This window comes from Pygocentrus nattereri, chromosome 10 (assembly GCF_015220715.1).
Source record: "Pygocentrus nattereri isolate fPygNat1 chromosome 10, fPygNat1.pri, whole genome shotgun sequence".
Classification (NCBI taxonomy): Eukaryota; Metazoa; Chordata; class Actinopteri; order Characiformes; family Serrasalmidae; genus Pygocentrus; species Pygocentrus nattereri.
The window spans coordinates 38,065,507-38,176,873 of record NC_051220.1 but is presented as its reverse complement, the minus strand read 5'-3'; the positions used below and the strand labels follow the sequence as shown (position 1 = coordinate 38,176,873).

The 111,367-nt window shown below is 39.6% G+C and overlaps 2 protein-coding genes and 1 non-coding gene across 4 annotated transcripts; 2 read left to right on the top strand and 1 right to left on the bottom strand.

Moving 5' to 3' along the window:
• Window positions 1-5,445: 5,445 nt before the first annotated feature.
• On the bottom strand, window positions 5,446-82,327 carry ccdc85ca (coiled-coil domain containing 85C, a). The gene is made up of 6 exons (XM_017682443.2): window positions 80,582-82,327; window positions 34,716-34,792; window positions 26,032-26,133; window positions 14,366-14,461; window positions 11,397-11,495; window positions 5,446-8,154 (listed from the first exon to the last, which is right to left on the bottom strand). The coding sequence occupies exons 1-6, from the start codon at window positions 81,285-81,287 to the stop codon at window positions 8,065-8,067; spliced, it is 1,170 nt and encodes a 389-aa protein (XP_017537932.1). The 5' UTR covers window positions 81,288-82,327; the 3' UTR covers window positions 5,446-8,064.
• Window positions 82,328-84,864: 2,537 nt separating this feature from the next.
• hhipl1 (HHIP-like 1) lies at window positions 84,865-100,453 on the top strand. 2 transcript variants are annotated; one of them, XM_037542109.1, is made up of 9 exons: window positions 84,865-85,896; window positions 86,989-87,635; window positions 89,562-89,705; window positions 91,327-91,655; window positions 91,807-91,933; window positions 93,775-93,920; window positions 96,849-96,930; window positions 97,436-97,514; window positions 99,603-99,741. In XM_037542109.1, the coding sequence occupies exons 1-9, from the start codon at window positions 85,606-85,608 to the stop codon at window positions 99,606-99,608; spliced, it is 1,851 nt and encodes a 616-aa protein (XP_037398006.1). In that variant the 5' UTR covers window positions 84,865-85,605; the 3' UTR covers window positions 99,609-99,741. The 2 variants fall into 2 exon arrangements, with proteins under 2 accessions (XP_037398006.1, XP_017537931.2); XM_017682442.2 differs by having other exon boundaries at window positions 84,880-85,896; window positions 97,436-97,518; window positions 99,603-100,453.
• Window positions 100,454-103,610: 3,157 nt separating this feature from the next.
• Window positions 103,611-103,683, top strand: trnat-ugu. Its single transcript has one exon. It is a non-coding gene; the product is annotated as a tRNA-Thr (tRNA).
• The last annotated feature ends 7,684 nt before the right edge of the window (window positions 103,684-111,367 follow it).

The window sequence follows — 111,367 nt, the reverse complement described above, 5'->3', positions numbered from 1 at the left end:
TTTCATTTTCTAAAATACTGGTCGTTCCTCACCTACGTACAGTTTATGAAAAAATATATAAACGCATGCTAGTTACAGATATTCTACAGGAATAAAACTTATTTACACAGCATATCTCCTAGAAATACAACGGTTTGCTCATGTATCACATATATAGACACGCTACAACAGAACACTGAGTGTAATTACAGATTCCACATCAAATCCTCATTCACAAAAGAAGCAGTGCATTTGAAATAAACATTAGGAAAATATCAGTTAGTGATTTACTTTGTGCTTTCAGATTAACGAATATAAAAAGTCAGTAGTTTAGACTACGTGTTTACAAAGGACACTTTTTTTTTTTTTTCAAAAATAGTTTTAAAGAGTGAATGAATGAGCGTGTTTGCACTTGCACACTCATTCATATGGTCTTAATTACCACACGGTCACCTTAAAACCCTTTGGGTACAAAGCCGGAGTGTACTGCGTTGATCACAGTACGCACTTTAGCTGACACTCAATTCAAACAGTATCCTTTTTTTCATAGAATATATATCAAATATAAATGATTTTCATCTTTCTGTTTTCAAATGATTGCTGCTCATTTTGTTTAAAAACGAAAAACAAACAAAAAAAACAAATAGGTTGAAATTCACACAGACTGCCAAAAGCCACCTGCTGCATCCAGTAATGCATGTCAGTAATAAACCAGCTAAATCCACCCGCTAAGAATGGGACTTTAGCCCAGCACTGAAAATGTGCCTTTAAAAACAATGAGCATCCCACACTGAAAGGTGTATTAACTGAACAGTCCAGTCAAAGATTTCAAAAGATGCCAAAACGCTTTTGCTTTGACGTAATAAAATACAAACTTATGGCTTATCACTGAACTTCAAATAAGCTGCAAATGCTCCATTGGATTAAACACCCTCTGAGACAGTGGTCATTAATATGTACAGTCGTACGCAAAAGTTTGGGCGCCTCTAGGCAAAACGACACGATTTTTGTTGATGCTCTAAGTGAAAATAAGTGAACACGTCCTCTAGAGGGAAAACACTTCGGCACATTTTAATGCACAAGCACGGTTTATTTGCTGAATTTAACATACTTGGGAAAATATGGCTTGTGCAAAAGTTATAGTTTCTGTTTTATCCCCCCCCCAGCCCCCCCCCCCCCCAAGATGTTAAACCCAGCAAAAAAAAAAATTGAAATTTGCAGAAAAACATTTACAATTGTCGCTTGTAGAGGACATAACAACTTAATTCATTTAAAACTTGAACAAAACATGTCATTTGACCCGGCGCGATCAAACGGTGTGCTCTTTTACCAGGTTTTATTCAGACACATACCAGATACGAGAGCTGAGGGAAATGTTCTACATATTTCTACAGCCTAAAGCACTACAAGCTTTAGTAACATGTTTGGAATACATGAGACATGGACACATTGACTGTACATTATATGTCTAGAAGTATCCAGACGCCTGAATTCAGCTGCACCCAGGTGTCCGTTAGTGTGCAATCCATGTCCAATGCCAAGCATTAGCTTGAGGGCTATAAAGGCCCCTCCTTAGGCTGTGGGGTAGGGGAACTGCATTCCCTGGATTAATGGAGCTCCACCCAACAACTCCGCGATGAGAGTGATCTAGTACTGACCCTCCAACATCAGTACCTGATCTCACTAATGCTCTCCTGGCTAAATTCAAGCATATCCTCACAGCAATGTTCCAGAATTTAATGTAAAGCCGTCCCAGAAGAGTAGAGGCTGTTACTGCAGCAAAGGAGGTCAAACTCCCTAAGAATAGTCTTGGTTTCAGAAGAAATGCTGGATGAACAGGTGTCTACAAGCTTCTGGACACATGTCATTTTAAATTTTAATGCCCATCTGCCAGATGCTGAGATATCTCTCAGCATCTTCTCCAAGCAGCTCCTCATGGGGCTGCTTTGCGTGAACAAAGCTGCATCAACACTGAGGAGGGCTTCTTTGAAGAATCTAAAATAAAAGGTAATTTGGATTTAAAGGGGCACCCCAGCTCCCCCCAAAAACCATATCTACTGTAAACATGCATCCTACAGTGGTGCCACAGCCTTTGGCGTGATAAAGCAGCAAGTGCTTGAGGGTGGGCCATATAACTTACTGCTAATAAGGATTTCTTTACTGCCATGGGGTTAGGCAGGGGGTTACCAATGGGTTTATGACGTATTTGTGTAATGCATGCTGGGTATTGTAGTCAGAGAACCCTGATGGATGAAAATGCATGAAAGAATACAGAATCATGAATTCGTTTAACACACTAAGGCTGAGGGATTCTCTACTGCACTCCACAATATTGCAAAACATGACAAAGAACATGGTAAAAGTTAGTTTTAGGCTGGAATGCCCCAGTAAATATCGCTTCTGTCGTCGGAACCAAACTTTGTGTCTCTAAAATGGGAACTTTACAGGAGGAGGAAAAACATACTTTACTTTTAATGCAAGTTAATGGAAGCAGACGTTTTTCCAAGCCACTGTGGGACATTTCTTTTGCTTCGTTTATTATGGAGTGTACACAAGGTAAAGGGCATCAGGCATTTTTAAATGATGTCAAAAACTGAAAAATGGCAAAAATGGAGATGTTTATTGGATATTTCATATAATGGATATTTCAAAGGTTTGATGTCTTCACTATTACTCTCAAAAGTGGAAAACAGTAAAAATAAAGCAAACCCTATGAGCAGATGTCCTGATGAGTAGACGCCTGGCTATAAATAATGCAGACTGGCCATGGATTTCTGTCTCTTTTTTCTGTGAATGACTGCAGAGTCTACTGCAGCTCTCCATCTGGCACGGCTGAAACCCACTGCACTCGCATCTGTAATAAAGACTGTGATGCACAGGCAGAATATTCCTGAGCTACTGTTAATGAAAACAGCCGTAGCTGCTTTTCATGATTGATCATCAGCCAGCAATGCAATTAGAGCATGAACAAATATTCCTGATTGAAGAAACTCACTTAACAGTGATATCGAATGACCACTGTGTTCAGACTGTTCATAAGAGCTTTGCATGAATGCAGCAAATATCTTAAGTGGCAGTACTAAGTCTTGCATATCGTCGCTGTCGAGACAAAATCTTGTATCTTTAAAACGACAATTCAGTAGGAAACACATCTCACCTTCAACGTACATTAAAGGGGAATTCCACTGTATTTCTGAAATTTCTGCATAATTCGGTAATTAAATTGTCAACAGAGAGCTTTGATGTGAAGCGCAACATTCTAGAGAAACTTAATGAGTCAGAATGTTTACAGTGGTGGTGATAGGAACCAGACGTCCACCTCTAAAAGCTCCCCCACAGAAAGTTATTACATGAAATAGTTAGGAATACACTGCCTGAGCTCTTATGGTAGACAGGAGGCTACTATTGAGACACTGGAAGTCGTCTCAGGCTCCCACCTTAAGTGAATGGTACGAGTTATTAAATAGAGTGGCCTCCTATGAAAGACTCTCTTTCAGGCTGATGGGGACACCTAATCAGTATTTTAAGAAGTGGCAGAAATTCCTAGGTCATATTGGTTCAAACCCCACCTCATAACGCACACGTGTCCAAATGATCGAATCACATCTGTTAAGGTAGTAGCACTACATATATACCCCCTTTTATTTATTTATTGGTTTGTTTTATTATTATTATTTATTATTATTACTATTTTATTTCTTTTTGTTTTGAAAACAAACAATGTTGTACATTTTGATATTATCATCATAATAATAACCTACTGTAACTTTCTTTTCCCTGCTCCTCACTTTACTATTTACAATTTACTACTGTTTCTTCTGAGGCTTTGTAAATTGTGCTAATTATAAAATGTTCAATAAAAATACTGATCATAAAAAAAATGAATACACTGCCTGATGCCTGAGACAGCGTTTGACAATCGTTTATAGAAAATTTGGGGGGAAATAATTTTTTTTTTATCAATTTGTGGTGGTGACCTATTTTTAAGGTGTTTTGAGGCAAAATAGTCTCCAAAGAAACAGGTTTACTACTGTTTTACCATCATCAACATTACATATAAAAACTCAGAAGCGTTGGTGGTTTTGGGCAGTAAAAACATGGCTCTACTTGTGCTCTAGACCTGACGCCTGGTTCTTACTGCCATCATTAGGAAGAAATCTGACACATTAAGTTCATATACAATGAACAGTTTCACATCAACCCACTCTGAATGACCTTATCTACATCTCAACTATTCGATTATTTAGAAATCTTCAAAAATTCCCCTTTAAGGCAACCAGTCTTTGGGGCCTTTTCTTATTGAGGACCTTCTCTTTCAGTCCATTAGCTCGGCAGACACTGAGGAACATACAATTCCATTTACAAATTAGAGCCACAAGGTTCGGATACGCCAGCGACGACATGCATCTAAAGGATCTTACATAGCACACGCAGAGTTGAACAACTTGCTGCTTATGTCCTCATCTAGAGAGCTCCCACACAGGACTGTGTATAGAGAGCTTCTTCATACATGACTGCTAAATTTCATGTACATATACAATTAGACTTTTGCCTGAACGAGGCCTAAACAGCAGACTAAGCTATGTGCCTTCAGACAATTATGACAACATTTAGCAACACCTCAGACTGTTTTACCTTATTTCAGTTACCGAACACAGACAGACGTTAGTAGCAAGCCTGGCGCAGAAGTCTCTGCAGGACCTAAAACCAAACTGAAGTGGCTACTCTTGCAGATCCATTACAGATCCCACACAGAGTTTGGGAGTGCTTACACAGTGTTTTAATCAATCTATCCATGCTCCGCCCACAAATGCGTTCTAGCTGATATTGCTAGGTTGGACAAGCTTTATAGAAGGCTGGTAATAGTCTTGTTCAACCAAATGAGAAACAGTAGTGCACAACTAAAAATTTCAACGTACTCGGTAAACCGTTGGCCACTTTTCAAATACTGAAATCAATATTCGGGTGTTCGTATAGATCTCACATAGGTTTTTATACAGATTTCATCACAGTAAGACAGAGAAAATATACTGGCCAATAATTCAGTGAAACCTTAATTTTACATTTCACCAGGTCCTCATCAGCCTACAGTGTTGTAGCAGTTAGCGTTGGTTCATTAACTCATCTGAAGAGGCAGCTTCTGTTTCTTATCTGATATGAACCAATTTCTCTTGGGAATTTCAATAACAAAACATTTTCCAATTTTAACCTGCAGTGCTAACGTACAGCCTCACGCTAATTTTGGCCAAAATGCATTTTTATCATCAGCAAAGAGACTAACGAGCAGAACGAGCCTTCGCTGCAAAGTTGGTGAAGTCTGATCAGCACTCATCTACATTATCCATCCACCATTTACAGGCTTTAACTTCTGGTCGCCGCTGCTGCCATGGTAACGATGTAGAAATATTATATATATATATATATATATATATATATATATATATATATATATATATATATACACACACACACACACACGCACACGCAGGCTTTTGATTAGAATTTACCACCATGGTAGATAACGTTATCATGATACCACACAAAAAAACAAAACGGCTAAGAGTGTACCCTTTTACATTCACGTAAAACAAATACCAAGAGTTCTTTAAAGACTGTTGTCACAGAAAAGAACAGCCGCTACGAAAAAGACACATTTGTGGGCGGAGCACAGCCAGGTCAGCTGGAGACTGTGCTAGTATAACATCACCACTTAGTAAAGAGCTCACTGACAAGATAAACACCCTGCACAGTTCTGGAAACGCCAGACTACAAGAGCTAGTACAGCATTTACCATCTTCAGGGTTGAAACGAGGACTTCCTTGGTAGACGCACAGAATGAGAAGATCTATTTATAATGATTGTCCAATTGGTCTAAAATGAAAAGCCTCAAAGTTCTTTCAGTATTATGACTTTTTGGGCTTCTTCCCTAAAGAGTCCTACAATGAACATGTGGATAAATGAAAATCTGAAAACGGTGCTTGCATATTCATCTGCACTGCAAGAAAAGAGTATCTTCTCAAGTAAAATCAACAAAAAACGGTCAAAAATGTGAATATTTCTACTGTTGAGTTTGTTGTTGTGATTATTTTCCTTATTTCTAGGCATAATTTGCTTGTTTTGAGTCATTTTATTAAGTCAATTTATCTCACCATGTTGGCAGATAATTTGACTTGTTTTGAAATGTGCTTGAAACCAGCGAAATTCTCTGCCAGTGTAGTGAAATCATTTTACTTAATAAAATGACCTAAAACACGTAAACAACTTCTAGAAATAAGCTAGATAATCTGCTAGATAAGTGCACAACCATCTCAAATGGGAAATATAACATAGATCGACTAGACTTCAGATCATTTCACATGACATAATACCATTTTTTGCAGTGTGAAAGGAATTTTACAGGTTCACAATGAGGATTAATATAGTTGGAAATGCACAGGCTGTCAGATTAAATGATTTACGTCCCATAGAATGATTTATTTGCCCGGCGTGAGAGGCTTCGGTTTGGGTTCTATTTGGGTATATCTGGGACAAAACTTAAGAATGGATCCCTCAGACAGATCATCTCTTAGGAAGGCATGTAATCCTGATGTGAGTGCCCACAAAAAGCCAAATGGCATCTCCAGAAAAAAGAAAATCCAGCCTACATTGCTTCTTTTGCAGAACGGTTCATTGTTTTAACAGATAGAAATGCTATGAATGTTTCAACATCAGTCAAGTACAGTCTTTCTTTCGACTCCATAAGGGTGTAAAATGAGTAAACTGGCCACATTATCTTAGGAGTGTCAACACAGGATCTCCAACTACAATGTGCTCAGACTTCTGTTGAGCAATGCAAACACTAGCTGCCTGTCCTGAATCCTTGGAGGGTGTGCAGGTGAGAAGCTTAAAAAGCTAGCTTGTGATAATGGTAAGTTCATTACTGGTGTAGGATTTGATCAGATAGCTTACATCAGTCCAGTAAACTGACCACGCTCAGCTCACAGATGCAGTCTTTCGCAGCAAATGCTTCCAGGTTGTACAAGCCTTACAGAATATTTGCAGCCGAATGAACACAGGCAGTGCATAACTATTACATTCAGAATAAAAATGCTAAAATATGGTCTGTGAGTCGCCTGAAATTCTCCATTTCATTCTTCATTTGGAGTGGGAATTCAGGTGGATACATATAAAAAAAATCTATTTCTCTTAAACGAAAACTAAATAAAATGTCCACTAACATCTCAGATCATCATGCATGTAAAAAGGAGAGCTTGACTCCAAACACATTTTACAGTCACTGGTGTTGTATGAATATGGTGTAACACCAGTGACGGTGCCGCCAGTGAGGATGATTTTGATAAAGTTTTAATTACCCAGTCATTAAAGTACATAACACTGGTGGCACACAGAAGTTATGAGCTGCCTAATAAACAAAATTATTAATAAATTAATGAGAAATAGTGAGCAAGTGTGGACTTTAGACACTTCCTCTCTGATGAGCCTCGACCCAAAGAGGTTAAACCTCATAAAAATATTGTTTTAGATTAAAAATGGTTACACAAATGTTGAATATTGTTTTTGTGAAGGGCTGTTTTACAGATGCAGAGCAACTATGAAACTACGAAAAAAAATCGGAGAAATCAAGGGCGTCTCGGACCCTGTCATGTTTTTATGTATTAACATCACACACACAAAAACGAGGTCTTTTGTTTGTTTCGTTAGGAGAGACCTGCTGATTATTATCGGCATACAATACATTATTTCCAACCTAGTTGGCTTTAATTAGCTACAACATAGTCCAGCTTGGCTGAGTACTGTACACTCAACATTATGTGGCGATAATAAATAGCGTGCTACGGTTTCTCATTATGTCGAAAGGGATTTTTGCATATATTCTGTAAGCCTTGTTCAACCGAGCAATAGTAGCTACAAGGAACGTATCTGAGGGCAGAGCATGCACAGGTCAATCAAGTGGAGCGCTCTGGACTGACAGTATGAAGCAGTTCTATGCCTTTCTGAAGGTTACATAACGCTGAAAGTCCTGTTCCTCTGGTTGTAGTCGGATTGGTCGGTTGGTTTGAGGCCCCGTGGTCATCCACTGGAGAGCTACAAAGGGCCTTTGAACTGATTCCCGGAGAGATGTTGCCGGATGGATGGCTTGGAGCCTGCTGCATCACCGAGCTTACGCCACACCACCTGAGCACAGAGAGAGAGAGAGAAATGGGAGGGAAAAAAAGAAAGACAGAGAGAAACAGAAAAAGAGGAAGAAAGAAAGAGAAAGAGAGGAAGGAAAGGAGGAAAGAGAAAGAGAGGAAGGAAAGGAGGAAAGGAGACAAAAGGTGAACAAAGAGAGGAAGACAGAATGGAAGGAATAAAGAGAAAGAACACAAAATAAAAAGAGAGAGAAAAGAGCAATAAAAAGAAAAGTTAAGAAAGGGATGGGGAGAGAGAAGAGAGTAATGAATAAAAAGAGAAAGGAAAAAGAAAAAGATAGAGAAGGAGAGAGGGAAGAGAGGGAACAAGAAGATGAAAAGGAAAATGAGGAACAGAAAGAGAGAATGAGAGAGGAAAAAGAAGAAAGGTAAAGAGAGAGAGAGAGAGAGAGAGAGAGAGAGAGAGAGAGAGAGAGAGTGTGAGAGAGAGAGAGAGAGAGAGAGAGAGTGAGTGAGTATTATACAGCGCCTCACTTACAGAGGTACAGGGTAAATTGGGGGGAGTCACAGGGGCCTGATGACACACTAAGACATAAAGGCCAAATTCCACTAAAGCTCAATGAATGTAAAGGGAACAAAGGATCCGTTGTGGCCGCATGTCATCTCCGCGATTGTGCCTTTGACAGGCGGAGCGCTCCGAGCACAGAGTCATCCGTGCGGGAACAGTGTCAGTGTCCAGGTCCCAGACTGCACTGCCTGTCAGATGTATGTGCGCGGAAGCCTCTAGCTTTGCTCCATCTCTCCACAGATCAGTGCAGGAGCCCAAAAGACCTGCATTGTTCTAAGCACTGAAGTTATTTTAATTGCTCTGACAACTGTGCCATAAACACCACAGAGCCCCCTTTACTGAGGCCTCTAATTAAAGCTCCGTGAAAAAGTGGGCTTCTTTTGGGACAGTAATTGAAACAATGTCCTCCATCAAAGCCAAACAAACACAAGGAGAGGGAATGCAAACCCACAGCCCCTCCACCCTAATAGAGCTTACTGTGGGCTGATATATATCACTTATACCAGAATAGCAGTTTTACTGTAATATAATGCTGATTTTTACTTTTAGTGATAGTAAAAATATTAGTATCTTTTACTGTTTTAATATTCTTGTTGTACCCTCTATAATTCATGTAAGACAGCTGTATATCGCTGCTGTTGGAACAAAACCTTGTACGTCTATTTTTGTCAATTTGAAAATGCTTGTTGCCCTTTACATTGTGTGCACATTACATGATGAATGGGACAAAATAAGCCGCACCAAAATTGCTCAGACAGAATGTCTTGTTCCATTGACTTGCACTAATAGTAAAGTATGTTTTTTCCTTCTTTTGTATAGTTACCATTTTGGAAATATGAAGTTTTGCTCTGACAGCAGTGGCATAGCAATAGTGTAGAAATCTACTGCTTACTCCCAAAATGAGTGAGTGTCCAATACAATGAGTTCTGTTGTTACAACCAGCCAACTGGGAGTAGGTTAAACCAGTCAATGGAATATGAAAAAAAAAAAAAAACAGTCGAGGTACATTTGTACCCTTTATTTGGGTATTTGGGTACATTTATACCCTTTGGGCATTTGTTACCCTTTTATTTTTCTTAAATTTAGAACAAAAAAAACACCACTGTATCTACTTTCTGACACATTGTAAAATAGAATAATTGCACTTAGTTTTTTATGTACATTACTCATTTGTCAAACTTATTTATGAAAATCTAGTAACCCTTACTATTTCACTGCTGACAGACCAAAACCTTGTACCTCCAAAATGAACTTCAGGAGAAGGAAAAAACATACTTTACTTTTAATGTACGTCAATGGAACCAGACGTCTTTCCAAGTAATTCTGGGCAGTTTTTTTTGGTCCAATCATTGTGAAATTTACACACAATGTAAAGGACAAAAGGCTTTTTCAAATTATGTCAAAAAACTGAAAAATGACAAAAATGGACATACGAGGTTTTGTTCAGACAGCAGCGATTTGTGGTATAATGCCTTAGTTGCTGAAGTAAAGCTAGTTCAGATCAATTAATTTGAATAAATTCTAAAGACTGAGGAGTCTTTTGCCTCAAAAAACTTCCCAGCATTCTTAGCGGTTTTGTTGGTGGTTTTTCATTTACTCAATTTTTTAAAAATTCATTCGTTCTCTTTGTGTTATAGCATATTGTTCTACTTAAAAGCAGGGTTGGATGCATTTTGCATGTTTTTGTTGTTCTGACCATGATGGTGTCAAGTCGATGAGCCTAAACAGTTTTATTTATTTATTTATTTATTTGTTTGTTTGTTTGTTTGTTTGAGTAAATTGAGGCTATTTGAACACATTACTGACATTACATTATTTGAACACATTACTGACACTAACATCCATGAGGCTCCGTCTGTCAAAGTAAACCTTATTACGTTACTTTAGGGTTCAACTATGTCGCCTCACAGCAAGTAGGGCCTGGGTTTGATTCCCCAGCCGGGTGACCAGCGATCTTTCTGTGTGGAGTCTGCATGTTCTCCCCATGTCTGCGTGGGTTTCCTCCGGGTTCTCCGGTTTCCTCCCACAGTCCAAAGGCCAATTGGACATGCTAAATTGCCCCTAGATGTGAGTATGTGTGTGTCTGCCTGTCTGTCTGCCCTGCGATGGACTCGCGACCTGTCCTTCCGCCCAATGACAGCTGGGATAGGCTCCAGCTCCCCCCGCAACCCAGAAGGATAAGCGGAAATTTTTTTTTGTTTCCTTTGTTTTTACTGTAATACTACTATTACATTTATGTTCCTGTTAGTTACATTTTTATTTTTATTTGTACTTTTATCTTGTGCTTTTTAAATGTAATTATTAATACAATCCCCTTTTCTGCTATGAATTATTTATTTTATTTTTGAATATACTTTTTATCTTCTTCCTCTGTTGTTTTCTTGTATTGTGAAGCAATTTGAGCTGCATTTGTAATGTATGAAAGGTGCTATATAAATAAACATAATGAATGATAATCAAAATAAATGATTATCATTATTAATAGTCAAATAATTTGGGCATAGCAGTCTGAAACAAAACTAAATAAACATTAAAGCCACCATTAACATTATAAAAACAACATTTAGGGATTTTTGGGGGGGCGCCGAAACACACTTTTCCTCCCAAGTATACTTACGGCAGCTTGTTTTATTCGTTTATGTCTTCCATTGTTTAAAGTACACATCACTTCAGCGTGGGTTCAGGAATACCTAAACTGGAGGAACAAACATACTTACATTACACATCTCCCTGACGATAGCTTTCTCCTTCTCACTGAGATCCTCCTCGTAGTCTTCAGGAATCTGTCTATCCAGGTTCTCATGGACCTCCAACACCTACAGCATGGAAAAAAGAGAACGACATAACATCAGGGGGGTCATGGGACTCCATCACTGGACTGTTTGTTCTCATCAGCAGGGCAGAAGAGGACTAATGATTGTTGCAGGGTTACATTCGTTCATCATCCCTCTTTTATCTCATGAGCCCCCAGCACAAAAACTTCCATAACGCACCTCTAAAAGTTGGACATCCAGTTCACTAACACAGAACACTGAGGCACAGCTTGTGAGCATGCTGACACGTAGACTGGTATGACTACCATTTCTCAATTATGTCTCAAAAATTCTCAAATTTAAACTGCAGAAACTCAAACACTGCAAAAATGGTATCTTGTCAAGTAAAATAATCTTAAATATAGTCAATAAATGTAACATTTCTCCTGTTGAGCGCACTGTAAGCTTAACTTAAGATTTTTTATCTTATTTCTAAACATTATTTTATGTTTTAAGTATGTTTTCGGTAAATTGGGTAAAATTGGGTAAAATTATCTCACAATGTTGGCACATAATGTTGCTTGTTTTAAGAATTGTGCTTCAAACCAACAAAACTATCTGTTTGTATAGTGAGATCATTTTACTTGATAAAATTACCAAAAACGTAAATGTTAATGAAATAAGTTAGATATCTCAAAATAGGAAATATTAGACACACACACACGCACACACACATGTGTACACACACACACACATATATATATATATATATATATATATATATATATATATATATATATATATATATATATATATATATATACACACACACATACACACACACACGTATATATTCAATTCAACTGTATTGTCATTATACAACACAGGGTAGTACAGTATAACAAAACCCTATCGGGCTACTTTTCCAGTGCAGTAATAAAAGATGCATAGTAAACAGTGCAATGGCAAGTAAAAACAGTAGAAAAGACAGTAAAAGACAGACAAAATGTGCATAGTCAGTGTATATATATATGTGTACACACATGTGTGTGTGTGTGTGTGTCTAATATTTCCTATTTTGAGATATCTAACTTATTTATATATATATATATATATATATATATATATATATATATTTACTAGATTTAAGGGGTAAAGTTTGAAAAGCCATGGGCCAAACAATGCCTACGTTTTTATTTAATTTTCAATAAATGTTCTGCTTTAACGGGCGGCACGGTGGCGTGGTGGGTAGCGCTGTCGCCTCACAGCGAGGAGGGCCTGGGTTCGATTCCCTGGCCGGGCGACCGGGGTCCTCTCTGTGTGGAGTTTGCATGTTCTCCCCGTGTCTGCGTGGGTTTCCTCCGGGTTCTCCGGTTTCCTCCCACAGTCCAAAGACATGCAGTCAGGCCAATTGGATGTGCTAAATTGCCCCTAGGTGTGAGTGTGTGAGTGACTGTCTGTGTCTGTCTGTCTGCCCTGCGATGGACTGGCGACCCATCCAGGGTGTATCCTGCCTTCCGCCCAATGACAGCTGGGATAGGCTCCAGCACCCCCCCGCGACCCTGACGGAGAAGCGGCTTAGAAAATGGATGGATGGATGGATGTTCTGCTTTAACCCCAACTGGCCATCGGTTATTCAAAATACACAAAAGCTTCAGCAGTAAAATACAGGCGCTTGTAGTCGACCTCAAAATATTACATGAATAATTGAAATACTCAAAATGTAAATGTCCTCAGGAATTCGGTCTTTTAAACCTACCTATTTGCTTGAACTGGACACCTTTCTTCACCTGGAATCCTTTCTTTGCTGCATGTTTATTAAGACGGGCTCATTCTCTGAGCTGCTGAGCTGACGTTAAGTGTGACTGGTGTGGAATTGTGTATAATTGTGTAGAACTGAGGTGTAACTGTTGTCCCATAGACTACTGTTGGGGTAGGAGAGTCAGAGCACACATTATATTGCTTTATACAACAGTTAGTTCCGGCCATGCAAGCTGATTGGTTGAGAGCGTTTCACCATAACATCACAAGTTTTGTGACAGAAGAACAGCTGAACAACCTGGAATCAGCCAGAAATGTACCCAACACCATTCGCTGAACAAAACGGGCTGTAAGATGCTTTACAGACTGGCTGGAACAAAACAACATTAATACTGATCCAGCAAAAATTGACAAAACTGAGCTAAACCTGATATTGCAGCAATTTTATGTCTCAGTCCACACTTCAAAAGGCGAGGCTTAAGGCACGTTGGGCAGCGAGTGGGCGGAGTACGTTTCTCTGACGTAGCAACAAGCTGTTTGTTAAGGAGCTATAATTTGGCAGAAGGAACTGAACATCAAAACATAGTAAACTCTGTTCACGGCCCAGTTTATTAATTTCTTGCTTTATTTATTTAACCATTGTATAAAAGCAATAAAACAGGTCGTGTGCTATCACGAATAACATCACGGCCTTCAGTGCGTGCCTGCGACAAAATCACAGCAGTGATGTTATTTCCTGACGATATCCTTATATAGAAGTGCATGCTGGGGACTGTAGTGCAGTGCATTGTGAAACAAGTTCATATTAATAGAAAATTAAAATACGTTTGGAGGCCAGACAGGATTGTGTCGCGGGCCTGATTTGGTCCTCTAGCCTTGCGTTTGACACATGGGTTCCAGAATGATGAAAATGGGGAGAACATTCCAGAACAGTGTGCGTGGTGGAGAACATTTTAGAACAGTGTGCTGGCGAGGACATTCTAGAAGAGCATGAACAAAGGTGGTCTAGAACAATGTGAATGAGAAGGAGGTTCTAACTCATTGTGAATTGGTGCTTTATGAGTGGGATTTCTGTCAATGCAAACAAACCTTGCAGAACCGCAGAACCGAACAGAACGTTTTTGTGATGCTTAAGAGTCAACCACTGTTGAGATTATAACAAATAGCTATACCTTCATGGCATGAACCACAGCCTCGGGTTTCTGAGTCGATGGCAGGTAGCTGGTGATGGGGGACGGCAAATCTCCACTGGGGAGCCGGGCGGTACCCTGTAGAGGAAATACACAGTGATGATTCATCGCACAAAACAAATACATTCAGTCGCTAAGGTGACTGAAGTTACAGTCATTTCGGAAGTGGACGTGTAAGTTGTCGGAACAGGTTGGGCCTGTTTTTTGGAGTTAACCCAGGCACAACACGGGTTAAATCATCTCATTAGGACTCATCTCTGCTAGTGTCCTCCCCGTGGGTACGGAGCGCAGAGTGCATCAACAAAGAGCTCTTTGAATGGGCACGGCCTCGCGCAGCCCTGTTTAGACACAGCCTTTTGAGTTCCAGTCTAGCGTTAAATCCACAACAATTGAGCCGGCATTCCAGCAGTGGGGCTGGGAGCAGAGCGCCGAGCGAGAGGAGCAGTGGGCCTGCACTGCTCATTTACAGCTACCAGCAGGCTCACTGTGGGCTGGACCTGAGCGCATCACATCCAGTACTAATCAGGGTGTAACAATATGTTGATTCTGACTGATGCATTAATTCTTAAAAGTGCACGATGTTATCATTTTACCGTGCATGTATCTATCTGTAGCATGAAACTTTTTTCATACAAATTGAATTATACCACCAAAAAGTGGGTGTTATGTCCACATATATCATCAAGACACATTCAGAGATTTCACACTTTAAAAATGTTTCATTTCATTTGCAAAGAAATTCAAACCGACAAAATGCAGCAACAAAACAACAGTGCCACATTCACACTTTTCATTCCATAATTTTGCAACAGTTTGAGACACCAACAGGGATGCAGAGGGAAATACAGTCATAGAAATACAGTTCAAGCTTAATCTCTGTCAAATGAAAGACATAAACTAAATAAATAATAATCAAAATAACATAATAATCAGTAAGTGTTATGGTTGTGATACATTTTCATTTTTAATTTGGCCACAAAACTGAAATCAATCTAGAAAGACTGACAAACTTTGCCTGTCCAAGGCTGTTTTGTCTGATATCTGAAACCTGATGCTGTGGTCTGATGACGTCCTAATACAAGTATAGCTTAGGTGGCCGTAGCGTTGTACAAGCTTGAGTTTTTACTGTCACTGCGGGCTGTCACTGCAGTAACACCACTAACTGTCACAGGACACAGGTCAAAATTAGTACACTTAACAGTATGATTACTATAATACTGATGTGGTTTCCAGGCTCTGAATAATCGGTATGAATCTTTTTTTATGAAACATGCAGTTGTTCTGTTCAGTGTTCTAAGATTACTGATAAACCCCATGAACAAAAAATGAACTGTGATGTAATTTATCATAATAATGATAACTTATTCTCACATCGCCCATCTCTGATCACATCAAACCCAAATCATAGTACCATCGGAAGTGTCAACATAATTGTTGAAAATATCATATTGTACGACGGTAAAGCCTAAAGTTTACTCTGCTGATCTGGCATGGGGCCACACCAGCTCACAGACTGTGGTCAGAATGAACTGTACAGCAGAGAGATGCAATGATTTAATTTTTAATTTAATTAATTAAATAAAATAATAATAATAATAATTTAATTTTTATGGCCAGTTCTGATTTCTTTGCAGTCAAAATGGCCAATAGCAGATTCTTTGGGTGATTTTTATTAGCCTAATATTTTTAATAAGAGGTTTACAGTGTGAGCACATAAAGCCCAGCACATTTCCAGAACTTTCTGTTAGTCAAACTCACAATATAAGCAGCATTATTTGCTCTTTACTTGGCCAAACTGGTGTTTAGTTATTTCAGTTTTAAACCAGTTACCTACGTAGATAACATGAAAAAAGCGCTACATCAACAGTAAGAGGTACTGACCTGGCTCATGTTATTTATGCCATAAAATTGCTGGTCTGCCAAACTAAAAACAACAAATTTGCCAATTGCTAATTTCATGTTTTAGGCAAAAAATCTACCTGTACATCCATAGAAAAGGGGCCAGTCCCCTGACTCGAGGCCCTCTCAGTGGGTCATAATTGTCAAAACATGGTCAAAAACAAGGTAAAAAGCACCTCTAAGATCATGCTAGTTTCTGCTAGCATCATCATGGGACTCTTGAAGTTAGTGCTACATTAACAGTAATTCACATTAACATTAAAAGTTTTTAAAAGACAATCCATGTTTTATTGGACGCTTATAGCAATTACTGTTATAAGCTTCCAATATAGAAGCTTAAGATTATAACTACTGACAAACACATAAGCCAGGTTACTGCTCATGCTCACAGTTAGTTATGTATCTAGGCCTGAAGTGAAGATTTTTGTCACAAAATCATTCCTGGCCATTGGACATCTAAACATCACTGGTTGATTCCATTGTCAGCTATGTTAGTGATTAATCTTAGGACTTCAGTCCAGCTCCTGAAGTCCTGACCAATGGGAGACCTTCCTTGGCTGTATCTACACAGATACCACAGAGGAAAAAAAATTCTTACTGCATAATTTTTTGCTGCTCATTTCAGATTTCACTCCTTGCATAGTTGTATAAAATTATATGACATAAAAATGAACTGTAAATTACAGATATGCAGTTTATTTTTCATTTCCCAGAAATCCTGAGGCCTCTGAGTGGAGGCCATACACGACACTAACAACATACTTACATTTACTGCATATGGGCCTTTCTTATTATGTAATTTTAACAGCATTATGCATACGTTTAATGCGAATTCCAAGCAAGGTATATAAGTATGTTATCATCATTGTAATGATCCCACGAAAATCCCTAAGAAACGAGTGTGACAGCATGTTTCAGTGGCATTACACAAATACATGCTGATGGAGAGACGTGGAAGCAATGAAACTTTTGTTGCTGTGCCCATATCTGGAGCCCTGCCACAGTGAACATCTGTGTGATCGGCTCAGAGGGGGCCCCTAATTACACAACATTAGTCTTCTATGAGCTGTTGGCCAGCTAAAATCCTCTGGGAACAGCATCCCACGCTTGATCCTGTGGGCTACCTGCAGCCTAGCAAGCAGCAGGACATTACCATCTTCGTCAACGCACCACTGTAGCAGGGGATTACCATCATTCTGCCTGGACCGGATCCTAATCATTCATTTGAGGAGCATTTGAAAGCCTCCATTTACTTTGGATGGCCTCCCAGCCAGGCTTGACTTTAGAGGCATGAAGCCCCTGATGATGCGCTAAGCGGCCCAAAGCCGCTCGAATGCTGGCTAGCGAGATGCTAGCCCACACAGCTGAGAACACAGGCTTAGAGGCTGAGCGTGGGTAAAGCTTCGCAAAAACAAACAGACCGAAGACAACTGGGCAGTTCTTAGAGTGCCAGACAAACTCAGAAGAGCTTGACCCCAGGCCACCCTCTGCCTTCCACAGGCTTATAGAGCAATAAAAAAGCCATCAGAGGCTATTATCCACCGTTAGGAAAGACAAAAGGGCCCTATGCAATAAATCCATTAAGACTGACTAAGCCTCCAAGGCAATAAATAAAAATTTCCCGCCGTCAACCAAATACTTGGTGTGCCTCGAGAGGACGATTGAGGAGGCGATGGACGGATACAGATACCACACATGCAGAGAGTGATGGCAGAAATGAGCGAGACGATCTCAAACATCTTGCTTCATGTGTAGGATTCGGGAAACTTGATCAGAATGACTTGTGCCTCTGCTGCTTGGACATGTTTGACTCTTGTGTAGAACTCACAAAGCACTGAAATGAAGACATTAAAACTGAGAATGGGATTCACTGTTTGACTTTTTCTGGCAATACACCCCTTTTCTCATCTGAGGTTTCATTTTTTTAAGGATGAATTTTGAACAACAGCTGAACGGCAAATGCCATCAGTCGATACTGATGACCCATGATTTTGTCACTGACAACGCCTGTGTTTACACGCAAAGATTTTTGCCAATCCGATTGAATACATTCGGATTATAGATTAAGACTGAGGTGTTTATGCTCACTGTACTCAATAATCTGATGGAAAGTTTCCATTTACATGCTCACTACAAGTAATCCGATCGACAATCACGCACATATGTAGAGAAGCACTTAGTGTAGATGTTACCTTGACAATGGGCATCACGTGAGTCCAGTCAGAGTGAGATGAGTAGCAGTGAGCAGTGCTTGGGTTTTGAATTACTTTAAAATGATGCCAGACTCAGGAAAACATCCTTCACGTGTCCTTTATTAAAGAAGGCCGAGAGGAAGACGTCGTGTTCTGAGACGCATAAACCAGACGTGCGTCCCACCGCCGACTTTTAAAAAACTTCTTCCCCTCTACAGACGTCCCCTCTTCGTCCCCTCTGTTTCTGCCCTGCCATGTTGAACATAAACTTTTTCTAGGACGCGACGCACATGCAGAACATACTTAAACCTTTCGCTTGGAAATGTATTCAGATCCAGGAGTTTACATGGACATTATTCTTCTATTTAACAAATTATTTACAGGATTATCCACCTCGTTCAATCAGATAGAAATTGTGTTACTAGTCTAGTCCGACTGAGGTGTATACATTTCAGTCCGACTGGGCTATTAGTCGGATTATTAAGAGATTATTAGGATGCAAGTAAACGTGGCTAATCCGTGGTATCATTCAACCTCACAATCTCCTGACGATGGTGAAACTTAAAAGGCTGTGTTGCTGAGGAGCCCAATATAAAGCACCCCTTCTACAACATGACAGCAACACATGCTGAACTGGTAAATATTAATACAAAATAAATACCATCAATACATGGAAAACGTATTGAGACCTTGAGCGTATCATGCTATTACACAAAAAAGACTTTCTAAAAGAAAAATAAGAAAAAATATAGTTTTGTGGAACTCCACCCCCTTAAAGTGGTAATGTTTACATTATAACTGCATTAGAATTAAAACTGCACATTAAAACTGTGATTTTCTGTTTATTTGTGCATAAGAAACACAATCACATCAGTCAGTAAAACACTTTCACTAAAACCAAAACTACTGGAGTATAAAATATAATTATAAAATGATGTGGGCTGATTATTATTTACTTAAATATTTTACTGTTTATCTACTGTTACTTAAAATCTGTATCTACCACAAATGTTTAACAGCAGTTGTGCCCTAATTCAGACTGCAGACAGCATGTACAAGATCATACAATCAACCAAGGGATGTGAAAAGAGCCTTACAAATTAATCTCTAAGCTCTAATTGTAAATCTGTCATTATGTAATCCATAGAGTCATGAGTCATAAGCATAACGCTGTGTTACACCCATCAGCATCCTCAGCTTTAACGCCGCATTAGATTAGAGGCTGAACTACACAAAAGAAAGTGTTAAATTAACTCTACTGTCAGACGTAAACCTGCACAGACAGGTAAGCTCACTCCAGAAGTGTCACATTTGATTAAGATTAAATTAGTCAGACTTAATCCATAACAGTGTTGACTTTAGGCCACAGACTGTCAACATAAAAGAGTGCACTAACATTCAGCAGAGCTGAGGAATCGAGTCACGAGTCATCTCATATCGCAGTGGCTTGAGATCTGATTTGACTTGTAGGTCTGCGAGTGCTTTATTATGCTTGGATAATGATTACTTGTAAATGGGTGTTGAACTCAAAAGATGGACATGTATTATAATATAACAAAACCTGAGGACGAGTAACTGCGCTTTTTACCATCGGCCACTACAACTCAATGCCTATTACAGCTGGATTAGTTTGACCAGAGGTGGTACTAAAAACCAGCATGAATGCAATTGTGTACTGCATTGTGTCTCACATTAATAACTGTAGAGTGATTTTAATCCAGTATGAATGTGTAGGTTTTACAGTCTGACTGTAATAATTGTAGAGTTAACCACCTTCTCAGTAATAGTAGTCCTGCTCCAACTCCAGGAACAGACACAACCATGTTGTCATGTTGTTATTGTGATTAAAAGGGTCTTGTGGCATAATGCTGGCATGAACATCCAGGCTTATGACCTTCCAATGCAGGCTATAACCTCCCAATGCAGGCTTTAACCTCCCAATGCAGGCTGTCAGTATTTGTGGAAAACCACACACTTTATCCTGAACCCCTCATTCAGTCAAACTGATAACATGAATCCAGCTCCAGCTGGTGCTTCAGCAGCAAAGAGAAGGATTGTCTAACTTTCCTGAGTGAATCTCAGAAGAGTAATGATCAGCATGAGGTCAGTGTGTTTGTGTTTGTTCTTCTCTGATACTTTTGTTCCTGAGGTAACCCCAACAACCGTCCCACCTCACCCGCAGCCCTGATTACTATTTCAGCAGCACGCCCCCTGCATTATTTAGAGCTATCATCATCCACTGTGTTTGAAGTGAAAGTTCAAAGCCATGCTAATGAAGCACTGAGCACAGAGACAGGGTCTCTCCTCTCTCTCTCTCTCTCTCTCTCTCTCTCTCTCTCTCCAGCATATCCTCCGAAAAAGAAGACAAAAAAAGAAACAGGAGTTTAAAATAAGCCCTGTCGTCTCTCTGGATGAAACCCGCGGCGCACTCTAATTGATTTCTCCTTCCTGTGGAATCAGCCCGGCATACAGAAAGTGGGCCGAGCATGCGGTTCTAGCCTGTCACGGCCCATGAGCACTGTGATTAGCTAAAGCGGGGGCTTCGCCATCCTCAGGGCTGCTCATGACCTTTTCTGAGGAGAGGAGGCGGAGGAGAAAGAGCACTACCTCAGGGAGTGCAAGAGCAAAACAGCCAGAGAGAAAGAGAGAGAAAGAGACAGAGATTAAGTGGGTGGTGATGAAGAACAGAGGAAGAAGAACACTCTCTAAATGCAGACGTGCTCACTTAAAGGAACGCTCCAACGTTTACAATCCAATCTCTATCTGCTGCATCCGTATCACAGCACTGATTACCACGCACACTCATTTTGATACGTTTTCATGTACTTAGAAAAGAACGGAAAGCCCGTTGGCTCAGAACACACTTGGGCCAATGGGCACTTCTTGAATTATGTAAATACATGTAATGCCATTTTAAACTGATAACTATTCCATGCGTGAGCAGTCGGGTTTCGGCTGTTCACAAATGTGTCTCGGGTTCAGATTTCTTGTTGGGTTTCTCACAGCCTGCCTCCCAGATTTCGCCATGCATTTCTCCAGGCTTTAGTTTCGCTCCTTGCTTTACTCTTCACTTCTTTCACTTACGTAATTTGGCACACTGGAGTCACCCCATTTCATGAGGATCGGGACATAAATAGTGAATCGATTCGGGGAAGTACAGTTTAGTTTAGTGCATAAAAGACTTTAAATGTGTTAGGCCAGTGATATTTTGTTATATATGTTGAAAATGTTCTATGTGCAGGAATACAGTTTTAGTATTAAACAGTACATCTCACCATATTAGCACCACACAGCATGACACCAGTGCAGTATGGAAAGCCTATCCAGACTTCGAGATGCCGTTTAAAAGCATGATCTAATGAAAACATTTCTTAAAGCACTTCATTTCAGATTATACACCAAATCATAGTGTATTACTCTCTATTATTTTTTTATATTTTATTGTTCTGTGATCTAATGACACCTTATTGTCACTGCATGGTACTTTGGGTGACGATGGGCCAGTTCTGGTCACTTTCGGACAGTGTTTTGCTATACTGCGGTGTGTGATGACGTGGTTCAGACGGCGTTCACACAGAATTTTCTCAGGGTAAGGCTGGGTTTGGCTTCTTAACACTTGGATTCTCAAGTCAAGCTCAGACAGAATATTTCTTCAGCTGTATACAGGTTCGAACCTAAATTTCAGGCCTGATGAAAGCTCCAATACAGGTGTTATGATAAGACAGACTGAGAGTCTTACCAAATGAAGTTTTATCCAAATTCCAAACGCAGTGCCACGAGCAAATGTGCTAACTTTCACTTTTTCTAAGGTTGTGTGGTATCCATGGTGATCAGGTGGCACCTGCCAAGCATCCATCTGCACATCTACACTGTAAATGGATTATAAACGAATTCTACCTTCTGGAAATCTAAGTCACATGTCAGTCCCACGGCAGCTCTTCCATTTAAGCAATTAAGCACTGCTTAGGAATAAAATTGGGGAAAAAATCAAAACCTAATTTCTTTCTTTCTAGGTATCAGCACTGACTCTTGTTTCTGGCCAGTTTGGACTCTATTGGACTAAACCATCTGCACTACCTAGGAAACAATCACTGAATAGACAACCAAGCACTTTTATAAGTAGCTCTGCATAAAAGCTTCTGCTAAATGTCAAAGTATTCTAGAAAATAAATTGTGTTTCACATCTTTAATGACTTTTAGTGAGGGAATTCAACAGCTGCCCACTGGCTTCTATTATAAGCATGTTGAACATAATAAACTTTTTCTAGGACGCGACGCACATGCAGAACATACTTAAACCTTTCGCTTGGAAATGTATTCAGATCCAGGAGTTTACATGGACATTATTCTTCTATTTAACAAATTATTTACAGGATTTTCCACCTCATTCAATCGAATAGAAATTGTATTCCGAATGGTCTAGATCTGACTAGTCTAGTCCGTCTGAGGTGTATACATGAGCTATTAGTCGGATTATTAAGAGATTATTAGGATGCAAGTAAACGTCAAAATTTTTTGTCAGTGTTAATCAAACATAAGGATAAAAAAACACTTAAGTATTCCTTTAATGCTTCCTCTCATTGATACATCTAGCAGTGGAGCAGCAGATGCAGGCGGTAAGCAGTGAGGCCAGGCACAGAGGGGCTGCTATGCTGGCTCAGCTAAGCACAAGAAACTAAATAAACACAGAACAATGCAAAGTCTCATATGAAGCCCAGTCATACAGGCCTATTTTATTGCCCTGTGTTATTGCTAAAGTCTGAGAGATGTTTATACAGTGGTTCAGGTTATTGTCTCCCACTTCCAGAGGACCAGCAAGTATGTGTTGGGTTTGGACTGTCAAAATTGCTGAGTTTGAAGAAGCAGAACTCATGCTGCAATAAATGAATGTGACTTCAAAAGCATTCAGTATGAGCCCTTTAAACCAGCTTGCCTCTGAGGTAAAGCAAGGCGAGAAATGAAAACCTGCTGCTGTAAAAATAAAAGTATTCACATGAACTTTGAATTATGTAGGATGACAGACTTTCATGGTCTGAATTCATTTGAGAGACGGTTTTTCTCAGGTCATTTCTAGGTTAGCAGGAATCCTTTAAGCACTACAGTGAGACAGCATGTCTCCAGCAGGGATCACAGCACGACACAACCCCCTACAAGCGTGCAGGAAATCATCTCAAAGCCACACGGCTCTCCTCTGTATTTTCTCACTTCTTCAGAGATATTTTAAACAAACAGCTCCGGTGGCTGATGTGAGGGATCTACCAGAACAAACCAGCACTAAAACTTTGTTGGGGGTTGGGGGCGGGGGGTTGGGTTGGATGCTTTATTGCTTAATTTCTTTTTTCTGTTGTTTATATATATATATGTGTGTATATGTCACTAGTGGTTTTTCTTTAGTTTGACCTACTCCTTCTGTAGTAGTGCAGGATAAGGCCCAGGAGCAACACGCTCTATGTTGCTTTATACAACAGTTAGTTCCGTCTACGCAAGCTGATTGGTTGAGAGGTGTTCTAACTGTGCGGTTATTTTACTATAAAATCAGGTTTTTTCACAAACACTATTACTCCGCTAAGATGCTGTTGCTAAGCAATAAGTTTGACAGCTGTAGAAGACGCTCAAGCCATCTGAACATTTTTACTTCTTACTTTGCCACAAACAGAAAACGAACACATTTGACCGACAGCCGATTTGGTCCAACTCTGAAGACGAGACAACACTAAATTCCCAAACTGTCCTCACCACTGAGCAGCTTTTCAGTCAGCAGCTGTGACAGAAGAACAGCTGAACAACCTGGAATCAGCCAGAAATGAACCCAACACCATTCGCCGAACGTGTCTGACCAAATCAGACTGAGCCATAAAACTGACCCAATAAAAAACAGAAAAGCTGCTCAGTGGTGACGACAGTTTGGGAATTTAGTGAAAGGAGCTGGAGAACGAACTGCTGTGTAGTGAGTGGGCGGAGCTCGGTACTCTGATGTAGCAACAAGCTGCTTGTTAAGGAGCTATAATTTGGCATGAACATGAAAACATATTAAACGCCGCGTTCACAGCCCAATTTATTTATTTGTTACTTCGTTCATTTAACTGTTGTATAAAAGCACTAGAACACTCGAGGTCATATTTTATCTGCGACCAAATCACAGCCGTGATGTTATTTCACGATGACACACTCTTGTGTTCTAGTGCTTAAACGACAGAATCTGTGTTTGCAGCGTTGCGTTCTCGTTCACAGCTTTTAAAGCGATACCTTCAGCACACTGTACTGGACAGTACACACAGGAGATCTATGAATAAATCAACAAGCATCAAACTAACAAAAGCAACAGTTTTTTTGTTAGGCTAGAATCAATACAAATCAACACAAAATTTATCGACTAATCAGAGACAATGCACATTAAGCCGGGGTTACGCTACATGACTTTTCCTCCGATTTTAGCCCAGATTCTCAGTCTGGCTGAGTCTGTGCTGGTCGGCTCTAGTCTGCAGATTTTTGGGTCAGTCAGAGTCGACAGTTGGAGAGAGAATAGAGTCGTATTTGAGGGGCGCAGACTCAGACTTTTGGCCTCCCGATCATTTTCCTGACCAGTCAGAGTTTTGTCAACCCAACTCTTGTGTAAAGTGGTCAAGGACTCTGAACGGACTCATGCAACAGCCAATGAAAACCGAGAGGGCGAAAAAAAGAAAATACAGCAAGTAAACAAAGAAAAATGGCACAAAGTCTCTCACGTGTGGAGCGAAGCTTTTTATCGAGCTGAGCACAATCGAGTTTATGTACATTTAAAACAAAAAAAAAATCCACACTGATCACATTTTTAAATCCAAGGCTCTCACTTAAACATGTTTACCTACTGCTTCTTTACTGTATCAGTGCAAACGGCAGAGAAAACAGCAGCAGCAGCACCATGTTTGTTTATTTGGCTCTCCTTGTAACAGGAGAATGAGAGTCTGCGTGAGTTTGCGAGAGTTCAGTGAGCTCCGTTCGGTTCAGCACCAGCTTAAAAGTTGAGTAGTGTGTGATCCTTAATATCTCAGTCGCCCAAAATAATCTGCAAAAATCAGTCGTATAGTGTGAGATGCCCAGTCTTTTAATAATCTGTTAAGACTTTGAGAGTGATGCAGTGAACCCAGTGCTTTAATCAACACTAAGTAAATGTGCCAGTGTGTGTTTTAAATGGGAAAAATCTTTATTTTCAAATAAGCAAAAAAAATAAAGAGCAAACAAGCCACATGTTTGATTAACTATACAAAATAAAGTGATTGATCATGATTAATTATCTTGAAGGCATATACTGTCAAACTTTTTATTTGTCTTAAGCATTTTAATATTTTGATTTCATATTCTATGTATAGTGGTCTTGAGCTTGTATATGGTGTTTTTAATTTGAAAATAGATATTATTATTATTATTATTATTATTATTATTATTATTATTATTATTATGTTTCAAACGTGTCAAACTGATACATTTTTAGAGCAATTGAAGTTTAAGGCTGTGGTAGATTACGAGGTCAGGTCAGGGATAGTGGGTGAGATAGCATCGCATGTAGCGCATACATACATTTTGCAAGGTGTCCTGGTACTTCGACAGAGAGGAGAGCTGGGACTCGGAGTGATACAGAGATAATCCTTTTCTCAGCGTCTTCAGATCCCCAATGCTTCCCTGCAGAGGAAAGAAACACAAGTACATTTATATCAAGGTGGATTACTGGCGAAAAGTGAACAAGGGACTTAAAAAGGACCCCTGTTGCTGGATTTGCACTAGTAAAAAAACAGTGGTGAGCTGTTTGAGAGGCTGTTTCAGTGAAAAGCAAACTTGTCTTGCTTTTTTTGAAAGATTTGTAAACATTGTAAAATATTCAGTATGTACTATTCATGCCTTAGTACACTCAGTGCTTATATGGACATCACAAAGACAGCCTGTTTCCAATCATCATTAACACATTTGCTTAGAACCGCCCATTCAGCTTGTATCCGTTTAGCCCCACTCATTCACAGTGAAGTGATGCAAAGTGTTGTTCCTGCAGACAGTCTGTAGCAGAGGTACTGGGGGGAAGATGAGGGAAACTGATTAAACATTGTGCTGTTTCTGGCTGTCAGGAAGCAGATAAATTATTCCTGTCATCCAAAAGGAGCAGCTGAAATTTGCCTAAACTTAAAAGTTTGTTCTGTATGTTTCCCAGACTTTGTAAAGCAACAAAAACAGCCCATTGTAATGATTCAGCGAGTACCAGATGAGCCGAAGTCAGAAGAATAAACAAGCAGAGGTCAGAGACAGAATATAATACACAGAAAATCAGGCTCAGTGTGTTCGAGGGTGAAACAATACTTCGCAATCTGTTCGTGTGCGAGAGTCCGTGTTTAAATACCGAATGTCTCTAATACAAACATATCAGACACAGGTGGAAGCCCTCGATAATCGGGTGACCGAGAGCGCTGATAGCTTCGGAACCGATCGTCACTGTCCACGTGATTCCCCGTTGACTCCTGGGATATGGAGGTCCTCTGGAATTCCGATCTTAGGCATGACACCCATGTAATTCTAAGGGGTAAGGAATGGTCATCTCAAAATGAACTATGACAGTTTTTGGTACACAAACATTATAAGGAGATAAATAAAATAAACAGCAAGAGCAAATGTAGAAAATAGAGTCGTTCTGTAATAGAGAGGCTGAGTGCTAATCTGCAAATGATACCATTCATTTCCTTTAACACTGTGTGTGGCTGAAACATCAATTAACAGCACAGTGAACACCAACAGAGAGCAAAACACATCTGATTGTGAGCTGGAACATCATCCCCTGCTCTCCAAACAGGGAAACCCCTGAGCGTAACGCTATTAAAATGGCAATGCATTTTCTCCCAGACATTTTCACAAATGTCAACAAATCTAGAGAGACTTCCTCCATACTGACCATGCTTAATGTGCTGTGCTGTCCAAAAGACTACCAGTGTGTAATGTATGGTTGATACTTCACAGACTTTTGGTTTCAAACTGCTTGATTCCGTTTGTTGGGGATAATAATTTCATCAGTTGACTTTTTTTCTGGTCTACACTTCATGCCTAGGGATCTGAAGAACAAGAGCTGGACGAGTTCTTCGGTCATGAAGGAGGATCACAGCTCATCTGACTCATTATTAGCTTATCTATTTGATGAGAGGAGGAAGAGTCAACAAATTGCCCTCCACGTCTCTTCAGGCAGCAGTCATTAAGAACACAGTCCCCTCCGTCAGCAATCTGAATCATTATTGATGAATTCTGGTTATTATGACTGAGCGGGTCCAGAAGGACGCTGTGGTATCCGAGCTCAGTCTGCGTCTAGACGCTTGCTTAATCCAGCTTTCTGGAAGACAGGCTGGACTGGAGTGCTGCAGAGGGAGTAGCACAGAGGAAACACATCCCCAGTGTTTGGACACAGCTGCAGCAGAAATCTGACCATCAGTTCTGAACTCCAGCACTAACCCAGACCAGCTTCCAAACAAAAGAAAAGAGACCACAAATCTTTCCAAATAGTGCAAAAGTCTTGTGACTGTTCTATTGTTCTTTCCAGAGAAAATAAATGGAATTTCTTATGGAGAAGATCATTATTATTATTATTATTATTATTATTAAGGTTCTGTGCAGGTACATTTTTCATTCATTGAGGTACAAACAGTGTAAATGTTACCTCAAAGCTACAGCAGTGGTTTGTCCAGTTTTGTACCTTAAATACATTTTTCCAGGTGAAAAGTTGGTATTTGTACCTTTTCATAACCAAACGTTTCAAAACAGAGCAATAAAATAAAAGCCTGGAGGCGAGGCGGGGTGTATGGAGTCAGTCCAGCTTAAAACAGATCATTTCAGTGGATTATGGTTCAGTTATGTTCCCTGACTGAAGGTGCTGAGATGAACCCTTGAGGGACCCACTCCAGTGACAACAAGGGCACTGCCCCAGTGGCAGTTTAGTAGCTTTATTTCTGAGAGTGTAGGGCTGTACAATTCATTTCATTTTTATCGCAATCACAATGAGTTTAAGCAAGTGCTGTAATTAGATTGGTGGGGTGTAGTGCTAGGAGCTGTGTCTAAAATCAAAGTCCTGATAGGTTGAACTGCAGTGCGACACATCCAGAGCGAGTCATTTAACCAATGAAAAATTCACTACTATAACTAATAGATATGGATCATGCACTGAAATTGGTTCTAAGTCAGAGCTGAAAACACGTGAACTTTTATCGGACAAACTTTAGACTAATCTCTCTGACCTGAGAGACCCGATATATTTAGTTTTTGCATAAATGTAAAATATTAAATGTCCCATTTTTAATTTTGGTCTAAACACTTAATAGTTTTTTTTAAATAAAAAAAATATCTTATTTTTATTTATTCATTTAATTTTGTGGGACAGCAGTTTGAACTAAATTTGCTCATTTGATCAGTCACATGCAAAAAGCGAAAGGACAATTTTTTTGATTTTGTTGATTTGTGAATGTTAACACACCTAAATATGGCACATAAAACATAAAACATAAATAACTGTTCCACAGGCCACAATTTAGGTCTCATTACATACATAACACGACTGTAAACAAACAAATAAATAAACAAATAGAACAAAAGAAAAGCATGAAAAAAAATGAGGAAAATGAGTAAACAAGTTCATTTTTAAAATTAATTAAAAAAAAAAAAAAAGATTTTCCTCTGAGCAATGATGTTGCTATAAGATTATCATTTTTAATGGTTTCTGAGCCCAGAAAACATTAGATGAGCAAGTAAAAATAAAGGGTAAGACTTTACTGTAGGGTCGAGTTCATAAGGCTACAGGACATGACATAAGCAGACACAGACCTACATAAATGTTTATTAATGCTTATTACATCGGTCATAAAAGCTACTTTAGCTAGCTTTTATGAAAATTGGCAAATGTCACCTTGGCATAGCAAATGACACCTATTACAATGAGCGTTTATAAATATTTATGTAGGGTTATATCAATTGTCATGACAAGCTTATGTCATGTCCTGTAGCCTTATGAAATCTACCCTACAGTAAAGACTTACTCTATTTTTTTTTTTTAAGAGAACATAAATCACTTTGTTGCTGACCTAATGTTGTCTGGTAGGTGTCATATAGACTTATGAACTGTACCCTACAGTAAAGTGTTACCGAACAGATATATAAACACGAGCATTACAGCCTACGCAGGGCAAAATGTGCAGTCGTAGGTCAATAGTTCAAAGGACGATGAGTTATGGAGCTGAGGAAACGGCTCCCCGTCACACTTCATAAATACCGTCTGAAACTCTGACATGTGGTCCGGCTGCACCTGGCCAAAGAACTCGACATGCTGCTAATCTGTTTGGGTGTGGACCGTGTCCTGAGGATCTGCGTACACGCTTCATCTCTGATCTAGAGTCAATTCTGCATTTGATGTTATCTACCTAATGGAATTCTCTCAGTCTGGGATCTGGCTGATCCGGACACGCAGGCCTTCTTCTTTACAGAATGGCTTGTGGCAGTAATAATATGTGTTTATGATAATCCTGTCCTGGTCTTTCTTTTCCCCAGCCCTGCGCTTTGTGTGCTGATTGCTGCTTGTGTGCCAACAGCTCATAGGTTTCCACTCGGGGGGGATTACTAGAGCTTACGTGAGGTTATGTCCTTTTTCTAAATAAAGAGATTGTTTGTGTGTGTACGTGTGCATGTATGGTTGGTGTTTATTTTTCTACATTTTCGGGCCAAAAATATCCAGAAACCAACAAAATCAGAACTTAGGATGAACAAAATGGTTAATAATTAATAACAGAAAACAAATAAATTAAATAGATATTTACATTTACAGCAGTAAACATTACAAATGCTCTTGTCCAGAACAACTTAGAAAAGGGCTTTGGGTAACACTTTCTATGAACGTTACATATGTATGCATCTATAAACAAGGCATCATAAACATGGCTATAAATATTTATAAAAATGCATTATATGTTATAGCCATGCTTATTATGCATTATAAAATGTTAACATAATGCATTATAAGTACTGTTCATAACAAAATGATAAATCGTATTTGTCTGCTCTAAGTGCCAGTAAATGTACACCACTGTGAATATACACCACCGTTAGCTTAGCACTAACTTATTACTGCATATCCAATAGAATGCTGGCAGAAATTGGCATTACTGTAATGTAGTGTTACAGAGTGAAGGGCGTAAAAAGACTTTGTATGCGTCTTTACTACTTCACTTGTGGCACTGACAGTATAATGTTTTTAACGCTACTTTTAATGCATTATAATAACAATTCAAAATCTATAATTCAGTATAATTTATAGATATTTATAACCATGTTTATAATGCCTTATGAATGCATTATAACATGTTATAAATGTGTTTATAGATGCTTACAAACACGACATTCATAGAAAGTGTTACTATCGTTTGTTGTCCACTCAGAGAATGTATCCTAGCTAGTCCAAACTACCCTTGAGCTCAGACAATGCGAGAAACAAAAGCCAGACCCGATACCTAGAAAGCAAGACAGCGAACTAAACATACCATAGGGGCAACACAGTGCATTTCAATAAGTACTTGGATAGATTAGCACTCACCTAAGTGCTTTACCAAGAGACGGGTCTTCAGTTTGCATTTGAAGACTGTGTTTTTTTGCTAAAAAATGTGCACGAGTACTTGAGCACTCGCTCAAACGCTTGAGGTGCCAGTTTTCAAATACCGAAATCACTATTAGGGGATTTAATTCAATGAATCAACCCATACTTATACTCAGAGCACATTGAGGGAGACCCTCATTTCCAATGTAGCCAAGCCAATACAGAGAACAGGGATGAAAAATGGATTGTAAATATATATGAAATGCTAAAAAAGTCATACCAATCATGAGAGAACATTTAACAGTAAAAACAAAAAAAACTTCTACACCATTAAGATGGCAACAATCTAAAAGCTTATTAAGTAACAACAAAAAAGGCTACAAACACAGTTCATGAAATCAAAAAAGGAACAGAAGATGTAAAACAATGACTCAACCGCTCCAGCTCTTAGCTGGTCTTCTCCTCTTTGTATAAAAATAATGATGAATGGATGAATAAACCTTCAAATCGCTGCTCTCGGAAAGGAGCCGGCTTTCGTCACATTGATAAATAGGTTACAAACTGTGCACGATATGTTATTTCTATTCTACTCATATGTATTTTAGAATATATTTTACCAAGCACACAAAACAAAAAGGTTGAATTTGGCTGCATGTGAGTGTTTTTGGGAGTTTCTTTCCAATAAGGCCTTTTCTCAGAACCACTGTATGGCATTATATTACCATATAGGGAGGCAGTGCTGTAATAGTGTATGCATTATGCTGACACATCAAAGTATGTGTAAAGAAAGGAATGGAAGATGTAAAACAACATTTGCAGTGTTTCATTGTGGAAAGATGGAAAAAATGTAGTCTAACAATTCAGTGAAATGCAGATGTTTTGACAGCTGTAAAAGGTGAACGTTCTGCTCGTATTTGTATGTTATTAGGTACAGAAACAGGTCAAATACATTTCTCAGACTAACTTGTGAGCACCAGCAGCATACGGTGTTACTGGTTCGCTGTAGTTTTAACTCATTTGGGCAGTCGTGGGCTGGAGGTTAGGGATCTGGCCCTGTGACCGGAAGGTCGCCGGTTCGATCCCCCGCGCCGACAGTCCATGACTGCGATGTCCTTGAGCAAGACACCTAACCCCCAACTGCTCCCCGGGGGCCGTGGATAGGGCTGCCCACCGCTCCGGGCAAGTGTGCTCACTGCCCCCTAGTGTGTGTGTTCACTAGTGTGTATGTGGTGTTTCACTTCACGGATGGGTTAAATGCGGAGGTGGAATTTCCCCGTTTGTGGGATCAAAAAAGTATCACTTACTTACTTACTTAGTAGCTCATCTGACGCAGTCTCCATCATGTTCCCTACCGATTTCCCTCAGCTCTTACTCTGTGGTTAAACCTGATATCACATCCTTAAGAGGACTCAGATATTAAAATTAGTCAGAACGCTCATCACTAGTATTTACATTTGTATTAGGGGTGTAACAAAGCACAAAAGTCATTATTTGGTTCATTATGATACAGTGCTGCCTCAACACAGTGTGATATGTTGTATTATGTCCCAAAATATAATCCATAGAGGACATTATTACATGCAGGTACCTTTGTTTGTTATCCCTCTACTGTAAAAACAGCAACATCCCCACCTCAGCTTTGTGATCTCATTCTTAACTTCCTATTATTATTATTATTGGCTGCTCCTCATTTGGTCTTAGTCACACATTGTGCTATCCATCTCCAGGAAAACGCCTGACTGTTTCCCGGGACTGATGAAAGTTCTGTCGAGCAGACGTGACTCAACCGCTCCAGCTCTCAGCTGGTGTTCTCCTTTTGTATAAAAAGTATGAAATTGTATGAAAAAAGCTTCAAACCGCTGCTCTTGTGGAAAGTTACCAGCTTTTGTCACAATGATAAATAAGTTACAAACTGTGCAAATGATGTTATTTCCATTCTACAGTTTATATGAATATATTTTACCAATCACACAAAACAGAGGTTGAATTTGACTGCATGTGACTGTTTTTTGGCCTTTTTTTCAGAACCATTGTATTGCATTATATTACATTAGGGGGAGGCAGTGCTGTAACAGTGTGTGTTATACTGACACATCAAAGCATGTGTAGTATTTAATACCCTGTTTAAAACACTTCCATTCAATCTGACAAGAGCAATGACCGATCACATTTCTGAACAGTGCCTTGTATTAATATGAACCCCTTTACAACAGTCTTGTAAAAAGGACATTCCACCTGTGACTTTACTGAACAGAAGGTTTGGTCAAACAAGGTGGCTGATGGAAAAAGGATGACGAGCTCCTGAAAAAGGAGGATAGGTAAAGTGATAAAATTATTTTGGTTATCTGCTCCTCACAACATTGTGTTTGCATTTTTCTATAATCTTTTAAAAGACTTATGTTATGTTATCTTTTCTCCAGTGAATGGCCTGTTTTAATTGTTTGGCCTGTTTTAAAACAATCACAGTGCATCACTTAAGTACTGACATACTCGATACAGCCCTAGTGTCACAATTGGCCCCTCCCAGTCCTGTCCATGTGCGTTTGTTTTGGTTTTCTAGTCCTGCTCCCTAGTTCCATGACTCTACCCCTGATTGTCTCCACCTGTGTTTGCACCTGTCCTTTGTTACCCTTATGTATTTAAGCCCTGTGTTTTCCCCCGTCTGGTGACTGGTCTTTGTTTGAATCTCTGCCTGTGTTTGTTGGTGTTATATGCTGTGTTGGTTGTACTGGTGTTGTTTGTTTGATTCTGGTTTGTGTCATGTCTGGTCCCCGATCTATCCGTGTTGGCTCATTGACTCTGGACTGTCTCGACCCTTTTTTTGGATTTGCCCTTAATAAATCTCGCTTATCTCAGCACTTGCGTCCGCCTCCTCGCTCCCCGTCACACCTAAACTGTACTGCGCATAACACAATGCACATTAATTGGTGGTTGGGATAGTGTAGTGGGTAACACCTCTGCCTTCTACGCTGTAGACTGGTTTTCAATCCCTGGCTTGGATAAGCCCCCTACACTATACCAATAAGAGTCCTTGGGCTTAGGAGTTAGGAGTCTTTGGGCTCCTAAGACTCCTAACACCACGTTCACCTACCTGTGTAAAACGATCACATTGTAAGTCTCTCTGGATAAGAGCGTCAGCCAAATGCCGTAAATGTAAATGGAATTGAATTGATGTTTTGCTGGTTTATAAACATGAACATTCAATAATCTAGTAATCAGGATGGGGACGGTCCACATGACTGGAATGGTAAAGGTTCATATACCATGAATCACTACAAACACTGTTAGAAGTAAAGGTTTTGTGCAGGTACATTTTTCGTTCATCAAGGAACAAACAAGGTTTCCCTCAAAAGGAAAAACAATGGTTTTAAGGTCCAGGTGTGTACCAGGTGCAAAGCACATATTTGTACCTTTTAATAATCTAATGCTATAAATAGAACAATAAAATAAAAGCCTGGAGGCGAGGCGGGGTGTGGAGTCAGTACAACTTAGAAAATATCATTTCAGTGGATTGTGGTTCAGTTATGTTCCCTGAGGAAGCCACCCCAGTAACAAGAAGGGCACTGCCCCAGTGAGAGTTTACTACCTTTATGTCTGAGAGAGAAATGCTTTACAGAACTCAGCGATCTTTATTAAGAAAGCTTATGAGGGTGTCTCTTACCTGGGATAACACCTGCTTGTTGTCGTCCTCTAATATCCGGACTTTTGTCTCCAGCTGACGGATGTAGTTTGACGAGTCTAGAAGTCAGAAACAAAGCAAATGATTATCCAATCGCAAAATAATCCAAGAGACTTTGGCCCAATCCCACTTCACCCCTTGTCCCTACCACTTAGCCCTTAGCCCTTGTTTTGCGCGTTTATGTCTGGTGTCCTGATTTATGTTGAGATAGAGGGGTAGGGCGAAGCGATAGGACTACGCGGCCCTCCAATCAGAGGTTTTACAGAGACACATTGTTACGAAACTGGCACAATGGCTGCGCGAGCGACCAAAGAAACCCACAAATGTGAGAATTTCCTCTGTTAAAAAATTCAATAAACACTGTATTGTCTTAGTTTAATGTCGTTTCAATGTACTATTGTTCATTTCTTCATAACAAGCATAAAAAAATCACTAATAATATGCTCAGGTCATGGTAGCTAGCTAGCTAGCTACAGTTCCAGTTCCACCTTAAATAATCCATTTAAGGTGGAACAGGAAAATCTGAACAAGTAGCTGGAGAACAGCTGACCTCAGTTTCATATCACTGAAGAATTAGGGGTGGGCGATGATGAATAACTGCCGCGCCTCCCCTCTTTGAAGGCGTATGAAATGTAACTAAAGCCCAGCAGTGAGGAGCTGAGCTTTACCCTCCTCTGCTGGCACTGCAGATGGGCAGGGACGCCTACAGAGCAGCGCTAGTAGCTGTTAATGAAGTGATGCTCTTTTATTTGAGGGTCTCATTTCATAGAGGAAGATTTCAACCACTACCCTGTAACTCAGTTCTAAGGGGCAAAGTGACGCTTCAAAACAAAGGGAAGGAGATAAAATAAGAAATGTAACAAAATAAGAAAATTGAATGCAAATGTTTCAAAATATACTGCTCACTACTCGCTCACTACAGGCCATATACGGAAACTAAGGCACAATTTTTTAATCACTGTTTTTGTGATGTCACAAAAACCAACGTATTTACACATATCCACCTATTCTGAACAGCCCTTCCTATTAACACAGTAGTTATAGTGTGTCAGTGTCCCAGACTGCTTTATGAATGAGGCATAATGGAAGGGAACCAAACAGAGCAGAGCTCATGTACATACCAGTCTTAAAGGCACAGTAAAGAACACCCTGAGTAATTCAAGGGATAAAGAGAGGTTGGAAAACGAATGATTTTTGATACTTAAGAATCAGACAAAAATCACACGTAGACCTCAGGGAATTCAATAAAATACAAAATAAAAATAGCACATGAACCCCTTAAAATATGTGAACACCTTCTTCATTTTCTGTAGCAGCTGCAGGAACTGGACTGAAACAATTTGCACAACAAAAACTGATTACAGCACAGCATATTCTCTAAATCACTGCCTACAGCTTTCATTCCAGCAGAACATATTTAGAAGATTAGCAGCTCAGAAACAGTTTTATGGTGGTCTGTATATCTCAGCTATCATTAAATTGTGTTCTGTTTAGCCACTGATACACAGTATTGTGTTACAGAAAGCACTGCACCTGCACAGCATCCAATAAAAGACATCTGTCAAAGATGAGTGGGAGAAATATTTAGCTAAACCTGAAACCCAGACGACAGCAGAAAAGCCTGTACTTTAAGCACATAAGAAAAACAAAGGAGACGTTCTGTTTCCCTCAGACACAGATCGCGTTTCCTTACAGGTATCTTAAGCTCTGTGAGCCTCGGATGTCATAACTGGACAAACAGCTCACACTTTCTGTACTTTTGTAAAGCGGAAAGTGATTTTACAACATACCGTGAAAAAAAAGGACTGATTTGAAGTTTTAAGTGAATCCAGCTCCATTTCAGTGTATGTTTTATTGAACACATCGACCGACTAAGACTGCTGCTTGCTTTAAAGGGCTAATATGATGAATAAATATGTATATCTTGTAAATAATGTAGTGATGTAGTGTGTAAACACTTACATTTAGAACCATTTTTGCCAACTGTGTTTGCACCTCCGCATTTAACCCATCTGTGCAGTGAAACACCCACTAGGGGGCAGTGAGCACACTTGCCCGGAGCAGTGGGCAGCCCTATCCACGGTGCCTGGGGAGCAATTGGGGGTTAGGTGTCTTGCTCAAGGGCACTTCAGTCACAAACTGTCGGCACTGGGGATTGAACCGGCAACCTTTTGGTCACAGGGCTGGTTCCCTAACCTCCAGCCCACGACTGCCCCTTAAAAGACACACTTTACATCTAAGCATAAAGTTCACAGTTCTTACTGTACATATAGGAAAACTAAGCTGCAGAAACAGCTTATTTTTAATAAATATGTGACTGTTTTTGGTGCTGAGCCCATATCTAACATTTTTCTTGTACTTTTTTTCCCTTTTATAACATTTTCTCCCCACTTATAACACTTTGTTGTTCTATGCGCCAAAAACAGTCATAGTTCATTTTTTACATGACCATTTTCCAACCTCTCTTTATAAACTGGCTGTGTTTGTTGCTGTGACCTTAAAACTGAGGATGAGCTCTGTTCTGATTGGTCGCTCTGTATATGGCCTTGTTCAGAAAGCAGCCCAGCTGATAACTGATAACTCCTCATAACTTCAGCATGAACGCTGTAGTACTGCTGTAGCCTGAATAAGAGGATATATGAAAATGTGCTGGTTTTTGTGACATCATCAAAACAGTCGATTCAAAATGAGGTGTTTTTGAAGCTCAGCTTCCACACATGCACTGTAAATTCTGTATATACCTTTACATTTCCAACATTTATTTCGGAAAGTGAGGAAAATATGGTTTTCAATGGTATTTCAATGGGTGGCTCTTTAATTATTGCTGTCATTTTATCCAACGATACTATAAACTGAACAGCAGAACATTTATAATACCTTTTTACATAAACAGATATTTACAGTACCTCTATATAACTATTTACATGGTGTCTTTCATCAACAAAACTCCAGCTTAAAGCACTTTCTAAAGAGGAAGGCAAAAAAAAGACAGCATAAGAGAAGAAAAAGACAAAACATTGATAAAAAAAAGGGGAAAAAGGGAATTTAAAACCTAAAACGTAACTAAAGCTAAAACTAATAAAGTAACAATAATATAAAAGATAATAATAAAATAGGAAAATAATGAAAATGACTGAATTGTGTTCTGTATTAGTTTATATTTAATATCAAGCTTTTGGGAATAGTAAGAACTTATTCAATGATGAATTCTACACTGTAATTAGCTATTTATAGTAACTTCTTGACAAGTTTACTGCCTTAGTTCTCAATATTCAGCTGTCTCACTTAAAAATAATCTTAATTATAAACTGTTCTAAAATTTTTTGGAGACGTAATAAGAATCCCAAGCACTAAACCACCTCAGATTTCACAGCACACTGGTTTAAAACCGGTGAAGCTGAAGAGTCATTAAAGGAACTGTGTCTAGGAGATAAAAGAAGGGTGTGGATGTGTCCAGCCATGTGTTCTGGGCTGCATTCTCTGCATAGGTGTCCTGACCTTACTATCTGGAAGTAATGGAGAATCCACAGGCCAGGAAAGCCTACAGAGAGTGTTCCACACCACATTTCACGCTCACTCCCCCTAAATCTCCCCCTCTATACTTCATACAGCCAGCCTTAAAGGAGACTGGAGTCCTTCTCCATAATGTTTGGAAGAAATGCTTAAAATGAAGAGCATGTTTGCTGAATCAGGGATGAAGATTATAAAGGCTGCGCCCTGTTTACAGACTACCGTTCATCTGGAGCCACTTCAAATCAATAATTCACTGAAAATGTCGTGCGTAGTAACAACAACCAAACCTAGAAATCCAGGTGCTTAAATGTTGCATAGAGAACAGCTGTTCATTCCTCAGTTATTTGATTCTTAGTACTGATTACACATCTGACAAGTATTTGTCACAGCACAATAGGAACAGTAAAAAGTAGAAGAGGAGATATTTTATCATGGCTTGGATTTGATAAACTGACCAATGAGGGTACGGTATTGTTTTATGAAAAGAAAAACTGTCGTTCACTATTTTTGCCACACTTTGGTCATTTTTAGAAGTGCAGACTCAAACCTGATGATTAAGATTATGTAAATTATTACAGAACTATGGATCTCTGTTTTCTATGTAGTACAGTTAACTACAGTGAAGTAGTGCAGTAAGAGCAGGGAGCTATCTGAGACTCAGCCGGTGTAATTAGTGATGTAATTATACAACCTCATTTACATACTGAAGCAGAATGACAGTAAAACTTTAGACTAGAGCTGAAATCTGGTTCGGCTGTATTCTATTACACACACAGACCTCCACCCAGTCTCTCTCTCCTTCTCTCTCTCTCCCTCCCTCATTATTTCCCTTTCTCCCTTTCTCTCGCTCACCCAGTCTCTCTCCCTTTCTTCATTTCTCACTCTGGAAGCTCTCTCTCTCCCTCTCACTTCATCTCTTGTGTTGTCTCTCACTCCATCTCTTACATTTCATCTCTCTCTGTCCATCCTCTCTCAATTATCTCTCTCTGTATCTGTCTCTCTCTCAACCTTTCTCTGTCTCACTCTCTTTCTCTCTCAATCGCCCTCTCAAATCTCTCCTTCTCTCCCTCTCAACATCTTTCTCACTTCATCTCTTTCTCTGTCCATCCCATCTCTGTCATCTCTCTTTCTCTCTCCTTCGTTATCTTTCTGCCTTTCTCTCACTCACTCAATCTCTCACCCTCTTCCTTCTTCACTCTCTAATCTGTCTTTCTGTCAATATCTTTCACATTTCTGCTCTTTTTCTGTCCATCCTCTCTCTCTCTCTCTCTCTCTTTCTCTCTCTCTTTCCCCCAAACCCTCCTCTCTCTCTCTTTCCCCTCAAACCCTCCTCTCTCTTTCTCTCTCTTTCTATCTCTCTCCCCCAACCCCTCCTCTCTTTCTATCGCTCGCTCTCTCTCTCTCTCTCTCTCTCTCTCTCTCTCATTGCTCTGATTACTTAGTTGTTGCTGCTTCTCTGCTGTAAAACTGAGTGAGTCTCAGACCGGCTCCTGCACCGACTCTCATTCTTACTCAGCGTAACAAACCCATTACTGCGATATGCGTCCTGTGGAGACCTTGGCTAAGGAGCGGAAAAGGCGCTCTGCATTAAAGAGTTCAGCTATTTTGCCCTTTTGACTCTGTAACCAATAAAACAAGGTGTGTCATACGGTCTTTATTCTCCGCACGTAAAACCAGGCAAGGCCGCTGACGCCATTTTGTACCATCTCATCACAGAACTGGACTGATTATCAACATCCTCAGCCACCACCAGGTGTCAGTACTGCCTCGCATATGCACCTCACATGCTTACGGACGCCATTATCACAGGAAAATAACTCAAAAAGATGCATTTTACATCTCTCAGTGGAAAAAAAAAACCCTGGATGATGGTGGTACGGATGAGCATCGCTGTTAAATAACTGCTCCAGACGCACCGCTGGGCTGTTTGAGCAGTAAAACTGCGGCGGGGTGGAGTGGGCAGCAGAGGCTTCCCTTGGTTAATCCTCTTTGCCTTCCTTGTGACCCTCTAATCTAACTACAGTACATCTGATCACCTGACCCACAGCCAGCACACAAGCCGATTAGAGAGGACCACAAATCAGAGAGAGACAGACAGACACGGGGGGTACATGTACACTAGGGTTGCACAATGTATTGTTTACTAATAATAACAATTTAAATGTCTTTAAATATTAATCTAGGCCTGGGCAGAATCTACAAATATCCCGGCACCCTGCCAGGAATGCACTGACTGAATTTATGAAAATCTTTGATGCAAATCACATATGATATAGTGGTGGACAATACAGTAAAATGTGTTATGATACTGCATTTAAACAATGCACGATAATGACCACACAATTTTAGCACAGACACTAGTGCACTATTAGTGCCTTATTTAAAAACGGCAATCAAAATCTGGCTAAAAGATTTTATTGAGTAAACACTCTGCGCTGCACTAAATCCAACTGAACAGGCCTAACGATGCTCTCTTTAACACTTTTAGAAAAATAAGCTGAGATTGGGGCAGTACCCATCTTGCCACTGGGGTACATCTCAGTATCTTTAGTCGTGGAACATAATTGGACCACTGAGATGATATTTTCTAAGTTGTTTTGACTCCACACACCCCGTCTCATCTCCAGGCTTTTTATTTTATTGTTCTGTTTTAAAATATTAGGTCATGGAAAGATATAAATATGTACTTTTCACATGGAAAAACTTATAGTTCACAGTTGGACCTTAAAACCTCTAGTTGTACCTTTGAGGGAACATTTACATTATTTGTACATTCACAAACAAAACAAAAAAAAAAGTACCTGAACAGAAATTTTATTTCTAACAGTGTAATAAAGCACACAGACGGTCAATGCTGGTCAGAATATGCATATATTAGAATATGTGATATGATCAGAAAAGCATAGCGCTTATTAAAAAAAGCAAGATGGTCACAATAAAATATCATTGTATCATCCATTTCTAATTTAATCTAAAATTTAGTAACTGTACATTTTTATTTTAATCTAATCTAATCTTATAATCTAATGGAATCTAATGGAATCAAATCTTATAATATAATATAATATAATATTCTTCATTTTGAAAACTGTGGCCAGAAACACATGAAATTGCTGCTTTTGTGCTCCTGCTGGTGTGGGTCATGGCTATTTCTTCTCATTAAGCAATACACACAAAAGCATACCTACAGCTCCCTGTTCCTATCCATTTAACAGAAACGGCATGTTTGGAATGCCTTTGGAAAACCATGAAATACTCATCTGATCCATCACATCAGAAAAGGTTGCGAATTTTCCTCAGACTGTTTTCCCAGCAGAGATAACGGCTTATTAATGCCCTGCAAAAACCCACAGTAAAAGGAAATAAAAACAGTACAAAAACATGCTCTCATATTATTAGGGTGGCTGTTTAAACCTGATAATATATGCATTATTACTAATCTTTATCATAATTTTGGCCTTTACAATGCTGATATCAAAGAGGGCAGCAATGTTCAAATGAGCTATCTAACCAGCTACAATGTGTTTTATTATGTACTGTCTTGCATTATTTTAACCAAAAAACCGCTTTTGTTGGATAAAACGAACACCTAGATTCATCAAAACACCCACAGAGGCGATTTTGGTCAAAATAATGCAGGACAGTCTAATCATGTGACATTATTGATTCAATGCAAGGTGCACTGCAATACTAGTATATTGTCTTAGTAGTAGTAGTAGTAGTGAGAGAGAGAGAGAGAGAGAGAGAGAAAGAATGGAACCACATCTTCTTGCATTTATCACTGGAGCGCTCTTCCGTCTCCGCAGGGCTGCAATGCAGCAGAAGCTGCAGAACATTCCGCGTTCTATCGCCTTTTTATTTTTTTCCCCACTGTGTGGGGTCGTGTTGGGTAAATGTATCTTCTGAAATCAAGGGTATTAAGAGGGAGTTTGTTTTCCTTTACTGCAATAACAGCCTCTACCTTACACCAGATGTTGGAACACTGCTGTGAGGATTTGATTGCATTCAGACACAAGAGCATTAGTGAGTTCAGGTACTGATGTTGGATGATCAGTTCTCGATCATTCCAACTCATCCTAAAGGTATTGGATGGAGCTTCATCACTGTAGAGAACGCAGTTCCACCACTGTCACCATCGTCAAGGCATTAAATAATTGTCAAAGCACCTATCTAACAACTAGTAAACGTTAAACAGTTCTCCAGCTGGTTTATGCTGGTCTGGTGTTGGTTTAGATGATCATACAGCATGGTCATGCTGGCTGACCAACATACCAACATCCAAAATACTGTACCACCACTGTTGGCTTTGCTGGTGACCAGTAATGCTGGTCTATGCTGGTTTAGCAGGGCGAAAGGTGATAGGTGGTTGGTTGGTTAGTGTAGTGGTTAACACCTCTGCCTTCTACACTGTAGACTGGGGTTCAATCCCCACCTGGGCAAACACCCTACACTATGCCAATAAGAGACCTTGGGCAAGACTCCTAACACCACCTTCACCCAGAAGTGTAAATTAATCAAATTGTAAGTCACTCTGGATAAGAGCGTCAGCCAAATGCCATAAATGTTAATGTAATGATTAGCTTTATCTGTATCAGTGAGCTCACACGTCGATCAGTGACTTCTCTAAATATACATGGGTGGAATGTGTCTATTTAGTTGTTCAGACATGGAATAGAAATATGACATTGTAATTTTAAAACACTGGCATCTTTTTTTAAAAATACCGCTGTATATCTTATTATTACTGTTAGACCGCCCAACTCCAGACTGCTCTAGAGCATGACATTATTTTAGTAATTGCTTTTACTTTTTATTGCCCACCTGAATGCCTGTGCCAGAAATTTCCAAACTAAAAACAATGTCTGGACTCTTTTTGGACAGTTTACATCTAGGTGGTCAATTCTGCAGTGGCTGTAAAGTGGGCTGTTCTATTGTTAGTAATGGGAAACTGAGAGGATTACCATAGGAACAACCTGCCTTAAGCCCTGAGTATCTGTACACACAGACAAATACAACATGCACATATACAAAGAAAGAGTGAGAGAGTGTTTAAGGCAGGTGGCATAAGCCGACCCTCTGGATTGGACTAATTAGTATTAGAGGCAGGGCTGCAGTCCTGAGCCGGACCCTCCCCTATTCCAAGTGAGCACCACTCAGCTTTGCTCCATTAGCTTCATCCTCATCCTATCAGCAGCAATGTGAACAAGTCCTAATAAGTGGACCAATAGAAATGCTCAAAATTACTCGAATGCATATATATTAGCATATATTAACATAGAAGGAAAATTACACAAAATATCTGTATCATTAAATCAGCAAGATGTAAACAAAGTCATTCAAAGTGGTTTAATGTAAAATGCTCCACTAGAGAAATAGTCAAAATTGTTTTTTAGTTTTCCTCTGACCTTCTTTGGTCCTATAGATTTTTTTTTCAGTTTTACTACTATTTTACCAACTTTCTCAGCTAAGAAGATGCATGTAGGTGAAGTGTTTCATTTGAGTAGTATATTGAATTTTAGACATTGCAACTCAATTGCAAAGAAATCCCAACCAATTCCAAAGAAATGAAGCTACAAGAACCTCCAAATCCTCCCCTGTAGCCCCAGCCTTAACTGTTCATAGCATTTCATACAAATCAGGTTGTACTAATTCTTTTGAATCTGCAGTCATGAGAATGGAAAACCCTGCTAATCTAGCTTACAGCGACTTTCAAGCCAAAAAAAAAAAAAAAAAAATCTATATAACACATGCCTAAATTACTGCCTCAAACCGCACCATGTTATCTCAAACAGATGTGCCCAAAGTATGACATACTATATCCATGCAACTAGAAGGACATAGCTAAAAACAGAAGTAGCAGCTTCCTGAGGGCTGAATTTTGCCCACACTTTTATCCGTTTTACTAGGTAAAAGTATGTCATCAACTGTTGGAAACCACATATAAAAGTCTGCTTTACGTTACTCAACAACATGGTTTGCGGGGTGAGGGACAAGTTTAGAGGCTCTAGCTTTCCTTTCAGATTCACCTGCATATAATCCAATGCAACGTCTTCATTTTAATGTCTGTGTATTCTATAAAATGGCATGTGTGTTGATTTTGAGGCAGTTTAAGGCACATATGTGATGGTTTAGACACACAGTTTGCACAATGCTCATGGTTTCTGTATTTATTAGATACGTTAGCCTTATAGATCCAGCATAAGGTAAGGAAGCAAATTTTAGACAATAAACACATTTAGCTGATTGTAAAGGGGAAATGGTGTACGTTTCATTTGCGGCAGAGCCAACACTTCACAAAAGGTAGAGAAAACATCATCATAACAAAACTGCATTCATGCTGGTGCTGCTGCTCTTGCGTCTGAGTGGGCTTGACTTAATTGGAGCGACAGGGGGATGTGGGACGGCCTTGGAGGATGTCTCTCTCTGTCTTGTCTTATTGTATCAGAGCTGTGACCCACTTGCAGCTCTGTGTTTGTATCCCTTCCGCTGACCATTTGTTGGGTCTAAGCTGAGAGAAAAGAGCCTCTCCAAGAAGCGGTGACCGAGCGTATTAAAGTAGTAGGCTGGCTGAGAGTGGTACTTGTAATCAGGCTGGACACAGCCCAAGCTAGAGGCCAGAACAATCAGAAAAAACTCCACGGCTTGCGTAAACATTGCTTTGTATTGAAAGGGTTGAGCGGAAAGATTATCATAAAGAAAGGATTACTGTATGAGGACTTTGACCATTGGACGCATGATGGTTATGTCATTTCCAACATCATGTGAACGCTGCTAATGTGTTGGATATTATTACAACAGACCAACGTTGAGGAAAAAGAATTTCAGATGAAGGCAGGCTGCCTAGTAACTCTTAGATATGGCAGTTAAAGCATGTTATAAATCCATATGAATTATTTCACACTCAGAGCTCACTGAAATTAGCACAGAAGTTCAGTTGAAAGTGCAGGTTCTACACTTTACACATCCATAGCAGCTTTGTCTTTCTAAGTAGAAGCCAAGGTTTCTTATTAGGATTTAATTTAAAAAGTTAATGTTGAGTGTTCAGGGAAAAAAAAAAAAAAAATTCTTTACATTTTTACCATGCTTTAACATTCTTGACAAAAAAAAAACACAAAAGTAGAATAAATTGTCAAACTTTTCATAATTCATTTGCAATTAGTTGCAATACTTTCATTCCCCGTCATTCCCAGTATTCATTTTTGAAGAGATATTTCCAGAAAGGTTAGATATAAACTACTCCACTTGCATAAGAAAGGAGAAAGTAGAACAAAACGTTTCCAAACCTGAAGTTCACTAAATGATAAAGATAATGGGAGTCTTAACAACCATGCAAGACCTGGAGTATGTTCAATCATAAAAGCTACAGTTTATGGGTTGAATTTTTCATTGAAATGGTGTAAAACGGTGAGGTATGTTTTTTCTCTGGCTTGATGGGCGTGTCAGTGGTGTGTTTATATCCTCAGCCCTGATGTGTAAATAAACCCAGCTGTATTAAAAGGCAGTGCACACAATGGATTCTAATAAAGGCCTCTACAGATGGGGCCACTGCAGCTTGGTATACGCAACAACTGAAGATGTTAGAAGATATGTTTGTTGTTTTTTATTGTATTGTACTGTATTTTATTTTTTTAGGAGGACAGCAAGAACGGCCTTCTCAGCTGTCATAGTCGCAACACTTGCATAACACTACAGTGTTCAAAGTACCACCGTTTCCATTTAAATAAACATTTTGCTGTGTTTTCTCAGGGCTGAACGCAGCCCTGGTAGACCACCTAAAAAGGTCCCCATCAGATAAACAGCACTCAAAGCTTTTATCGTTGAGAGATGCTCCTTTCTCCAAAAGGAGCATTCTTTACAGCCCGACCAGGAACACTACTGAAACATTTCTTCTTGCTACAACGCATGCACAAATACAGCCGCACACAAGGCTTCAACTAAAGATTGGCCTCTAATCCTCACATGCCTGGAACAACTATGATGTAAAACAGAATTATCGACGGGTTGGAATACAGTGTGCAGTAAAGCGCAGATTCAATGTGGCTTCAAAAGAATTCACCCACATTTCCACAAGCATCTTTTACTGGAAACTTGAAAGATGTAACTGATCTCAAACCACAACCACTGCCTTCTTCCAGTGATGTCTTACTCTTTAAGACGTCCAGGACAAATACTTCATGTTTAATAATTAATCCCTCTAATAATTAATCCCTCCTCGCAGAAAGATCACGGTTCAAATGTACTACATACAGCGCTGTGCGAAAGTCAGAGACCACCTTTCATTTCTTTTACTTCCAGTTAACAGTCATTAAGAACGAGTGATTCATTTTCACAGTAGGTATCTCTGAGAAAATCAGACACTGCATAACAAAAAGAAAAATCAAAGTGAAAAAAGTGTGAGTTTCCAAAACTGATATTAAAAAATGATTAAGATATACAGAGAACATATACAGAGATGCAGAGGATGTGGTACAGAAAAATAAAACTGTCCCCATCAGATAAACAGCGAGAACATCCGTAAAGCCGGTGCAGGTTGATGCTTATCATATCAATGCAAAGATGAAAAATACGGCATTGTTCAAAAGTTAGAAACCCTTCATTTATTTAACTTCTAACTTTTAGAGATTAAATATAACAATCCCTGTGCATAAGAAAGGAGAAGGTCAAAGTAAAAAAAACTGTTTCCAAAACTGAAGTCCAAAAAAAAAAAAGTTTATAAGCTACAGAGAAAATGGGTCCCCTAACAACTACCTGGAAGACCTAGTAGAAACTAAACCACCAAAACTGCCCCCATCAGATGAGCAGCACTTAAAGCTTTCATCTCTGAGAGAAAGAGGAGAAAATCAAGCTGCTTCAGATCTGAAAACATCCACAGGCTTTTCTGTCCATCCTTCCACTGTGAGACCACTCAGCGCTATAGATCTGAAAGATGGTTGGTTAGTGTAGTGGGTAACACCTCTGCCTTCTACACTGTAGACTGGGGTTCAATGCCCTGCCTGGGCAACCATGCTACACTATACTGATAAGAGTCCTCAGGCAAGACTCCTAACACCACCTTTGCCTACCTGTGTAAAAATGCTGATTGTGTGTGAAAATAATGTGAAAAAAGAAGAAAAAAAAAAAAACATACACATAAATGACTTGATGAACTGACTAAAAGAACTGACCCAAAATGACTTTTTGGGGGGGGGGTCTGGTTCCATTGACATATCTTGTAAAAGTTCTCATTTTGGAGGTACATGGTCTTATTTCATATATATATATATATATATATATATATATATATATATATATATATATATATATAAATAAAAATTAGATCCTTTCATATATAAATGAGATATAATCATTTTGTTTTACACGCACACACACACACACACACACACACACACACACACGTATATATATATATATATATATATATATATATATATATATATATATATATATATATATATAAAAATACTTGCATCCCAATATCTTAAATTCAGTCATGTAAAATGTAGCAAAAGTGTAACTCTCAACTCTTGAGGGTTCAAAAACAACCTTTGTACTGAATCACCCAGATAGCCTTGGTTATGGAATCAATAAAACTCTCGTTAGTTTAGCTAGCCGACCCACCACTGAGATCATATATAAAGTTATGCTCGAACAAAAACAAATGTGCACCCCCTGCCATCAGCTCTCCTATGAGCAGCGCAGGGAAATACGGTTTGGTATGATAGAGGCCAGGAATGATTTAAATTACTCCAAGATGTGAAAGAAGGGCTGGCCAAACAGTGCTGTATTGTTGCACACCCCTGTGGGTACGCTCTCTCTGGTGTTAAGCATTTCCCCATGAAACCTGAAGCTACGTGACTTTCAAAGGGTTTAGATACAGTGGATGCAGCACTATGGTACTGACCCTCTGTGGCAGCTCACTGACTGTGGCACATACTGAAACAATAAGTATTCACAGAATAACTGCAGACTGGCACTTTTCACAACAGCTCAGCTAAAAATCTAATTTATTCAACCGTAAGCCGAAAGCAGTCCATCAGCCAAGGCATGTTTGGCGTCTGAAGTTTATTTCCTTAGGTTTAACTGGAGCTACAAAGTCCCATGCCAAAGGAAAACAAATGGGCAATATCTTTCAGTGTGGGACTTTTTAGCACTGAAATTCCAAATACTTATTATTTATTGTACATCAAGATAAACTATAAATATATTTACACAAAATGAAAGTGTGCAATTCACCTAAAGGCATGTTTTCTACTTTGTGGGCTCAGGTCTTTCTTTCTGAATGACAATGAAACAGTAAGGTATGTTATCAGAGGCTACAAACGATTTTTTCATTTATTGATATTTGGTTTTGTTGAATTTCTAAGTTAATATATCCTGTACAGAGAACACACGTGTATATATATATATATATATATATATATATATATATATATATATATGTGTGTGTGTGTGTGTGTGTGTGTGTGTGTGAATACTCACAGAAAACAAATAAAGATGAGCATGCATATCATGTAAAAGCTAGAGCAGAGGGTGCAACCCAAAGAGGACCATTCTAAAAGACCTGATGTTAAGTCTGTTATAGGACAGATGTACATTATAAGCAAGTCACTGTTCTCTTTGATGCTTCTCTTGGTTTAAGTTACACTAATTGATAGCAAGCCTGATCACCTATTAAGGTAAAGAGAGTGCCTTACTGAAGGTTGCAGAGAAAGTCGTGCTCTGAGAGTAAACTGTGGCTGGCTTTGGTGTAGGCTCTGTTGGTCCTGGCCTGCCTTCACTCAGACTGGCAGATATGGCACATTGAATCGATGTTATCTGACATTATCTGACGCCAGGCGAAACTCACAGTCGCATTTTTCTGCTCTGTCAAAAAAGTGGAAGTTTTGTTTTTTTCTCCCCATTTCTTGGAATGCTCATTCACTCCACTGAACAGAGAGCAGAGAAGATCACCCACACATCTAAAATACATTTCCTTCAAGCTCTAATTATACAAGTTAATGAACTCGACACTTACATTAAATATTTTATGTACTGTGCTTTTAAATAAGGAACACTCATCATTCTAAGAAATTGGTTTAAAGAGCCACACACGAAAACTGAGGTTTCACTTTATTCAGATGAAGATGTAAGATGTAATATATGTGCACTGTATATAACACTGTTAGCCATCCACTCCCCAGTCCATTCAATCCATACATGAAAACTAAGCAGTCAGAAAAGTTTGATTTATGGTTTTTGTGATGTCACAAAATAAAGAGAGTTATAAAGAGAGTTTCAGTTCAACCAACATTTTCAATGCAGCAGAACACAGGACAGCCAATCACCACATAGGTCATTTGCATATTTAGTCTTAAAGGGACAGAGATGAGGACAGACTGTTTCACTCCAAGAAATTAGGAGAGGTTGAAATTATGACTGTTTTGGTTTTATAAACATTAATACATATGTAGAATATGGGCCGTTCAATGTAATCAACTTCCAGTTATTCTGATTTAGAACAGAACAGAATAGAAATAATTAAGGTGACTCCAATTTAAAACCATACTGTACTCTACTTTCTTAAAGAGGCAAGTTAGAGATGTTTTATATCATATAAACAGCATATCAACTCTATTGTAAAAATATTTATAACACACAGCAGGTTTGAGGTGAACAGCTCAGCTTGCAACAGTACAATTATAAACAGTAGAGTCACATCCACTGAAGGAATCGATCAATCGATCTATTACCCATAGTTCCCTCATTAGCTTTGTTACAAACACAGTAAGAGGCATTATCTTGTCTACTTCCTGTAAACTGACTCTGACCAAAAGGGGGGGAGTTGTAGGAAGTCCAGGAAAGGAGAGGCTGTTCAGATTGCACAAGCTCAGCAGCCGGAGCAGCAGCTCAAGCTAACGCAGAGGGCTGCACTGATTTCAATCATTAGCTCTGCTGTTAGACTGTCGCGTCTGTCTGCAGCGTCGCTGTCGGGCTCTTTCACAGAGACGCTGCTGATGAGAACTGCACTGACAGCAGTAAAACTGCAGGCCATAAAGTGCGCAGTGGAAGCCTGTCCAGACTGAGCCCGGTGTCAAAGCCTGTTGCATCACTCAACACAGCGCTGACGTACATCTGCAGGATTCAGCTCACACCCAGAATTCACACACCCTGTTCTGCTTGGTTTTTGTGAGCGTTAATCTCCAGACTCGACACATTAACAGGTGTTTAAGAAATGATTAGTGGCATTTATTTATAGTGATTGTTTGTTTTGCTTGTGCACGGTTTTGTATTGCATGTGTGTTTTGTTTTGATGTTTTCAGTTTGCCACTGTAACTGAGCGAAATAGCGGGCAGGAGCGAATTCCTCAGGGGCTCAGAGTCTTCCTTGGCTGGCCACGTGAGTGACGCAACACTGACGCCCATGAGTCTTTCCGAGCCGGATGCTTGAGCGACGCTACACTGCAGCTGTGAATCTGACTACATCGCAGTTACCGGTCTTCCCAGACTGACCAAATGAGTGACACTTCATTGCAGCTACATGTCTCCCTGGACTGACCACCTGAGGGACACTTTATTGCAGCTATAAATGTTCCTGGACTGACCGCCTGAGTGGCACAACATTGCAGCTACGAGTTTTACAGGACTGACCACCTGTGCAACACTACATTGCAGCTACGAGGCGTCTCGTGTCCGCTGCTTGAGTGACACTACACCACAGCTTTGCGGCAAAATGCTTGACCAGCACTACAGGACAGCTACGTGGCTTCTTGGGCGATGCTCACTGCAGCCACGAGGCTTCTCAGGCTGGCCGCTTGAGCTTGAATCTCCTGGGTCAGCTGCTTGAGTGATGCTACACCACAGCTACATGGCTTCCCAAGACGAACCCTTAAGTGACACTAGTCCACAGCTTTGTATCTTATTTATTATTGAATATAAATGTTATTATTGCTGAAAGGGCCCTTGGGTTTGAGAAAGATGCTACATAATAAAGATATTTCAAGTTTAATTTATCATCATGATTCTATTCTGCTCAATTATTTTGGTTCAGAATTTTAAAATGGCACTAAATGCACATATTTGCATTATAATTATTATTCAAATATTTACATATTTTACACAGCAGTGGGATACAGGTCATAAAACCAGCTTTTTGGACACATACCTTGTTTAACAATATTATAATTATTATTCAAACTACTGTGGGGATGCTTTATTCATGCCTGATTCACCTTTTTACAACCAAACTAGCTAACAGCCTACTTTTATTGTTATTCCTTTTTTTGTTGTTATTTTTCTCTTGTTATTACCCATTTCTAACCTGAAGTTCACACTGAACTACATGGAAACATAAAACACATTTCCTGTTCATTCTCTTAGCCAATGCATCAATATAAATAAATAATAGTATTTGCTCTGTTATGACTTGGCATTTTAAATTCTTAAATGAAAAATCAGTTGCCTGTTTATATAACAAGAATCAAATTAAGTGCTACACTGAAGGTAAGAAGCAACTGGCTATTTAGCACAATGAGTAATTATGTTCTGACATTTCCGTGCAGATGTGGCAACAGCATTTACATACAGTGCAAGTGCAATTGCACAATAGATCAACAAAAACTGGCAGATTCTGATCTTGGTTGATTCTAATACAAGGAAAAAAAACACATTTTTGCCAAAATGAAAATTCCTAGTCCATCTTTAAAAAGCATCAAGGCACCAATGCACAACTCCCACACCTAATACACAATGACCGCAATAAACACATGATGGACGATCACACATTTACAGCCCTCACACGTCTTTACACCTCTCTGTTCACAACTCCTCTCTCACATCACGGCACTTCAACCCCCCTGAGAATAATCCACAGAGACGGCGTCAGAGACCCGTCTCTGTGGACCCGTGGTCAGAAGTGTCGGACTGTTTGGCTTATCCTGAGGCAAGATACACTATACATATCAATATATAATGTCCGGGGAGGGGAAACAACAGAAAACCAGAACCCCAGAATATAAGCTGTAGAGCAGAGTGAGTTACTGTGATCGAGAGTCTGCTTATATTTCACACAGTGAGACTATAAACAAACACTCTTCCAGCATCCTCAACAGATCTACAGAGAGAGAGAGAGAGAGAGAGAGAGAGAGAGAGAGAGAGAGAGAGAGAGAGAGGGGGGAACACAAAAAGAGAAACACAGAAAGACAGGGAAAGCATGATGAAAGGGGAGCAAAGCAAAGAGGGAGAAAAAAACGGAGAGAAGAGAGGTGAGAAAGAAACATAAGAAAAGGAATATGAAAGAAAGTAAGAGATAGAGAGAAATAGAGCAAAAACAGGGTAAGGAAGAAAGAAGGAGAGAAAGAGCAATAGAGCAACAGAGAGCAAGAAAAAGAAAAAAAAGAGAAAGAGAGAGAGATAAAGAAAAACAAAGAGAGAAGCAGAAACACAGACTATTGACTTTTTGACCTTTTATTTAGGAAAGGGGGGGTCAGAAACCAGGTTCCAGGAATTCAAAGCTAAGGAAGGTCACCAGTTAAACCGTACTGCACCCATAGAAACAGCAGCACAGCCTTGATTAACACACCATTTCTATTCAAAACCAGAAACACTGATGGTGCATTGACAGAAAGCAAATTCAACTCTTGCATGTGATTCCAATAAAGCCTGGAACAGTTTTCCAACATCTATGCCCCGCCCTTCCCACATCAGCCTGAAAGATTTCCAAACTGCTAGATTTTCCTGTCCCACTAAATATTTGACCAAAACAGATTTAGAGCAGTGAGCTTTGGAGAGCCAAAGACAAACAATATGATGGAGAGGAGAGGCAAGGAGAGGAGAGGAGAGGAGAGAAACAGGAGAAAATGAATGAGATAGAGGAAGAAAATGAAGCAGAAATGGAGAGAAAAACAGAGAGGCAGGGGACAACGAGGGAGGGAGAGAGGTGGTGTGTCCTTGTGTGAATGCAGTCGTGTAGAGACTGTCATTATTCATCTCTGTTAACTCTGGGGAGAGAGGGAGAGAGCAAGAGAGAGAGAGAGAGAGAGAGAGAGAGAGAGAGAGAGAGAGAGAGAGAGAGAGAGAGAGAGAGAGAGAGAGAGAGAGAGAGATTTGACCTCCTTTGCTGCAGTAACAGCCTCTGCTCTTCTGCAAAGGCTTTACACTAGATGTTGGAACATTGCTGTGAGCATTTGATTGCATTCAGCCACAAGAGCATTAGTAAAGTCAGGTACTGATGTTCTGGCTCCACTCCAACTCATCCCAAAGGTACTGAATGAAGCTCCATCACTCCCCAGAGAACAGAGCTCCACTGCTCCACAGCCCATCACTATATGCTGATGCTTAGAACTGGACATGGCGACGTTGGCTCAAGTGCGGCTGCTTCAGGGTCCCATTCTATTCTATGGGGATTACACATGCTGTGTGCGCGCAGTTGAACATCTGATTCAGCAACGAGTGACCTTAAAGCCAAATTCACAGGGCTGTCCGGATACTTTCGGGTCTGTAGTGTATATAAAGGCTCTCCTTCCTATCAGATGACTAACATTATCTCAGTAAGAGTCTCAGTGGGTCAGCGCAGAAGGGCACAACCCAGAGTGCTACATCTTTACTTAAAGAGCCAAGTGAGCGACAGTAGGAAACACAATTAGCAAGTAAGTCGATATGTCCACTCTATAGAAGCCTGACCCTAGACCGTAACATAACTCTGAGGCTCAAAGTCTAGCTAATGAGTTTGGCTGTGCTGGCAGATCACAGGGTCAGTTTAAACATGGCCATTAACTGGCTTCAGATGGACTCTAGTCATTTTATCCAGCGGGTCTTTTTTTCATGCAGTCTCTGAAAGCTGTAATCATCTTACAGGGAAAAGCTGTAGATTAACTGAGAGGCATATGTTCTCCCACCCACTGCAATTCCCTCTCCATCGCACTCGGTTCCATTCTTTTCCTCTGTTCCTCTCAATAACTGTATTCTCCTGGGCGTTCGCCTTTTTTTAAAAAAAAAAAACAAAAAAGGTGTCAAATGCCTGATGATGCATATTTGTTTACTGAGTCTGTGGTGTACAGTCTCCCAATATGTCCTTACTAAAGCAAACTCTGAAAGTGTCTTGGGAGAACACAAACCAGATACCATATCAATGGTCGTTATCTGAAGACTTTATCTTAAAGTGGGTAAAGGGCTGGCCGCAGGGAGAGGAAAGCCAGGTCTCCTGACAGAGGTGCGAGGAAAGACCATTAGACAAACCTGCTGACAAATCACTTCCCGATAGAGGTGCAGCAATTCACATACTTTCAGGTATGATACAATACTTTCATCTGAGGTGCAATTTTTAATAGCTTGTCTTGTGTGAGAGCTTGAAATATATGCCAGAGCTGCAACAATTAATCGAATCATCGATTAGTTGTCAACTATTAAACTGCTTACCAACCATTTTGGCAACCGATTAATGAGTTTGTAAGAAGAAATTCTTTGATTCCTGCTTCTTAAATTAGAATATTTTCTGGTTTCTTTGCTTCTTTGTGATACCAAACTTGGCACCTTTGGGGTGTGGACAAGAAAAGACATTTGTGGATGGCATTTTGGGCTTTGAAAAGCACAGATCAAGATTTTTCACCATTTTCTGACATTTTATAGTTCAAACAACTAATCGATTAATCAAGAAAATCAACAGATTAATCGACAATAAAAGCAATTGTTAGTCAACCTTAGACGTACAAAAATGATGGCTTATTCTCATCCACCATATGGTATCTATTACACATTTTTATGATGAATAAAGGTTTGTAATATGATGGCGTCCTTACACTGGAATCATACACGTTAAACTGTTACAAAGCAACTTCATCAGCATGATTAGATCAGACTCGTCGTTTATGAGTGTGGCTTTATGTTTGTTTGTTTTGTTGTCCAATATGAATGGAAATGCCACATTTACTCTGTTCCACAAGAGCAGAGTGTTTATGACACTGGGCTACTATGCTAATCTTCTTCTTTCGGCTGCTCCCTTTAGGGGTCGCCACAGCGGATCATCTGCCTCCATCTTGCCCTATCCACTGCCTCCTCTACTTTCACACCCACCATCTCCATGTCCACCTTCACTACATCCATAAACCTTCTCTGAGGTCTACCTCTTCTCCTTCTACCCTTCCAGCTCCATCTCCAACATGCTTTGCCCAATATATCCACTATTCCTCCTCAACACATGTCCAAACCATCTCAACCTGGCCTCTCTGGCTTTATCTCCAAACTGCTCCACCTTCACTGTCCCTCTGATCTGCTCATTTCTAATCTTGTCCAGCCTCGTCACTCCCAACGAAAATCTCAGCATCTTCATCTCCGCCACCTCCAGCTCAGCCTCCTGTCTTTTAGACAGAGCCACAGTCTCCAAACCGTCCATCATAGCAGGACGCACTTCTGTCTTGTAAACCTTCCCTTTCACTCTTGCTGCTGTCCTTCTGTCACACATCAGCCCTGACACCCGTCTCCACCCACTCCATCCTTCCTGCACCCTCTTCTTCACCTCTTTTCTACACTGTCCTGCTACTATGCTAATATGTTTACATGTTATTAACTGAATTATTTTGTAATGACACGTACAAAATGGACCTAATAGGGGAGGTCTAGGTACATTAGCAGCACAGCTTAAACGCAACACTGAAAAAAGTAAACCTGGGGCCGGATTTATGAGAGTGTCTGAAATGTGTGTTAAGAACTTCATTCTTAAGAAAAAAAAGTTATGAGAAATTGTTATTCTTCAAAAAACATCTTAAGAATTGTCTTATTTTCTTTTCTTAACTATTCTCTTAAGAATTCTAAAACACAAGTGGTTTTCTTGAAAATATTATGTTCTTAAATTTTTTTGCTAACCTTATGACAGCCTTCCAGTCTTAGATTAAACTAAATAACAGATGGAACAGTCAATAGTAAACCAAACTGTATCTTGCGTCGTTTATGATATGCGGTAAAATGCAAAACAGCCTGTATAAGAAAACAATGAAGATTTTTTTTAAGGAAGTCAAAATAAGATTATCTTAAGAGAATTCCTAATTTTGTTTTCCAGAATAGCATTTAAGAACATCCTTATGAACTTCTTAGTGTTTGTCTTACGACACTTTGCACATTTTAGCTTAAGAAAGCATGAATTCGGCCCCGGAACTATGAAATTTGCACTCATTTGTGTAGAATGTATGTCATTCTATACAGAAAAGGGCAACAGCTCCTACACGTGTATCCTACCACACACAGCACACACATCTCAGACTGAGGAGAAATGCTCAGCATTAAAGAATTAAACAGCACACACCCTCAGAAAGCATCCCAGCATGACCAAAGTTCAGACCAAACACCGCGCTGTGTCTGGGAAACCTCCTTCCAGCTCCAGCTGTGCCAGATGAAAGAAAACCAAAGCACAAGAAGCCGGCAAGCAGAACCAAAAAGGATTTAGCATCAGCATCTTATACTTTCGGTGAAAGTGCACAAATGTACCTGCTTACTGGATTTGTCGATAACTACCTTATTTTAATGTTCATATTTTCTCTCTCTTATCTTTCTCCATCCATATTCAAAGCATTTTAACCCCCATAAGGAGCCTCATATGGCCCACATTTCAGTTCACTCTCATGGCTTCATAACTTGCATATTAGTTTCTTAGTAGTTGAACAATTCTTAGTAGTTAATAAACAAAAAAGCATTAAAGGGCTCATATCAAGGAAAAAACAGGTTTTCCATGGTGCCTTTGCAATAATAATGTTTGCTGTCATATATTAAATGTTTGAAAACAGCATTCATTCCCCAGTCCATGCATGTTTAACACATTTTTTATAAATATTTTTTTGTGATGTCACAAAAACAATACATTGACATACACATATTCAGCCCACAACAGTTCAGTCCTGCCCATTCACACTGAAGTTATAAGTGTTTCAGCCCAGACTGCTTTTTGAGTGAGGTGTGATTCAGGGCAGCCAGACAGATCAGAGCTCATTTAAATATATCAGTCTTAAAGGCGCAGCAGCAAAGCAGGCTGGTCAGTTTTATGGGATAATGAGAGGTAAACAACACTTAAGAGTAATGAGTAATAAGCCTCTCACGCATCCCTCCGGCTCTGACATTCATAAGGACTCCATTTCCCAGAACGCTCTGGGAGATCACATGACTAATGAGCCTCCACATTCCACCAATCACTGTTCTAGTTCACCTGAATTCTAACCTGTTTCACCTGTTTATCACATGACCAGATCTAGCTTAGTATTTAAGCCCAGGCTTTAGAACAGGTTCTTTTGGACGTACTGCTTCTCTCTGTAGAGCTACGGAGTGTTTTGGTCTGATATATTGCCTTCGTGTTTTCCTAACCGTGTTTTTGGACTTCCTGACTTGGATCTGGTTGCCTGATATTGTTTGTTATGTTTGTCATTCTCTGTATTTTGGCTGTTTAGAATTCAACCATCATCTGTCTGTCAAACTCTTTTCAAGTAAAGCCTCATTTCTTTTTTTTTCCTTTTTTTACACAAGTATCTGGCTGGTTCTGTCCTGTTGCAAAGCCATTAAAAAGAAAATATAAATACCAAATAGTGCTTTAAAGGGCCCATTTACTACTTTTTGCATTGTATTTTATTTTTTTTTCTCCGAGATCCACTTATAATCTGTGGCTCTATATACAAAGAGCAACCTCTCTTTAAACCTGCTTTTACGACTGATATGCTTTCATGACTGATATGCAAATGAGCCCTATTCTTATTGGCTGACATGTTTTGTGTCTTGTTAAAAATGCAGTCCAGTCTGAAACACCCCTCATTAGTCCAGGGAAGAGTTGAACTGCTGAAAGCTGAAAAACTGCACACATACACACACACACACACACACACACACACATCATCTAAACCGCTTATCCGTATGGGTGCTGGAGCCTATCCCAACTGTCATCGGGCGGAAGGCAGGATACACCCTGGACAGGTCACCAGTCCATCGCAGGGCAGACAGACAATCACACACACTCAGGGGCAACTCAGCAGGTCCAGTCATCCTGACTGCATGTCTTTGGACTGTGGGAGGAAACCCATGCAGACACGGGAGAACATGCAAACTCCCTGGTTCGCCCGGCCGGGGAATCGAACCCAGGCCCTTCATGCTGTGAGGCGACAGCGCTACCCACCATGTAGCCACTGTGCCGCCCTGAAAAACTGCAGATGTAAATGGATTCGTTTTTGTGCCATCATGAAAACAGCAATTTCAAAACAGGCTGTTTTTGCAACTTAGCTTTCCATGAACAGTCATAAACAAAAGTTTGCGCGCCCCTGGTCAAACTGCATGTTATGTTGATTTTTTAAGTGAAAGTTAGACATCCTCTACAGAAAACACACGTCTTCACATTTCAGTGTACAATTACTGTTTCTTTGCTGAATTTAACACATCATCCAAAAAAACTAAAACTAAATGTTGCTTGTGTAAAAGTAATGGTACATTTTATATTTGATGTTTTATTTTTCCAATACATAAATAAATATATTACTCAGAAACTGTGCTCTATAATTTGAGAACTATTCCTATAGTCTGGCCTTTTCTATCTCAGCGTGACACAGAGAAACTTGTTTATGCATTTGTTACAAGCAGACTTGATTACTGTAATGCTCTTCTTACTGGACTTCCTAAGAAAACAATACATCCCTTACAAGTCGTACAAAATAAGTCAGCATGGATCCTGACAAAAACAACACAGGGAGATCACATCACTCCTGTTTTAAAGAGCTGCACTGGCTGCCTGCATCGTTCAGGATAAAGTTCTAGTTTTTAAAGCTCTGAATGATCTTAAAGCACCGCTTACATCAGAGTGTCTGTCTGCTTATGTTCCAGGACATGATCTTAGATCTGCAGATACTGACCTTCTACAAGCACCTTCAGTAAAATACAGAAAACATGGAGAGACTTTCAGTTATTTAGCTTCTAAACTGTGGAGCTCTGTTCACATTTTATTAGAGAATCAAGCTCAGTGCTCAATTCTAAAAAGCACCTCTTTAACTGAGCACTTCATTAAAACTATGTCTCAATGTATTTATTGTTTAATTTGATCTGTGTTTTGATAGGATTCCAAGAAGTCAACAAAACAATCACATTTAATTTGACTGGGCCCGTGCAAATGTATATGGCTGTATGAGCTGTGTGGAATAAGCAGTGTGCTATACCCTTATAAACTTTAACAATGTTTTTTACTATATCAAACTATTTTTTCCCTATAAAGGAAGAAAAAAAAACATTTTTCAGTGATATGGGCCTTTTAACAGTGCGCTGTCTTTAATAAGATGCTGTTGATCTGTTTGGTATGTAAGACGCACTTTCCAAACATTAAGAGTCAACAGTGGGGGGGGGTACGTGGGGTCTCCTGGCTTGCCGCAGGCCAGACTGGAGTTGATTCAGAAATGAACCCATGAATAAAACTGTGGCAGAGCACAGGGCCGAGGAACACACGAGGAAGAGAGACGGCATACCAAGGTATTGATAAGAATGTATCCTAGCAACAAGCCCCAGTGTTTGACTAAAGGGTTTGTCTGTTCTTTAGTTCTTACACCTTTAGCCTCTGCCAAATGCACATGCTCTCTCTCACTCTCTCTCTCTCTCTCTCTCTCTCTCTCATAAACAACAGCAGCAGCAACACTCTGTACAAGGAGTTGGGAAGCACTCATACAGAAAAACACTCCTGAAATAGTTCCAAAACATCATATTCATTCCACTTAATAGACATTTAACTTTTCCTTCTAATAACATATGAGGGCCTGATGAGGTTATGAAGCTTTAGGAGGAGCAAATGCAGCCTAAAAGCCGGGCATGCCTCTTACACATTCATCAGCATTCTGCGCCGTCTGCAGAATCAAGGCCAGCACTACGACAACCATCATTTTTGAGGAATTCGGTGTGCGGTGTGGGCTTTGATCTATGAGCGGTGAGGAGAAGTGAAGCTCTCGTAAATCTATAACCACGAGGATACTGGTTAAAATTTCCTCACACTGCACCAGAGACATCAGCCTGGCTTTGAGGGTTTCCTACAAACTGTATGTATTCATTAATCCAGATTCCAGTAACAACTTTATTAACTATTTATGTATGTATTTACTTATTTATTATTACATTGGACCTAATCAAGCATATGCTACCATGAAAGCGACTGGAATCACCTGCTTTTGTTATTCTGCAACACTGTAAAAAATAGCATCTTGCCATGCGAAATGATCTTAAATCTCACTCTTGGCTGGTCTTCCCATGCAGACCACCAAACCTCTGCAACTCATCCAGAATGCGGCAGCACGGATCGTCTTCAGCCTCCCAAGTTCAGCCACGTCACCCCACTGCTGCGCTCCCTTCACTGGCTTCCTGTAGCTGCACGCATCAGATTTAAAACCATAATGCTTGCCTACAAAGCCAAGAATGGACCAGTCCCAACCTACTTGATGGCAATGGTGATATCTCGAACTGAACCACGAGCCCATCGAGCACAGCTCAGCTTGACCTGCCATCCTTCAAGGCGCGTGGAAGACAAGCCTCAAGAATGTTTTCTGTACTGGCGCCCAGGTGGTGGAACGAACTCTCACTGGCTGTCTGTACAGCAGGGTCTCTCAGGGTCTTCAAAACGCAGGGTCTCTTTATACAGCACTTAAATAAGCACTGAATTAAGTATTGATTGTAATGTATTGTACTGCACTTATGTACTGTAGTTTATTGTATTGCACTGTGTAGTGTATTGTGTTGTATTGTATTTTAGTGTAGTGTACTGTATTGTATTGTAGTGTATTGTGTTGTAGTGTAGTGTATTGTGTTGTAGTGTAGTGTACTGTGTTGTAGTGTAGTGTATTGTGTTGTAGTGTAGTGTACTGTATTGTATTGTGTTGTAGTGTAGTGTACTGTGTTGTATTGTAGTGTATTGTGTTGTAGTGTAGTGTACTGTGTTGTAATGTAGTGTACTGTGTTGTAGTGTAGTGTACTGTGTTGTAGTGTAGTGTACTGTGTTGTATTGTAGTGTATTGTGTTGTACTGTAGTGTATTGTGTTGTAGTGTAGTGTAGTGTACTGTGTTGTATTGTATTGTGTTGTAGTGTAGTGTACTGTGTTGTATTGTAGTGTATTGTGTTGTGTAGCGTACTGTGTTGTATTGTAGTGTATTGTGTTGTATTGTAGTGTATTGTGTTGTAGTGTAGTGTGTTGTATTGTAGTGTATTGTGTTGTAGTGTAGTGTACTGTGTTGTATTGTAGTGTATTGTGTTGTAGTGTAGTGTAGTGTACTGTGTTGTATTGTAGTGTAGTGTACTGTGTTGTATTGTAGTGTATTGTGTTGTAGTGTAGTGTACTGTGTTGTATTGTAGTGTATTGTGTTGTAGTGTAGTGTATTGTGTTGTATTGTAGTGTATTGTGTTGTATTGTAGTGTATTGTGTTGTAGTGTAGTGTACTGTGTTGTATTGTAGTGTAGTGTAGTGTACTGTGTTGTATTGTAGTGTAGTGTAGTGTACTGTGTTGTAGTGTAGTGTATTGTGTTGTAGTGTAGTGTACTGTGTTGTATTGTAGTGTAGTGTACTGTGTTGTATTGTAGTGTATTGTGTTGTATTGTAGTGTAGTGTACTGTGTTGTAGTGTAGTGTATTGTGTTGTAGTGTAGTGTACTGTGTTGTGTTGTAGTGTAGTGTACTGTGTTGTATTGTAGTGTAGTGTATTGTGTTGTAGTGTAGTGTACTGTGTTGTATTGTAGTGTATTGTGTTGTAGTGTAGTGTAGTGTACTGTGTTGTATTGTAGTGTAGTGTAGTGTACTGTGTTGTATTGTAGTGTATTGTGTTGTAGTGTAGTGTACTGTGTTGTATTGTAGTGTAGTGTAGTGTACTGTGTTGTATTGTAGTGTATTGTGTTGTATTGTAGTGTAGTGTACTGTGTTGTATTGTAGTGTAGTGTAGTGTACTGTGTTGTATTGTAGTGTATTGTGTTGTAGTGTAGTGTACTGTGTTGTATTGTAGTGTAGTGTAGTGTGTTGTATTGTAGTGTATTGTGTTGTATTGTAGTGTACTGTGTTGTATTGTAGTGTAGTGTAGTGTACTGTGTTGTATTGTAGTGTATTGTGTTGTATTGTAGTGTAGTGTACTGTATTATACTGTACTGTTCTGTGCTCAAATCTGCTCCTTTTCTCTCTGTATCTACACTGACTTTTGTTTCTAGCAGTATCTGAGCTTCAGCTTATTTCTAGACATTATTTACTTGTTTCAGGTGATGTTATCAAGCTAAACCATCTCAATATGCTGACAGATAAGCACATTTCTTAAAACAAGCTAAATTATGTGCCAACATTGTGAGATAAATTTACTTAATAATAAAATTACTTAAAACAAGTAAAACAGTCTATAAATCAGTTAAATAATCTTAAATTAAGCTCACAGCAATCTCAACAGGAGAAATATTAGATTTATTGACTATATTAAAGACACTTTCACTTGAAAAGACACCATTTTTGCAGTGTTATATTCTGTTATCGTTTTTGTCGTATGCAAAAGTTTGAAGGCCGTCGGTCAAATGAAATGTTTTGTTGATTTTCTAAGCAAAAATAAGTAAACATCATGTACATCATTTACAGAGAACATATTTAAATTTATGTAAATATAATATTAAAGTGCATACAGTTGCAGGTATTTCCTACAAAATGTTAAACATACTATAAATAAATAAAACATAAAATATAAACAGATGCCATAAGAATTCCTCCCCCCTAGCATGTTATCCTCTCAACAGGCCAGGACCCACCGGCAGGCCCAAAGCTTTATTACACACTTCTATAACAAAACAACAGCTCAACCAGTTTACACTGAGGTCCCTGTAGTTACTGAATAATATTTTAAGGGGTTAAATTTAGCAAATAAACAGTAATGGTACTTTGAAATGTACAGAAAATCAATAAAGCATGTCAACAGACCAAATCCAAAGACCATAGTTTTAGGAGCGTATAGAGAATCTCACACTCATACATTTGCAGTGTTCACACACAGCACTAACCCTTTTTCTCAGAGAGGAATGCTTCACCCATGGACTCAATCTGTCCAGCCTGTTGGATTGAGTTCAGTCAGGAAAATGGATGGCAGTAAAAAAGGTTTTCGCTGATGGCTGTGCTGATGACAGTGATGCCCAATTACTGTTGGAGCAAATTCCTGAAATGCCTCAGCAACAAGGCCTACCTGTCAGTCCCTGAGCACAGACAGATCCACAGAGCAATCGCTGTATAGCCTAAAGCTCGCAGGCTGAACTTCTACACTGAAAAGCCTCTTTCTGAAGCTCTCAAGTGTTGCATGTTTATTGAAACACGTATGCCTGAATGAATGGTATATCACTACAGCCAGCCTTGACATGCCTCCACAAAGCTGTATTCACACTGCACAGCCTACAGGAAAAGCACTGGATTCTCCATTCCCTTAAAACCCATTCAATTTTAAGCAGATACAAAAAAAACCTGACTACACCTCCAACTAAATCCACTCTTTTCATTTAATAACGTGATTTCTCAGAGCTGTTGTTGCTTTAATTTGATCATTAACAAAGCCAAAAATCCATGCAGCGCTGTGCAGACTCAAAGACCACCCTTCATTTATTTAACCCCCTGTCAAAACAGTCGTTAAGTACAAGTTATTCAAGTTTCAGCATCACTAAGAAAACATATACACTTGAAAGTTACACAGAAGCCTCAAGAACTACATAAAACATCACATTTTTCATGATTTACTGTATCCACACCTCCAAAGTTCAGTCTTAGAAGTTGGTTTAGCACTTTCTGCTTCTCACAATCCAATGAAGCTCATTCAGCGATGTTGAGGTCTGGACTCTGAGGTGGTCAGTCCATTGTTCAGCTTCTTGACAGCTACGCATCCTTTCAGACCCATAGCACTGAGTCATCTTCTCACAACGGAAGGATGGACAAAAACACCTGTAGATGTTTTCAGATTGGAAGCAGCTTGATTCTCTCCTCTCTCTCAAAGGTGAAAGCTTTTAGTGCTGTTTTGGTGGGTACCATGTATTCCGGGTGGTTGTTAGGAGTCCATTTTCTCTGGTGCCTTTCATAATTTTTTGAACTTTTTATGGAAGCTCCTGTTTTCCCACTTCTTCCCTTGGCTGTCTTATTCTTTATGCAAGTGGATCATCTTAGATCCAACCTCTTCAGAAATATATCTGCTTTGACAGACTGTTTTGACTTTAATTTTTTATATATATATATATATACACACACACACACACACACACACACACACACACACACACACACGCCACTGTTGTCAGAAGAAAACCTTGTATCTCCATCTATTTCTATGTAGTTAGTGAAAAGCTTTAAGTGAAATAAGCTTTAAGATCAAAAATGTAAGGGGTTAAACCAGAAAGAAAGCAAAAAGATAACGATCTAAAACCGAAAAACATCACAATGTCATTGCTGAATTTCCTAAAATGAGTTTCTAAACATAGCTTTAAGACTTTTTTAGTTTTTCTGAGTGATCCGAAATACCTGCGTGCTTCAACAGAACCCAGACAGGCATGTAGTGAATAACACAGAGGTTCAAATCTGCTGTGACCACTGAGGCTCTGATATTTCATTAAAGTCAGAGCTATTAGAGAAAACAGACTGATTTTAGTTGGATTTTTTTCTCATGTCCTTTTACATAATTTGCCCCACAGAAACTCTGCCCAGAGCACACTTCAGCCAAGCGGCACAAACTGCCTGAAGATCGTTCTTACCTCATTACTGAGGGCTGTATGTGGCTGCAGGGAACGGCTGCGCCGTTATATAACCGGCTATGATAGAACTCGTCTTTACAAACGAGGAAAATGGAAGTGAGTGTCCAGAAAAGTGGAGCAGCACTCCTCTGAGTCTCAGCAGGCTAATGGAAAGAGGCGAGAGACAAAAAAGGAGCCTGAAAGGTTTAGAGAGACATTCTTATCAGCCGGCAGAAAACAGAACCTCCTGTTTGAAATAGTTTGTGATAGAGGCACTCCAACACATCAACAGCTCTGAAAAATAAAAGCACTTTAAAGTGGAGAGACAGAGAGAGAGAGAAAAAGAAAAGAAAGGCAGAGTGAGAGAAAGAAGAGAGACGAGGGAGGAATTACAAGAGAGAAGACAAGAGATACATACACACACACACACACACACACACACACACACACACATGTATACATACACACTATTTTATATATATATATATATATATATATATATATATATATATATATATATATATATATACACACATACACACACACACACACACACACACTCACACTATATGAGAGAGAGAGAGAGAGAGAGAGAGAGAGAGAGAGAGAGAGAGAGAGAGAGAGAGAGAGAGAGAGAGATAAACAAGAGAAAGAGGAAGAGAGAAACAAGTGAGAAAGAGATAAACAAGAGAAAGAGGAAGAGAGAAAGAAGTGAGACAGAGAAGGAGAGAGAGACCAGAGCTGATGAGGGATGCTCTCAGGCTTAAACAGAATGACGTTATGCCTCCATTCATGGTGATGCTCTTTGAATGGCTCTTTCCCCTTTGTGCTCTGAACAATACTGTCGGACAGATGGCCTGAGCGTCAAGCCCACGGCCCACAACCCCTCTCCCCCCTCCAGACAGCAGCAGGGGTCCCCCAGCCCACTTCTCCTGAGTTTGGAGGGGCTTTCTGAAGTGTGGGACAGCAGAGGGGTAAGACTAAAGGGCAAACTCAAGCTCTAACAATGCATTTACAGATTTTTTTCCCTCAATTTCAATCAGTTTCACAGATGGATGTTCATGTACAGTACTGCATGAAAGTCTTAGGCGGCCACACAATTATTTAAAACTATTAACCTAGGAGGAAGTTTTGTTTTGTCTGTGTCTAGAATAAATATAAATGACCATAAGCACAGTAAAACCTTGCCTTTTAAGAAAAAAGTTGAGTATATTATTTAGAAGAGTATAGTTAGAAGATCACAGGTTTTGTTTTCTGACTTCTCGCTGCACTCCAGCCATCACATTGGTTCAATTCCATCAGTAGCTGATTGGATAAACTAGCTATTGTATGGTAACAACTGGCCAGAAATAAAAATGGTAAAGCTAGTAAACTCAAACACATTGAAATGTCCCGTGGGGGGGGCAGTGCTAGCAGAGTGGCGTAGTGGAAGCGTGCTGGGCCCATAACCCAGAGGTCTATTGATCAAAACCATCCTCTGCTAGAAACCATCTACTAGGGCAGACCCATAGCTGACAGAACATGACTGAGGTGTCATTCATATTTTATATGAATATAAAATATTCATTTTATATAATATATATTTTATATAATATATTATATACACACACACACACACAAACACACACACACACACATTTTATAAGAATTATATATATATATATATATATATATATATATATATATATATATGAGACACACACTTTAAAAAAAAAATGTGTTCAATGTAGCATGTAAACACTGCTAAAACTTCAAAATGTATCATTCAATCCCCAGTTCATACAGTCCAAATATATACTAAGCTACTAAGAATCCATTGTTTTTGTGATGTGACACAAAAAAAAACTCATTTACAAACAATCATCATCCAACAGTTTGTCCCGGCCCATTCACACCGACCTTACAAGGAGTGTTTCAGTCTGGACTGCGTTTTGAATGAGGCACGATACAGGACAGCCAATCAGAACAGAGCTCATTTACGTATCAGTCATGTTTAATTAAGTGATAAATGAGAGGTTGGAAAACGGTCAGGACCAACACTGGACATGAGCCTTTAAAGAATCAGAGGGTCAGAGTGAGTTTCTGTTCAGTCTCATTCAGACTTTAGGTCCTATATTGCACATAAGCTTAAACATTTGAGCTTCAGAACAGACGGGGTGACAGATTAAGGGATTTTCAGATTAAAAAAAGAAGCTAAATATTGGCCTAAAAACAGCCAATTGACCAGTTATTGGCCTCCTTTTTCATACAAGCACAATGGCTGTTTGACAAGATTTACAGAAAAGTCACAACCCTGTAATCAGATTCTGTACAAATCCCAACATTTCTGATAAAAAGTCATATGCAAGATCACAGCGAAATGAAAAAATAAAGCAAAGCAAGCACATGACAGTTCTGAAGCTGATGCAGCTGAATAAAAAAAATGTATATCACTGGATCCTTTTAGTTCGGATAGATGAAACAATGCACAACCCGTAGTAGAAACACAGCTATGATAAAACTGTCTCTCTCTTTAACCATGACACAAAGGAAATTTAGATGTCAGGACTCCCCCAACTGTAGACATTCATGCTTAGCTAGCTTCTTCTGAGTCAGGCAGATGAGTGCAGTGGAGCTGAAAGCTGACCTTGTGGCTGACAGGTCTTGTACGCTGTAGGACCAGAGCTTCGACCTGCTCTGAGCAGAGCCAGACACTAAATCACACATGGCTTCAGACAAAAGATGCAGAACAACATATTTTAAAACAGAGTCGTCACTCAAAGCTCTGAAGTTGAAGCGTAAGGATTTAGGCTGTAATACATGAAAAGCTTTGCTTCTTGAGTTTTGCACTGCAGCTGTGCAGCTAATGAAGCTAACAAGTAAGGAAGCTTAAATACTAACTAACTAAATACTAACTAAGGCTGTCACAACACCAGACTTTTGACGATCAGTACCGAGTGCAGTACCACAATTCTCAAAACTAAAATAATACTATGGCAAATAACACAACCTGATTAATAACCAATGTTTGCTGGTATTGAACACAGAAATTATTCATATTGCTAAAGCTATTGATAAACATAGTACTTCCTTAAAAGTACCTTGCTTATGTGGTTTCTAAGGCACTGTTATGTTTAAAAATGGAATTGCAGACACGGTTCTCACTTAATGTTGCCTGCTACTTCGGTTTTTAGCTATCCAGGGTAGCTGACTAACTAACTAGCTAACTAACTAACTAACTAACTGACTAACTAACTAACTAACTAACTAACTAACTAACTACTCAACAGCATAACTAACAAACTAACTAACTAAACTAACTAACTGGACTAGCAACTCAACAGCATAACTAACTAACTAACTAACTAACTAACCAACCAACTAACTAACTAACTAACTAACTGGAATAACTACTCAACAGCACAACTAACTAACTGGACTAACTACTCAACAGCATAACTAACTAACTAACTAACTAACTAACTAACTAACTAACTAACTAACCACTCAACAACATAACTAATTAATTAATTAACAAGACTAAGTAGTCAACAGCATAACTAAATAACTAACTAACTAACAAATAAACAAAGGGACTACTCAACAGCATATCTAACTGGGCTAACTACTCAACAGCATATCTAACTGCATAACTAACTAATTAATTAACAATACTATTCAACAGCATAACTAAGTAACTAACTAACTACTCAACATCATAAGTAACTAAATAATTAACAAGACTAGCTAGTCAACAGCATAACCAACTAACTGCATAACTAACCACCTAATTCATATGCAACTAACTACTCGCCCTCACATTTCAGGATGAAGATTCTCCACAGGGGGGCGCTACAAATATCTTTTGGTGCTTTGCATCACAACTATTTCCAAGAACTTCTCTGTTACAGGTTTGACACCACTTGAACTCACTCGATACGAAGAACACACCTAAACAGCAGGAAGGAAGTCCCTGTGAGCACACAGACACTGCCTGTAGCCTGTGTTTTAAAAGAACTAAACATTCATAAAATGACGATAAAAAAGGACAGTATAGCTGAAAAATAGCATCTTCTGCCATGGACGACTAAGCGCTCTCTGTAGTTGAGAACGTCGGGTTTTGCGGCACATTCTTTAGCCTGCATACTGTAATTTTACTCTTTCACTTTTTTGCTTCCGTTTCCATTTCAGAATTTCCACTTCAGGGCATCACTAAACAGCGTAACATGACAGCGGGAGTTTAGGCTGTTTCAGGACAGAATCGTTACACGACTGGATCAGGTCCGTCCTGTATTTTCTCTCTGATATCTGTCCGATATTGATACCCAGTACTGGATCGATGCCACGTCTGCTTTAAAATAAAAGAAAGCTCTACACTGTTTACCTGACCTGACTCTCTCGGAGTCTCTTCTATGATGCGTGGGGATGAGACCCAAAAAGCTACAGCACTGTATCTCTTCTCACTCCTTCATCTTTTTGCCTCTTGCTCCCCACACACAGTGAAGGCCCACTCTAAATCCTCGGTGGTCAATCACCCAGCTGATAATGGCGCCACAATCACTCCACACCCACTGCTTGCTCTGAACAGAGCCCATCACCCCTCCCCTCTGACCCCCTTTTTCCCTCCACTGAGTTCATACTTTCCACAGAGTAAACTTAAGCAGAGTGCGGTAAAGAGAGAGCGGGGTGGGGGGGGGAGAGAGAGAGAGAGAAAATCCCTACAGCTTCATACAACTGACTAATTAATTCAACCTGGGTAGACATTCTTCAGCAATCGTATGCAGAAATGGAAAGTTCAGGCCCATGTAGGCATGTGCAGATTTATTTATTCGGTGGTTCTTAAATCCTGCAGACTCTGCCATCAGGCTTAACCAGTTCCTGACCAGCACAGACAGCTAGAGTTTTGGCCAAAAGCAAAGGAATTCAATTGTTAAACCCTATATCCCTTTAGAGCACATTCACAAAGAAACCGTGTGAAACTCACAATGAAACTACGAGAAACCTCCGCTATTGTTGCCTCGGAATGCAGAAAGTCCAGACAAGCCGGCTTTTTGAAAATAAACAGATCATGGATTCTTTTCTCTCATTCTTTGCATTTTCATCATCGGAACACAGCTGAAAGTAAGAGTTATGCCATTATAATGCCTGGAAAGAGAAAAAAATCATTATGTAAGTAATCTTAAGGGGGGGAAAAAAAACAGGGATGAAAAAGGACAAACTAACTGTGGGCTTACTTTTTAGATGATAGCACTGGAGTTAACAGCACAAACATTAGCACCATGCAGAGAAATGCATCTGAAAACATGGCTCATTATTCAGTAATAGCTAAGGGACATAATCATGTTAGAATTGGCCACAGGCAGGACTAATAAAGTTAAAACATCGACTCGTGAGAGTCGCTCTGATGTGACGAAAAGACAGGAACAAAGTGTTATGAATGGTATGATGTACATCTTATAGGCCAACATCCCTTTTTTAAAGCTCAAGCTTTTCATTCAATCTTATTTAGTAAATTGTTAGAAAGGTATGTACAGAAAACGGAGATGGATGGACCAGTGAGATAGGGAGGGATGGGGTGGGAAAGGGGGTTGCTTTTGACTTCCTTCAGTTCTGTATTACACTCTTAGAAATAAAGGTACTAAATGGTTTCTGGGGCAGTGCCCCTCTTGTCACTGGGGTGGAACCCTCAAGGGTTCATCTCAGTACCTTTAGTCAGGGAACTTAACTGAATGATGATGATTTATATTTTCTAAGTTGTATTGACTCCTCACACCTTCCACACACCTGGAAAAACCTATTTAAGATACACAACTGGACCAGAACTAGCAAAGACAGATACTGACAATAAGCTACCAAACTGTGGAGACGACGATGAATCCATGTCAATCAACCTTTATTTAAACTTGGCAGCCAATCAGAACATTTTCATGTACCGGTCCTAAAGGCACAGTAAGAGGCTGGAAAATGGTCATTTAAAAATGATGACAGTTTCTGGAACATACAAATCACACAGGGGCCTCAAGGGGAAAAAAATAAGACAGGCAAAATAAATAATGTATAGCATCTATGAATTTAGCCTTGAAGATAGAAGATGTTAGAGCTGTCAAACCAATTTAAACCATGTTTGGTGTTTTTGCCTGAGTGGACAGTTGAGTGCTGTGTCATCCCGTCCCTGCCCCCAATCAGAATCGGCATCCGCAATCTATACTGGACAGCTGATAATCTGCATCAACCTAGCAAAATGCTGATCAGCCCATCTGAAAAGCTTACGGACAGACACAAGCAAAAATGATACATTAAATAATTGTGCTAAAATGTAAAAGTGCCATCTGCCTGGACAATTATGATGGTTGTTTATTGTTTATTTAAGTCTTCCCGTGATGGAACATAATTAATAATAGTGATCTGACCTGGAACGGTTTACCGAGCACTCGAGTATCCAGGTACATCCCCAATGTAAGCATGCAATCAAACCCCGTTATCTGTGCAGCCTCTGCATCAGTGGTCCTCGGAGTCTTATCATTGAGGTCTAAACGTATACAATGTCCCCATCAAGCCAAATCTGAGTAATCTCCAGCCTTGGTCATTCAGTATGGTCAGCTGTCCAGCCCAGGTGTAGGCTGTCTGATCCAGGCTTTAACTTCTGTCCAACAGAAGTGCACCACTAAACACCGAGACAGGAATGCAGGAATGTGGGTTTGATTAGATATATCATGTAAATAGTCCTCTGGAGGTAAACAAGCTACTGCCGCTACTCAACTGGATCCTGGCCAGACCTTCATTTCTAAACAAGCCTAAATGATCTCAGCATTCTGACTAGATACGCCAGGTGTGAAGCTCAAAGAGCATCTTGATCAAAACAATCTCGCACACAACTGTGGGGCCTTTCATTCACTGGAAAACACCAAAGTTCAACAAATAGACAACAACTATGAATGAAACCACATTTGCATCTGCACAAAACAGTGTACCTGAAGTTTGCTCCTTTTATTAGAACAACACAGGCTTTAATTACATACAGTCATCACATGGAGCCTATATGAAGAGGCCGTTCCAGTTAACTCAGATTAGTTGCTTGAATAAAGAGCCATTTCACCCAAAACGTTCTCCAGTTTCCTACAGAGGATCTGTAAAGTCCATCCTCCTCCAATTCATGAGCTCAAGACAAGAGTTTCTAGGCTGAGTGTCCCTGGAGAGCTGTTTGTAACGGCCAAAGGCTTGAAGTGGGACAGCCCAATTACAGGCCCATTTAAAAACAGCTCTGGCAAGACTACCTCCGAGGGAGTGAACCGCTTTGCAGGATTATTACTTTCTTTATAAGGCAGGGCCAGCAGCAGGGTGTAAGCAATAACCTGGTTAAAACGACAGATTCAGCAAAATTAAAAGCCTTGCTTTTAGTGGACGTTCTCACCACTGCCGTGTGCAATGCAGAACAATGAGTTCCCTCCAGAGACGTGGTCTTTAAGAAAACCCACAGTCAAGAGAGTGAAGGAATCAGGCCAAGCTGGCGAGGTAATGTGGCAATATGCCACCAGTATCATGACAAATTACACCACAATTTGCTTTTATGAGTATTTTACGGATATGATCAGTACTTTTAGAACACTGCACAACTGCGTGGACCCCTAACCTTAACAATTATACAGAGCCTGTAGACAATAACTTTTTAATAAACGACAGAGTAGTTGATTAGATGTCGTTGCAATTACCTCATTTCATTCACTTCTATTTAATATTTTTTTATTTTCATCCTCCTGCTCCTTCTTAAATGGTCTATTTTGTAAATACTAAAAAATAATAACCTTTTAAAACTATGACATTGCTGTTTTGCTGGTACATTTTGTCCATTTCCACTCAAAAAATAAAATATAGAATTTTCCGACCTCTTTTCCTTTAGTCAGAACCAGGACCAGGAGGCCAGCTTTGCATCTGTAGCATTGATCTTTCTTTGTTGTGCGCATGGTTCACAGACACCACGCTGACCCGCTCGACATAGAAAAGGGCCATGTGTATATAGGCTGGCTCAGGCCCATCGTTACCTGGACTGTTGCCAAAGCTTACAGAACACATACACCAATCAGACATAACATTCTGACCACCTCCTTGTTTCCACGCTCATTTTCCATTTTATCAGCTCCACTTACTGTATAGCTGCACTTTGTAGTTCTACAGTTACAGACTGTAGTCCATCTGTTTCTCTGATACTTTGTTAGCCCCCTTTTACCCTGTGGGCAGCGTCCTGTGGGCAGTGTCCTGTGGGCAGTGATGAAGGACTAGAGGATGACCAACACAGACTGTGCAGCAGCAGATGAGCTGTCGGCTCTGACTTTACACCTACAAGGTGGACTGACAAAGTATGAGTGTCTAATAGAGTGGACAGTGAGTGGACACAGTGTTTAAAAACTCCAGCAGCATGGCTGTGTCTGATCCACTCATACCAGCAGAACACACACTAACACACCACTACCACACCACTACCACATCAGTGTTACTGCGTGCTGAGAATGATGCACCACCCAAATTATACCTGCTCTGTGAGGGTCCATGGGGTCCTGGCCACTAAAGAACAGGGTAAAAGGGGGTAACAAAGTATCAGAGAAACAGATGGACTGTAGTTCTACAGTTACAGACTGTAAAGTGCAGCTATACAGTAAGTGGAGCTGATAAAGTGGACAATGAGCACAGAACCATAATGTTTCGCCTGACCGGTGTACCTAACACATAGTACTGAACATAATATTACACATATATCACAGCAGATCCTTCACTAACTTCATGATACTTACATTTTCACAATACAATATGCATCAAGGTTCCATAAGTTGAAAAAACCCTATTAGTGCCACATTTAAAAAACACTACCAACCCCTTGAGTCCAATGCTATTTATTCAGTCTTTTGTTTACTGCACTGAACTAAATACATGTAAACAAGAATAATTATACTCTCAGAAATGTTCACAAGCGGATGAATCGGAGCCAGAGAACTGTGGGTGCGAGTCTCGAGTCTTTGGCAGAGAATTTTAGTTTAGTCTTGTTTTTATTTGCAGGCACTTTATTGTACAAAAGCAAACCTCTGCTAAAAATGTGCCCGGTTTAACACGACTCTTCAGTTTGAGGGCCAGAACTGAAGCAGTACACCCAATTAATGCAGGGTCTGTAGTTTATGCAGCATGTACAGTACTGTGCGAAAGTCTTAGGCACCCAAGACACATTTTTAAAATCTGTTTATTTGTGTAGTTTGTGTTTATTTGCTGAGAAAAGTATATTTAATATTTGTATAAGCAAAATGTATAGAATATTAATTAATTATATATATATTATGTGGATGTTGGTGTGTTTGTTAAACCATTTCCAAGCCTCTCCTCGAGGAAGTCCAGTATTATATGTGGTTAAAAAGCAGCTCCTGGTTTGACCAATCAGTGCTCAGTAAATTGAGCTCATGATGTAATTGATGATATTAACGAGTCTCTGTGGCGGCTGTGAAGATGTCAGGGAAAAATATCTACCCAAGAAATTCTTGTAACTTTTTATTGTTTTTATGTTTATTTGAATTATGAATACGACTTTATTCTAATGTATACTGTGATAAACTCACTGCTGAGGTCAACTGTTTAAAAATTTGCTTAGATGCCTAAAACCATCGCACAGTATTGTAGCTAGCTGGATAATAGACGAACTTATCCAGTTGAAACTTTAGTAAGTTTTAATGGAATGTGATCTATAATTTACTAAAACTAAAAAATTTAGCTACAACAGTAAGTAAGCTCGACAGCATACTTGTGATCCAAACTACATACTAGCCAAGGGGTTTTGCCTCTGTTCTTAAACATTGCATTAAAGTTTCTCTGTAATGAAAGGCTCTTTATTTGAAGTCATATTGAAATGCAATATCACACATGGCTGAAAACAACCATTATTATTTCGTTATTTCGCTTTACTAAGGTTGGTAGCCCTAATTTAATCAGCTTTGTTTGCGTTCTTTCTCAGGCCAAAATTTCACGAGTCGTAAGTCTGAAGTCCTAGTCGAGTCGCAAGTCATTTAATGAAGCCTGTGAATCCTAGTCGAGGTAAGTAAGGCAACATGCTGCTATCTCGACTCTCTTTGTAATGAAAGACGCTGTTGGTCAGTGTTCTCTGAGTACTGACGATATACACAATATGCTCAGAAAAAGCAGCCCTTTTGAGCAATTTCCAAAATACTTTATGCTGTTATGTATAAACAATGGCACATTTTGCGCAAAGAGGCACAGTATCAGGTGTCAGTGTGTATTTCTGTGTTTCAGCACTGAACACTGTAAAAAATACATTAGAAAAGAATCATACATGCCTCACATACATGAAGCATACATGCCTTATTTGAATATGCAATAAAGTAAAAAAAATACTCTGATGTGTTTGGATATCAGTAAACTCTTAAGTTCAAGTATCTCTATTTTCCTGGCTGACTTTGGATTTTTTTTCTCCTGTAAAAACTTTTACAAAGGCACAAAATTAACTCTTTGATGTTTCTTGCCGTTTCATGTAAAGAACAGAAAGCATGACTAAACAAGTAATGACATGGGGAATTAAAAACCGCAGCTCTATCTTATCCTACGCTTGGCCGACCAAGAGCATCCCCAAGGGTACATTTTCAATTACCATTATCTCGTTTAAGGCTGAAAGATTACACAGTGAACATGATGAATGACTGTAGATACTCATAAATGTGGGCAGAGACCAATGAAACATTTATTCAGCTACCAAATTATAGCCCATTACAGACACTCCCATGTCCAACTGAAGTTACTTTAGGTAAAGCTGGGTCAATCTTACCTGACAACTCTTCTAAATGCCATTTAAAAAGGCTTTGGCGAAAGCATCTATTTCAGAGTGACCTCTGTCCTACACCCATAAATTGGAGTAAACAGCAGGACAGGCCTGGCATCTGCACCTTTGACTGGTGCAGTGGGACTCTAAAGACCTGATGAAGGGTCCTAAAAGGGGCAACCAAAGCTCTTTCACTCAAGTCATGGGAGAATCGTTATCTGAACTGTGTAACAGGACCCCACCATGACCCCCGTCACAGACTCTACTCCATAGGTGGCCTGCATGGGTTCTGGATCTTTTCACAGGAAGTGAGAAAGCCTTTTTTACATCTCAAAAGGAACCGATACCAGACCCTGAAACGTGCGTAAAGAAACCACCATAAAGCCCACTATAAAACACCGGTGACGTTAAAGGATAAAAGGATGCATCACTATCAAGTCAAACTATAAAAGGTCTGTACTTTAATCCCCCACGGTCACAACTACAGAACCTACGTGTTGGTTTTAAAGCACTTAAAGAGCCAATATGCTCATTTTTTACTGTATTTCATTTCTTTGCCCTGAGGTCCACTTATCAAATCTGCATGGTTTTATGTACCAATGATGGTCATAATTCAATTTTCCATGACTATTTTTCAACATCTTCATCTCTTAAAATTAAACAGGCCATTTCTGTTACTGAGCCTTCTGGCCACATCACAGAAACAACGAATTCAAAACATGCTACAAAGTTGGCAGCATAGTTTCCACATATAGACTGTACGAACTGGGCAGTGCATGAAACTTTCACAATGTCAATAAATTACTTTAACCCCTTTTTTCAGTTATATGAGCCCTTTAAGTTTAAAGGGACTGCATTGTGAATACACACATATATAAAAAAAACACACACACACACACACACACACATTTTTAATCCGTTTCAACTGAATTAAATAAGTGGTGCAATGATTACACCCAGCGTACCCCAAATCTCTGAACAGGTCACTTGTAAGGTTAATCCTCAGTAATAGGACAAAATGCAAAACAATTTAAAGTGTCAGTATTGGAAAAAAGCTTTGCTCCAGTAGCAAAAACGTACAGGTTACTGTCATGTTAGCATCCTATTGCCCATCTGACACACTAGTGAGTTTTGAAGACATGAAAGCAACCTGAAGCTTAAATGAACTCGACAGGGGGTCGGGACCAGGCAAGAGGACACGAGCCAGAATAATCTCAGTGTCTGACTGCAGGCAGACCTAAATATAACACACAACAGCCTACACTGCCATTTACAATGCACTGAGCATTACAAAAGAGGCCTCTGGGTTGTCCCCTGACTCAGACTATCATTGTGTAATGCCTGGACTCGGACCAATAGAACATCACAGTTTATGTGGCACAACTGAGCAAAATTATCTTGTTTCAGGATCAAAAGACAAGCCCTAAATTCTTTAAATGCTCAGTTCATCTTTCACTGTTAACATGCTCCTCAGGCATTAACCGTCCCATCAGGAAGCAAGGTACATGCCACGGTTGTCACCACAACCGAGACTTTCAAATAATAATAACTCCACCCTCTAAACCACATTTACTACACTTAATCCTGAAAGGTGGGGCAGCTGTTGCAGCAAGTCTTGGTTGGACTTTAAACACCACCGTGGAATGTTTAACTGGAAATATTAATCAAACTGAAAGTTCACTGAAGGGGAAACTTACCAGCTCAGACTTTTCTAATACTTTTCTTCTAATGGATCAACTTCACCCCAAGTTGGGAATTGCTACCTATGCATGTGTAAATACAACCAAGACTGGGCTTTAATCCAAATTTTTCCATACTGATCTGATACCAACACTTTTTTTAATGATTCTGTTACTATTCTGTTACTACCCCCCCCCCTCTTAAAAACCAGAAACCAAAAGTGGGCGTGGCTTAAATCTGCACTTTCTTAGGTTTCAACTAAGTTTCAACTTTACATATTAAATGTGACCCACACAGATTGAAAAAGAGGATCCAGCTCAGTGTTTAGGTCTCAAACGCAAAAATCTATATTACACTGATAAAGATATGATTACAATAGTAGATCGTTCATTTACATCCTTGGAGGACACAGCCTTCACCAAGTTGTGACTGAGTTGTCTTTCAATACGCTATAAACACACTTGAATTCATCACAATCAGCCTCTTTGGTACGGCAAGCTGTTAGCTTTAAATCCTTTTTTTCTTGATATCAGGAATTCAATTTACACATGTGTTAATTAACACTAGTCAAATTTAAATTCTTGATATCAAGAATTCAATTTTTACTAGTAATATTTGAATTTTCACTAGTAATATTTGAATTTTCACTAGTAAAAATGTAATTTCTACTAGTAAAAATGTAATTTCTACTAGTAAAAATTTTATTTTTATATTCCTTGATATCAAAAATCAAATTTTTGATAGTTAAAATGACATTTTTGATATCAATATACGAATTTCAATGCCCATCCAAACATATAATCAATTACTAATCTGAATTGGAACCAATTCCTAATAGAATCTCTAGAGAAGTGTTGCAATTATTAAGGTAAATATCTAATTTAAGTGCTAATTCAGCCTAAAAAAACTTTTAACTTTGTGCCATTACCTGCAACTCCAAATTAAGTTTCAAGTATATTACTTTACACAGTTAAGCAAGATAAAAGAATAAAAGCTACACTCTGAGGGACAAACTGTACCAGTGCAGGATAAATGCATTCATATGCAAAAGTTTGAACACCACGGTCACGTTTTGTTGATTTTCTAAGTGAAAACACGTTAACAGATCCTCAGTGGATGAACTTGAACATGGCAACATACAATAGAAAACGGCCCATAACGTATTTGTTTTATTTTTCTCCAATATCCTAAATTTAACAATTAAATAGTAATTGCCCTTTAAAATCCTCTCTAGGTGCACCACAACTTCTGCATACTACTGTATCAGAGCTTCTACCTGCCATTGGAGTAAGACCACCTTTCAGTTGAAGCCATCAGTTATCTGCTTGGAGGCAAGAGCGGAAGGACAGACCTGTGGTTTCCCTTAAATAAACACTGTGCAAATAATATGCACAGTATATTACTGAGAATTAGAATTCTTACTGAAAAGCTTTGGTTGATTCCAGGCTAATGCAGCCAGACTGCCACAAATTAAGGTAAATGCATAAAAGAACCTGCTGCACAGACCATGCCCTGAGATTATGCCTTTGCAGTCTGTTTGGAAAGTCTTCACAGTCCAGTGTACAACAAGGAGACACCCAAAAGAACAGCCAATAACTCTAATTCATGGGAATGTACCCTGAAGGAATGAACAAACAGGTTAAAGGTTGAAAGGGCAAAAGCGACGTGATAAGACGCAGCTCGAGACATTAACGCGGAGCTGCTTTGCGTAACAGCCAGCAGGAAAGCAGATCCCAAAAAACCACATCTAGCCATTTATAGAACGCTTTGGTGGGTAATGACCATAACAACGGTAAACACAACACATCAGGTGCATCGCGTAACCTTACGTGATCACTGAGCACACAGAAACAGTTTGCTCTGTACTGTATCAGTGACCGAGCGCACATCCAGGGATGGGTCAACAAACAACCCTTATGCAAACAGGGTCGGCCCATAATCTCAATCCAAACAAAGTAGCCACAGAATTAATATTGCAACCCAGTTTATAACATGGCAGGGGTCATTCGTGGCCACATTGTCCAGTTCATTAGATCAGATAGCCTTCATCAGTAATTTGCAGACAGGAACTGTTTGTTATGCATTTACATATGATATTCAAAAGAGCTCTCTTGCCAAAATAAGAGCAGTCTGGCCTCGTACAGCCGCGCCACAGTGGTCCACGGGGTGAGATTTTCTGGTTAAATAGCTAAAAACCCCTTCAGATGAGGAACCTTGAAGGTGGGAGGAAGTTCTGATAAACTTTGGGGCAGCTGTTTGGAATCGTAATGCAGAAGGAAGCTGGAGAGCTAATGCTACTGCTAGCTGAACATCACATTTACATTTCTGAACTTCTTTATCAAAACGGGGGGCTCCCATTGGGTGTATGAAGTATTTGTATAAACATTACAAAAATAAACAAGGTAAATAAGGCCAGAACACCCATTTCAGAGAACGTACTAGAACAAATATAATCTATTTAGATCGAGGACTTTTGCAAAAATGTGTTAATTCATGATCCTTGAGTGCACAACGCTGATCACTATGTTAATTAATTAATAAACAACCTAATAGCCAGAACATAACATGCATTTTCAGTGATTAGCTTGTAAGAATGACGTCTTATTTCTCAATGAGATGTCTGATGACCTGTTGACTGAATTTACAATGCGTACAAAGCGAGCAGGAGTGTTAAATCCCCATTAGATCTGACTTCACAGGCCAAGGTAATTAGCGCAATGCCATCTGTACAGCCAGCCTGCTCTGTTTAAAAGCTGTCATGTGCAAACACTGCCTTGTATACAAAGTAAACCCAAAGGCACAAGTCCTTGTGTCATGCCGCGTTTCCTTGGTTACCCCAGGGAGATTACTGAAGGCATCTCACTTCGTTAGTTAAGTGCCTCCACAAGCTGTTAAGAATACATTTGTTAAGGGCTTTTCCCCCCCAACACCCACAAAATTACTCAGAAATGCAAAATAATGCTTGTTTACTTGTAGAAGTTGAACATCATCTGGATTAAAATGAGTAATATTACAAAATTAGTGTAATGAGGTGCGAGACAGCTGTTCCTCTTGGGATACCAAACTCTTTCGATTTTAAAATGCAAGAAAAAAAACATCCACGAGGACAAATGGATGGAAATAAAAGGCCATTCGTGATAAATCATTGAATAGCCCCACTCTCACTAAGAGCTCTGATGTTTACTTACCGTTCAGTCCATTGGGGATGCTTCTGTGGAGATGGCTGACCGAAAGGTCATCCATAGATCTCCTGATGGCTGCTATCTTGCTCTCGGCAGGCTTGTGCCCGTGACTGTGATGGTGATCCGGGCTGCCGGCGCTGCCCGTGCTGGAGGTGCTGCTTCCGTCCCCGACATCCCTCACGTTACTAGAGCCTCCGTTCAAATTGGTCAGGCTGGACTGGCTGTCTATGGAGCTCCTAGACCCAGCACCATTCCTCTCCTCCTCCAGCATGAGGATGATCTCTTTCAGCTCCACGTTCTCCCGCATTATACTTTCCTGGTTGGCCTCCAGCTCCTTCAGTTTCTGCTGGTAGACGCCGACCTCCTTCCACATTACGCTGGCCGTGTACCTGCCGAACCTCTGCCACTCCCGGGACAGCTTTTTACCTTTCTGCCGGTCATCGTCCAGGAAGCAGCACAGCTCTCTGAGCTCCTGGTTATCGTCCTGCAGCTTCTGGTTCACTTCTTTCAAGCTCCGTATCTCATGTAGATGAACCTGCAGCCTCCGATTGACATCTTTGATCATGTTCCCATGCTCCAGCATCAAGCTCATCTTCTCACCGTCCACTTTTCGGAGCCTCCTAATCAGTTCATCTTTGCCGAGTCTGAAGAGCTCCTCGTCGGATATCTTACCTAAATCGTCCCTCGGATCGTCCTGGACATTTTTTGCCATATTCCTCCCTTTGATAAGGATCTACGCAAGGAACCTGGAGAATGTGATCTAATGGTGCTCAGGTAAATCTAAAATCAAATTCATGGTGTTTAAAATCCAGAAAGGCAAAGCAAACTAAGAAGGAGAGCTGCGAGGACCTTCTCGTTTCAGAAGGATGCACTGCTCAGAGCCTGCACGGTGAATAATGAGGAGATCAGCTCTGCTCCAGTGCAGTAGGCTGGTCGCCCTCGCTGATCCTGGATCAGCAGAGCGTGTTAGGATGGCACTGGCAGCATTCACAGGGAAACCAATCAGCACTCTCGTCCTCAAAATCCAAGGAATTATCACAGAAGACCGAGAAAATAACTCCACTTACTTACACAATCCACTCCCATCCACCGTTTCTCTCCAGAAGAGTGATATTGTTGGGAAACTTTCTCCACACATCGACCAGCAATTGAAAGGGAGCAGCCACGGTTACCTATGGCTAAACTGTTTCCAGCCCACGGCTGCCCAAAGCGAGATTTCTCACCGATTTCTCGGCTTTTCTCCCTGGTCCAAACGCGGGACTGGAGCTCTTGATGTCCAGGAGGCTCTCGGAGAAGCGGCCAGCTCCACGAAGCTCAGCGAGCAGGTAGGATCTGATGGAGAGGTGGGCTGGCTTTAGCCATGCAGCAGCTCAGATTGAGCTCCCTTAAAGGGACAGTGGCCAACAATTTCTCAGCAATTAGTGACCATTTCCAACAGCAAGTACTGACCACTTTCACTCTCTTCCGTCTTTATTCAAACGACAGACTCACCTACACCTGTACATTTTAATTACGTCACGCACACATCGTAATTAAAGGCGCAATTAACGCTTAAGATTCCCGTGTGTTTTACTAAACCTGGCAAATGTGGCAAATAGCCTGACATTACCTCAGAAAACGAGGGAGGGTTGGTAAAACATGTCAGACTGATCCTCATATCTCGACAAGTATAGATAAAGCAACTATCGCGTGTTCTGAATCGTAGATTTTGAGAAAGGAGCTTGAAGAGGCGAATGGTGTGAATCTATCGCCATCTAGTGGGCAAAGTTTATACAGCCATGCTCGACTTGTGGAGAACCCATAAAAGCAAACTGTTCTCAGTTGGATGACTGTTATTGATTCGTAGTCCTGAAATAAGCCTTTCCAGCACCGCTGAGTTCGCTGTTTTATCAAGTCCCTGAGAAGCTGAATGAGGTGTAAGTAAAGGGAACCACTAAGCTGAAATAAGTCCAGGTGGAAAAGTAAAACCCTCGTGACAGTGAAGCTGCCATAAGTAAGGAGATGTTTGGGTTAGGACTGATAGAAAGGAGTCGAATAGAGTAGAATGCAGTGCTTCAATACAACAGGATGTTAATGTTTCATGCAGAATAGAATAAAACAGAACTACAATAGAATGTTAGTGTTTCTATAGAATATGGAATATAAAATGTTAATGCTTCATACAGTATAGAATACAATGAAATAAAATAAAAATGTAATGCTTTTATAGAATAGAATACAATAAAATAGAACAGGGTGTTAGTTTCTTTAACAGAACATTAATTCTTTGGATAGAATTGAATAGAGTGTTAATGTTTCATATAGAATAGAATGTTAATGCTTCATATAGAATTGAATAGAATGTTAATGCTTCATATAGAAGACAATAGGACAGAATGTTAATGCTTCATATAGAATATAAGATAATAGAATAGAATGATATTGTTTTAACAGAATAGAATGTTAATGCTTCATATAGAATATAATATAACAGAATGTCAATGCTTCATAGAGAATAGAATGTTAATGTTTCATATAGAATAGAATAGAATGTTAATGTTCATATAGAATAGAATAGAATGTTAATGCTTCATATAGAATATAATAGAATAGAATAGAATGTTAATGCTTCATATAGAACAGGATAGAATGTGAATGCTTCATATAGAATATAATAGAATAGAATGTTAATGCTTCATATAGAATAGAATAGAATGTTAATGTTCATATAGAATAGAATAGAATGTTAATGCTTCATATAGAATATAATAGAATAGAATAGAATGTTAATGCTTCATATAGAACAGAATAGAATGTGAATGCTTCATATAGAATATAATAGAATAGAATGTTAATGCTTCATATAGAATAGAATGTGAATGCTTCGTATAGAACAGAATAGAATGTGAATGCTTCATATAGAATATAATAGAATAGAATGTTAATGCTTCATATAGAATAGAATGTGAATGATTCGTATAGAATAGAATAGAATGTGAATGCTTCATATAGAATATAATAGAATAGAATGTGAATGCTTCATATAGAACAGAATAGAATGTGAATGCTTCATATAGAATATAATAGAATAGAATGTTAATGCTTCATATAGAATAGAATGTGAATGCTTCATATAGAACAGAATAGAATGTGAATGCTTCATATAGAATATAATATAATAGAATAGAATGTTAATGCTTCATATAGAACAGAATAGAATGTGAATGCTTCATATAGAATATAATAGAATAGAATGTTAATGCTTCATATAGAATAGAATGTGAATGCTTCGTATAGAATAGAATAGAATGTGAATGCTTCGTATAGAATAGAATAGAATGTGAATGCTTCATATAGAATATAATAGAATAGAATGTGAATGCTTCATATAGAATAGAATAGAATAGAATAGAATAGAATAGAATGTTAATGCTTCATATAGAACAGAATAGAATGTGAATGCTTCATATAGAATATAATAGAATAGAATGTTAATGCTTCATATAGAATAGAATGTGAATGCTTCATATAGAATAGAATAGAATGTGAATGCTTCATATAGAATATAATAGAATAGAATGTGAATGCTTCATATAGAATAGAATAGAATAGAATGTTAATGCTTAATAAAGAATAGAATAGAATAGAATGTTAATGTTTAATAAAGAATAGAATAGAATAGAATAATCCTTCATAAGGAATAGAATAGAATAATGCTTCATAAGGAATAGAATAGAATGTGAATGCTTCATATAGAATAGAATAGAATAGAATGTTAATGCTTAATAAAGAATAGAATAGAATAGAATGTTAATGTTTAATAAAGAATAGAATAGAATAATCCTTCATAAGGAATAGAATAGAATAATGCTTCATAAGGAATAGAATAGAATGTTAATGCTTAATAAATAATAGAATAGAATAGAATAGAATAGAATAGAATAGAATAGAATAGAATAGAATAGAATAGAATAGAATATTATTGCTTTTGTGGAATAGAACAGAAAGGGGAATATTAAGGGCCAGTCGTGGGCTGGAGGTTAGGGATCTGGCCCTGTGATCGGAAGGTTGCCAGTTCGATACCCAGGGCCGACAGTCCATGACTGAGGTGTCCTTGAGCAAGACACCTAACCCCCAACTGCTCCCCAGGAGCCGTGGATAGGGCTGCCCACCGCTCCGGGCAAGTGTGTGTGTGTGTGTGTGTGCGTGTGTGTGTGTGTGTGTGTGTGTGTGTGTGTGTGTGTGTGTGTGTGTGTGTGTGTGTGTGTGAGAAATGGGTTGTGGGATCAAAAAAGTATCGCTTAACTTAAACTTAATGCAATAGAACGTTACTTCTACTGAGCTATTCTACTTCTACTGAGCCGATGTTGAGGAGCAGCTCCTCTCGACGCAGTGAAGCAGCTGTTCAGCGCCGTCATGTCCAGAGCAGGACGGCGGTGCGTGGAGCCGAACCCTCTCCAGCTCAGCGCGCACTGGAGCGCCAGAGGGGAAACGTAATGGCGAGACTGTGGCTGTGAAAGCGAGGATGTTTACTCAGCTAATTACGGTTACATAATAGGCGATTTTCCCAAGGACGCCGCGGCGTTTCCGACGCCAGGAACGGAGCTTCAGCAGGAAAACCGAGCCGGAAAGCAGCGCTTCAGTGGAAAGCCTCGCGTTTGGTGGTCTGTGACTTCACGTCTGCGGGGAGAAGCGAATAAACACGCGGGGGGTTTGTTAACGTGACGCCTCAGCGAGAAACCAGAAGGGTGCTGTGGACTGAATGAGACATGGAGGGATGAGCGGAGGAGTCAGAGCGGAGGAGTCAGAGGGAGCAGGAGTTAGAGCGGAGGAGTTAGAGCGGAGGAGTCAGAGGGAGCAGGAGTTAGAGCGGAGGAGTTAGAGCGGAGGAGTCAGAGCGAACAGAGCGCTGACTTTCCGTGATTGCAGTCCGGGCAAAGTGCAAAAGTGCAGCAAGGCGGTCAGGACGCGCGGGGGACCCTCAGCACGCGCTTGCATAACGCCCGCCTGCTTTCATGGGTCTGAAGTTGGGCTCCGATTAACGAGGCACCATGTGCTGGTTTGGCGAGTTACTCGGCGCTCGGTGGCGTCTGCATTTCGTCTGGCTGTGTTTGTTGGGATTTGGGGCAGCACCTGTGCTCCTGCATCCCCAGTGCTTGGACTTTAAGCCCCCTTTTCAGTCCCAACAGGCGCTCCAGTTCTGCGTTATGTACAAGCACTTCGGCTGCTGCGACTATGCCAGGGATCGGCAGCTGATGAATAGGTTTTACGAGATTATGGACAACTTCGACTATTATGGCTATGCCAACTGCGCAGGGTACGTTCAGGACCTCATCTGCCAGGTCAGTAGCCCTTTAATAAGAGTGGACTTTGGGGGGGGGCATTGGGGGGAAATGACAGTATTGAGTGCTCTGGAATGCGGAATGCTTTCAGTAGCCTATTAAAGTGCCATTCAAAAAGATTAAAGAGATTGTAAATGATTATCATAAATGATGATTTTCCATATCATGGAAAATAGAATTTCCTTTTTTGAAATTAAGGAGTTTGAAATCATATGTAAACATTACCATTCATTGCTCACTCCATACAGTCCATGTGTGAAAATTACACAATAAAAACAGCCTATTTTGAATTCATTATTTCTGATGTCAGGAGAACCAGCTCCTTTACATACAGTATACCTACCTATGCAGCCTATAGCAGTTTGGCTCCGCCCATTCAAACAGAAGATATAAAGAGTGTGGCACAACCAATCAGAACAGAGCTCATGACTGTTTGTTTTGTTTTGTTTTGTTTTGTTTTGTTTTGTTTTTTGTACATAAAACAACACAAATATTTTACGGGGACCTCAGGGGAAATAACGTAGGATAAAAGAAAACGCCGGCTATGAGCCCTTTAAAGTAAATTTTAAAAGGTATTTAAAAGACTTAGAGTGTTAAAGTACCTCTTTTAAATATAAGAATTCTACTTTCTTTATTAAAATGTGATTTTAAAAACTGTGAAGTATCATTTTTAGGTATACAAAGTTTTTTAAAAAGTTCTCAAAAAGGTCAACGTTAAGTGGAAAAAGTAGTCAAGCATCATTTTAAGTATAAAAGTTATACTTTCAGTATTAAAATATTATTCAAGACTTTTTCAAGTGTAATTTTAAGTATGTGAAGTGTTTTAAAGAGAAGAATTACATTTTAAAGTAAGCATTAAAGTGTCTTTTTAAAGTGTACAAATGATACTTTAAGTATTAAAGTATTATTTTAAAGCCTTAAAGTATGTTTTTTATGTATAAAACATATGAAATATATTAAAAAGAGTAGAGAGAATGGACTAGTTTAGTTGAGTCCAAAGTGCAGTACTGTGTGGACGTGCAGAACATGAGCAATGAGGAGTATCGCAGCCTGCCAAAACTCACCCCCCCCCTTCCTGTTTCTTCTCATCAGGAATGTTCTCCTTACGCTGCCCACCTTTTTGATGCTGAAGACCCCAGCACACCCCTGAGGTCCATTCCTGGACTCTGCCCAAATTACTGCTCTCAGTTCTACTTCAAGTGCAAGTCCACCATCTCCCTGCTGTCTAATGACTCAAGGTTATTAGAACTTCAGCATGACCGGAGCAGGTTTTGTCAGGATCTGGAACTGGATGACCAAGACTACTGCTACCCTCATCTCCTGACCAACGAGAAGTTGAACAAAAACCTGGGCCGCGTGACCGCCAACTCAGACGGCTGCCTCCAGCTCTGCCTGGAGGAGGTAGCAAACAAACTCAGGAACCCTCTGGCTATGGTGCACGCCAACGACGGCACCCACAGGTTTTTCGTTGCGGAGCAAATCGGCTTGGTTTGGGTGTACCTTCCAGACAAGTCGAAGCTGATGACACCATTCCTCAACATCACCAAGGCTGTGCTGACCTCTCCATGGGAGGGAGATGAGCGAGGCTTCCTAGGACTAGTTTTCCACCCGAACTTCAAGTACAACGGCAAGCTATATGTCTACTACTCCATAGAAGTGGGCTTCGACGAGAGGATCCGTATCAGTGAGTTCCGTATCTCTGCCACAGATATGAATGTGGTGGACCATAGTTCAGAAAGGTGAGGCTTTCTGGTGAGCATGTTCTGATAATGTCCATCATGTTAAGTTTGTAGATAAACTTGAGTTGTTTAACTGCATGTAGGAGGACTTTCTCAGAAATTAGGTGTTAATAAACAGCACACTTTTTGTTTTGTCCCATTTTGTGTCAAGAACACAGCTTATCTCAGACCTAGACTGTGTAATTACAATACGTCTGAACAGCTGGCCTGAATTAAAGAAGATAACGCAATGGTTTGTAGGGCCATATCCTACACTTTTCATCTATTTTATTGTTTTTCTTAAAGTTAAGATTTTGTGAGTTTTTACTGTGAAAACCACAAGTCAGGGGATGGATACATGACCATTTTCAAGTCACTGAATATCCCTCAGAGTACAGTTAAATCAATCATGAACCTGAGTTTTGTGCAAGAAGGATACTAGTGAGGGAGGCCGTCAAGAGACATCTCTCTGAAAGAGCTACAAGTTTGGAGTTTGGAGAGACTGTGCATACAGCTGTTGCCTGGGCGTTTCACCAATCACAGCTTTATGAAAGAATGGCAAAAAGAAAGCCAGTGTTAAATAAAGCTCACAGCTACCGCTACAGACTAGTGGAAGACTATGAAGTCAGCTGGAAGAAGGTTTCATGGTCTGATGAGACCAACATTGAGCTTTTTGGCCTAGGCTAAACGCCACTGAACATAATCATAAACACATCACCCCCACTGTGAAGCATGGGGGTGGCAGTGTCATGCTGTGGGGACTCTTCTCTAAAGCAGGCATTGGAAGGCTTGTAAGTGTTGAGGGTAGAATGAATGCAGTAAAATCCTGGTGAAAAATCTCATACAGTCTGAAAAACAACCTGAGCTACAAGGGAACATTTGTCTTCCAGCACAACAATAACCCCAAACATGCAGCCAAAGCTACAAAGGAATGGCTTAAAAACAAAAAAGTTAATGTTCTGGACTGGCTGAGTCAGAGTCCAGATCTTAATCTAATTGGGCGTTTGCAAGTTTGGACCGTGTCTTCAACATATGGTGGTAGTATGAGAGAAACAGATTGGGGGATGGGAGAGAACTCTGAGTCTTGGGCTCTAGTTCTGGGCAGCTTCTGGCTAGAGCTAGAAGCACCACCCCCCTACCCCACTTTTGTAACTGTGGGAGGACTGATAGGACTGAGGAACAAGGAGGAGATGGGTTAGTGGTGGGGCTTCATCACGGGAAACAGAAGGTAGGAATGGGAATTTATAGAGCGTAAAATTGGAAGGAGGGAAGGAGGAGGGGTTTCAGGTTATGTCAGTTATTCCTTTAAATTTTGCGACTGGACCTGAAAAAGGCTGTTCACTCACAATCCCCATGCAACCTGACAGAGCTTGAGCAGTTTTGCAAACAAGAATGGGAAAAAAGTGTTGTGTCCAAATGTGCAAAGCTAATAGGGACCTGTCCACTCAGACTCAAGGCTGTACTTGCTGCCTAAGGCACATCTTCTAGGTACTGACATGACGGGGGTTTTATATTTGTAATTCATTTTAATCACTGTGCAGAGATCTGTTTTCACTTTGGCATAAGAAAGAAAATATAACACATAGTAAAAAAGTTTCATGTCATTTTCTGTGATAATAAGAAAAGAAAAAGGGGGTGACAACTTTTTATAGGCACTGTAGGTTCCAAAAACAATTCATTTGTATACGACGATTTTCCAAGCTCTCTTTATTCCTTACAATTAAACAGACTGTTTAAGCTACAGTGCCTTTAAGAGTAATGCAGGTAAATGAGCTCTATTCTGATTGGCTGTCCTGTGCTGTGTGTCATTCAAAATGTAGTCCAGGCTGAAACACTACTTATAACTTCAGCATAGAATGGGTGGGGCTAAGCTGTTTTAGGCTTCTCATGTTCCCAGGATAACTTGATGTTAAGTGGAGTTGCCACTGAATGCTATTGTTTTCTCAGAGTTATACTGGAGATCGATGAACCTGCCTCTAATCATAACGGAGGCCAGCTCCTCTTTGCTGATGATGGGTACTTGTACATCTTCACTGGGGATGGTGGCATGGCTGGAGATCCCTTTGGAAAATTTGGAAATGCACAGAACAAGTAAGTCTGGAAAAACAATCACCCAAACTGGTGGTGTGTTTTGCATTAAGAGCCATAATCCTTGCTTAAGTGGTCAAGCACTCTGTTCTGAATGTCCTTCATGCTTCTTGTCCACTGGTTCATAGTACTTTTCACATTGACTGGGTGCAACTGAATCTCTTCATCATGATCTAACGACTGCTGCACTTCTCTTTCTATTCTGTCTGAGTGATCAGGTTATTAGAATGTTATTTCTCACCTGGTAAAGCCTCAGCAGATGATTCCAAAAAGAAACATCATGTTAGATCCAGGTGTTACAGTCTGTCTTGGCACAAAGATGGAAAGTAATGTAGCATTACATTACATTAATATTATGCCTGGGCAGAGCAGCAGGCTTTGAATACCCATCTGTTTCTGAACGAGTGCACGAATACTTGTTTTCAAAATCAGCCTAAAAAACAACATTTACAGTGTTTTTCCATTGACTGTCTGAGGGAACAGATACACATTCATTTTAATCAGTGCTTTAGTCAGCACCAGCTGTGTTAGACACACTTCTTACACCTGTCAAAACAAGATCTATTGAGTTTTAGTCATCAAGTCTATTATTTTCACTTGCGTTTTTCTTATCAGCATCTTTGCTCTTTTTTGCTTCATTGGCTTATTTGTGTATATTAAAAAAGGCAAAGCTTCTGATTCCAAAGGGTTTTATAGCAGCCTTCCTAGGAGCCCAAGTCAGCAGGGGAGCCCCGAGAGCAATTGCAAAGTGAAAGAAAAAAAAATTGTCATTGTGTTTCAGGCCATGATAATTCAGATGCTCTCCATGTCTTTCCATGTCTTTAAACTGCTGATCATTTTCTCCTCCATGACTGCTCAGCAACTGTTCAACTATCCTACATTGCTTCAGACAAGTTTTCAGGGCTTTTAATAATGAGTTAGCATCCCTGTGATAGCATGTACTTTAAATTCGAAGCCCCAAATGTTCAAAAGATGTGACTGGAGCATCTGTAAAAGCAAGACCTGATACTTCTGAAGAGTATAAGACTACAATTTCTAAGGCAAATATAAAATGTCACCTGAGTCAAAGAAATAAGGTCCATCGTTCTTGTCAGCAATGATCTGCAAACTGTCATCAAAGGTAAGATATAAATAGAAAAGCACAACATTTTCCCCACCCATCATGGGGGTATGCTTTAGTTAGGATGCTTGACAGTTTTTAATTTTGATAATGTTTTCCATCTTTATTATGTACATTTCAGCTGTTCGATTTCAATTTGTCATGTTCATTGAGGTAAATGTGTTGCTTGTGAAGAGTGGACACATGCTTTTTGTTGCATTGATTAACCTGTGCTTTTGTTAATGAGTGCATAATCTTACTATTGTTTTGAATCAATTGGAAAAACATAGCACTGATGTGTCCAACACTGCGGTTAGTATGATGCTATCGTGGTGCTGTATAGGCCTTCACTGACAAACCAAAAAAAAGATAGCCAGATAGGGACCCACCAAATAACTTGATAAGGGGACAGTAACTTGATATTCCAGGCCTAATAAATAGTGACACACATAACAAATGAATACTGAAGTAAAGTTATTCAGGTGACTAATTATATGTTTGTTTATATGATTTTTTTATATCTAGATCTGCTCTCCTGGGTAAAGTCCTGCGCATAGATGTGGATGACAATGACAGGGGGCCTCTGTACAGAATTCCTCCTGATAATCCATTTGTCCATGAACGTGATGCCCGGCCGGAGGTGTATGCCTATGGGGTGCGGAACATGTGGAGGTGTTCTGTGGACAGAGGGGACCCTCACACCAAGGAAGGGAAAGGGCGCATCTTCTGTGGAGATGTGGGCCAGAATAAATACGAAGAGATAGATATAGTGGAGAAAGGCAGGAACTATGGCTGGAGAGCAAAAGAAGGCTTCTCTTGTTATGACAAGAAACTCTGTGCCAACAGCTCTTTAGGTAGGCATCCTGTGTTAGTGGACAGCAATGCAGTCAAATAAATGTTGTTCTTTGTCTTGACTTCTCATTTAGGGACTGATATATTTATGCTGTATAGTGTTATGAGTATTGCAATATCAATTAAGTGGGTATTTTTTCCTGTTCCCTTTAGATGACGTTCTTCCAATTTATGCATATCCCCATAAAAAGGGGAAATCAGTAACAGGGGGATACGTGTACAGAGGCTGTGAAAACCCAAATTTGAATGGAATGTATATATTTGGAGACTTTATGAGTGGGTAAGTGTTAAAAACTGTGAAATCACCCATCATTTTGAGGAAACATCAAACACAGTCAGGTGCAAAAGTCTGAACACCCCCAGGGAGATTATGCTTTGTTGATTTTCTAAGCAAAAATAAGTTTACACGTCCTCTACAGAGAGCACACTTAAGATTAAACTCAAACATGACATTTCTGTGCCAATTTTTCTAAATGTTCATAAATTCTATTTACTTGCTAAGTTTAACATACAGTAAAACAGAACTATAAGACATAAAATATGCTTTAACCTTTGCACAGGCCACATTTTATGTTTCATTTTTTGCAAGGTGTTAAATTAAGCAAATTAATAGAAAATGCCTTATTTTCACTCAGAAAATCAACAAAATGTACTTTGACAATGGGTGCCCAAACTTTGGCATATGACTGTATGTACTATAGGTTATGCATATAGTATTAACCTAGAATACTTGTGGAAGTGGACTGCTACTGAACATTTCAATGGTCGACATTTAATACAGTTTAACACAGTTTAACAAGTTAGTTTTAATTTTATTGGATAATATTTGTTTATTTGTGCCTATTTTCCATTATCACACTGTTAAAATGATATTTTGGCAAATGAAAACATCTTAAATGCAGTCACTATATGTAATATTTCTCATCATGAGATTTTTGTGAGAATATTATATTATTATTCAGCTTAATTCTAGATGTTTTACTTGTTTTAAGTACTTTAGTCTAGTGATATTATTCTGCATGCAGATAGTCTGAAACAAGCAAAATTGTCTTCCAAAACATAAAATTACTATAATATATTAATGTACTATACTATATAAGTACTAAACTATACTATGTAAGTACAAATATGTAGAATAAGTTATATACTGTGATAGTACTCTCACCACAATCTCAAACTGTGAAATATTGTATATATTGACTAGATTTAAAGGGCTCATATCGTACATGTTTCTTGTATTTATTTTTCCCCCCTGAGGTGTACTATAGTGTTTGGCAACACATTATTTGGATAGTCCACTTTAGATGCTTTATAGATACTTAATTTACCTTCAAATTACATTCAACTAAATATCTACTAAATTGGCCAACTTTTCTTTAACTGTAAACCTGACTCTGAGCCTAACCCTAACCTTAATCTCAACCCAAAACCTAAACCCAACGCTTACCTTGGTCCAAATCCTAACCTTAACCCCACCACTGCTTAGAAAATAGTTTCAACAGATAGTTAACACTTTGAACATCTGTAAATAACAACTGAACAACTGTAAATAATCTATAATTGAGAATAGTGGACTATCCAATAAAGTGAGCCCCAAAATGTGGTTTTATGTATTAAAAACAGCCATAATTTATATATTTACATGTCGATTTTCTTACCTCTCCTTATCCTATAGGTTGTGTTTGTTATTGTACCTTTAAGACTGATGGATATACATGGCCTCCATTCTGATTGGCTGCCCTCTGTTGTGCTGGGCTAAAACACTCCTTATAACTTCAACTTGTGTGGGCGGGGCCAAACTGCTGTTTGCCAAATAGGGAGATATATGTAAATGTGTTGGATTTTGTGACATCACAAAAACAACAAATCAAAACAGGCTGTTTTTGCCACGTAGCTTCCATATATGAACTGTATGGACTGAAGAGTGAACGGCACATTTTGAAACTTTAACAATTTTAACAAAACAGTGAGGAAAGTTTGTTTTTTTATTACATGAACCCTTTAAAATGATGTAACCTGCCAAGATATTATTCCATGCCGTGCAGGCGTTTACTCTTAAAGACTTTGCTACTAAGAAACACTTAAACAAAGTAAAATAATGTAAATGTTTGTGTCCTGCAGACGTATGATGAGCCTAAAGGAGAACAGGAACACACGGCAGTGGGACTACAGTGAGATCTGTATGGGCTTGGGCCAGACCTGTGCCTTTCCAGGCCTCATCAATAACTACTACCCGTATATCATTTCTTTTGCAGAGGATGAGGCAGGTATGACGCCAAAGAACATGTAGTCCCTTCCCAGGCTGCTGACACTTTGCCAAAGCTCCTTTACAATTAATAGATGTGCAATTAAAAGCATTTTTTCACTGACACAAAGCTATTATTGTAGCTCACTTCTTCCATAAACTGTCACTGTCATATCAATAACTTCACAGTTTTAGGGTTTTTTTTATATATATACACCATAAAAAAGAAATGGTGATGCTTTTTTACAGACCCTGAAGTTCTGGTATTAACCAGCTAAGTGTGAGGTACAAACTCCAAAGTACTGTGAGGACATTTTAGGTAACAAAAAGCACACCAACACCAAGACAGTCTGACTAAATTACACTGAACAGGATGTAAACAGGACATAGTGAATTGTCCCATAATTGAATAACAGTGCTGTACAATAATTTACAGCAACAAAGTTGAAAGGAAAAACAAACTCACACTTTCACTCTAATGATACATGTTTAGAGAGGAAGGTTGCTGTCAAAAGTCTCCAAGACCCAGTAAAACAGTAAAAATTGTTGCTTCGGATTCAGTTTTGTTTCTAAGGAATTGGCAGGTACATACTATAACTTGTATCACCTTTTCATACAGCTGTGTGCAAAAGTTTAGGCACCCCTTGTTAAATTTTATTGCACAATTACCGTTTATTTGCTGAATTTTCCAATTTGGAAAAAAATATACCATAACATGTTACCTGTGTAAATGTTATGGTATATTTGATTCTTTTATGTTTTATTTTCCAATGTGTCAAACTCAGAAAAGAAATAGAAATTGTGCACTATTTGCTCCCTGTGGACGATATGTTCACTTGTTTTCACTCAGCAAATCAACAAAACATGTACTTTGACGTTTATATGTAAGTATAACTGCCTGGTACTGAGAGGTCTTTCCAGTTTACTATCTTGGCTATACATGTGGGATTACAGAGAAATATGGTGTGAACATGTTTGTACTTACTTCTTTGGAATGCCAAACAATTGTCCAATTATGAAATATGTTCTTTTCATTACATGTCAGTGTAATTAAGTCAGACTGCCTGGTGTTTATCTCCAATTTTCTCACAATAATTAGCATATTGAAGTTTGTGCCTCACCCAGTTAATGCTTCCACTGTAGAACAGTAATCTTCCTTCTGTTCATTTGTTACTTGAAGTTCACTGTACTCAACAGTTTAAGACAACCAGGTTACTTATTATTTTAAGTTAGAACATTGACTCCTTTTCTATGGTTGAACCAGCTGGATATTTCAGGCTAATTTAATTAGACTGTCTTGAAACTTACAAAATATTTATGTTGTTAATATCACTTACCTGGTAAGTAAACTTAGGATATGGGTCGGCAACATGTGGCTCTGGACCTGTATGCAGCTCTTTTACTGCCCTGCTGTGGCTCCAAAGCAGAATTAGATTTTTAAATAAAAATAAAATAATCCTCCTTTGCAGTAAAATAAAGCTCTACTGGTCATTCTAACAGTTTTAACGCTAAATGGTCTTAAACGCTGGAGTTAATGTAAAACTGCTAATTCACACTTTCACTCTGAAGGTTGGCATGCAGAAGCTGGTAGCAATGCACCATAGCAATGCAGACAACAATCTCACCTAGCTAGTAGCTAATAACAAAGCAAAGAGAAAGATTTAAGAAGAACATCAGTAATTTGGAGCTGAATGGACTTATTTGTATTTATAATCACTCTGGGTGGTTTTCTGATATGTTTAATCTGCAACGAAAAAATTGTCAAACACTAAAAAGTCGTTACGCTGAAGTCAGTTCCTCATTCACCAGCTTCTTGTTTTAATTATCCCGTTCCACCTTAAATGGTGCAGCGGTTACATTCTGGCCTCTCAGGCACCATTTAAGGTGGAATGGGGACAACATTTTTACATTTTCTTTTGTCTGTACTAGGACATTAGCTGGCATATTAAGAGACATTTTTTAGCTAAGATGGTAAAACGTCACTTCAGTAAAATGGACATGAATCATTGTGGCTCCCAAAGTGGTTTGATTTTTGTTGAAAGGACAAAATGACTCTTCTTAACATTTGGCTTCCCGATACCTGACTTAGGGGAATGTTAAAGAAAGTATTACCAAAACAACAGATGCCTTTTATTTTGTGTGATTATTTTATGATGAACTGGCCACTAGGTACTTGTAACATTAAAGGGCCCATATAATTGGAAACCAAATTTCCCTTGCTTTTATGAAATACCAAAGTTTGATGTAACATGTAAACACAAAGTTTCAAAACATACCATTCAATACTCAGACCACATGGTTCACATATGCAAAAACAGCCCGTTGTGAATTCACAAGAACCAACTTATTTATATCTATGCACTATTAAACCTAAAACAGTTTAGCTCCGCCCACTCATAATGAAGTTATAAGAAGTGTTTCAGCTCTGAGTACTTTTTGATTGAGGCACCATGCAGGGCAGACAATCAGAACAGAGCTTATTTACATATATCAATTTTAAAGTAATAAACAGTAACAGCAGAAACAGCAGTAAACAGAAACAGCCTGTTTAGTTCCAATGGATGATGAGAATTTCAGAAATGGTCATGTAAACATAATTATGAACATTTTTGGTACATGAAACTACATCGATGTTATATGTGGAAAAATAAAATACAAGAAAATGTAGAATATACCTAAGCCCGGAGAGGCCATGAGGAAGTTATGATTTTCTGGATTGCTATCTTGAGATAACGATTGAATTATCTTGTGATCTCAAGATAACAATCCAGCTTATGGCATCTCTGGACTTCTGTACATACATGGATCCTTCAACAGACATTAAAAATAAGAGCCGTTTGTTTCTTCTCCTGAAAAATTAGCCACACAAACATAAGGATTTGTTAAGACAGTGAACTCAGGTAATGACCTGAATGCTATGTGTCTCTGCTCCTTCTGTCTGTGTGATTAGGTGAACTCTACTTCATGTCCACTGGAGTTCCAAGTGCAACGTCAGCCACTGGTGTTGTGTATAAAATCGTTGATCCCTCTCGGTAAGGACTTTGTAGACCACAACCGCAGTTCAGAATGTGCTGCGTCAGCGCAATTGATTCTTCCTCAAAAGAAGCTTCTTGAGTGAATGCACATCTGCTCATTATTAAGCTGCACAGTCACTACACACACAAAAAACAGTTGTTTTTAAATGTTACTTTAAATGTACAGTGAAGTTCAGTCTCCCATTGCATGAAAAAACAAGTTTATAAGTTACTGTCTGTGTGACTGAGCTCATATGAAGTGAAAAGCCTGGCTTGGCAGCCGATGCACTGCTGTCATGTAAATCTCTCTCTCACTGGCATGGATTAAGTTAGCTGGACTACAGTTCAAGTTCTACACAGCTATAATGTGATTTCTGCTCTCTGTCTTACTTCAGTGCAGTATTTACTTTTGAAACTTTTTCCTCAGAATGTTCATCAGGTTGTTTGTATCTGATTTGTGTTGATTCCACAAGCTTGTGTCTGTTGGGGAACAAATCAAAGAGGATTGTTTATTTTATTACAGACGTGCTCCTCCTAGGAAATGCCATTATGACCCCGTTCCAGTCCGAGTCAAAAGCAAACTCATAAAGTTCAAGCCAAAGGAAAGTATGTTTTCTAGCCCAGCGAAGGCTTTATACTTCTTATAATGTGTGATGGTCAACAGTTGTCTGTTTATAACACAATAGTTTGTACAAATACACTGTATTTCCAAAAGTATTCGGTCACCCATCCAAATCATTGAATTCAGGTGTTTCAAACCCCTAGGCCTGCAGACTGCTTCTACAGACATTAGTGAAAGAATGGGTCGCTCTTAGGAACTCAATGAATTCCAGCTTGGTACCGTGATCGGACGCCACCTGTGCAACAAGTCCAGTCGTGAAATTTCTTCGCTACTAAATATTCCACAGTCAACTGTCAGTGGGATTATAACAAAGTGGAAGCGATTGGGAACGACAGCAACTCAGCCACAAAGTGGTCGGCCACGTAAAATGACAGAGTGGGGTCAGCGCATGCTGAGGCGCATAGTGTGCAGAGGTCACCAACTTTCTGCAGAGTCAATCACTACAGACCTCCAAACTTCATGTGGCCTTCAGATTAACTCAAGAACAGCGTAGAGAGTTTAACGGAATGGGTTTCCATGGCCGAGCAGCTGCAAACAAGCCTTACATCTCCAAGCACAATGTAAAGTGCTGAATGCAGTGGTGTAAAGCGCCACCACTGGACTCTAGATCAGCGGAGATGTGTTCTCTGGAGTCATGAATCACGCTTCTCCGTCTGGGAATCCCATGGACGAGTCTGGGTTTGGTGGTTGCCAGGACAACGGTACTTGTCTGACTGCATTGTGCCAAGTTTAAAGTTTAGTGGAGGGGGGGGATTATGGTGTGGGGTTGTTTTTCAGGAGTTGGGCTCGGCCCCTTAGTTCTAGTGAAAGGAACTCTTAATGCTTCAGCACCAAGAGATTTTGGACTATTTCATGCTCCCAACTTTGTGGGAACAGTTTGGGGACGGCCCCTTTCTGTTCCAACATGACTGCGCACCAGTACACAAAGCAGGTCCATAAAGAAATGGATGAGCGAGTTTGGTGTGGAAGAACTTAAAATTGTCCTGACCTCAACCCGACAGAACACCTTTTGGATGAATTAGAGCGGAGACTGTGAGCCAGGCCTAGTCCAACATTAGTCTGACCTCACAAGTGCACTTCTGGAAGATTGGTCAAAAATTTCCATAAACACAGTCCTAACCCTTGTGGAAAGCCTTCCCAGAAGAGTTGAAGCTATTATAGCTGCAAAGAATGAGCCAACATCATATTAGCCCTATGGATTAAGAATGGGATGTTCATATGGGATGTTCGTATGCTTGTGAAGGCAGACGACTGAATACTTTCGGAAATATAGTGTATCTTGGCAGTACCTTGTTGGGTTTGGACAATGCTCATGAATATAGTCTGGTTATATGATGTGTGATAAAACTGATGAATATTGCACTAATGTTGTCTTAGCATACTTTGTAAAGGCTAGTATATTGTATGAAAGTAGCAACATAATCAGTTCTATTAGCTGATGTTAAACACAACCTCCACAGCATTAGGCCTGTCAGAATTATTACATAATGCAATTATTTACCACCTTCACACCATTAGCTGGTAGGAATAACAAATATTGCATGCATTTTAACATAGCACAATTTGCAATTCCATAATAAAAAAGAATAAAATAAAATAGCAAAATTATTTGCCTTATTAAACGTTTCAGCATTAACAGCATCCATTTATACTGATTTCAGTATGAAAATAATTACTGTATTAATGGTATCACAGCACATTTCAAAAATGTATTACAATAGCAAAACAAAACCTTAAGGAAAGGCCTTAAGGAAAAAAAACTTCTCCAAAGGAAAATCATTATTAGACAGATGTTTAAATTGATGTTTAACAGATGTTTAAAGTGATATTTTAAATTGCTAATCTCTAGTCAAGATGTATTAAAATGGCAAAATAATTCATTACAGATATAATTGGCCTTTTTCATTATTTTCAAATCTCACCTCCACAGCATTAATTGGCATTGATATTAATGCAATAACCAGTAGTCCATTAATGTTCCTGTAGCATAATTTCAAAGATCAGAATACTGTACTACAACTGCCAAAATACTCTAACTTATTAAATGATTCAAATGTCTTCTCTACAGCATTAACTGGTGTTGACACACCAACAAAACGGCCGAATGTTGAAGTCCAGCCAACAGAATCTCCACGGGTCACCTCAGACTGGCTTCAGGAGTTATTGGATTCGCTTAGGGAGCAGGAGGAGGCCATGGGCAGGACCACGCCATCTCCAAGCACTACAACAACCAGACCTCGGAGGCAGTCCCGTCCACGTAAAGGCAGACGCAGAAAAGGCAAGCATAAGCCTGAGAGCGGCTTATACAGTGGGGCTGTGAGACTGGCTGGAGATGAATATGGCCAGAAGGACCGTGGGAGAGTGGAAATATATGCCAACGGCGAGTGGGGGACAGTCTGTGATGATCTCTGGAACACCAAGAACGCTGCTGTGGTCTGCAGACAGCTGGGCTTCCACTATGCACTAAAGGCCTCCAAACACTCTGAGTTTGGAGAAGGAAACCATCTGAAGATCCTGCTAGATGACGTGCAGTGTGAGGGTACAGAGGACACCCTTCTGGACTGCCAGCATGCGGGTGTAGGCACCCACAACTGTGCTCATTATGAGGATGCAGGTGTGATTTGCGGTCATTCAGAGGTCGTTGAACATTAGCGTAATGCAGGACTACAGTCAGAAAGGCCTCTGTGCAAAGTTCAGGTGGAAAAAGAGTCACTGACCTTGAAAAGTAGCACATAGGTCTACCTCATCCATTGAATCGAAAACAAATCTTACTTAATAACCTTTATTTCAGGTTTTAATTGTTGCAGATCATGCCATTCACTCTTGCATATACTTGTGTATCACGGTCCATAAAATATGTGAATACCTAGCTCATATTTTGTATTTCTCAATAAATAATTCTGTGAATTACCATAAAAATGGAGTGTCTGTTCTCTTCTAAAATGCCCAATAAATTAGTCATAACTTTCCTTTTGCAAGCACACTAACAAATTTCACAGAGACATTTTGGAATGGGAATGAGCGAAACATCTGTACAAGTCCTCTTATCTAGAGATAATTGCAGGTTAATCATATTATGTGGGCACATGCAGCGTTAGGAGTCTTGCCCAAGGACTCTTATTAGTATAGTGTGGTGCACTTGCAAAGGAATCAAACCATAGTGTGTTGCATGGAAGGCAGCAGTATTACAAAATACACTAAACTAACTGCTATAACGTCTTATAATCCTTGCAATTAAAACTGTTTTTGAATGCATTTGGCCAGTATCTTATTAAGTTTTTGAATTATACAAGGAATGTTGTTTGGTGGCATGGACATCTTTCTTCTACAGGGTGATCTTACAGACTTAGACAATGTAATGTAGGGACTTATTTCAGTCTTGACAATCATCAAATGACATTACATGCACAAAAGTTTTTGGGACACACTTCTAATCACTAAATTCAGGTGTTTCATTCAGCCCTATTACCACAGATGTAAAAAGTCAAGCACCTAGCCTCTTGCAACATTTGTGAAAGAATCGGTTGTTCTAAAGAGCTCATTGAATTTGAGTGTGGTACTGTAATGGGATGCCAGCATTGCAAAAGGTCAATTTAGGAATATTCTTCCTTCATACATATTCCATAATCAATGTGAGTGGTATGATTGAAAAGCTGAAGCATTTAGGATCCACAGCAACTCAGTCACAAAGTGTCAGACCATGTACAGTTACAGAGCAGGCCACCAAGTGCTGAGGAGGATAGTGCATAAAAGTCACTAACACTGCTAACTGCTGAGTTCCAAACCTCCTCTGACATTAACATCAGCACAAAAACTGTGTGCCAGGGGCTTCAGGGCATGGGTTTCCATTGCCGAGCAGCTGCATGCAAGCCTTAGATCACTAAGCACAATGTCAAGCGTCAGATAGAGTGATGTAAGGCACACCGCCACTGGACTCTGGAGCAGTGGAAACGTATTCTGTGGAGTGATGAATCACACCTCTCTATCTGCCAGTCTGATGGACAAGTCTGGGTTTGGAGAATGCCAGGAAAACATTACCTGCCTGACTGCCTTGTGCCAACTGTAAAGCGTATTGGAGGAGGGATAATGCTACAATATTATGGGGTTATTTTTTCAGGAGTTGGCCCAGGCCCCTTCCAGTGAGGGGAAATTTTAACGCTTCAGCAGACCAAGACGCTTCCAACTGTATGCTTCCAACTTTTTGAGAACAGTTTGGAGAAGAATGTTTCTGTTCCAGCATGACTGAGCCCCAGTGCACAAAGCAAGGCCCATAAAGGCCTGACTGGGTGAGTTTGGGGTGAAAAAGCTTAACTGGCCCTCACAGAGCCATGAACTCAGCCCCACTGAACACCTTTGGGATGAACTAGAACAGAGATTGCAAGCCCGGCCCTCTCATCCAACATCAATGTCTGACCTCACAAATGCTCTTCTGGATGAATGGGCAAATATTCCCACAGGCAAAATCTTGTAGAAAGCTTCCCAGAAGAGTGGAAGCTGTTACAGCTGCTGAGGGGGGGCCCACTCCAGATTAATGCCTATTGATTTGGAATGGAATGTCAATAGAACTCCTGCAGGTAAAATTTGTAGGTGTCCCAATATGTTTGTTCATATAGTGTATCTCATATAATGGGTTCTCAGGTCTGCTGTGACACTGATCCGGTGGTGTGTTAGTGTGTGCTGCGCTGGTACGTGTGGATCAGACACAGCAGTACTGCTGGAGTTTTAAACACCTCAATGTCGCTGCTGGACTGATAACATTACATCTACCAAAAACGTCCAGCCAACAGCCTCCTGTGGGCAGCGTCCTCTGACGACTGATGGAGGACTAGAGGATGACTGACACAAACTGCGCAGCAGCAGATGAGCTATCGTCTCTGACTTTACATCTACAAGGCGCATCAAGAAGGTCTAATAGAGTGGACAGAGATTGGTCAAAGTGTTATAAAACTTCAGCAGCACTGCTGTGTTTGATCCACCCGTGTGCAACACACACTAACACGCCACTAGCTGTCAGTGCCACGGTAGTGCTGAGAATAATAACCTACCCAAATAATATCTGTTCTTGTCCTGATCTAATCCTCTGGTCCTGTGGTGGTCCTGACCATTGAAGAACAGGGCAAAAGGACACTAAAAAGTATGCAGAGAAACAGATGGACTACAGTCTGTAATTGTAGAACTACAAAGTGCACCTATATAGTAAGTGGAGCTCATAAAATGGACAATACGTGTAGAAACAAGGAGGTGGTTTTAATGTTATGGCTGATCAGTGTATGTCTAGGTTAGTAGACATACATGAGGACAACTGTGACGGAATTGTGCTGCCTTTAAAAGTGTTTTCGCTTTTTGTGCTCACCTCCACAGCCAGCATCTGCGTTTCTCCCAGCATGACAACGAACACTGATGGTAATTCAACACAAATCATTTGTCATCATAATCTAACCCAACATTTAATTTGGACCGAATATCCTCCATATTAGTTATCACTAGAGGCGTAATGTCCCCCATTTAGCACAAGCTAACCACAACTACCCATATTTATCCGAACAAATGTCATGTTTAAGTAAGTATAACTTACATGGGTTAACATCTGTAACACAGCACAGCCAGTAATCAGCCTAGCTAAGGAAGATTGTAAGCCATATTTAACAGGATAGGGAGATAAAGTTAGTTTAGCTATCAGAACCAACCTTAGATGTGTTCAGACGAGATAGCTAAAGTAACGTTTGCTAGCCAACGTTGGCTAGACTGATACACGGTATAAAACAGCACATGATCACAGAAAAAACACAAACTACCCTCAAAGATAGTAGTTTTAGAGAACATTTAGCGTTAATCTTTTGTAAAGCATGTATAGCTAAGATAAAAGGGTGCTTTAGCCGTGTTTGAAGAGAGCTAACCGCTAGCAAACAGCGGCCACTTGAAAAGTAGATAAACGCAGAAAACATTAGCGTTATAATATATCCGCACAGGATTGCAGATGAACATGAAATTTGCGTAGAAAATGGATATACACGAGTTAAAGAAGAGGTAAACGTTTATCCAAGTCTGTATACTATGTTTTCAGGCGGTTGCGCATGGCTCCATAGCTCAGTGGTTAGAGCACTGGTCTTGTAAACCAGGGGTCGCGAGTTCGATCCTCGCTGGGGCCTCGGTTCCTCTTTTCATTACCAGCATTATGGACGGAATAGTCATTGGAACCACGAACAGAGGAACAATATAACATATATAGGTCACCCTCTATATGGATGGTCCCCTGTAGATGCTCTACAAAAGGCGTAAATCATTAACAAACTTTATGATAATGTTCAGATGATTATCAACAACCATAGGGTTAGGAGTAGATGTAGGTTTTACCTTGAGGTTGAGGTGAATGGACCATCCAAGTAACACTTAACTTCACAGTCAGTTGCATTTAATGGCTATTTACTTGAATGTTACTTACAGATATACTGAACATTTACAGTGAAACTACAGTGGACCATCCAAATAAAGTGTTACCCATATATATCTGTGTGTGTTTCCTCCAGGTTCTCCGGTTTCCTCAGTCAGGCCAATTGGACATGCTAAATTGCCCCTAGGTGTGAGTGACTGTCTGTGTCTGTCTGTCTGCCCTGCGATGGACTGGTGACCTGTCCAGGGTGTATCCTGCCTTCCACCCGATGACTGCTGGGATAGGCTCCAGCACCCCCCATGACCCTGAGGGAGAAGCAGCTTGGAAAATGGATGGAGGGATGGATGGAAGGATATACAAAGCACAAAATAATTCACCAGAAAAGAGATCACACACACAGAGTGCAGTACAACAATATAACACAAAAATAAACACGCAACACAACTTAGCTGGAGGCTCAACGATGAAAACACCACAATACAATAATTAAGCAGGATAAATGTGAATTTACGGAGCCCCGCTGGTGACATCCTGTATAAATTAAAATAATGCATGGCCATGATTTAGTAAGGCGTGGGAATGAGATCCTAATGTGCGGCCATGACTTAGTAAGCCGGGATCTCATTTCCACGCCTTACTAAGTCGTGGCCATGCATCAGGATTTCGTTCCCACGCATTATCTCTTTACATTAAAGTACGGTGAAAGTAGAACATGTTTTGCCCTCTTACCGTTTACCATTTTGGAGATACTCGTTTTTCTGTTTTTCTTTGGACTACAATGATTTCATTGTACAAGTGATAGACAGACCATTACAAACTCCAGCACAACGTAACAGACCATGAATGTAATGATAATATATTGTAAGGAATATAATAATAACAATTAATAATAACAATAGATTGATATAGGAGTTGATCTGCATCAGTGAGAGAAATATGAATGGCAGAAGGAAGAAGTTGGAGAAAGTGTCAGAAATGTTTATAGTGATCATTTCCAATTAAAGACTGAATGACTTTGTTCACTGTAACGCGGAGCGAGGAGGCGGACGCGTGTGCTGAGATAAGCGACTTTTATTGAGGGCAAATCCAGGGTCGTGGTCATGACGGTCCAGGTTCAAAAAGCCAAAACGGAGAAATTGGGGTTCAGACAAGACGAAAGGAACACTGAATCAAACAACACCAACAAACAATCAGAACATCGAACATCAAACATGAACCATATCAAACAAACAGCATGATCAAACAAAGACCAACGGAAACTAGGGGCAAACACAGGGCTTAAATAATCACAGGGATGACGAGGGACAGGTGGGAAACAGCTGAAACGAGTCAGGGGTGGAGTCAAGAAAACAAGGGGGCAGGACTTAACCAAAACAAATGCCAGGGTAAACGTAAACAAAGCACACGGAGGAGTGGGAGGAGCCAATCGTGACATTCACATCTTAACCATTGAATTATTCAGAAATGTTGAAAAGGATGGAATTCCCCTTTAAGCAATGTTTTGGTGTCCTAGGATGAAAAATGTTCATGGAAATCTTTTGAAATCCCTTTTAATAAAGTGTTATGTATCCGTATTGCATGCTGAGCTGTAATGTAATGTATTATGTCTGAGAAGTCAGACAATGTGACGTTTTAACGGACCACCTGTTTTATTTATTAAACAAAGATCACACTGACACATTCTTCCACTTGACTGTCATGTTCTAATTCACCTCCTTCTCAGCCCTCTGACGCTGGTGGAAACAAGGCTGAGAAGCAGACAGAGAAACTGAAAGGTTTCTCACTCTTCCACATGCAACAGGACGGCGTCCTCCTCATTTCAATAAGGACGCCTTTGTGTTGGGAGCTCCATCTCCTCTTTGAACAGGGTCATTGATATGCTGAACGTTCCATCACGTAGGTAATGCCAGACTATCTGTGCCAGATTCGCCTCAAAAGTACCTCCTCCGCTTAAACGTAATGTTAGATTCTGTCTTCAGCAGCATCTCGCTGAGTGGCTCTGAGCTGGAAGGCAGTTTGCTGTGATGATACTAATGTTACTATCTGGTTTTCACATTTAGTATCATATTCATCAGCAATTTCTCCAGACGTGTGCGAATATTTCATCAAACCGTTCGACCAGGTTAGAATAAAACAGTGGAAAGCTGCAGTCGTGTAAATGAAGTAAGCAGATTTTGGACTCTGTGGACTCCATGGACTCTATGGAAGCTCCCACACTACTACACTTACATGTTTTTTCCATGCTTTTCACACACTGAATTAAAACAATTGGAATTATTTGCCATGATAATAAACAATGTATACTATTATAATCCATTTACATATTGTTTTGTAAATGCCTTGAGAATGGATACTCGCTCTAGAAATATGATGAACTCCTGATGCTGATTTTGTCATAACTCAGTTCTCAGTGTTGTACAGCTTTCTCAGGCATTTTACAACTTCTGAATTTACAAGACTGAATTTAGCTGCTTTTCCCGCAGCTTCTTGTTTGAATATTCCTGTTCCACCTTAAATGGTGCAGCGGCTGTGATTTGCCATCACAAGCATTAGCAAACTAGACAGAACACTGACCTGTTGGTTCTGTTAAACGGCAAAATATGTTACTCCACTGTTAAAAGGAAATAGAGAAATACCCTCATATCAGGCCTTTCAACTCTCCATGAAGCTTCTTTTTCGCCGGCTGCTTGTTCAAATTTTTTTCCTACTGCTGCACCATTTAAGGTGGAATGGGAAAAGTCAAACAAAAAGCTGACGAATGTCCTGAGAAAATGTCCTCAGTAAAATGTTACTGGAATTAAAATAATAATCAGGATATCCTGAGAGCCTAAATCAGTTCATCAGCAGGGAGCAGTGATTATTAAGCTGAGTCTGTGCTGGATCAGCCTGAGAGCAGGTTCGTCTGTAGATCACTTCAAGTCAAGCTAAAAGGAGAGATCTGTCGTTGTTTACTGCCACGGTAACCCACTTAAGGAGGCTGCCAGTCCAATGACGTGAATTCAGTGTGCAGTAGCTTTAGCTCACATGTAGCAATATTCATATTTCAACTTTTTAACCACCTCGTAATTGAGAGGAATTCAGTGGTATTCGAGAGGAGAGTGTTCACAGGACAGAACACATCGGGTTCTGAACCTTTGTATTTAACACAGGGTGTGATAGAGATAATGTTTCTAAAACCCTATTCATTCTGCCCATAGAGGAACTAAGCTTAGACCCGGAGTTCCTAATATGGGCACAGCGACATGGCGCAGACTAGAAAATGACGACGCAATTACAGTGGTCCTTTTTATCAGCTCCACTTATTATACAGCTGCACTTTGTAGTTCTACAGTTACAGACTGTGGTCCATCTGTTTCTCTGATACTTTGTTAGTGCCCCTTTTACCCTGTTCCTCGGTGGTCCGGACCCCCATGGACCCACACAGAGCAGGTACTATTTGGGTGGTGGATCATTCTCAGCACTGCAGTAATACTGACGTGGTGGTGGTGGTGTGCTAGTGTGTGTTGCACTAGTCTGAGTGGATCAGACACAGCAGTGCTGCTGGACAAAACAAAACTAAAACAATAAAACATGCCCTTTGCAAAAGTCATGGCAAACTTTCTATCTACTTTCTGAGTTTAAAATATTGGGGGAAAAATAAAACCTTCCATTTCATGTGAAAATGTGTCCTTTTGCGCATTTCATGTTTATCAAACATCTGCCGATTAATATAGAAATACTACTTGTGCATAATAGTAATTGTGCATTAAAGTATGCAGGTACGCGCTGTCTGTACAGGATGTCTTCATTTATTTATGTTTAGAAAATATAACATGTCATTTGATCAAGGGACTCAAACTTTTACACACAACTGTAAATGTAAATATGTTTTTCTTAAGAAACACCAGTGATGGACAAAGTACACAAAGCATGTACTTGAGGTACAGTAGAAATACCCAAGGTAAAATATCACTCCAGTAAAAGTAGAAGTTCCTCCCTTTAGACCTCCACTTGAGTAAAAGTACTAAAGTATTTACCTTCAAATGTACTTAAGTATAAAGTAAAAGTACTAAAAGAGTAATTCTGGCTCTGATGTCCTGTTATCATTTTTATAACCAGACTGGCTTCATGAACTCATTTCAGGTGAAAGTCCTCCAGCGTCTCTCTTGGTAAACCAGTCTTTTAATAGAACGTCATTAATTAGTGACGCTGACGTCTATTAAAATGATCAGAAGCACAAAACACTGAAGGTAAACAGTTTCCATCAGGGAGAACCGAGTGGCTCTGAAATCACTTTTTACACACAAGCAAAGTTTCAGATTTATTTACAACTTAGTTCCAAGTTTAAGTTTAATAAAAACTGGCTTTAAACTCAGGATCACAAATGAGCTCCTTTACTATGTTGATCTGTAGGCGTCTGTTCATAAACATAAACCAGCCCAAACTAATTTACTATAAAATGAAATGGTGTTTGTAGAAATTCAGAAAAAAGCCGCGTCAGTCTCGACTGCATATGTGGACATATTTCTATATTGTGCTCTATTTACACAAAGTTAGGTTAGTTCATCATTTATGTTGAACAGACTCTCCCAAAGTTTTACGCTGCTGCGCTGACGTTGAACCGTGTGCTGCACTGGGTCGGTATGACCAACAGGTCAAAACCAGCTCTAAACAAAGTGACCGCTGGGCCCTGATTGGTGCTCTGGCTTTGCGCTTCTTTCATTTTGACATGTTACTTTTTTATACACACAGAAACCAAAAGGAACGACAGATTTCTCAAAATGTAGGAGGAAAAAGTCGGATATTAGACTCTGAAATGTAGTGGAGTGAAAGGAATAAGTCTCCCAGAATGGAAAAACTTCAGTACAGATACACGAAAAAATACTTAAGTACAGAAACCAATTACATTTACTTAGTTACTGTCCATCTCTGAGAAATACCTGGACATGGTGTACTTCATTAATAGCATACACCACCAGGGGGCAGTGCTGCACTGCTCAACTCTGCCAAACTGATTGACGCATCATTTGTTGTGAGCCTTTTCCCGTTTACCACCTTGAAGTGAACATTCTGATAAAATAAGGTCAGAGAAAGAAAAGTTGTGAAAGAAATGAATCGTTGAATTGTGATCTATAAAAATAATACAGCTGGTGTCATTATGAGCAATTTCTCTTTTTTGATGTAATACATATGATTATGTTCTGCTTGTACGTTCAACATATGGTGTTTAGGTGTTGTTTAATTTAAAATCTGTTATCCACATTGACTCACTGATTAAACTATATATAACTCTGTGGAGCAGCCATTACACACATTAAAACCACAGAGGATTAAAACACTATAAAGCCCTGAAACTTATTTCCACTGCGGTCCTCATCGCAAAAAACAAAACACAGTAGTAGACATGACAACACCAAAACAGTGTAAAACAGGGTGGATTTTCTGTTTTCTGTTAGATGCTCTATACACCTCAGCATGCTAACATGTCCCCAAATCATATATATGCAAATAAGCAATGCACTACAAGTACTGTTTTTGCCTAAAGTTACTAAAAGTATGCATGGGTTATGACTGGAGATATTGATGCACTGGTTATGTCTGCAGCTCCTGGAGTTATGCACTAATTATGACTGGAAGTACTGGAGTTATTGATTAGATATGACTGGAATTATTGGGGTTATTGACTGGTTATGAATTGAGTTATTGTGGTTATTAACTGGTTATGAATGGAAGTACTGGAGTTAGTGACTGGATATGACTGGAGTTATTGGGGTTATTGACTGATTATGAATGGAGTTATTGGGGTTATTGACTGGTTATGAATGGAGTTATTGGGGTTATTGACTGGTTATGAATTGAGTTATTGTGGTTATTGACTGGTTATGAATGGAAGTACTGGAGTTATTGATTAGATGTGACTGGAGTTATTGGATGGTTATGACTAGAGTGTTTGGAGATTTGACTGATAATAACTGGAGCTTTTGAAGTTATTGGTTGTGATTGGTGTTTGTGGAGATAACTGGTTAGTTATTATTGGGTTTTTCAAGGTTTTGACTGGTTCTGACTGAGATTTTCAAGGTTTTGATTGGCTGTGAGTTTTTGAATGTTTTCACTGGGGTTTTAAGGTTTCTACTGGGTTTGTCAAGATTTTGACTGGTTATAACAGGTTTTGAGGGTTTGATTGGTTATCACTGAGTTTTTTGGAGTTTTGGACTGATAATGACTGGGTTTTTCAAGGTGTTGACTGGTTAAGACTAAGATTTTCAAGGTTTTGACTAGGTTTTTCAAGATTATGACTGAGGTTCTGTGGGGTTTGACTGGTTATCACTGAATGTTTTTGGAGTTTTTGACCAGTTTTCCGAGGTTTTGCCTGGTTATGACTGAGTTTCTGAAGGTTTTGACTGGCTGTGACTGAGATTTTAAAGACTTTGATTGGCTGTGACAAGGAAAGTTTTGACTGGTTATGGCTGAGGTTTTAAGGGGTTTTGAATGACAATCAGTAAGTCTTTGGAGTTTTTGAAGGTTTTCACAGGCTGTGACTGGAGTTTTTTGACTTGGCTTTGGCTGAATTTTTTTTTTTTTTGAGTTTTTGACTGGTTATGGTTGTTTACCTCATAAATGTTGTGCTCATCAGAAAAAAAGGCATGGAGAACACCTGGACTGTGTATTTATTGGCAGTGATGAGGAATTACAGGAATGTGCTGGTGATGGACAGAATTAAACATTAATAACAGCATGCCAGACACATGGCCCTTCTACTCTTACACCCACTCTGTCAGGAAGATCAAGAGTTTGCATTTTGGACATCACAAGTATAAGGCTAATGTTTTCTTTATGAATCATTTTGTCAGATGAAAAATTATCTACAGTGGAAACTGTTGGATTCAGAAAAGAAAAATGTTCCATTTCATGTGAAAAACGTTTTCCAGAGGACAAGCTGAGAAAAGGCAGTGCTCACTGTTAAGTTCTTGCCTGACAATGCAAAATAAGCAAGCGTAAAAAGTGTGAACGCCAGCTTCCTTAGACGGTATACTGAGCTACATGGTTTCTCTCTTCTGTTTCAAGCCAGTTCCACTCATAACGGCCAATATGGATTAATTTCACTTCTCTTATTGGTAACAAGCCTTCCTGGTAATTATGGTTGATTAATGAAACATTATTGAGCACTCTCCTCCAGCAAAGCTTAAGCAGAGCATTGACCTGTCAAAATCCTATTTCCTGCCATGTGTAACGCCGTGGAACGATGAGGAGGTGGACGCATGTGCTGTGATGAACGAGATTTTTTAAGGGCAAATCCATGTTCAGGGTCAAGACGATCCAGGGTCAGAGAGCCAACACGGAGAGATTGGGGTACAGAGATGACAACAAGTGAAACGGGAAAAACAACGGAGGCCGGAATAAACAAATATCACATACTACAAACACCAAGCAAATCAAACGACAGTTCGACAAAGACCCGCGAG

Coding starts and splice junctions, on each gene's coding strand:
- hhipl1 (XM_017682442.2), top strand. CDS start 85,606: ATGTGCTGGTTTGGCGAGTTACTCGGCGCTCGGTGGCGTCTGCATTTC. Junction 85,897..86,988: donor TTCAGGACCTCATCTGCCAG/GTCAGTAGCCCT, acceptor TCTTCTCATCAG/GAATGTTCTCCTTACGCTGC. Junction 93,921..96,848: donor TTTTGCAGAGGATGAGGCAG/GTATGACGCCAA, acceptor CTGTGTGATTAG/GTGAACTCTACTTCATGTCC.
- ccdc85ca (XM_017682443.2), bottom strand. CDS start 81,287: ATGGCAAAAAATGTCCAGGACGATCCGAGGGACGATTTAGGTAAGATA. Junction 26,134..34,715: donor ACAAGCAGGTGTTATCCCAG/GTAAGAGACACC, acceptor TTTCCTCTGCAG/GGAAGCATTGGGGATCTGAA. Junction 8,155..11,396: donor TCGTCAGGGAGATGTGTAAT/GTAAGTATGTTT, acceptor CTCTGTGCTCAG/GTGGTGTGGCGTAAGCTCGG.